Source organism: Arvicola amphibius, chromosome 1 (genome assembly GCF_903992535.2).
Source record: "Arvicola amphibius chromosome 1, mArvAmp1.2, whole genome shotgun sequence".
NCBI lineage: Eukaryota > Metazoa > Chordata > Mammalia > Rodentia > Cricetidae > Arvicola > Arvicola amphibius.
The window spans coordinates 162,961,637-163,105,815 of record NC_052047.1 but is presented as its reverse complement, the minus strand read 5'-3'; the positions used below and the strand labels follow the sequence as shown (position 1 = coordinate 163,105,815).

Genomic DNA, 144,179 nt, shown 5'->3' with positions numbered 1-144,179 from the left:
GTGACCTTTTGTTCATTCAGTGTGGCAGTCCCTTTGGCCTGAGAATTTTAAATGACCATGGGTATACAATATATGAAATATTTATGCAAATCAAATGCTTACTGATGACAAATCATAAAGTTATTTATATTATATATTAATTTTTTCTGTATTGTTGAGAATTTCATAGACTGAAACACAGTCATAGTCACAGCTCCCTTTAGTCTCAAGACCTATTCTTTCCTTTTTCTTTTTTTATTTTTTGGATAATTCACTAAGTCCAGCTGGTGTTTCCAATGTGTATATTGATGAGGGTCACGAGAAATTTATATTAAAGAAATTCTTTGGTATGCACATAGTTTTACCTTGTATTAAAGATGGAATCAAATTTGCATGGTAATGAGCCGGATGTGTTCGGTTATTTCCATATAAAAAATAAATCACTGCAGCATTTGGCACTGCAGGATGTAGGGTAATATCAGCACTTTTCATCGCTGGCCCGTATTCTTCACTTTATGATCGTCAAGGCTGAAAAACCACACTTCACGCAAACACAAAACACAAAATGGCAGAAGGATGTTTGCTGCGTTGTAACAACTGTTGAAAATTTTGCCCTAATCCCAAGCAAAATGTATTTGGTGTCTTTTTTTGTGACACTCTGGTCAGCAGCTCCAGCAGCATCCCAACATAATACAAAGGCAAACTAATCTCACACACGCTGCCTGTTGACCATAGGAAAGGATTAAGTACTTTGCTTTTCTGTAATTGAGCCATCATGTTTCTATAAGCGTGGGAAACTGTATACACTGTGAAAATACTGCTCTTCCTAACATACCCTCTTCTCACGCCAAGCTGAGGGGCTTCAGGAAGAGCCCAGTGCAGCTTCGTTGCATGAGGGCATGCGCAATGCAATGCGCATGTGTTGTTATATGCTCAGGAAAAAGGCTCCAGTGAAGTCACATGATATACCTTGGGCAAACATGGCCAGAAGCACCTCAGATTCGTTACATATTTGGTTTTGAAGTCATTTCTGACATTGCAAAAGTCTTTCACCATTGCCAAATTTATTGCAGTCCCTACATTCAATTACACAACGCCATATGGGGTCATGGCCCACAGTTTAAGAAGCTGGGGTCCAAGGTGCAGGTGGTTTTACCTTTTCTAGTTCTGAGATCTAACTCAGTCTCATCAACACTAGCTGCCACTGAGTCGAACCTCAGGTCTAGCCCATGCATTTCATGGTCCAGTTGCGGAAGCACGTGCTCATCTTTGCCATAAGGGAGGGTTTTTTTCTCTGTTAGGCCTGTTGAGAGGGGATGGTTTCACCAGAGAAGCACGTGCTTTCCTGTCACATAATAGATCTGAGAACAGGATCAGGTAACCCATAGGCTGACCTTGTGATTGTAGGTAAATTACTTAATTTGAGTCCTGTTTTCTTCATCTAGAAATTAGAAATCATTGGGTCTGAAGATCTAAGGCTGCTGAAAAACACTGCAAAAACTATTTGACACCATGGCTCGAGATTCTAAACATCTAATTAATGGAACATCTCATTTAGCGTCTTTCTTTATTCTTCTTTATTTTCAGATATGGAAACAGCCCAAGTGTCTTTCACAGCCAAGCCCTTGTGATATACAGCAAAGTGCCTACTGGAACTCGACCCTTTACACAGGTGCCGGTAAGGGAATACTGGGAATGCCAAACAGGCACTGTACTACTGTGGGCCATCTCTGCCACAACCACCTGTTTTTCTTTTCTGTTGTATGGAATTGAACACGGGGCTCACAGGCAAGTGATCCACCACTAAGAAGCACCCCTAACTTTCCTGTTTAATTGTTTTTCTGACTTTTGTTTTTTCCTCAAATGAGACTTGTTTTGCTTTATTTTAATCCCTTACATTGGGAAACTAATTAGCTAATTAATTAATGATGTTTCAAAGTTAAACATTTTAGTACTGAAAACTGATTTCTATAGCACTAAAGAAATGGAGACTATTGACAAGCCTGTTGAAGAGCCATTTTAGTCAAATTGATTTAATCCACCTTTCAAAGTGACCATTCTTGAGCCGGGCCGTGGAATCCCAGGACCCAGGAGGCTGAGGCAGGAAAATAAAAAGTTTCAAGCCAGTTTGGGTTGCGAAATGAAGTATCTCAAAAAAAAAAAAAAAAAAAAAAAGTAATTAAGCAATCAATCATCCATTTTGGCACAGAGGGGCTTGTCTGTCATCCCAGCACTTGGGAGGCTGAGGCAAGAGAAACCAGAGTTTCAGGCCAGCCTGGGCAACACAGCCAGTATCCAAAACCAAAACCAAAACCAACAAAATGGGGCTAGCAAGACTGCTCGGTGGTTAAGAATGGTTACTGCTTTGCAGGGGACCTAGGTTGAGCATGTGACGGCTCCCGTCTGTGACTCCAGTTTCAGAGGATCTGGCTGCTGGTTTCCGCCGCGGCTGCAGCCTGCCTCTGCCAAAGCAGTTAGGTTCCATCATCACCTACTCCCAGGTAGCCTTTCCACTGTCGGCTACGTGACGAGTATATCCCTCAAAGGTGTCTGCTGCTGAGTGATGGCGGCGCACACCTTTAATCCCAGCACTTGAAAGGCAGAGGCAGGCGGATCTCTGTGAGTTCAAGGCCAGCCTGATCTAGCCAGGGAGTTCCAGGACAGCCAGGACTGTTACACAGAGAAACCCTGTTTCAAAAAAACAAAAATTAAAAAAAGCAACAACAACAAAAACCTGTCTCCCAGGCACAGCTTGCTCTCTTTGCCTCTCTTCCTCCTCTTTGTCTGTCTGTCTGCCCCTCTCATGTCCCCACCCCCAACACAGCCTTTTGCTCTCCCCTTTCCCCAATAAACCTCTTGCACTAACTCTGTTGCATGTGGCGTGTTTGCTTGGTGGCCTGCCTGGGCAGGGCCCACCAAAAGATACCCACCGCGCCTTTCCTTTGCATTTATCATCACACGGATGCCGGCTTCTGATCTTCCTAGGTTTCTGCAGGCCCCTGATGCACATAGACTCTCACAAAGCACACATGAGTACACATAGAAATAAATAAATACATCTAGAAAAAAAAAAACACCTCAAAACACAAATCATCTAGGTGTGGTGGCACACACCTTTAATCCCAGTACTCAGAAGGCAAAGGCAAGTGGATCGCTATGAGTTTGAGGCCAGTATGGTCTACATAGAGTTCTAGAACTTTCAGAGCTATGCAGTAAGACTCTATCTCAAAACAGACAAACAAAGCCACTCCTTATTCAGTGTTGGGAAGCATCGTCAGTAAAATCAAAGTATGAAATTACAACCACTTATCTTTAAGGCTTCAGTTCTCCATTGGGGCTACTTTTATTCTAGAATTGTTTGATACTGCTTTCAATAAAGGGGGAAGAGCAAAGGAGGTTGAAGAAAGCTGAGACAGAGTGAAAAGTGGCTATATCCAGGGGAAGGGCTGCGGTCCTGGCTACTTGCAGTCCTGGCCCTGGGGGGACTGAAGCAGGAGGGATTCTGTGTCTACGTTTGAATCCAGTCTGGGATGAATGCCACGACCCTGGCTCAAAACAAACTGCAGGGGACACTTTAAAGTTACTTTCCTTGTAACAAAAGAAAAAAATAACTGATTGGCTAACACGGACTTTGGTTGCCCTTTCTAGATAAAAGCAGAGGGATCTTCATAACCATTCTGTTTGAGTCTGTGCTGTATGGGAAACTTGGCTGCCTCGCAGTTCTCGCATTTTTTTGATCGAATGACAACACTGTTATGTGTTTAGATTGATGTCTTCTCACAACTATTTCGCTTAAGTACCCAGATTTCATCAGTGATGTTGAAAGTCATCCCACACAGCAGAGACTTTCGCTTGCCTTGTAAGGACTTACCGAAATGTACCGAGTCTGTGTGATGAAGAGGATGTGTTTACAGTCACTGCGGAGAGAGCTGAATGAATCAGAAAGCCCATTGGTGTCTACCCAGCTGTTGTTAGATGGGAAGGTGCCATCCCAGGAGGACAATGGGAAATCCCCTTAAAAAGCCATTTTGATGGTGGCTACAGTTTGCAGTGTGCTCTAGTTCTTATGGTTTGGAACCCACTTTAGTAGGCCTGAACACTCCAAAAACAAATGATTTTGACACGATGACATAAATTATGTATGAGTATCAATTGAATATTCAAGCATAATGAGTTTATGGAATGCAAGAGAATGTTTCCTTTGAGATGCTGCAATACTGCTATTGTTAGGTTCAGGGCCCAGCTGATCCCTTATAGGGCGCCTTTGTGCAGATCTGAAAGAGGCACCCCCTCTGGGTGATGCAGTTCTGTGGGTACATGACTTGGCAAGCAGAACACGGGCCGAATCTTAGCTCCCTTTTGTCCTACTGGCTGGATGCTTTTGTGCAATGCACAAACTGTGCCCCTGTAAGTGGCAGTCCCGACTGCTGTTGGAACCCTGTGCCAGCAGAAGAGATGTACAGGCTAAAGAGTGCCTGTGTTGCTTGTCCCAGAGTGCATTTGAATAATGCAGAGGTAGCAGGCCTTTTCCCTTACCCCAGCCCTCAATTCATTTGCAAGGGCTCAAGTGTCAGGTTTAAACCTTAGCAAAGGCTTCATGGAGAACCAGGTTAGAATCCTTTACCCCGTCTTGGTGGACGGATCCTAAGGGCTGTGCGTGGTAGATATAAAAGGAATATGGCTTCAATATCTGCTGCTGCCCTAGGAATTGCCACCTCGTGGTGAAGCAACGGTGAGAATGGAAAACAAACAAACAAATCAAGCTAGCATGGAGTTGGGGGTGGGGCAAAGAAAAGAAAGGAACGTGATGGCAAAAATCATCGGAATTGGACAGCACTTCTGGTTCCAAGCCACAAAGGAGTAGACATACATCTTGCCGCGTCTCCTGGTCATTTTATGTAAAACGGTGCTAGAGAAAAGATGAATTTGACTAAAGGAGCATCATGGTCTGGAGCACCCCTCCCCTCCTATAAAATTTAGACGGGTGTTAGGAAGCATGCAGTGTAAGCATGTTAGCAGGTTCAAACACCCCTAATAAAAGCCAGTTCTCTTTAGCTGCCGGACAAGGAACGGGGTGGCCTTGCAGACCAGCTCAGTGTGAATTGCTCTCTACTCTAGTTAACCACCTCACCGTTAAATGTGCCCTATGGCTAACCACAACAGCAAAGCAGAGTGAAGAGCCTAAGTTCTAGGTGGTTCCACCTCTGGGCAGGTGATCCTAAGCAAGTCATGGAGAGCAAGCCAGTAAGCAACATTCCTTCATGGTCCCCGTTTCTTTCAGTTTCCGTCTCAAGTTTCTACTCTGACTCCCTTCAGTGATGGAAGATGACCCAAGCCTTGTAAGATGAAATCAAACCTTTCCTCTCCAAGTTGCTTTTGGTCATGGTGTTTTATCACAATGAGAGAAATTATACTGCATATAGTAACATAGTGTACTGTACTATACTATGCTATAGTCCGGTGGCAGAGGCCTCAGGGTGGGGACTTGAATTTACCCCACCCAGGAAGAAGGTGATATTCTTCTGCTTTTGTGTTTCAATGGAAGCCAAACAAGCAAACCGTACTTGCACATCACCTGATAATAACAACATGTCACCATCCTCCTGCACTGGTGCTAGCACGGATGGCCCACTGACACAGAAGAACTCAATCTCATCCAGGATCTCAGCATAACAGCAGGGTGCCCAAGACACAGCTGACGTCACTAACATCATGAGTCAGGAAAAGTCAGGCGTGGTGGCACTTCCTTGTAATCCTAGTACTGGCAAAGCTGAGGAAGAATAACCAGGAGTTTCAGGCGAGTCTGAGCTACCTAACAAAATACTGTCTCAAAACACAAAACAAAACAAAACACCGAAACCAACTGACAACAATAGCAAAGCAAAGAATCAGGAAAACAAGAAAAGACAACTAACAAAGACCAGTTCCAAGATTATACACAGGCTAGAATCATGTGACAAGGATTTAAGAGTTGTCATCATAAAAATACTTTCAATAAGTAACCAAAGCCCACTTAAAGCAAATGAAAAAGTAACAACTTTCGACAGAGATGGTTGGTATAAAAAGAAGCCAAACAGGGTTTAGAGAGAAGGTTCAGCAATTAGGAGTATTGCTGCTCTTGCAAAGGACCCAGGCTGGGTTTCGAGCACACACACATGGTGGCTCACAGCCATCTGTAACAACAGTTCCAGGGGGTCCAATGTCCCTCTGTCTTTGGAGGGCACCGGTCATGCACATACATGGTCACATGGTGCACATACATACATACATGAAGGTAAAGCATTCAGACATATAAAATAAAAAAATCAAAAAGTTTAAAAAGCCAAATAGAGCCAGATGATACTGGTGCATGCCTTTAATTCCAGCACTCAGGAGGCAGAGGCAGGGAGATCTCAGAATTGAAGGCCAGCCTGGTCTACAAAGAGAGTTCCAGGATAGTCAGGGTTGTTACACGAGAAACTCTATCTCAAAACACTACAACGAACAAACAAAAAAACAAACAAACAAAAAATCCTCCTCCATCAATGAGCTCCTGAGCAAGACATAGAGGTCATAGAAAATAAAATCAATGAACCTGAAGATAGAACATTAGAAATTAAATTACCCAATCTGAACAATAAGAAATAAGCTGGAAAAACAATGAACAGAACCTCAGGATGTATGAGATCATAAACTAGGTACAACGTTCATGCGGGTTGGGCTTAGTTTAGAAGGTGTTTAAGGAAACCCTTGTCAGCGGGGCGTGGTGGTGCAGTTTGAACTCTTAGGAGATGGAAACAACAGGGTTGTGAGTTTCAGGACAGCCTAGCCTACACAGTGAAATCTTGTCTGAAAAATAAAAATGGAAAAATTTTGTAAACTTACCAAAATACATAAATATTTAAGAATCAGAGGCCAAAACTCCAAACAGAAGAACGATCTTTCTCTTTCTCTTCTCTTTGAAACGAGCCGAACACCAAAATCAACCATGAAGTTAGCTGAGTCACATTAAAAAACAAACAAAACGCTGCATTACAGGTCAGTATCAGTATCATAGTGTCATAGCATGTTAGGTCCCACTCACACCCCATTCAGGCACTCCCAGCTGAGTGTCAGGAACGTTTATACACTACTGTAGTTTGGGTCATGGATGTTCCCCAAAGGCTTGTTTATAGAAGGTTTGATTTCACCCTGTGCCACTGTGGAGGTGGTGGGACCTTCAAGAAGTGGACTTATGGCCAGGTGGTGGTGGCACACATCTCCCAACATGGGGAGATGATCTTTGTTTGGTTATTTTGTCTGTATGTATGTTTGTGCACCACACGTGTGCCTGGTGTCTTACAGAGCCCAGAAGACGGCACCAGATTCCCCAGTGGTTGGGGTACAGACACTTGTTAGCTCTCATGTGGGTGCTGGGACCAGAAACCGTGTCCTCTGGAAGAGCAGCCAGTGCTTTTAACCTCTGCATCATCTCCCCAGCCCAGGAGATGAACATCAAGAAGAACCTTTGGCCCGCCTGTGATGGCGCACGCCTTTAATCCAGACAGGCGGATCTCTGTGAGTTCAGTGTCCACCTGACCTGCGGAGTGAGTTCCAGGACAGGCTCGAAAGCTACAGAGAAACCCTGTCTTGGGGAGAAAAAGAAAGGAAGGAAGACAAACAAAAAAGAAAAGAAAAAAACCCTTTGGTTTCTACAATCTACCAGCTTGACTGACTATTCATAGTTCCCACGTGCCGCATACATTTTCCCCCTGAGAAGCTTGGCAGCAAAATTAGGATGTGGGCGTTTAAAAATAAGTTCATTGTTTTAATGTATGTATTATTTAAAGTTATTTAAATTAGCATTCTAGTGAGAGTAACATCCACAAGTATTTTCAACAAAATACAATAACCACACAGATCACCATTCCCACCTGGAAGTGGGCCAGCTCCTCCATCAGCTGGTGGAACCAAATAACCCGAATGGATGAGATTCCTCGGACAAGCTGTTTGAAGATTTCTCTGCCTAGCAACGAATACAGATAACTTTCTCATACAAATGACGTGTGAAAAGTGCTTTGCTTATTGAAGCATTTATTCAGTCGTTCCCTGTAGTCCTTGGAACAAATAGGAAGACATTAGCCTTCTTACAGAGAAGAACCAAGGAGACATGAGGAGGGGGATTTATGCTGGAGACCCCCAACCTTGGGCAAGAGCTGATTGTACAAATCTGATTACATTTCTGTCCTGGCATTTTAAAAAGTGTAAGGACCCCATTCTATTCTGGTCATAGCTACAGATTTATGATGGAGAATGTCAATTATTTTAGCTAAAATAAAATACTTTTTTTCAGTGACAGATCTATATCTTTAACAAGGCTAAATAGTTTTAAATTTTTCACTTCTTGGTTGTTTTCACCCATTTTAAACAAATATTTGTACCCTTATGTGCCAAGCACAAGACTGATTCCTCCTTTCTAGGGGAATGGGAGTGTTGGGAAACACCATTTGCTGTGGTTTTGTACATAAGTCTATTATCATTTTAATCTTACTGATCAGAGCTTTACTCCATGTTTCTAGGCCTTTGGATAATGTTCTTTAATTGCTTTCCCTTTTAAACCACAGAAATCAACTATTCATTATTTGATTCTCATCTTAGTATTCAGAATACTCCTAAATACTTTGAACTCAAAGTTAAGAATGCCCAGTACCTTTTGCTTTCATGTTGAATAACCTTCTGGAAAAGGACTTATATTCCTTGCCCTTCCATCCCAGTGAGATAAAATGATACAGCTGGAAACTGTCAGAGCATGAATATATCAATTTGTCAAAAAGGAGAGAAGACTCAGCAATGAAAAGTACCAGCTGCTCTTGCGGATGACCTGGTTCAGTTCCCAGAATAACCAACTATGACTCCGGTTCAAGAGCATCTTCTGGCCTCTGTGGGCACCAGCACGCATGTATACATACATACATGTGGACAAAATACTCATACACATAAAACAAAAATAAATATTTTTCTTTAAAAAAAGAATATATCAATCATTTTCTCTTCCCCTACCCAGAAATCACATATACAGAAACCAACCCCTTCTCTAATGAGTTTTTTCCATCTTTTTCTCTTTACATTTTTCGAGTCTGAACGTATTTTACATTTAGTATCTTCCTGCCCCACACCCACACTCCATTTGGTTATAGGAATTTTAAGAACAAGCTACAATCCCAGGGGTGTTTTCAGTTGTTTTCTGTTTTGTTCCCAGGAGACAATCTATGACAGCCTTTAGTCCCTTCTGACACACTTTAGCCTGAACCTAATAAGGCCATAGCAAACAGTTTGACTGGAGTTTCATTTGATGTTCTGGCATCTTCTTCAGAGACTACTGGTTGTCCGAAGTGTTGCTACGAAACGCGAAAGCTTGTGCACGGCTAGTTGTGTGTGCGTGAGAAATATGATGTCATGGATAATGGCGCCAGCAGCGGAAAGCTACTGTCCTTGCACGCCCTCTTACTTACTTGAGTTGAAGTTTGGCACTGAAAGAGAATTGATTCTCTGGGGACTGTGCCTAGCACTTGCTTCCAGTGAGTGTTCTGGGTGGGGAGCAAATGCAGGCAGTTAATTCAAATCAATAAAACCCGAAGAGCCCATCTCACCAGCTGTGTCTGAGCAGGTCCGATACTGTTTATTCCCACGATGAATCAACACATCAATTCTTCCCTGACACCAGAGATGTCACATCTCATAGTAAGACGGTGACACTGGTGTTTACTGGCGTGCTGGTTTCTTTTTTGCTTGTTTTTGCCTACTCGACACAAACCTAGATATACCTGGGTAAGAGGAACATCAATTAAGAATTATCTCTAACAGACTTCCCTGCAGGGGACATTTTCATGATTAATGCTTGATACGAGAGGACAGTGGTGCCCCTGAGCTGCATAAGGGCTCAGATGACCAAAGAGCAGGGATTGCAGGCGTGTGCCCACAGAGCCTGCTGCGGTTAGCCTTTGAACGTTACTGCTAATAACTCTTTCATGACTGCTTCAGTTAGAGCTGCTACTCCCGCGATGAAACACTATGACCAATAGCAACTTGTGGAGGAATGGGTATATTTGGTTTAAATCTTCACAGCACTGTTCATCGTTGAAGGAAGTCAGGACAGGAACTCAAGCAGGATCTAGAGACAGGAACTGACACAGAAGCCATAAGGAGAGCTCCTTCCTGGCTCCACTCCTCATGGCATGCTGAGTCTGCTTTCTTCTACAGCCCAGGACCACTAACCCAGGGGTGGCACCACCCACAATAGCTGGCTCTCTTACACATCAAACACTAGTAACAAAGCCATGGTTCTGGTTCTCCACCTTCCTGATTCTGCAACCCTTTATGCAGTCCCTCATGTCGTGCTGACCTCCAACCATAAAATTATTTTCATTGCTACTTCATAACTGCAAATTTGCTACTGTTATGAATTGTAATGTAAATATCTGTGTTTTCCAATGGTCCTGGGTGACCCCTCTGAAAGGGCTCTTTCACCTCCCAAGGGTCGCCATCCTGATCCACAGGTTGAGAAACACTGCCCTACAAGTGTGTCTACGGCCCCTTTATAGAGGTATTTTCTCATTTGAGACTTCCTCCTCTCAGCGGACTCTATCTTGTGTCAAGCTGACTTAAAAACTAGCGATGACAACCCCTCGGGTTAGGGATTCCATTATGTCTGCCGCTTTTGGCCCTGTATCATCATTTCTCCCAGATGTGGGTCAGAAGCCATTTCTTTCTTTCTTTTCTTTCTTTCTTTCTTTCTTTCTTTCTTTCTTTCTTTCTTTCTTTCTTTTTTTTTTTTTTTTTTGCAAGCTGAGTTTCATTGGATGCTGTACTTTATGGATGACATATTGTCAAGTGTTGCAATTTTGGTTTTCTCCTCAAAATTCCCTTCATTCCTGCCATTCAGCAGGGTTTCTCTGTGTGGCCAGGCTGGCCTCACGTGCTCTTCCTCCTCAGTGTCTCAGTGCTGGGGGAACAACTGCAGGCCACCTACAGGCAGTTAAGCTACTTGTAAAGAGGACCTTGACTTATGGGGACTTTAAAACATTGTTAAATGTTGTTTTGTTTTGCTGGGGACTCAGTCCAGGGACTTCCACATAACGAGCAAGAGCTCTACCACCGAGTCACACTGCCAGTCCTGGGTATCACTTTAGATTGTTTAAAACTACTGAACTCAGTGTTTCTAGTATAGTACCTATATCCCCCATACAAGCAAAGCCATTCCTGAGATCTGGATGGGTGGGATTGAAATGACTCCAAGCCAGGTGCGAATTTGGCAATCTTTCCTCTTTGCTCTGGGGGATTTCAGGCTATACAGACAGGGGAGTATTGAGCCAAGAAATCAAGAAGGTCCCTGTGAACATTTCTTGGGTTCCTTTCTATGCAGCTTGTTCAGCTCCATTAGTCTCTTCTGAAAATGTTAGCTACTTCAGCATCAGGAAACTAGTATTTAGTTCTTCCTAGCAGAGTGAAACGAGCATATTCCACTTGGAGTTTCTTTCCCTGTGTCAGAATCCAAATATTGCCTCTTAGGAAGGTTGCCAGAATTAGAAAATAAAAATACAACCTTGTAGCTTTACAAATACAACCAGAAAATGTCTTTTGGTTGTAATCTCAAGACATAACAAAAGACAGGGAAAATTATGGAGACACAGGAAAGAAAAGGGGCCCCTGACTCTGGAGTCTGATGGAGGCTTCCCACCGGCTGGTTGCCAAGAATTCCAACCCAGTTAACAACACTTGCTGTGAACATTCTATGCATAGAGATAATATTTTCTTATATAGACTGTTAAAATAAAAAAAAAGAATGTTAAAATAGTAACGATCCATGCTTGAGTTCTGAGCAAATATGCTCTTTCTTCTTTCCTGGCTGTGGACTTGTGATTTCTGGGACTCCCATGAGAAAAAGCTCCATTTACAGTATGTTCCATTAAAGTATGTCCTGATCCCTTGTGCAGCCCTTGTGGCTCCTGGCTTTATGTTATCAGTTTGTAATCCTATCCAAAGCATCCTGATGCAACTCTATGATGTCATTTACTGAACAAGAGGGGAAAATATTTCCAACAACACAATCTCAGGTATGTCTTCATCTTTCCCTGAGCATCGTTTTTTCTAACCTTTATGCTTGAATCTGTTGAACTAACATTCTAATAAATTGTGAATTTTTTTTTTCTGCAGAGCTATCAAGGATCCCACTCTGAGTGCAAGTCCCTAGAGGCTATGGGTCTCCTCAGACTGTGGGCAGCTGTTCTGGGCAGTGTCTCCTGTTCACTTCCACTGACAAGCTGAAATTTGTTGTGTACTCGAGGTTTAACGAGATTTGCCTAGCAACCCTACTTTAGATGGAACTCTGGGACAGTTGTGGGGCTGACTTCAATTTTCTGTCCAGAATAAAAATCTTGAATATGTTGTAGCCATACTGTTGCAACAGAGCAATATCTTGCATGCTGTTAAGTTTTCTAGCATTTTTACAATGGGAGGGTAATAGCACATGATCACTCCTTGGTTAAAAATAGAAGTCCATAGTGCATCCGAAAGCAGCTGGGTGTGGCAGCACATACCTACAATCTTAACACTTAGAAGGGGGAAGTAGGATTGGTTGTTCTTGGCCGGCTTTGGCTACATAGCAAGACCTCTTCCCAAAACCAAACAAGTAGTACTGACCCATCTAGAATTCTCTAAAGGAATTTAACTCAAGTATATGAGGCTGGGTGTAGTGGCTCTAATTCCTGCACTTTAGGGGCAAGGGCAGGAGGATTGCTTCAAGTTTAAGGCTCATTTGGTTTGCATATCTAGATTCTATCTGTGTATATCCCATCAAATGAGTAAATTAGTGTGTGACTCCTCATGCTAACTTTGAGGTATCTGTGAGAATAAGCTAAGTTATTTTTCAGAGACTCTGACTGACAGTCAGTGTTAATATAAAAATAAATAATAAGAATGTCTTCAAGACAGCTTCTATATGTAGTCCAGGGTATCTTCAAATTTGTACTTCTGTCTGTTTTAGTGTTTGCCAGTATAAGAATAATTTCCCCATGCTTTCTGGTTGCCATAGGATTTCACTTGTCATCAGTTTCAGCTGGTCTGAAGAATGCCTTCCTTCTGTCCCCACATCTCCTTCCTTCCTATCTTTCCTTTCCCTCCTTATTTTCTTCCTCTTCTTTTCTTTCTCTCTCTCTCTCTCTCTCTCTCTCTCTCTCTCTTTCTTTCTTTCTTTCTTTCCTTCTCTTTCTTTCTTTCTTTCTTTCTTTCTTTCTTTCCTTCTCCTTCCTTCCTTCCTTCCTTCCTTCCTTCCTTCCTTCCTTCCTTTCTTTCTTTCTCTATTTCTTTCTTCCTTTTTTTGTCAAGACAGGGTTTCTCTGTGTAACATCCCTAACTGTCCTGGAATTAGCTCTGTAGATCAGGATGGTCTTGAACTCACAGAGATGAACCTGTCTCTGCCTCCCTACTTTGCTGTGGGATAATGGTCTTTTATCCTGTCACTTGCGGGTTTTTTTTTTTTTTGTTATAAACTTATTGGCCTAGTAGCTCAGACTTCTTATTAACTCTTATAACTTATATTAGCCCATTATTCTTGTCTATGTTAGCCACATGGCTCAGTACCTTTTTTGGTGAGGCAGTCCCATCTTGCTTCCTCTGAAGCTGGGTCATGACTGCAGATTGCTTTCATCTTCCCAGAATTCTCCTGTTCTCATTGCCTCGCCTCTACTTTCTGCATGGTTGTCCCACCTATATTTCCTGTCTGGATACTGGCCAATCAGTATGTTATTAAACAAGTACAAGAAACAAATGTTTACAGGGTAAAACCATTGTCCCACAGCAATATTCCCCCCTTTTTTTAAAAAAAAAAAGAAAAAGAACTCTGAATCTGATATCCTTTGTTTAGCTATTTTCCTGACCATTATCCATAATAACTTGCAACCAACCTTCTAAACAAAGGAAAATATCCATAGTCCATTTTTTGGGAATGTAGTTGTAGTTTTTCAGGCTACTTCCTGATGAATTGGGGTGCTGATAATCTTATGGGGACCTAAAGAAAATTTAGAATTATGACCAAGTTGTGACTGGAGAGTATCCTGTGAGGCTTGATCATCTCAGCCAGCAGCACTTTTCTTATTTTTAATAAAATGCTGATTGGCCAGTAGCCAGGCAGGAAGTATAGGAGGGGCGTGGCAATGAGAACTCTGGGAAGAGGAAAGATGCAGTCTGTAGTTGTGACCCAGCCGCAGAGGAAGCAAGATAGCAAGATGTGATTGCCTCACTGAAAAAGGTGCCAAGTAACATGGCTAACAGAGAAGTATTATGGGCTAATATAAGTAATAAGAGTTAATAAGAAGCCTGAGATAATAGGTCAATCAGTTTATGATTAATGTCGACCACTTTGTATTTCTTTGGAACTGAATGACTGCAGAACTGAGTGGAACAGAAACCTCAGTCAATACTTTTTCTTTATTCTTTGGGAAGATTCCATTAAAAAAAAAAAATCAAGCTCTGTTCACAATGGAAAGGAAATGGAGCCAGCCTATATGCTCATCAGCAGATGAATGGGTAAGGAAAGTGTGGCACCTAGACACAAAGGACATTTCCCAGAGGTAAAGAAAAATGCAATTATGAAATTTTCAGGAAAATAAACGTAGCTTGAAAGTCTCACACGGAGCTAGGTAAAAGACACCAAACAGAAAGACAGTCACCATCTGTTTGTGTTTTTCTTTCTTTCTTCTTTCATATGCAGGTCCTCAATTGTATGTGAATAGGTATAAACAAGAAACAACAAGTAAAAAGGGAGCCCAGAAAAGATAAAAAGGAGGTGCCAAGGAAGTGGGAGAGGCAAAAGGACACGTGGGAACTGAAAGCATAGACAAGACTGCAGGGCGTGGGCTATAGGAAGATGAGAGGGGAGAACCAACTATGTCTTAGGGTTTCTGTTGCTGTGGTAAAACACCATGATCAAACAGCAATTTGGGGAGGTGTCAAGACACAGACAGCTGTAAGCCTGTTTCACCTTGTCTGAAGGTCAGAGAGTTTGATCTTATTTTTGTTCTTTCATAGTTGTTGACAAGTGTGCTTACAAAACAAGATATCCTGACCTAGGATGTGGTTGGTTACCTGGTGTTTTGGACATTAAGATAGTGGATCGAGGTGGATCCACTCCACCCTTACCAAAGGTCAGGGAATTCAAGCATACTCCTGTGCTGCTTTATTTAAAATAGGTTTGTCATTGGGAGTGGCTGCCTACAGGATATTTGGTCGAGGGTGTGTTTTGCTGCATATTCTGCCCCAAACATCAAATAGTTTACTCAGGAAATAATGGTTTGATGTCTCAAGTATTGAAGCAAGTAACTGTTCTGGTTGTCCTTTGTGTTATGTTAAAACAGTCTTTTGCCTTCTTCTCCCCATTTGTATTGGGGTATAAAAGCATATGAAAATCAAACATCAGCATCCAATATTTGCTGAGTTGCCTGCCTGGTGCTATCCCATATTTCTGTGTTTCTTTCTTATCTCTGTTCTTCCTACCTAATGTTTCTAATCCTCATGCCCCTACCCTGGAATGAATGAACTTGCCGCAGCTAGGATCACAGCAGAAGTGACCCAAAGATGTGGCTCGCGACAGGGAGGAAAGGGTTTGTTGGGCTTACACTTCAGCATTGCTGTTCATCACTGAAGGAAGACAGATCAGGAACTCAAACAGGTCAGTATCCTTGAGGCAGGAGCTGATGCAGAGACCATAAAGGGATGCTGCTTACTGACTTGCTTCCCATGGCTTGCTCAGCATGATTTCTATTTTTAAAATATTATTTATTGTTTTAATTGAGTTACACATTTTTCCCCCATCATGCTCCCAATTATCTCAAGAGATCTTGTCTTTTTCTCCTTCCGTGGTGGGTCCATGTATGTCTCTCTTAGGATCTTCTTTGTTGTCTAGATTCCTAGGATTGTTGACTGTAGGCTGGTTACTCTTTGCTTTATGTCTAAAAGCCACTTATGAGTAAGTACATATTTTATTTGTCTTTCTGGGTCTGGTAACTCACTCATGATGTTTTTTTCTAGTTCTATTCATTTGTGTGCAAATTTCAAAATGTCACTATTTTTTACTGTTGAGTAGTACTCCATTCTGCAAATATACCACATTTTCTTTATCCATTTTTCAGCTGATGGGCATCTAGGTTGTTTCCAGGTTCTGGCTATTACAAATAATGCTGCTATGAACATAGTTGAACAAATGTCCTTGTGGTATGTTTGAGCATCCTTTGGGTATATGTTCAAGAGTGGTATTGCTGGGTCTTTCTTGAGGTAGATTGATTCCTAATTTTTTGAGAAATAGCCATACTGATTTCCAAAGTGACAGTATAAGTTTGCACTCCAACCAACAATGCAGGAGTGTTCCCCATACTCCACACCCTTTCCAGCATAAACTGTCAAATCAGTGTTTTTTATCCTGGCCATTCTGACAGGTGTGAGATGGTATCTCAGAGTTGTTTTGATTTGTGTTTTTCTGATGGCTAAAAATGTTGAGCATTTCCTTAAGCGTCTTTTGGTTATTTGAGATTTTTCTGTTGAGAGTTCATGCTATTTAGTTCTGTACCCCATTTTTTATTGGATTATTTGTTCTTTTGTATATGTTGAGATTTACTTTGTTACAAAGTATGTGGTCCATTTTAGAGAAGGATCCATAAGGTGCTGAGAAGAAGGTATATTCTTTTGTGTTTGGGTAAAACATTCTATAGATGTTTGTTCTATAGATAGCCCATTTGAGTCATAAATGTGTTAGATCTTTTATTTCTCTGTTAAGTTTCTGTTTGACAGACCAGTCCAGTAATGAGAATGGGGTGTTGAAGTCTCCCATTAATATGTGTATGGAGCTTAATATGTGATTTAAGTTTTAGTAATGTTTCTTTTACAAATGAGGATGCCCTTGTATTTGGGCATAGATGTTCAGAATTGAGACTTCATCTTGACGGATTTTTCCTGTGATTAATATGAAATGACCTTCTTCATCTGCTTTGACTAATTTTAGTTTGAAGTCTATTTTGTTAGATATTAGGATAGCTTGTTTCTTAGCTTCATTTGATTGGAAAATGTTTTTCCAACCCTTTGCTCTGAGGTAATGCCTGTTCTTGTAGGTGAGGTGTGTTTCTTGTATGCAGAAGGATGGATTCTATTTTTTGCAACCAGTCTGTTAGTCTGTGTCTTTTTATAGGTAAATTGAATCCTTTGATATTAAGTGATATTAATGACCAGTGACTGTTAGTTTCTGTTATTTTTGGTTTTGTTGGTGTTGTTGTTTGTGTTTCTCTTCTTTGGGATTTGCTGGTGTGGGATTAGCGATTGCCTGTGTTTTTATGGGTGTAACTAACTTCTTTGGGTTGGAGTTTTCCTTCTAGTACTTTCTGTAGGGCTGGATTTGTGGATAGGTATTGATTAAATCTGGCTCTGTCATGGAATATCTTATTTCCCTGTCTATGTTGATTAAATGCTTTGCTGGATATAGTATTCTGGTCTGTCATTCATGGTCTTTTAGTTTCTGCATAATGCCTGACTAGGACCTTCTGGCCCTAATTATTTCTATTGAAAAGTTTGGTGTAAGTTTGATAAGTCTGCCTTTATGTTTCTTGGCCTTTTTCCTTTGCAGCTCTTAATGTTCTTTCCTTATTCTGTATGTTTGGTGTTTTGATTGTTATGAGGCGAGGGGACACATAACAATCCTGTCTATTCTGTGTTCTGTAAGCTTCCTGTATTTTCATAGGCATATCCTACTTTAGGTTGGAAAAGTTTTTATGACTTTGTTGAGTATATTTTCTGTATCTTTGAGCTGGATTTCTTCAATTCCTATTATTCTTAGGTTCAGTCTTTTCATGGTGCCCCAGATTTCCTGGATATTTTGTGATAAAGTTGTTGAATTTAACATTTTCTTTGACCAATAAATTTATTTCCTTTATCATATGTTTGATGCCTCAGATTCTGCCTTCCATCTCTTGTATTCTGTTGTTTATGCTTGCATCTGTAGTTCCTGATCATTTACCCAGATTTTCTGCTTCTAGATTTCTGTTGGTTTATGTTTTTTTTTCTATTGCCTCTATTTCAGTTTTCAAGTCTTGAACCGTTTCTTTCACCTGTTTGATTGTTTTTTTTTAAAATGGATTTGTTTATTTCTTTCAATTTTTTAAGTTTTTTTTCCCTTCCACTTCTTTAAGGAAATTTTTCATTTCTTCTTTGAGGGCCTCAATTATCTTCAGAAAGTTATTTTTAACATCATTTTCTTCTGCTTCATCTGCGTTAGGATGTTCAAGTGTTTTCTGTTGTAGAACCACTAGTTTCTGGTGGCACTGTGTTGCTCTTTATGTTGTTAAGTGTATTCTTACCCTGTTATCTGCCCACCTCTTCCTCCAATTGGAACAGGTCAAGCCTATGTTTTGGGGGCGGGTCCCTTTTCCTTCAGAGGAAAGTCTTTGGTGAGTGTTCTTCAAGGTGCCTACAAGCCCAAGGCTTGGAAGGTTGTTCTTCCTGGTGTTGCTGAGGCTGAGGCTCTGATTGTTAGATAATTTCTGGAGGCTACTGCTGGCGTTGCAGTCCACCGTGGCTGCTGTTCATGCTTCTCTTCCTGGTGGTCTGAGCTTAGCTTGCTTTCTTATTGAACCCAGGACCAGTAGCCTAGGGATCGATGACACCACCCACCATGAGCCGGGCCCTCCCCCATTGATCACTAAATGAGAAAATGTTTTACAGATGGATCTCATGGAGGCATTTTCTCAGCTGAGGCTCCATCCTCTGATGACTCTATCTTGTGTCAAGTTGACACACAAAGCCAGCCAGAACAAAGTATAACACTCTTTGTTTGAAAATACCATTAGGATACCTAACTAACTTCGTATGGTAATTTAAAAAGAGAGAGGTGGCAGGTATGGTGGGTCCTGTGACCTTTGCACTCAGGAGGGTGAGGAAGGAGGATCTTGAGTTTCTTGGTCAGCAATGGCTAGTGCATTTGAGACACGCCTCTCAAAGAAGCGTGGTGGTGGTGGTGGTGGTGGTGGTGGAGACCGAAGGCAAAGTGAGATACACTATTGTACACACTTAAAAGATGAGACTGGGAGGTTCAGAAACATTGTGTAAAGCCCACAGTATCAGGACCAGAGTTACAAACCAGTCATTTCCTGCAGGAAGCCTCTCTCTTTCCATCCTAGTGCTTTCTCGGGTCCTCCCACACAGATCAGAGTGTTCTGATATGATACTTCCTTTAACGCAGTTCCTTTCAAGATGTCCCACAGATACAGCATGAGACAAATATTTGGGAGCCAACAGCTTCTTTGAGAAAGTAAAGAGAAAGTTCCCTCTTTGCTCACCCCTGGGAAGGGCAGCAAGGTCTGGCCTGGACCGGGCAAAGGGAAGTCATCAGAGAAAGCAAAGCAAAGCACTGGTAGTTGGCAGGTGGATTTGACTGGGCACTGAAGTGGTAGAGGAGTGCTCCAGCAAGATGGCACTGTACTGGCGTGCGCAATAAACAGGGCTTGCACAGTTGCCATCAATAGAACTTGAGATCATTAGAGTGGATTCACTTTAAATCATAAAGAGTCCTTCACTCGTAGCATCTTGTAGGGCCATTTATAAAGGCAGTGTCAGAAAAAATGGAACACCTCTTAGGACATTTGCATCTGATCTCGTCCATGGAGTTCATGATCACCTGTTGGGACACATGCATCTGATCTCGTCCATGGAGTCTGTGAACTTCAAAGTCTTCCTTTGTTTAGTCAAAGTTCCAGTCATCCTTATTCTAGAAACTCACAGATCTTATTTTGGTGGGACAAGCATGGGAATGGGGACATTTAGATGTGGTTCTAGGGTATTTTGGGATCTCGCTCTAAAAACCTCTTCTCCAGAAACATACAAGCTTGGGTAGCATCTTAGAACCCCTATCAAAGGATACACTAGTGGAATCAGCAAGTACAAACCTCTGAAACTATATATGGGTGGTTTAAGACAAACAATTAAATGCATCCATTGCCAGACATTTAAAAATTTATTACTGAATGAAAAAAAAACCAAATAGACAGGAAAGGGCAAGACTGCTCTTAGGTGTGGTAGAGGAGAAAACTTACTGTAGATAAAAGGGAGAGAGTAGCTAGAGACAGGGACACCAGGGAAAGTCCTGAGTCATGTGAGGAGAAGGGGGAGAGGAAGGGAGCGAGAAAGGAACAAGGTGCTACAGCCAAGGGGGCAAAAGGTAAAAGAGGGGTGGGTAGCCAAAATGGCTAGATTATATATAGACAAGAGCAGCCCAGCTGCCTGGGCTGGAGAGTTCAGAATAGGGGTGGTGTGTGCAATCCAGGAGGACCCTGTAACAGATAGGGACTGAGGGATGCTGGGAGAACCTGACAACCAGGTCCTCTTCATCCCAGAATTTGAGATTCAACAAATAGTCAGGAGTACACATACATGTCAGGAAGTTTCCTGTGTACCTGTGGTAGTTTGAATGCAATTGGCCTCCAATATTCCATAATCCCATAATCTCACAGGGAGTGGCCCTATTAGGAGGTGTGGCTTTGTTGGAGTAGGTATAGTCTTGTTGGAGGAAGTGTGTCACTGTAGGGGCAGGCTTTGAGGTCTCTTTTCCTCAAGCTTCGCTCAGTGTGGCAGTGAGCTGACTTCCTGTTGCCTGCAAGAGGTAGGACTCTCAGCTCCAGCACCACGTCTGCCTGCATGCTGCCATGCTCCCCTTCATGATCATAATGGACAGAACCACTGAACTGTAAGTGAGCCACCCTCAGTTAAATGTTTTCCAAGAGTTGCCGTGGTCACGGTGTCTCCTCACACCTAACTAAGCACCTGTGAGTGCAGGTTCCTGAGTTATCTAGAAGAGCTTGTGAACCACCTGATGAGGGAGCTGAGAACTGAACCCGGGTCTCTGTAAGAGCAGTAAGTGTTCTTAACCACTAAGCCATCTCTCTGGCTCACATACATTTTTACCTCACATTATATAGCGGGGGAATGTTTTCTGGGCAATGTGATTTAATCAGTGTAGCGGGGGAATGTTTTCTGGGCGATGTGATTTAATCAGTGTTCCTTCCTCCTTCTCTATGGTCAGGTGAAGTGTGCCCATTCCTGTGCAGCTACCTGAGCCAAGTCCCAAGCAAGATCCTGGGGTCAGAGTAGAGGATTTTGTGCTTCTCAGCCTGTGTTTCAGGGCAGCTGAGTGAACAGTATCTCTCTGAGAACAGCTTTTAGAGCTCCTCCCTCAGAAGCAGAACTGCTCATTTTAAAAACTCCTTTATGGCAGCCTGGTGGTGGTGGCATGTTTTTTTAATCTCAGGTGGTGGATCTCTGGCTCTGTGGAGTGTGAGGCCAGCCTGGTCTACAGAGTGAGTTCCAGGACTGTTGAAAATACACAGAGAAGCTGGGCGGTGGTGGCGCACGCCTTTAATCTCAGCACTTGGGAGGCAGAGGCAGGTGGATCTCTGTGAGTTCGAGACCAGGACAGCCTCTAAAGCTGCAGAGAAACCCTGTCTCAAAAAACCAAAAAAAAAAAAAAAAGAAAGAAAGAAAGAAAAGAAAATACACAGAGAAACCCTGTCTCAAAAAATCAAGAAAAGAAAAAAGAAAAACTAAAACCAAACCAACCAACCAAACAACCAACCAACCAAAGAAACAAACAACCAAACAAACAAAACCCCAAAATAAAACCTCCCTCACATTAAACCCTCATTCTGGGTTAAGGCAAAGCAGGCACCTCACTGTCAGCACAGCAGAATGAGAAGCTGGGACTGACAGAAGCCAAGAATCTGAGCTGGGGAGGAGCACATGTGAAGGGGGAGACGATGTAATCATATTTCAATTAAAACAAAATAAAAGCATGTCATCAAGTCCAGCTAGAGATGCTTGTTCATTGTATTTCTGTGCCATTTTAATGAAAATCTAATATTATAGTAAATTATTTACATTTACATTTTCCTTACAACATATTAAACCTTTATTGGCATGCTAAGAGTTAAGTCTTTGAACACCCAAACCCCCTCAAATAAAATTTGAATCGCTATGCAGGTAGAGAAGCACGGAGGTAGACTAGACAGGAATTTTTCTTAAGGAAGAATGAGCATGATGATTTGCCACTGCAGAGAAACTCTCCTGAAAGCAGGGATTTTCATTTCATGTTCCAAGTTTGTCTTGCCTCAAGCCTCTCTAATTTAGCAAGCAAAGCTAGGAAGACACAGGCAGCATGTTTGGGGACAATCGATACAGATGGAGACAAAGAGTCACCAGAGAAGGGAAGAATTGGACAAGACAAAAGGTACATTTCTTTGCTCTCATCTGCTTGATCCTCCAGCCTTGGCAGTGTCTTGGTGAAACACCATTGTATGGTTGTTTTAGGCTGTGTCACATCAGGTATGTGATGGTAATGTGTGTGTGTGTGTGTGTGTGTGTGTGTGTGTGTGTGTGTGTGTGTGTGTGTGTGATTTCCCTCTGTATGCTGTGATTACCATTGATAAATAAAGGAATAAAGGAACTGCTTTGGGCCTATAGCAGAGCTATAGGGAAACAGAGCTAGGCGGGAAAAACTAAGCTGAATGCTGGGAGAAAAAAGGGTGGAGTCAGAGAAGCCATGTAGCCCCACTGGAGCTGGATGGAATTTTACCCAGTAAGCCACATCCATGTGGCATAGAAATGGGTTAAATTCAGATGTAAGAGTTAGCCAATAAGAAGCTAGAGCTAATGGGCCAAGCAGTGATTTAATTAATACAGTTTCTGAGTGATTATTTCAGGGCTAAGCAGCCAGGAACCAACAAGCGGCCTCCTCCCTACTACACACACACACACACACACACACACACACACACACAGAGCCAAAAGTATCACCAGGACAGCTTCTTGATGGTTAGTACTGACTGTGGACTTGAGGGAGTGTGGAAGAGGGCCTCTGGGTGATTTTCTTGATGCCATCAATGGAAGTGAGAATGGAATGTTTAGGAAGAGAGTGGGCTGGCACTAACAAGCAAGCATTCCTGACTGATCACTGCTCCAACCTCGACTTGCCTACCATGGGGATTGTCCTCTTAATTGTAAACTGAAAGAAACCCTTTCTCCTTTAAGTTGCTCTTGCTGGGGTATTTTATCACGACAGGAAAAGACTCTAAGACAGATTTCAGTTAGAGTTCCAGGAACTCAGTGCCTTTTCTGCAATTCCAACGGTAAACCAGCATGTTCTGAAGAAATTACTACAATTATTTGTGGCCTTACACTCTTTACTCCACATTTATATACACATCGCCGGGCACTTTGCAGAGAATTTCCTAGAATGAGCAGGCTTGAGAGGGATGCCTCTGACTCTCATTCACCTCTTGGAATGAGGACTTGAGCAACTCACTTCTGGGACACACTGGTAAGGCAGACAAGCACAGGGAACAGCTTAACAACCTGGGACTGTACTTGACTTGGGCTATGCACTGACCCCTTATTTTAATTAAAACACAATTACATCATTTCCCCTCTTCTCTTGCACTTGGCAGCCTGATCCCTTTACCTGCACATACTGTGCACACCCCTTTCTGAATAATGCACCTAGCAACGTTGGACTCCCACCGAACACAAGCACACACACCCCTCTCCAGCTTCTTTTACCTTGACAACCACCAAATTTAGATTCTATTCTAGTCTATGTTCCTTCTGTCTGGGTAGAATGGAAAGGCTGACAGCCCTAAACTGATTTTGGAGGCATGCTTAATAAGGCAAAATTGTGGCAAATTAAATTTTAGGGACAATATTCGCTTTGGCCTAATTGGGTATGCATCATGGGAAGGGACATGCACTCTAAATGATTGTTACCGAATCTATCAAAATAGATAATCACACAAATTAAACCATAGTAATCAACCAAATTCCTTCTTCTCTTTAACCACATGTAAGGGAGCCCTGAGCTGCAATTGGATCCCTCCTCGACGTTCTCATGTGGCCTGCTGCTTGCTATCTTGAAGTGTTATTTTCTGACCTGTCCTTGAGATTTGCTATAGTTTGTTTGTGATTTGTGCAATTTGTGTGGGCTTTTACTTTAGTTCTTTGAATAAGAGACCAGGGATCCAGAAGCCCCGGATCCCAAGCCAAGCTCTGGCCAGAGTGGGAAGGATGGGAAAGACTGGTGCAGCCACCAGAACTTTGCTTTCAAGTACATTTAGGTTCTTTTTGCCATTACGTCTGCTAATTCTCTTTGGTTTCTGGTTTCTCCGGATGTACATCAGCAATACAGATGTGGCTACAACATGGATACAAACAGTACCAAGTGACTGATTTCAACCACTTAAGTTTCATTACAGTGTGAATCTGAAATGTCCCCCATCTGATGTTGCTGTTTGAGGGGAGGCAAGCCTGGCCCGGAGAGGGATGGTCACTCTGGGTGGGCCATGGAAAGTCTAGCCAGCTCCTCAATTTCAGAGTGGCTCTGTCCCTGCCATGCTGACATGTTCATAGCTGCCACCCCAACCTCTCTCTACTACGTGTCACCACCCAGGATGGACTGAGACATTCTCAAAGTGTAAGAAAATAGAGACCCTCTCTTAAGTTGTTTTCCTCAGGCATTTTGTCATAGCTGCACCAAAGTAACTAATACAAGTTCCAATTTTATTTTACCACCACCACCCCCGCCTTTATTTGTGGGAGACAACTTCTCACTTTATAGCCCCACCTGACCTGGAACTGTGTAGAACAGGCTGGCCTCAAACTCACAGAGATCTGCTTGTCTCTGTCTCCAGGGCGTCAGGATCAAAGGCATATGGATACATATTCATGCTTAAATTATTAATTCAGATTTTTGTTGTTTCTTGAGATACGGTTTCTCTGTGTGGTCCTGGAACTCACTCTGTAGACCATGCTGGCCTCTCACAGAGATCCACCTGTCTCTGCTTCTCAGGTGCTGGGATTAAAGGTGTGCACCATCACTGCCCCGCCTGATTGATTGATTTATTGATTTATTTATCTGTCTGTGTGTATGCCTGCAGGCCAAAAGAGAGCACCAGACCCCATTACAGATGGTTGTGAGCCACCATGTGGTTGCTGGGAATTGAACTCAGGACCTTTGGAAGAGCAGGCAATGCTCTTAACCTCTGAGCCATCTCTCCAGCCCCCTGATTTTTTTTTTTTTTTGAGGTAGGGTCACTCTCTGTAGCCCAGACTGCTGTTGGTCTCAGTATCCTGCTGCCATAATATCCCAAGAACTAGGATTGCAGATGTGCACACCTACATCTAATTTTCAAGGGGACAACATCTGGAATCAACTAAAACCCAGATAGTTGCATATACCTGTGAGGGACTTTTTCTTGACTGGATTGTTCAAGATGGGAAGACACACCAAGCCTGGGCCACACTTTCTGGTAGCAGCCTATATAAAGGACATGGAAAAGGACGCTTTTGCTTTTTGCCTGTTTTCTCTCACCTCTTACCCACCCTCCCCTCAGACAGGATTTCTGAGTAGTCCTGACTGTCCTGTAACTTGCTTTGTAGACCATGATGGCTTCGAATTCACAGAGATTCTCCTGCCTCTGCCTCCCAAGTGCTGGGACTAATGGCGTGCGCCACCACTGAATGGCCTTACATCTTACTCTTGCTGGTGAGCTCATCAGTACTAGACTTTTGGACTGTCGGAAACTGAAGGGGAAGCCTAGCCAAAAACCTTGTTTTGTAAGGTGTGTCCCCCTTAGGCTAATATTGACTTATAAAATCTTGTGGGCCTGTGGCCCGCCTGCTCTGTTTTCCTGCGCTCCTCGCTGGATCCTTGGATTTGTAAGTTTCCTTTCCTTTCCTTTATTAAAACTGAATTATATATATTAAAGCTAGTCTGGTGAATCATAACTGCCGATCAACCACGCACCTTCAGGAAACAGTCATTGTTGGATTACCCAGACCACAGCCTGTAAGCCACTCTAATAAATCCCCTTTATTTATATACATATCAGTCTATCAGGAGTGTCCCTCTACAGGACTCCAATTCACACTGCAGTAGTGGGGTAGGTCTTCTGACTTCAAACATCCAATCAAGGAAAACAGGTGTGCCCAGCTACTTGGGTTTTGGTTGATTAGAGATGTAGTCGAGGTGACACCAAGAACTGCTACTACACAAGGTGTCACTGTACAGCTTACGACTTACGAATGATCCTTCTGCCTCAGAGCTATGGGAACCCAGGTGTGAGCCACACGTCCAGCTTCCTTTCTGTCAATGTCATATCCAGAGTTTCCTATCAGCAGCAAAATGTTTCTTAGCTGGACTTTGCATACTTACATGGATTTTCTCTGGGTTCTATTTCTGGTCACATCTATTAGACTTAAGATGTATTATTACACTGTTTTCCCAGCCTGCTTCTTTTTGGTATTAATGAACTCATTCTTTTATGCTCAAAGTTAAATTCTTTTCCATATATATATAGTTTTTATTTTTGCAACTGCTCAACTTTTTTTTTTTTTTTTTTTTGGTTTTTCGAGACAGGGTTTCTCTGCAGCTTTCTTAGAGCCTGTCCTGGAACTAGCTCTTGTAGACCAGGCTGGCCTCGAACTCACAGAGATCCGCCTGCCTCTGCCTCCCGAGTGCTGACTGCTCAACTTTTTGTCTTTGAGCTACACGCAGTTTAAAACCATCAGTCACTGGTTATTAAATTGTGCCAAACTGGATGGTGACACAGTACCACCATACATTCCCCCAGAGTTTCTCAAATCTGTGTGCTAAGTCACTTAGTTATTGCTGGCAAACTTGGACAAAACATGTTGCTGTTTTCTCAAAATTTCATGGTTTTTATTTTTATTTTCTGAGTCAAGGTCTTGTAGCCTAGCCTTGTCTTACACTTGTAACAGGGCACATGAGACTGAACTCAGGACCTTGAGTTTGCTAAGTGCACATCCTATGATCGGCACACTGCTAGTACTAGACATAACCTTGTTTTCTGAACTACGAGAGCTGCTGGTCTACGACTGTGGAAGGTCTTCCATGCAAACACAAGCCTGCGAAGCCAAGCAGCCTGGCTTCCACTACCAGAAGGGCACATGGAATTCACACAGGGTGGAGAGATGGGCCACTGGTCAAGAGCTGCCCGTCCAGAGTTCAGTTCCTGGCACCCAGACTGGGCGGCTCACAACTCCTTTAACTCCAGCCCCAGGGAATCTGATGTCCTGTCTGGCCTCCAGGGCACTAGCACACACATGCACATACACATAAAATATACAATAACCTACGATATTTTGCTAAGGAAATAAAGGAAAATGCTCACTCATATAAAGCTCTCACCCCAACACAGCCATTTTCCCCCCATTAGGTTTATCCCCTTCTAGGAAAATCCCACTGCATTTGATGCTACTTCACACTTAGGCTTCTCTTCCTTCACTCCCTGTGATACTGGGTATTCAGGAATTTTAATTATCACACTTTTCTTGTGGAGCTGGACACCCAAACCAGGGCCACGGTTAACCAGCACAAACTTTACCACTTCGTGTCGACTCGAGTTTCTTGTTTGTTGCGGCGGGGTTGCTTAGGGCATGCGGTGCTTAGGATGCTCTACTGCAGACTGTCTCGTCCACTCAGACTTAGTGATGGCTCTTGGGAGTGCATATAGACTCAGCTATTGTTTCTATGTTCTCACTGTGGACCCAGAAGGTTTAGAGGCCTGACTCTGACACTCAGAAGGGCTGGAAATACAGTCTGTAATGGCTTCTGATTTTACAAAAGAAACAATGTACTTAAACACAAATGTTTTCCCTGACTAAATTTTGTAATATAGAATGCTAACTACAAATTTTGATTTCTAGTTTATGTATCCACTTAGTATGAAAGGAATAATTCATCAAGTATTTTTTTTTTTTTTTTTTTTTTTTTTTTTGGTTTTTCGAGACAGGGTTTCTCTGTAGCTTTGGAGCCTGTCCTGGAACTAGCTCTTGTAGACCAGGCTGGTCTCGAACTCACAGAGATCCGCCTGCCTCTGCCTCCCGAGTGCTGGGATTAAAGGCGTGCGCCACCGCCGCCCGGCTTTGTTTTGTTCTTTTTGCAACAAGGTATTGCTCTGTAGCCCAGCTGGCTTGGAACTCCTGCAATTCTCTCGTTTAAGCCTCCTCAGAGGCTGGGATTACAGTGAGCTACCATGCCAAGCTGATACAGATTGCCACAAATCTGCCTGCTAGCTTCCCCACACTGTGTGGTGGTAGGGATCAAATGAAGGGGCGTGCGTGTACGGCAAGTAGTCTTCCATGGCGCTTTCACCTCATCAGTTATTTTAGAAAAAAAAGTTGAACTCTGAAGTAAGGTTACAAAATAGCATTTCCCCCACTTTTTTCCAGTGTAAAAATTTGCTGTTTTCTGCAGCAGGGTCTACTCAGCTCCATCTGGCCTTGAACTTCGGTTTCTACTGCCTTTACCTCCCATGGGCTCAAATTACAGGTGGGTGCCTCACTTCCCGGCTGGGTTTTATTAAGTCATACTTTATTAGAGCTTTTTTCCTGTCAGTGTTCTCATTGTATTATGCATGTTTAGTCATAGTGGCCAAGAGAAAACACAAAGAGTCCAAGTCCATCTGGATTCACACAAGCCAATCAAACAGCTGAACAACATTTGTAGACTCCATTCTTCCTGTTTTTAAAGCTCGAATGTCAAGCAGGTCACTTCCAGGCTAGTGGTGCTTCCTTCCTCAGCATTACTCACCCCTTATGTAGTCAGAGGCATCATCTGTTTAGAAACAGGATAAATGCTGCCTCTCAACTCTGCAAACTATACCTCAGTCTAATTTCTAGTGTAAAAATAAACTGTTTTCAATGTCATAATTTGTCATAGTAAATGTGATAAAGTCTTATTTATTCACGTGGCCATACTTATTAGACATCTAAAAAGCTGTTGTTTCACCCAGTAAACAAGTAAGTTAGCAGCAATTAGATACACAAATCACTGAAAAATATGAAAGGAACAACTGACTGCTACTAAATGAATAACCAGCTGATAATGAAGAATCAGTTATCTAAAATGCAGAATTAAACATTGAAGAGCAAAGAAACTTATGCTAATATACCCAAAAGGGTCACTGGAACAATCTCAGCACTGAGGAGACAGGGGCAAGAGACTTCAGGGTCAAGCCAGCCTCGGTTGTATAGCTAGAACCCAAAAGATCAAGTTGTATTACTTAGAAGATACTGGGATCTAGGAGCTTTACCACAATAGTGCTAACGAACTTAGCCCCAGTAAAAAACTCCCCCATCTGGGTTTGTTTCTGCATTTCTAAAATGCAGAGTCAGTCTGCATGATCACTAAGCTCCTTAAGATTTGAAGGTTTATCTGGCTTTCTATAATGTTAATACTTGTTCAGGGAAAGTTGCTTTTCAGCTAAGTTTTGGTCATGCAGAATGCATAAATGTGCCGAATTGACAATTGCTATCAGTTGCAATTTCAAAATTTTATTTTCATTTACTTATTTAGAAACTTATTTCTTTTTTAAATTTTATGTGCATTGGTGTTTTCCTGCATGTCTGTGTGAGGGTCTTGGATCCACTGGAACTGGACTTACGGACAGTTGTGTGTAGAACGAGTAATAAAAACCCAGAGACAGATATTGGGGTTCAAGCTGAAGATCAGAAAAGCCAAGCAGCCAGGCCACTAGAGAATTCTTACCTCCACCAAGGCTCAGACAAACAAAGGGGAGATCTTCAGCATGACTGCAGACTGCAATACTCCCCACCATATCTGTCTCTGGGTTTTTATTATTCATGCTACAGTTGTGAGCTATCATGTGGGTGTTGGCAGTTGAATACAAGTTCTCTGGAAGAGCAGCCAGTGCTCTTATCCACTGAGTCATCTTTCCAGCCTTCATTTTCATTTATTAAGCTCTTAAACTGAACACCTATGCATATAAGTCATTAAGAAAAAAAACTGACTACAATATATATGTACACACACACACACACACACACACACACACACACACATACACTTACACAGGACTGAGAACTGGTAAAATCGCTAAAGGTTCAGATTCAGAAAAGCGTAACACTGATAAATCACTTTTTGCCATAAATTTCGGATCTACCAAGAGACAAGTTTATAGTTAATAGTGAGTGTACATAAAAACAACCAACCAAACCAGATTTCAAATATACAACGTTATCTCTTAAACCACAAACCAAATAAAAATTAGCAGGAAACAAATAACAATTGAGATAAATGAAATAAGAGACCAAAGGAAAAACTAGAAACTATCAATGAAACAGTTGGCTATTTAAATTTGTTTGAGACAAGGTCTCATTATGTAGCCCAAGATGACCTTAAACTCAGGACGCATCTACTTTAAGCCTCATGAGTTCTAGGATTACAGGTATCGGTCTCCATACCTGGCCAGAGTTAGCTTTTTGAAAAGACCAACAAATCTTTACCTGGACCAACCAGGAAAAGAGGTGTGTATGTGACACAAAAGAATTGAAGAGGGAGACATAATAATCAACATTATACAAGGGCTCATTAGGAACAATTCTGAAGAATTATATGATAACTGGAAAATCTTCTAGAACAAATTTCTCAACACCTGCAACCCACTGAAATAGATTCATAAGAACACAAAATCACCTGAACAGACCAATTAATAGGCATTGAATACATAGCTAAATCTCCCAACCAAAGCCCTATCAGATGGCTCCTGGATGAATTGTAAAATTACGAGAATTAACATCAATTTCTTTCAAACCATCCTAAAGGAATAAAGGGGAGGGAATATCTGTTACCATTTAAATGGGACCTCTCTCCCCATATATGTGAACACTTGGCATCTGGCCAACATGCTGTTTTTGGAGATTGTGGGACCTTCAGAGAGAGTGTGACTGAGCTGGAGAGTGGGTCAAAAGCAATGAGCTTTCTGGGTTACCACCCAATCTGAGTCTGGGCTGGACTCACTGTGCTTGAGTGATGTGAGCAAGCAGCCACATTCTCCTGGTGCCACCAACTCTACCATTCTGGCTAAGATGGACTATACCCTCAAATGGCAAGATAAAACAAATCTCCCTCCTTTAGGCTGCTTCTTGTCAGGTATTTTGGTCCAGTGACACACTTTCTAAACCCATGCTAAGCAGCTGGCACCATAAAAAGACAAAACACACACACAAAAAAAATCAATATTTCTCAGGAACACAAATGAAAAGTTTTGCACAAAAAGCCAGTAAGACGATCAGTGATGTACATAACAGACGCAGGACGGCGAGGGCCTATGAAGGGATACAGGGTGCATCTGCAAGTCAATCAGAGGCCTCATAACACAAATTCATCAATACCCTGCCTTGGACATCTGGTTTCCAAAAGTAAGAGATTATACAAGTTTGTTGTCAAAAACCAACATGCTAGCAAGTTGAATTCAACATTACCCTTCTTATTTTTAACACCATTTCCAAGCTGGTTTAATCTTAGGAATACAAGCATGCTTCAATTTATGCAAATCACTTGATTGGAATGAAAGATAACGATCATATGATCATCTCAACAAGCAAAAAAAAAAAAAAAAGACGATAAAGCTCAACAATGCATTGTGATAAAAACCCTAAACCAATTAAGTTCAGAAAAACCACCTTAACCTAGCAAAGTACATATGGCAAACGCTTAGTCAATGTCACAGTGAACAGTGAAAAGCTGAAAGCAGTATCAACAGCAACAAAAGACATCCATGGACACTGTTCTTACTCAATACAGCACTAAAAGATTCCGTTAGAAAAATTACACAAGAGAACAATAAAAAAGCATACAAATAGGAAGGGACTTAAATTATTCCTGTGTGTAGCTGATGATTCTATATTTGGAAAAGCCTAACATTCCACAAAAAGGCTGGAACTGATAAACAAATTCAATAAAGTAGAATACAAAATTAAAAGCTTTTTCTATATACCAGTAAGAAATCTGCTAAAACAGCAGGCAGTGGTGGAGCACATCTTTAATCTCAGTACTTGGGAGGCAAAGGCAGGTAGGTTATCCTGGTCTACAGAATGAGTTCCAGGACATCTAGGGCTATACAGAAAAAGTCTTGAAAGACAAAAAACAAAAGCAACAATGAGAGAAATGAGCTAAAACTATGAACGCAATCTCATTCACAACAGCTACAACAAAACGAAATGATATACAACTTAAATAAACTCAACCAAAGTGAAAGTGTTCTATAATAATTATAAAACACTGACAGAAAAATCAAAGACACAAGTAAAATGCAAATGGATTGAAGAATCAATAAATACTAAAAAATGTTCAAACTACTTAAAGTGATCTATATTTCAATGTAATCCTCATCATAATACCATCATTATTATCTGCGAACTAAGATCTAGAAATAACAATTCTGAAATTCCTATGAAAGTACAAAGTCTCTGAATGGCAATCTTGGGCAAACGCACAAAGCAAGGGACATCACGATACTCTGTAAGAGATACAAATGAGTCACAACAACGAAACCAACATGCTATTACCCTAAAAAAAGACCCCCATCAATGGAGACAGAGATTCTAGAATAAACATACACCTCACAGCTAGCATATTTGTAACAAAGGTACCAAACATGCACTGGAAAGGGGGCAGCCTCTACAGTAAACACTACCAGGAAGCTGGATGGCAAAAGACTCCTTTCTTCTACCCTATGCAAAAGCAATCAAGGTGGATTAACATCTAAAACAAAGAGCCAGCACTCCCAAATTACTAGAGAAAACAGAAACGAACTATTTCAGAAATTGGTACAAGCAATGGTTATCTGGATAGGACCCCAAAACATAGGAAACAATAGTAAGAATCCCATGTGTGACCACACTGAATAAATTTTCTATTTACCTTTAATCTGGCTCTTTTAATGGGTTTATTGAGGATGTAAGCAAGCCTGACTTGCTAGGGCTACCCGGGAACAGGCTCTGAGCTTAATTCCAGTAACGGTTTTAGAGAGCCAGGAAGGAGGCTGGAGCCGAGACAGTGATGGGCTGGACAACTTAGCTGGGACTACTTACCTATGAATACTGTTAGCCCTCTACAAATTTAAACCAGGACTTGAATAGTGGGCTTACTGGATCTCTTTGCCTCTCCTCAATGTGGCCACCCACATTGGTTACACCCCAGACTTACCTTTTTCCTACTGTTTAATTGGCTTATTTAAGACCTGGCTTACTTATTAGAGTGTCAGGGCTCAGGCTCTGACTCATTAAATAATACCTACAGTAACGAGCAGATTAGTGAACAAGTAAAATGTGTCACACACCCACAACAGTGTATTACTTAACCATAAGGAATGAAATCCCGCCTTATGCAGTAAAAAGGATGGAATTAAAGAACATTGTTATATAAATAGCCAGATATAGAATGATAAGTACAGGATTTTCCTTTTCTATATGGGTGCTAAAAAACAAAAACAAAAACAAAAACAAAAACAAAAAAAAAACTAACTCAAGCCAGGCAGTGGTGGCGCACGCCTTTAATCCCAGCAATCGGGAGGCAGAGGCAGGCGGATTTCGAGAGCAGCCTGGTCTACAAGAGCTACTTCCGGGACTGGCTCCAAAGCTGCAGAGAAACACTGTCTTGAAAAACAAAACAAAACAAAACAACAAAAAACTGACCCAAAAGTAGAATGCTGGAGCTAAGTGTGATAGTGAACACTTTTAGTCCCAGCACTTGGGAGAGGTGCAGAGGCAGGGGCATCTCTGTGAATTTGAGGCCAACCTGGTCTACATAATGAATTCCAGGACAGCCAGAGTTACATACTGAATTCTCAAAAAACCAAAAATAAATAGATAATTAAATAAAAATAAAAAAAAAAAAAGTATTGTGAGAGACCAGAAAGGTGGTGGAAAACAGAAGCCTGCACTTGATCAGTCCAGCCAATTTGTGGGAATATCAAACTAACTGTCTTAAAGATACTGTGCAATCAGTATGTTACTACAATTTTTAAAAAATATTTATTTATTTATTTATTCATTTATTTAGTATAAAATATTCTGTCTGTGTGTATGTCTGCAGGCCAGAAGAGGGCACTAAGCCCCATTACAGATGGTTGTGAGCCACCATGTGGTGGCTGGGAATTGAACTCAGGACCTTTGGAAGAACAGGCAATGCTCTTAACCTCCGAGCCATCTCTCCAGCTCCTGTTATTACAATTTTTAAAAATACAGAAAACTTTAGAAATATCCCATAAAGATGTTTGATTGTTACTCTCTTAGTGTGGGGATAAGAAGTTCAGAAGAAGGCAAACAAGCACAGCCGAGTGATACATTTGCTGTTTTACTGTTAATTTGACATATCGGAACCAAAGCATTCACAATACTTAATATACTTTTAAGAATCATATACTATAGTCATAGACATACTATAGACATAACCACAGAACAAGCAGAACAATTAAAACTACATAAGGCCTTAAAAACATATCCACAGTGTGTATTATTTCAATTCTCATTCATTACAAATTAGACTACATACCATTAGTTTAATTTTTATTTTACTTTCATTTATTCAGGCAAGATTCATTCAAGGAAAGGCAACTTAGTTTTTGTGTGTGAGCTTTATTTATTTTTTTACTATACTTGTTAATATAAAATGTAAGACATGTTTTCTTATCCACTGTATTCAGGAGTGAACCTATGACATTCTCAAAAGTAACCCAAAAGAACAGGCCCTGCTCTTAAAAACAGCGAAGGTGGAAAGGGACCAAACAGCCAGTCTGTCTGTAGTCTTGAAGAACAACTAATGGAGTTTCAAGTATTCATATAAGGAAGACTACTACAATTCTAATTAGTCAAAATTTAAAACAACATTGCATACAAAATCATTCTTGAAGCCCTAAATGTCTTTTAAATAACTGAACGAAAATCTTAAGTAGTTGTCTCACAGTACCAAACATAAATCAAAACTAGCTAAAATTCAGCGCCATCAGGACTTCTCATTTACACGATGAACAGCTGGTAAGTTAACAGATGGCATAAAAATTAAGACTTCATTTTTTTTAAAAGGATCATGTACTTTAATAGGAGACTACAGAAAAGTCAATGTATTTTTACAATAAAATAACCATTTAAGCCTCTATCTCTGTACAACAGAGTATAGGTCAGGTTAACTCTAGTTAACTTGGGTGTTTTCATACAGTTTTAATTTTTACAGTTTATTCTGAGTACTTGAATTACTTTAGATATACAGCTTCTTGAAAGAATATTACATTTGTATACCAGGATATTTAGTACATTGAGATGTTTAAAAATATTTATAAATTTGCTTTTGATATGCAAAAGCATTTGGCAATACTTTTACAGCATTTGATTTTAAAGAATTAAAATTTCATACAGTACTCATCTTGATGTTTAAAAAAAATTCACAGAAAAAAATATAAATTACACAGCCTGACTGCATGATACTGCTATTTCCAGTTTCTAGTTCTGGTAATTAAAACCTTCATTAAGTCTGTTAACAAATCATTACCTGTACAGTTATGAAGGCAACATACATGATTTGTAAACAAAACCTTCAGGTTTTAAGTTATTTCCCGAGGAGTGCAGTTCATCAAGAAAAGAAAACCCAGTATGCAAATTTACAGAGTAGTTTACAAATTTACCAGTTCCTGTGACACAAACTGTTTCAACCTCTCAAGGTATTGTCCGTACAGCTCCACGTCATTGTGTCCTGCCCCTTCAACCCAGAGAGGCTCCACAGGTCTTTGGCAACGCTCAAATAATGCGAGGCCATGTGAAAAGTCAATGACTTCATCTTCAGTCCCATGAATTATTAATACTGGAGAGGTTATCTTAGAGATTTTGTCAATACTGGAGAGAAAAAGAGAAAGGAAGTAAAAAAATCAATGAACTATATAAAAAGGAAATCAAGTATCTTGTGTTAGAACATTACAAGCATACAGATCAGCTTTAGGGATGGAAGCCACTTAGGTCTGAGCAGGACCCAGCCACCCACCCTTTCTATGCACTCTCAGGGGTGGAGGAGTCATCTTTGCACACTTCTTCTGCTTGAGTCACTCAGGGCCATTCTTACCCGGAAACACCTTCCTACAGTGCTGACTTTTCCCTAGGCTTCAAGAAACAAACCAAGGATGACACCTGACTGCTCTAATTTCATTCCCTGCTATCAGTTACTAAAATTCAAGCACAATGTTTTTGTTTTTGTTCTGGTTTAAGGTTATAAACTAACAAAAAACAGGGAGACTATTAATGTAAAAAGGCTTGAAGCTAGAAAGCAGATGAATGTGTGAAACAACTGATTAAAAGGACAGGTAAAACCACAATATAAAGTAAACAGGAGGCAAAGTGAAAAAGCAAGTTACAATGGAAACACCCCAGAGGGCCCAGGCATTGCCATGGAGATGGGGGAGGGACTGAAACATGAAGGAACCCTTCAAAGTCCCTTTAAAATACAGTAAGGCCTCTTTCCCAGACTTCTTAGAAAAGCTGAGTAACTTTCTTCCTTCAACTTTGAAAGGTCTGTAGATGCAGGACTCCAGCTTAGGGGAGAGGTACCACAGGCACACAACACATAAAAGGCTGGCTCTGTGGGGCTTGTTTGGCTTCTGAGAATGCTGGCTGGCAGGCTTCCTCATCCAAGGCAGAGTTCCACAGTTTTCTTTGCACAAGTGTACCAGAGTAGCTCTTTGGTTCTCCTCTCTTACATAAGAGTGCATAGCCAAGAATGATCAGATACTGAAGAGAACACTTCAAATGTATGATAGAGACCAAAGCAAACAGAACTTTAGAAAGGCAACTTGAGAGGAGAAACTATGCAGTGGAAATCTTACAAACATGTTTTCTGCAACCCTTCCCCCTCCAATCTGGACAACAGAGAAAAACAATTTAACTATTAAGTAAGATGTAATCTTATTACTCAGTGAAACTGCTAAGCAATCTCTGTACTCTCAAGGCTCTGTTTCCCAATAAAACAATGCAGAAATGTCCACCATAAAGGAATTAACAGTGTATTTTCTTTTTCAACTAGCTTATTTCTGGGAAGTATCTAGGTATGCCAATCATGAAAAAGACAGAAAAAGTGGGTTATGTGTCACCAGACCAACTTTGTAACTCCCATCATTCAGCTAAACAGACTATGTTCAGTGGGCCAGGAGTCCCAGGGATCTACCAGTTTCTATTTCCGACCCCTCACCAGCTCTGATACTAACTGATTTACCTTCGAGCAGCAATATCTTTTTGTTTGTTTTTTTTTAATTAAAAATGGGATTTAGGGGAAGAACTCAGGTCCTCATATTTGTAACATCTCTCTAGTCCAACACTGAATAAATAATGTTTTTGAAATAACTTTTGCTCTTCTGCTAAAGAACCTAGTGATGACTTGGCTTCTGGCTTCCCATTCACAAGAATATCCTTTGTATTCCTGCCAACAGAGGAAAGAAGACTGAATGAAAAGGGCCAGCTTTCCAACTTCTTGCCTTCTCCCTGTCCTTGAAAAAATAGGCCATTAACTTTTTTTCCATAGATGAAGGCAGGTGGCAACCACTCTTTGCCTTGGAAAGCAAGAAGCAGTCCTTTTTTCAAATCTATTCGATACTACATAGGACATCAGTACTTACTCCAGCCACTTAAGAGTTAATTTTCTTTGCAAGTTACACACAACTAACTAGGCATCATTACTCATCTTTCCATTCTTTTCTCATGCTGTACATCTTACTAAATTTCGTACTTTAGTAGCTCAAGGCAAAAGCCTGGGGCTTAGTCAAGTTGTTCTTTGTAGAATCCTACCTGCTGCTGACTGTTAATTTACATTCAGAAATTCGTTCTCTTTCCAGTACTCATGCCGCTGCTTAAGATCTAAGGCCACCACTTCATTCTAGAACATTTAACCTTTTTTTTATAAGTCATGTGCTAATACTCTCTTCAAGCTAGCTTCCCATAATTTCTATGCAATCAATACATGAAGCAGAAGCTCAGTGATGTACCTTATTATAAGGTTCTTGGAATGGAATGATTTTGAATATTGAACTTACTTTGGGAATGCATCAAAACAGTAGGTCTTCTTGGTATCAGGGAAAGCAACTCGCATTCCTGAGGTCAAAGGAGAATGAAGAATAACAGCAGCACTCTCATACCGAGCAGCAAGATCCACAGATGGTACCGTTCCTATGCTCTGGCCATAAATAATCACATTTTCAGGGCGGATGCCGTATCTAAGAAATTCGGAAGTTTGAAAGATATAGTTAGAAATATTCTATTATTCTAAAGATTTGCTACAGAATGTCTTATAATGAGACAATGCCAATTTATATTTAAAATTTAAATTTCTTAGCCATCATTTTCAATGTTATAATAAGCTCTATACTCTGGATTAGTTCATGCTCAATTCTAATCTTTTAGGAAAGTAACTTCTAAGGTCTTTTAAAACTTCAATTTAATGAAAGAAAATTAAGTCATTTGTCTTATTTTAGTAATTTTAAGTTTGGAATATATTGTACCACTCATATTTCAATGGTCTAATGGTTAATATTTAGTGTTATTTAGTGTGAGATATTATTTTCTATCTAATAAACAGATGTTTTTGGTTTCTCTGTACATCAAGAGCAGGCTGTGTGATTTTCTAAACTGGCCATACTAATGAGATGCTGCATAAAGTTATAGTATGGAAAGAATACAGAACGTAAGACTTTTTGTCAAGATCAAATATCAACCATAATCTACTTCAAGTGTAGATGAGGTGCCACGGGAACTGAAGAATGTAGGGCTAAAGGCTACAGACTTTTTCTATGCTGTTCCACTTAGAAGGCAGAGTGGTCATTTCTGTCAGCTAAGAGTGGTTTGGACAGCAGTGTCTAATCTTTTGGAGAGGTCAGGGGGATTTTTGAGAATCTGACCATACACCAGGAGCTCTTCCTATGTCCTTTACTATTCAGGCAATGAGATACCTCTCCACAGCTTCTTCAATCTGTCCTCCACAAGTACACAAGGTACCACCTATTCCTGACTCGACATGCTACTTAAACCCAGAAAAGCTGCCAGTAGCCAAGAAGCTGGGAGGATGAGCATCTGCAACATCAGCACATCTCGAGACCATTCTATTGTTGTCAGCTGCCTAACAACACTGCACATAGCAATTGTAGGTCTGGGGTTAAAGTCAGCAATATCAAAACTCAAGACGAGCAAGAATCAAGAGCTTCTAGGTAGGCAGTAACAATTTGAGAATATCGAGTTAAAAAGAACTTTAGAGATCACTCAATCTACTCAAGCTGCTTAATGATCAGATATTCAAAACCACAGTAAATTGATAGTAAACCTGTACTTAGCGCAGATATACTGACTTCCATTAGTCTTTCCATGAAAGCACACAGAGACTGAGGCTTGTGGGAGAGGATTCTATAGACGACCACACCCAGTTTTGACCCTGCTGACCTACCCACCAGAAAGTCAGAATCTACTATTATTAGAGATTCTAAATTTTCTTAAAAAGATCATATTGTATTAAAAAATTCATACTGTATTTCCGTTTTCTTGGTTACTTAAACTATACTATATAAGAACAGAATAAAAAAGTATTTTAACACACATGCATTCAACTACTTCAAGGATATACTAAAGATGTGTTAAACTTGCAAAATGACAGAAGAAACTCAAGGCAGGCCTATTCTAATTTGAGGGTCAATTTCTAGAACTGGACAGGATCTTGGGTGCCATTCACCACAACCTCTTCATTAAATAGGCAAAGAAACAGGCTTAGAAGCCTGTCAATTTCCCAAGACCACTTACACTACTAGCAATTCCACTGTATTTTCAGTTTGTGGTGCTTTGAAAAGGTATGGTCCCCAAAGACTCATGTATTTGAATGCTTGGCCCATAGGGAGTGCCACTATTAGGAGGTGTGGCCTTGTTAGAGAAAGTGTGTCACTATGGAGGCAGGTTTTGGGGTCTCATATATGCTCAAGCCATGTCCACTGGTACAGTTCACTTGCTGTTGCCTATCGATCAATATGTGGAACTCTCAGCTCCTTCTCCAGCACCATGCTTCTCTGCACGCCGCCTTCCATGATGTTAATGGACTAAACCTCTGAAACTGTAAGCCGGCCCCAATTAAATGTTTTCCTTTATAAGAGTTGCTATGGTCATGGTGTTTACTCACAGCAATAGAAACCCAACTAAGATGCAGTTCAACATGACAGATAATACAAAAACTCTTTTAATACTTTTTAGTATGTGGAATTATTTAAGGGTTTAATTCAGTTCCTGTTCTTAATTAATACTGGAAATTGGATTTATTAAAAAGATTAATCCAGACATAGTAGTGCACTCCTTTAATCCCAGCACTAAGGAGGCAGAGGCAGGCGATCTCTGTGAGTTTGAGGCCAATCTGATCTACACAGTGAGTTCCAGGACAGCTAGGGCTACACAGAGAAATCCTGTCTTAAAAAATAAAAACAAAACAAAACAAAACAAACACAAACAAAAACAACATACATTCACATAGGCACTGACATCCACGTATAAATCAGCTATTTTAAAGACTGCTTTGGCCATTATACAAAATTTCAAATTGTTAGTTTAATACTTTATATGTATAGTTAGTTTATATATTTAGTGTATATATATATATATTAGTTTATATAGTTATGTATAGTTACTCTATATATACTGCAAATAGCCTCATATTGTAGTTCAAAGTTCAAAATAACGTATGTTAAAAATGCTTTCCATTCTGCTTAACTTAACCACTGTCAGGGTACAGTGATCCCTGTAACGATTACCTTGTCCGAAGAGCCAGCCAGGCAGCTTCAACATCTGCATATAGGTTCTTCTCTGTTGGTTTTCCAGAACTAGCACCATATCCAGAGTAATCATATGAGAATATATTACAGTTAATCCGGGACCCCAGACCTATGTAAAAGCTGCTCATCTGACCAAGATCAACAGCATTTCCATGTGAGAAGAGTAAGGTATATTTAGCACTGGGTGAACAACGCACAAACATACAAGCGATTCTATTGCCTTTACTGGTTCTCGTCATGAAACACTCAATAGCATCTTTTTCTCTGGAAGAGTACTGCCAGTCCGCTCTTTCTGACAGGTGTAAAGTCCAGCGGCTTCCACTTTCATCACACATCAGAGTGTATGTTGGGTCAGGTGGCAAAAATGCTAACTTTGAAGCAATTTTTCCTGGGCAAGGTGGACAACAGAAGAGGCAACATAGCTCGCTAAATGAAAGATTATTCATCTTCTGAAAAAGAAAAAGACAAGAAATGTTTTTATAACTCAATGTGGACTCTGCACTCTCATACAACAGGCTAAAACAAAGACATGAATAAGTATTATTGGTAGTCAATGTCTATTAGCTGTAATCAAGAACCCTCCCAAATATATTTGCTGACATTGTTCTAGAAATATTTTAAATTCTGGAGTGAGGCAAAATATTCCTGGAAATAGACAGACTTAAATACTGCACATTTCTAAACGAAGTAATTATCCTACTTAACAAAAACATTTAAGTATATCTACAAACAAGATAGAAGGTGTGGTTAGGTTAGTTGGTAATTTCTAGTAACTTGACAAAAACTCTCAGAATCCCACAGGAAGGTAAATAAACAAGAGCATTTGGAGACACTATTGGTTAACAGTATGTGTGACATGTGTATGTATTTATGTTTATATCTTCATACTCAAAAAAGAACCTTGTTGGTGTAGGAAGTCTTTCTGTCAATGTTTTGCTTTTATTGGTTAATGAATAAAGAATTTGCACTGGCCTGCGCAGGGCAGAATAGAGGTGAAACTAAACTGAATGCTGGGAGAATGAAGGCGGAGTCAGAAGAAGCCATGGAGCTGCCAGAGGAGAAAGACACAAGCTGTCACCTGGAACCTTGCCAGTAAGCCACACCTTGCATATCAGTTTGAGAAAAGAGTGAGCCAGGGTAAGACACTAAGCCTTGTTATATTCACTCAGAAACAGGGTTTTGAGTCCTTGAAGTAGCTCAACTAAGTGGTACAATCCTTTCACATTACAAACCTATAATTTCAGTTTATAATTTATGGCTCACATAAAATTCAAGGGAATTCAAATTACAATGACAAATAAGCACAGAGAAAAAACTTTAATGCAGATATTACTAAAATGGAGAAAGAGAAACAGCTATACATTAAAAAATTTCAACATCATTAGCTATCAGGGAAGTAAAAATTAAAATTACTCTGAGATTACACTTCACCCTAGTCAGAATGGATATCATCAAGAAAACAAATGATAGCAGATGCTGGTTAGAAGGTAGGGAAAGGGAAATGCTTATACACAAAATGTAAATTGGTCTAGCCCCTATGGACATACTTGCGGAGGTTTTCCAGAAAGTTAAATACAACTGCAATCAATTTATACCTCTCCTGGACATCTACCCAAAGGATAGGTATGTTAATGAATGGCACTGAACCCCAGAAACCAATTGGGGAGTAATTATTAAAATCTTAGAGACCTCGTATTTCAGAACAAATCTTTACCTTCTGAAACTGACTGTATTTAGCAACTCTACTATAGTTCTCAAATCTATATTAGTTGAACTTATCTACATATTATGTTTTCTTACTTTACTAAAGGTTCTGATCTCGAGCACTGCCAACAACTTCCTACTTTTAAGGGTAAAAATATGACATTGCTTTTTCTTTCCCTTTGAGATAGTCCTGCTTTGTAGTCCCAGTTGGTTTGCCACTGGGCAAATGTGGTTTTAAGCAAGCACCACAGTATCTAATGGACATTCACCTTTTCAAGGATAATTTTTCCTACAGATTTTAAAAACTGATATTCTTTATAAATTAAGAAAGTTTGGGTGCTGGGATGGCTCAGAGGCTGAGAGCACTGGATATTTTCCCAGGGGAGCTGGGTTAAATTCCCAGTTCCAAGAGATCTGATACTCTCTTCTGGCGTCCACAGACACCACATAAACATGTGGTACATAGACATATATGCAGACAAAACACACATACACACAAATGAAATAAATTTAAAAAAAGAAATAAGTTAAGAAAGTTTCTTCCCTTTCTTAGTTTCCAAAGAGTTTTAATGGGGTAAATGACAGAATTCCAATTTTCTATTCTTGAAATAGTTGTTCTGGTAATAATATGTATGATATTTACACATTGTAGACTTGCTTTGCTAATATTTGCATAATATTTTTGTACTTATATACATGATTGAGAATGACTTGAAGTGTGTTCTTATCTCATTACATTTTTGTATTATGATTATATTAAGCTAATACTTTAGTTGGGAAGTTCCTGTACTAAAGAAAAATCGGTGTCTTATGACCAATAATTAGATTACTTCCATATTCCCCTACAGCTTAAGGGCCATGTCTTTCTGTTTTTCCCTCTATTTGTAGTTACCATGTAATGACTTATACCCATAATCCCAGTAGTGGGGAGGCTGAGGCAAGAGAATTCCAAGTTTGAGACTAAGTTGAACTGTCTAAGTACATCCTATCTTAAAAACAACAAAAATCCTGCTGTCACTGCTGTAATGTTAGAGAATGAAGTCAGAGAAATGAATAATCACAAAATGAAGCTGCTTAAGAAACAGAATGTACTGAATATTAACTGCACAATGTTAGATATGTACTGAATTTTTAAAATTTAACATTCACTTTGAACTTCCAGAGGACAAATGTAGATACATAAGCCTTCTTGAATCATGCATATAGTGGAAATCTAATGACCTTGCAAAGCTGGGCTGAGAAGTAAGCACGGTCTAACAATATCTGAAATTTAAACTAAGCTGCCGCAGTAAGGAGTGTTAAATGAAGTTCTATCACCCAAATGATCTGTTTCTATAAAAGCTTGGAAAACTGCTTGTACATGTTTAGCAGAGTTTGGGGAGAAGTGACAGTGGCACAGAAACCAACTTGAAGCTGATCTAGCTTCCAGCCCTTGAGCCCATCTCACGGCCTTATCTCAGGACTTTACATTTTACTTTCTTTTGAACCTTCTTGCTCTAGTTTAACATTCCTGGACTCTGCTCAGCTGCTTTCTATCTTTCTTGCTTGCTGTGTTCCTCCAAGACATTACCTTTAGTTTTGGGGCCTGATATTTTAAATCAATCTCAGATCCATGCTCAAGTATACAAAAACTACTCTGCCCTGATTTTACACGTAGACAAGAGAGTAAGTAACAGAAGGTGCTAGACCCAGAGCCAGACACACTGGCTGTCTGGTTACGTACACTAACTAGTTAGATGAAAGGCTGGTCATCAGGGTAAAATCTCTGGATCCATTAGTACCGGTGTGCTTTGTAACTGAAAAAGGTACTTTCTTTTTTAATGATTAACGTTACACTTTCTACCTGGAAAAGAACGTCTTCTGGAACACTGTAAGCCAGGGCAGGCTTATTCCTGAGCACTGGGAAGTTTTTCAGAATTAGTGCTGATGCAGGAGTGAGAGTGAGACATCACTGTCCAAAAGCTGCCACCAGTGAGAGTGAGTAGACAACCACATCCATGTCACACAGGAAATCTAGCCTGGAGGCGTGGGAGAGGCCTGAGCAGCATGTATTTATGTTCCTCCCTTTACTATCTTTTGGTGAGTGCAGGGCTCTCTGTGTAGACACCAGTCCCATGATTATATCCTACTGCTTACAAGTTTGACCTTTATCTACCCACAACTTCAACAGTATACTTAGGGGTTTCACAGGCTGCCATCAGGGAGGTATTCTTAGAGCTGGACTTCAAGAAGTTATAACTTCAGTATAACTCACATGCCTCAGGCTCATGTCCCACCCAAATGAGTAAATGTATTGTACATCTCTCAGAAGTGAGCTATCATTCATTGAATCTTACTCTCAAGAGTCTGCTTTTTATAAAAACAAGTGTGGAGAACCTCCATCCACTGATCTTTCTTTTCTTTCCCTTTTTTGGTCAATAGTCATGTCATACCCAGGAGATAAGTGTTTCATAATACTCCCTAGCTGTGGAAGAAGATTGTATCGATGTTCCACTTAAGGCTGAGCATTCAACAGTTACTTATTTTCATCACTCCGACCAGTATGAGTATGTACAGCTACTGATGATCACTGCAAAAAGAAAAATCTCATGCCAGGCTTAGTGGGATACACCTTTAAACCCAGGACTTAGGAGGCAGATATTTGCGAGTTTGAGGTCAGGACAGCCAGTCCTACATAGTGAGACCCTGTTTTGAAAACAAAAAAAGCATCTCTGACAAAAGCTGGCAGCTCCACTAACTAATCTATGGGCACAAATATAAATGTTTGGAAGACATTTAAATAGGTACAAAAATGTTCAATTAGAAGAAAGAGAAGTAGTAGCTTGCCCCATAGGGCCACCTATGACCTCTCCAGCCATGAGCTTTACAGTACTAGATAGAATTTTAAGGTGGGATATACCTCAAATCAAAACAGAAAGGATTTGGCTACCCCACCACAGACTTGTCAGCACTGCACTAGTAGGCACATTTTGCATAGCCAGAATTGGTTCTATATTTAAATATGGCATTACTTAAAGATTTAAGTAGAGCAACAACATGTAGACTCATGTAATGTTAATGTAATGTTAAATGTTACTGTAAATAACTTCACAACAAAATTTTAAGACTTAAATTTAAGATTTTGTTTTATAGTCCCCCTTTAAAACAAGGCAAATAAGAACAAGCAGTGAGAACACAGCAAATATACTGTTTTTATTTTTTTAAGAAATGACTACTAGTAAAGTTCTAAGCTAGAGCTGAAAGAGGCCAACAAAGTGTTACTGTTGGCCAAGTATGGCAACAAGGGTGGGGTGATTTGAATGAGATATCCACCTTATCTTGAGGATTTAAATGCTTGGTTCTCATTGATGGCACGATTTGAGGAGGTTTGGGGAGGTGTGATGTGGTCAGAAGAAGTGTGCCACTGCAGGTAGGTGTTGAGAGCTTAAAGACTTGACCCATTCTGAGTTTGCTCTTTCTGCTTTGTGCTTGTGATTCAAGATGTGAGCCCTCAGCATCCTGCTGCTATGCTCCCACTCCACCATCATGGGCTCTAACCCACTGGTACCTGTCAGCTCAAATAAATCTTGTTAAGTTACATTAGTTATGTGTTTTATCACAGCAATAAACAAGTAACTAATACAGAAGTCGGTACCAGGGAGTGGGTTACTGCTGTGAAACTTTGAAACTTTGGACAAGAAAAGTGGCTAAATGCTGAAAGAAGAGCCTAATGAGTCACCATAGCAGAAGCTCAGAAGACAGTAGTGTTAAGAGTTACCCAGAGTGTGGAGGCCCAGCTCAAAAGCTGGGCAATGCTGGCAAATGGACTAAAGACATTCTGTGATAGTTTAGTAAAATACGTTGTTACTTTCTGCCCATGTCTTAAGAACTGGACAGGGTTATAGACTAATAATATTTCAGGGAAATTTCTAGACAGCTTAATATTGACTAGTTGCATGGTTATTTTGAAGAAGAAACAAATACTGGCAATCTTAACATTATAGCCAAGGCATGTGCTGGAAGAGAGGCTGTAATTGTTAAGGAGAATACAGCCATTAAGGAAAGATCTGATTTGCACTGGTATTATCTTTTCTACTCTTCTGTATTTTCTGGTTTTGACAAAAAGATTAAAAGATAAAAGAAGTAACAACTAATAACATACGAAACAAATGAAATTTCTTCTCATAAGTTCTCTAAATCTGAACCTATACTTTCTTTTTTAGACAGCTTAAAAGTAATGAATTCTGTGCTTTAAAAACACTTTAAGTGGGGCCTTTAGAATCTTTGAGTTCATGGCCAGCCTGGTCTACAGAACAGCTAGTGCTACACAGAGAAACCTTGTCTCGAAAAACAAAACCAAACCCAACTTGATAGCTTCCCTCTATACTTCTAATAAAACCGAACTCTGTACAGGTTCTCAAAGGTCTTCTATAAATTGGGTTTAGATCACCTCTTAACCCAACCTGACACTTTCAATTACTGTTGTAGTTTACAGGGTTCACATATGTTCTTATAGCTAAACATTGCAATTCCTGACATACATTTATCCATGGGCTTCATTAATATTTGTATATCTATAATTTGTTTGTTATTTTTAATTATGTGTTTATGTATGAGCATGTGTATACAGAGGCCAGAGGCATCAAAATCCCCTGGATCTGAACTTAAAGAGAGGTGTGAGACACCTGACACTGGTGCTCAGAACTAAACTCTGGTCTTCTGCAAGGGCATCAAGTACTCTTAATGGCTGAGCCATCTCTCCAGTCCAGTGTCTATGCCTTTACTAAATTGTGTTTATTCCATGAAGTCAGTTACCATATTACAAAGACTACACATAGTATAAGTTGGGATAATGCCATTAGGTTTTCAGGAAGGAGGTTATTTTGTTGTTTTGAATCAGAGTTCTAAGCACTATTATATACATATTTGTGGCTTAAATTTTTTATGAAAACTGGTACCACTGGATTTTGTTTTTATCTACATTGTACTCTATGTATTTCTGAATGTTTAGAATCAGGGAGACAATCAAGTGAACAGACCACTGAGGTGAGAATTACTATTAGGATAATGTGTTTATTGCTAAACAGACATATATTACCTGATTAAATCCATTAACTACAGCATATAAATACCAATTCTATATCAATTCATCAATTATAGTCCTAACACTACTAACTATATATTTTATTCCTCAAACTGTGCCATGTGTTCCTGCATAAAAGTTTCATTTGAGACGCTGGAGAGATGGCTTAATAGTTAAGAGCTTGTACTGCTCTTGCAGAAGACCTGAGTTGAGTTCCCAGCACTTAGGTCAGGTGGCTTCCAGCTGCTTTTAACTCTAGTTTCATGGCATTCAATGTCTCTGACTTCCACGGGCACCTGCATTCACATGTACACACTCACAGATACTAGCACATAAAAACACAATTTAAAATACAATAAAACTTGTCAAGAGAGTGTCATGTGGATGAGGGACTGGAGAGATGACTCAATGGTTTAAGAGCACATAAGGCACTTAAAAGAGGACCTGAGTTCTAGTCCCAGAATTCTCATTGGATGGTTCACAATTGCCTGTAACTCCAGCTCCAGGGAGAACTGACATGTCTGGCTGGCCTTCATGGGCACCTGACACTCACATGTTCATATTCCCTTCACATTTACACAGAACTTATAAAGATAATAAAAAATAAATCTTTAAATAAACAATGTGCTATTTAGGGGGAGAAGACAATAAGATGGCTAAGTGGGTAAAGGGTTTGTTGTACTAGCTTGATGACCAGAGTTCAATGCCTGCAACTCATATAAAGGTGGAAGGAAGAGAATCATCTCCACAAAGATGTCACCTGATCTCAATAAGCATGCTATGGACCCCTTCTCCTCAACATCATACATATACACCTAAAAATAATAAAAATGTCAATGTCATTTGGATGGTGGGGAAAAGTCAAGATCAAGGGTTCTAAGTGTGCCTGTAACTCAGCACTTGGGAAACAGAAATAAGTGGATCTTGAGTTTCAGGTCATATAATAGTCTTTTTTTAAAAAAACATTATGGCTGAAGATTTTATTATTGTGTTCATAAAAACTGTTCTATTGCTGTGATTCTATTATATATATATATATATATATATATATATATATATATATATATATATATATATATATCCCAGACAAATCCTTTTCCTTCCAAGACAGGACATGCTTTCAGCTGGTAAGGTGTGTGTGTGTGTGTGTGTGTGTGTTGCCATTTTGGTCAGCTTGGTCCTTGAAGAGATAATTTAAAGCTCTGAGTTGGCAAAAATTACACATTCCTGTATGTTTAAGAGTTTTTGAGATGATGTAATAACTTTGAAATGTGTGCTAACAGGCAAGATTGATCTCGCTGAAGTATTCATTTTTAAATGGCTGGGGGCACTTGAAAAAAACCGAACAATTTGTTCATGCAACCCTAGGGATAGCACACGTCCCTTAGTTGATGCATTATTAACTAACTGGTGCCCCAAATATCATGATAGCTGTAAATTTAACTTTAGAAGTGTCTTTCCTTGTCATTTACTCAAGGTGGTCAGCTTTAGCTACTAGAAATCTCAACCAGAGTAGCCTAACTAAAAAAATGACTGCTGCCAAGAATCCAAGTTCTCCTCAAAGATGGAATGAGAAGGAACAGTTAAGAGTTGTTTTTTTTCTCCATAGTTTAAGAAAGAACACAATTAACAGAAGAGTCAGGTATGGTGACATGCACCTTTAGTCCCATTTAATCCCAGCACTCAGGAGACAGAGGTAGGCATAACTCTGAGTCCAGGCTACCCTATACACAGTGAGTTCCAGAACAGCCTCCTCCCCTCAAACAAAAAATAGAATCACAGCAATAGAACAGTTTTTATGAACACAATAAAATCTTCAGCCATAATATTTTTTTAAAAAAGACTATTATATAGTGTTCTGTTTGCATGCCAGAAGAGGGGATTAGATCTCTTTATGGTTGTGAGCCACCATATGGTTACTGGGAATTGAACCCGGGTCCTCTGGAAGAGCATTCAGTGCTCTTAATCTCTAAGCCATCTCTTTAGCCCCATGTTTTATTTAGAAACAGTAATGTACTATGCTTTTGCACACAGAATTGCTATTTCATAATAGTATTTCCTATTTCTGGGCAGTGGTGGTTTGAAGATAGTGCTAGTTTGTGGTAAAGCTTTCACCATTCTTTGGCAAAACAGAAACAGTTACAGATAAATTAGATATGCCACATAAATTTAATACGAATATAAATTATTTACTTATGTCATCAGAGGCAGAGTCTTGCTAATGTAGCCCAGGCTGACCTCAAGCTCAGGATCTAAGCCTTTTCAGTGCTGGGATTATGGGTATAGTTACCAATATTAGCTATTTTTTTAAAGGCAGTCAGGTTTAGAAATGGGAAGTGTATATCAACCTTAAAGCAAACACATTTTTATTTAATGAGATGCCTTCTATTCTGAAGTTGTTTCTCCTACTTTTATAATGTTGAATATTTGAGAAAATTAAAACATTTTATAAAAAATTAAACAATGCTAATAGGTGTTGTTTTTTATTTCTTTGAAGTGATTTTACCAGACAAAACATAAACAGCCTCATCTTTTTTCAATTAAAATTATTTTAAATGACACTCACTTATGTGTTCACACAGCTGTGTATTTATGTGAACATGCATGTGCCCCAGTATCCATATCGAGATTGGGACATGTGAGTTTTCAGAATGCAGCTTCCGTGACCAGGTTTGACACTTTTAACAAAGAAACTGGTCTTAAAAGATAGTGATGGTGCGCACCTTTAATACCAGCACTCAGGAGGGAGAAGCAGGTGGATTTTTGAGTTCGAGGCCAGCCTGGTCTATAAGTCAGGTTCTAGGACAGCCAAAGCAACAAAACAAAATGAACAAAACAAAACAAAAAGGAAAAAGATGGTCCTAATACATCAGGTTTTAACTTGGGGCCTGGCCTCTGGAACTAGACACATACACATTCAAGTCATACCTTAGTGACCCTGTGTGTGTGTGTGTGTGTGTGAGAGAGAGAGAGAGAGAGAGAGAGAGAGAGAGAGAGAGAGAGAGAGAGAGACCTCAGGCAATCAACTTCTTAGTGCCTCAAGTTTTCTCAACTGTGAACTGCAACTTTGGTGGGAAGATTAAAGTCTAAATAAATATCAGAAATTAATCAAATCATGACTGTCTTTTTTTCTCCTCAGGAAGTTTCCCTCATAATGATCAGAGATCCCCACTAACCAGTAATAGAATCTGTACATCAATTTCTGCTGTCTTTCTTCTCCTGGTGTTTATTTCTTCTGTTTATAAACAAAGACTTTTTACACACAAAAACACAGGTGTGCCTAAAAAAATTCTGATTTAATATTTCTCTTATTAACCTCTTACAATACCAAAATACAATGAGTTTTTATTTAATTTTAACGTATCATTTTGGAGTATGTAACTATTGTTCTTTCCTTCCTTCTTAAAGCTAATCTTCAACCTCAATTTTCGAAGTCATTGCAAGTTTTTATTTTTCAGACAGACTGGTCTTTTGTGCTCTATCTTTACATTTCACTCAGACTCTTGATTCCCTTCCCCACAAAAGCTATACCCCAACCTTACTACTAGTCAAACAAGGCTAGCCTCAAACAATTCTCCTAGGTTTACAGGAGTCCCATGCTTGGCTAAACTCAGGGCTCTGAACACTAAAAACCTATCTAATCTTAAGATTTTTCTAATATTTCTATTCAATGCTGCACTCTAAATTTCAGTCTGTATTTGGCTCCTTGTACTTTCTGTCACATTAGGCCAACCCTTCTTTCCCTTGTATCCTCCATCAATCCTCAGCCATGTCTTAACTATTTTCCAGCAGGCATTATAAAAATACTGTGCAATTTCTACCACATATCTATCTAATCAATATTCTGCATTCTCACCAGGTGATGTCACTTTCCTATTTACATTTTCAATAGGCCCGTAGGCTCTCATGAATAAGCCTAAATTCTTTAGGATGCCATATAGGTCCCCCCTACATCCTGGCCTCTACTTTTATTTTTCTGCTCATTTATTCTCCCAAGCAAAGATTTTATCAATAAGAACTTTACCTCTCCCACATCAAGCTTATGTAAGGTTTATTTCTTTCTCAAGGGAAAATAAAAATCTTCCCTGAACTGTGTTATGCCCATGCTATGTGGTTTAGATTTTCTCTTCAGTTATAGCTTCACTTTGATTTTTGTATTCCCATTTTATGAAACAAATATTTTTATGGTGCTTAATAGATAAAATGATGATGTTAATATCCTTGTGGTTTATATTGAAATGCCCTTTAAGAACAAGAAGTTCTCACTAATACTACCTTCTTGCTCTAAACATTTAAGTAATAATAGACATACTGAAGTCTCTTAAAAGCTCTAAACAAAATGTAACCAGCTATTTGGGTATCTGAGAGAGGAAGAGTTAAGGCAAGCTTGAGATAAACAGCCAGAGGTCCTCCCTCCCCAAAGGTACACTGTATTATTTCAGATACAAGCTATCAACTTTTTTTAATACCTATGTGCACACACACGTTTATCTGTACACTGTATAAGTTATAAATCAGAAACAAAATCTAGGTCACAATCTGGGGACAGAATACTTTGGAGGTTATTACACAAACTGTGTCAAATTATCTCAGTTTTCAAAGCATACTGAAGGACACTCTAAACTCAGATGCCAAGTTTATTACAACTGACTGATAAACAGCCTTCCGTTTTGTTTTTGTTTTTTTGGTTGTTTCTGGAGGCATATACTTTGTTTTGTCTTACAGCGATTGACTAGAACAAAGCAATGAGGCTGTCTTAATCCTTTAATTCTTTATCCTGATCTACAGTAAATGTGTGTCATATTCATTTCCCCCCAGTGCTGAGAATTGTATCTAGGGCCCTGTCATAACCTCTTTCAATGAGATACATCCCCATCTCTGTATTTTCTAATTCCTATCATTTCATGTGACTGTATATCCTCAAAATAAATCTGAAACTCCCCAACAAAGTCATACTAAAAAGAATTCTTTAGCCCTACAGACAATATATTGCTACTCTATGATTATTTCTAATACTTCTCAAATATTTTGAGGAGCTCTATGAAGGAAAAATTGAAAACGAAATCATAACTAGAATATTAACTTCATGTTTTGCAATTATTTTCCAAAGGCTAACTCTAATGATTGATAGCTTATATAATTTTTTCTGTGAATTTTAGCAATATTGTAGAAGGGGGGGGCTAGAAAAATGACCCAATGTGATCCATATTTGCTTTGCTTTTATGTCACTATGTGATTCAGCAGTATCAGTAGTTTTAAAGTGCAGCATGAAACATACCTACTGCTTTCATCACAGATTGTGATGATTAATGAGCTAATGTCTGCAACACTGTCTGAAGCTCTTATTCAAAAGACTGTATAAACACAAAACACTTTCAACAAATCTGTTAAGAGGTAACTTCCAAATTCGCAAAAAGGTTTAAAGGTTGTCTGTGATTGTAAATAGATGAAATAGTCAGTACTGCACAGACTGGTTCTTCCCATCAATATTTCAGAGGGGTGAGATAAACTTTATCAAACCATGATGCAGATAATTACAAGCTGTGACATATACTATGAAAACAAAGTACAGTTCCACTTGAGACTAAAGTGAGGGGTGGGTCCTTTTACTTATCTCTTAATCTTAATAATACTTTTCTTATATTGCCATACTTTTATACACGAGGAAACCGAGACTGTTTTTAAGTTAATTGACTTTTCTAAGTGCACACAATTTCAAAGTGGGAGAGCCAGGCACACAGGCCTATTATCAAGACTATTCTGCCCACTCTTACTAGATCTGCTAATAACCTGCATCCTTCACTGATGGCATGACTTGGCTCATTCTCCCCTGTTCAATGAAACCTAGCATGACCACTCTATTTAGAAGGCCAAATTGCTTCCTATACTCTCCTCGACTGTCTTCTACTTGTTCTGCAATGTCTATCACCTTCAACATTATGAGACATTTTATTTGTTATACATATTAACAATGATCCTCTCCAAGATGCTAAGTTCTAGGAAAAAGTTAGGTAGTTTTATTCATTTTGCTCACGAGCCTCCCTCCACCACCAAATCAACCCTAAAACAGTGAACAGGGCATGGACACATTCTCACTTTTCCTTTTAAGCTGCCCAGAAGAATTTGTTCAAACTTTTTTTAATAGTTCCCAAGGAAACAAAATAGGCCCTATATCTGAGCCAACTTCCATGTAAATATTTTAATTTACTGTGACATTTTATTCTACTAGAGACTAGAATTATGTTTTATTAAAAAAACAAAAAACAAAAAACCACCCAAACCAAAATCAAAAAAAAGACAAAAAAAATGTAAAGCCGATTGTGAAATGAGAGGACCCGGATACCGGGCAGTGACTAAAGTGCCTGCCGTGTTCTGGCATCTAGAAGCTGAATGTCAGCCCAGATGGAACATATGATTCCGAGTACAGCTTGAGCATACCATGTGAAATGAGGAAGACAGAAACATATTTTGAAATATTTTTCTTAGATTTTTACTAGCTGAGCATTCCTAACTTGAAAGTCAGACATCCTAAAACACTCCAAAAATCTGAAATTTTTGACCATTATGCCAATACTCAAGAAAGTTGGGCATTTCAGAGTTTAAATTTTCACATTAGGGATGTTCAACCTGTACTCTAAAGGAATGGTTGCAGATTCCAAGAATTTTTCCCTCTTAAAAAAATTCTGTAATGACAAGAGTCATCAAATTTTATTACTCTTTAAAGTTTTATTATCCTTGTGTTGATGTGTACATGTTTGTGTCCACGCACATATGGTGCCTGTGGAAACCAGAAAAAGATGTCAGATTCCCTGGAGCTGGAGTTACAGGCAGTTGTTAGCCACACAATGTAGGTGCTTGGACCCAAACTCATGTCGTATCTCCTGTCCAAGAGTTGCCAAATTTTAATTTTCAATATAGAGATACTAACTAAATACAATGATCATCACTATAATGTCAACAAAGAACATTAACACTAAAATAGTCAATTCATTAAAGGGGCAGATTCTTTCAATGAATACATTTAATTCATAAGGAGAATTCAGAAATTTACAGAAAAAAAATCACGTGACTTCCAGATCTTAGATACTTTCTTGTGATAAAAGTAATGTTGACAAAAGCAACTAAAGGGAGAATGTGAATTCTGGCTCACAATTCAGTGTACAGTTCGTCCATCCATTTATCACGGTGGGGAGTCAAAATGTCAAGAGCTTAAAGCAGCTGGTTATACTGCATTCATTCACGAGCAGAAAGCAGAGGTAAACACACAGGTGCTTAGTTCCCTTGCTGTGACCCAAGGCCCTGCCCAGAGAATGGTCTCACTTGTGAGTAGGATGGGTGCTCCAGTATCAATTAACACAACCAAAATGCTCCCCACAGGCATGGCCAGAGTCTATATTCTGTTAAGCTGACAACACCAACCATCACAAGATCTAAGTGTGAAAACACGATAGTATGATAAATTTGACATTAAAATAAAAAATTCTCAGTCAGGCATGGAGCCAATCCCAGCACTTGGTAGGCTAAATCAAAAGACTGCTACTGATACTGATCTGAGGCAGCCCAGGATTCAGAGTAAGACGCTGCTTCAAAACATTAAATAAATGAAATTATTAAATCAAAAATTATTAGTAAAATGATATTCAAAGTGAAAACCACTATAAAGATGGAAGAAGGTATCTTTAAAACCCTTTAAAACCCCAATCTGTTATGCAGAAAATAAAGTAAAATTGAGCAAACAGAAAAAGAATACATAAGGCCAACAAATAAATCAAACTATTGCCAATAATACAAATAACTGGAGATGTGAATGAAACTGGAATCAAAGTACCATTTTATCCTCCAAAAATTAGTAAATCTAAAGTATTAATTAAGATGGAAAAACCTATCGCATCCATTACTGGCACAAGCAACCACTATCCTGTGGTTTAGCAATCTATTACTAAGATTTATGCACGAGGGTAATCTTTTTTACTGATGGCCTTCAAGTATAATGAATGAGGCACCATTTACCCAAAAGCCAGGGAGAACCCAGGTTCTTTCCCTGTATGAAGACAATTCTGTAGAGCTAGACTTTGTGAGAGGATCAGTAGTTCAAGGCCAGCAGAGGATACAGAATGAGTCCCTGACTCTACACCTCTCCAATGAAACCAAATCAAAACAAACCAGAAAAAGATAAGGCTGCTCCAAGTCCTGTGAGTTTTGATGGCTCTATTGGTCATTCACTGGAAGAGGGAGCAAAACCAGAATTACTTCCATGGTACTACCTGTATTTTTAAAAATGTACTTACTGTCTAGTTATATTGTTTTAACACAGATGATGAAATTAAATAATTTATCTTGTGTGGAAAGGGAAGACTTTATTTGGTTTTCTTCAAACTTTAAGGGGAGTATGGTGGTTTGAACGTAAATGGCCCTCACAAGCTCAGAGGTAGAGGCACTACTGAGTGGTGGACTTTGTTGGAGTAGATATGGCTTTGTTGGAGGAAGTGTGTTATTGTGGAGGCAGGCTTTGAGGTCTCATATATGCTTCAGCCATGCCCAGCATCTCGGTTCACTTTCCGTTGCCTGCGTATTAAGATATAAATCTCTCAGCTCTTTCTTCAGCACCATGTCTGCCTGCATGCCACCATGTCCTACCATGATGATAATGGTCTGAACTTCCCCTTTGAAATGTAAGCACCCAATTAAATGTTTTCTTTTATAAGAGTTGCCATAGTCATGGTGTCTCTTCACAGCAACTGAAACCCTTGGGGCAGAGAGTTAAGTTTGTTATTTTATAAAAGTCACTTGACTGCAACAGTGCTGCTTTTGGTATCTGAAGGCAACTCAGCAGAACAATCAGAATGGGCAGTGGCAGCAACTGTGCTGCCAATGATGCTACCAACTGCTGGGGCAGAGTCCCTCAATCTAACAGTACTTCCTAGGCATTAATATGGACACTGCAATCCCATTAATTTTCTGCATCCAAGCCAGTGGAATAGGGCCTGAGGCACTGCAGACATAACAAACTCCTGGGGGTTCTGATGCTGTCCATATGAGCAAAACCTGAGTGTAGCTGTTCTAGTATTGACCCATGAAATACATTTCTTAAATTATTTTGGTATTTTACTAAGATCAGTTCTAAAAAACTTCAAGGAATTTTTTAATAAAAGAGGGTACAGGGTCAAGAACTAACAGCTGGAGACGTCTTGGACACACACTTAAATACATGTATGGAAGATAAGCTGGTAGTGGTGGTACTAGCCTCTAATCCCAGCACTGGGGAGACTGAGGCTGAGGATCTCAACTTGAAGGCCAACTTAAGGACTCCCTGTCTTGGCTTTTTTTTTAAGAACAGGGAGACTGTTTCAGAAAACCGTGCTGAGCTATTTCCTTGTGCAAATGCCAGAGTATACATAAAGAAGGACATCACTAAGCAAAATAATTTTGAAACTGCTGCTGTACACATAGTTGGCCATAGAACATTTATATGATAAAGCAGTGAAAACAAAGCAGAAATACTTGGAAAAATATGGATAAATTTTGGTCAAATAGAGAAAACAAGCTACAGAAAGATATAAACATCATGCTTGAAACTTAAGATCATCAAAATTATGTGTACACACACACGTTCAGAGATCTAGATGCTGTTTCTATGAACACTGACAGCAAGGAGACATGATAATTTAAGGTTAATGGTTAGAGTGGGAGAAAGATAATAGGACTTGGAAAATTTATAAGATATTGGGAAAGGATCCTTTTGATTTGCTGTTATGTTTCTTCAACTAGATGAACGGCACGAGGATTTTCAGATTTTATGCCACCACACTGCTACTGCTACATCGTCACTGTACAGTCTAAAGAAAAACTGCTGAGTACAGACATAGTATGGAAGACTGCTTCAACACCAAGGACTGAGAAAAAGTCAAAAGGTTGGGGTTCAAGTCTCAGTTCCTACTGTCTAACTTTAGGAAATTTAAGTAATTAATTTCTCTAGTCTTTATTAAATCTGTAAAAGCGAGAAAGCCATTTTCCCAACTCACAAGTCTGAGACAGACAAGGTAATGTAAATGAGAGATCCCTAACAGGGTAGGAAAAGGATATGTTATTTTCAGAATTACAAGAAAAATCAAAGTTAGTGTAGAAGTGAAATCTACTGGAAAATATACCAACGAAGTTAATAAACCCTAAATTTCCTTGTTAACACTTGTTAGAATACCAATACAAACACAAAAGTCTATCAATTAGTAACTGTTCTTTTATAAACTGAGCAGGTGGAACATTTTTAAAAAGAAATTTAGATTTTTTTATGTGTATGGATGTTTTGTCTGCATATATATGCACCAGGCCTGGTGTTCATGGAGATCAGAAGAGGGTGACACATGTCCTGAAACTGGAGTTAGCAATAGTTATGAGCCACCATGTGGGTCCTGGGAAGGGAACACAGGTCCTCTGCAAGAGCAACAAGTGCTCCACCTAAGCAGGTGGCACATTTAATTAGTTTTATATTACTAATGTAGACACTGATTCAGACTAGAACAGCATGCTTGAAGTTATAGACCAATCTGGTGCCAGAACACGAAACCAATGGCTTCATTCTACTACATTTATTAAGCTGCTAAAATCATCACTTTGTCCTAGAACTGTGTGATGATTGTTATGTGCTGGGGATGGGGGAGGCCTTGCTTTTTCAGTGGCCGTTTCACTCACATACAAAACGGGTGATGGTGCTTAGGGAGTCAAGCTACATATCAACCAGGGTACAATTTGTACACCAAGGGACAAATTTAAAGCTGCCTAGCTTGCTGAAAATCTGTCTAATCCTATCTTTGCCAATTAACCTTATTAATACTTGAGTAGAAGAAAAGAGGTGTCAAAGTATGAGTGAGGGTTCTACCTACTTCTTCCTAGGTCTGAAACAGTAATGAAGGGGCACAGAGATTTCATCCATTTTCAACTTAAACACGATGGCCTTCACCGTGTTCCTTTCGTAATGCCCCTTCTCCCAAAACAAAATTCGGTAACACGCTTGGACACCAACAATAATGATGTTCAAATACTGCATGGGCTCCGTGTAAGTATATCACCCAATTGAATTCATGCGCCAAACGTATGGACATAAATTCTCTACAAAATAAATGTTCGTTTATTGAAAAATCCGCGCTAATATAAGCAAATGAATATCATCACAAAGCGCACCTGCTTCTACTCAAGACTTAGTAGGTAGTTTCAAATGCTGGCCCAAGATGTCCAAAATTCTTTTTATATACTTAAGCTTGAAAAATGTCAATGAATTACCTTGGGGATCAAACACTACATACCGCATAAAGAAAACCTTTCATAAGCTCCTAGGTAAAATTTAAAGGTCACCTTTTTTGTGCCCCGCTATTCTAATCTTTTCTTACCAAATCTGCTTCATTTTGCTTTAAAGCAGAACATCAATGACAGAACTAAATGTTCTGCTTTTGACAGAAATCTCACCTCGATTCAAGCTCTGAACGTTTTCGGGTTGTTTTAAACAAGCCGGGGTTAAATCCTCCGAACGTCCTCCACACACCACAATAATTGAACACAACTTTTTTTTTTCCGGCTCAATATTAAACAGAATTTCAAACAGGACTCCCCAACTTTCAATTCAAATCCAACCCCCGAGAGCTCTCAATCATGGATGATCGAAGTTCAAGCCATCGAAAGCAGCGGCCGCGACAGCCGGAGCGGGCTTCCCGGCTCAAGCTCCCGGAGGACTCCATCTAAAATCGAGACCGGCCGGACCCGGACACCGAGCCGAGAGCGAGGGCCCACGAGCGGCCCAAATCCAGAGAAGGGGAGCGGCGCCCGACCCCATCCTGCGGTCCTCCCGGAGAGAGAGGAGGCCCGGGACGCGCCGGTCTCCGCTCCTCAGCCCCGCTCTCCGGAGCCTCTCGGCCTCCTCCCCCCCGCGCAGAACGGCGACCCCTCTCCCCGTGGCCCAGCAGCCCGGCCCCACGCACCTGCAGCTGGGCGGCCGCGGCCGCCGACGCGCTGTCCTCCGCGGGGCGACGCCCGCCGTCGACTCTGCGCGCGGCCCGGCCCGTCCCGGCCCGGCCCGGCTCGGCGAGGACGCGAACGCGCGCTACGGTGGCCGGGCGCGCTTCGTGTGACACCCCCCCCTCCACGCGCGTTCGCGTTCTGCTGACTAACGGCCCCGGCGCGAGGGGCGGCCGCCGCCGGGGCTCTCCGGCCTGAGGTGTCGCGCGGCCGTGGTCGCCGTCCGCACCGCAGGGCCGGCCTGGGCTTGTCCGCAGCCCGCCTTCCTCGGCGCTTCCGAAGCCCGCCAGGCGGCGGAGCGCGCGGCCGCGGCGGGAGCGGGAGGGACGCGGGGGGCGAGCGGCGCGCGGCCCGGCTGGAGCTGGTCACTGACTGGAGGAGGAGGAGGACGGCGCCGAAGCTGACCCGGGCTCCGGACTGCAGGCGGGCAGGCTCCCCGGCCTCGCCCACCCTCCACCAATCACAAACCGCGCAGCGGAGTCGCTACGCTCCCGAGCCGCGGACAGGCTGGGAGCGCTCGGCAGGAGGCGGGGACTGCGGAAAAGGACAGCCAATAGGGACTGAGGGTCCCCGCCCCTCCGCCGTGATGGACAGCCGCGTGCGGGCCACTGGGAGAAGTCTAGATTCGAAGAAAAGCCGGACTTGCTCCTCGGGTCTCGGGAAGGTTTTCCGCGAAAGGGGTGGGGGTGGTCGAGGATGCGTAGCGCCGAGCGTGACCTCTGTGATGAGTCACGTGAGCCGAGCCGAGGGATGGGACGGAAAGAGTAGAAGAACTTCTTCCGGGTCACTGTCGGTAGTCTCAACCTGGGGCGGGAACTTCTTTCCTCTTCGGTGTAACTCAAGGCTGCACCGGCTGAAGGTGCTTGCGATTTGGTGATGAGTTCCCAGAAAGGCAACGTGGCTCGGTCCAGGCCTCAGAAGCACCAGAATACGTTCACCTTCAAAAATGACAAGTTCGATAAGAGTGTTCAGACCAAGGTAGGCTCCTGCCTGGCGTACTGATTCCAGGAAAAAGTCCTTGGAAGGGGAGAGAGGAAATGACAAGAGTTGGCGAGGGCGAGCGTGGATTGCAGCCCAGTTAGTCTTGGCTGCGGTGCAGTCCTGTCTAAAAGCCTCTTCCCACGCCCTTTCTTTGACTTGGCTGCGGTCCGTGAATACGTCCTGTGGTCAGCACATTTCACTAGTGGCACCAAGATTGGACCTAGGTACCAATGGGGCGGTTGAGCCCTTGGATGCTCCCATGTGGTTCACGCCCCTGCCGCAGGAAACTGAAGATTCCCACGCGAGTGTCTCTTTGCACTCCTCTATGCCTGTGCAGCGACTGGTTTTTCGAAAACTCCAAGCCCGTAGGTTTGTAGGGAGTACGGTCTTGGCATCAGTGACCTCACCAACAATGTGTTCTTTCAGTTTTTGTTGAGATTGTAAGAGCAAACTGTTTGGCTTGTGTGAAAATGGTTGCTTGCTGTTTAGATAGTACCCTAATTTAGCAGGACTCGTGTAAACGGGGAGAAAATTCAGACTTGAGGTATGGAAGCTAGTGATTTTCTATGGATGGGTACCGCCGTGCCCATAACTGATGGATAATCGCCTTTAGTAATCCTGGAGGCCAGCTTTATATGAGATAACTTAACATTTACATGAGCAAGAGTTCAGATTTCCTAAGTTTGTTTCTGGAGTAATTGAGTAATTTATCTTTAGCCTCAAATGAGAAATCTGGTGGGATTATTTCGAAGCTAACAAAATAAAGGCGTAAGTAGTCTGGGACATAGCAGGTGGTCAGCAGGTGATTAATTTTAAAACATGAAGAAAGCAATCTTTTTATAGCAGCCTGTGCTCTCTTTTTCTCTTTCTTTGAGTCTCAAATGTTTAATAAGCATCTCTCATGTTCAGGGCTCTATACCCATGGCAAAGGGGGCAGTGCTCAGAAACATTGATGCTGTCTTTGTGGAGCTTGTAGTTCTCTGAGTGATCTGGACAGTAATTAGGCAGATTGATCTGTAATTACAAATTTTGATGTAAGTGGCTAAAGGGAAAGGCAGTCCAGTGAAGAAGAGTAAAGAAGAATATTTTCAGTTAGGCCCTCAGAGCACGTTAGGCCAGCAGGCACTGGATCCCTCCATAAACCTACCACCTACTTTCCCCGTATTTTAGAAGAAATTATGGAGTAGACATTGGCAAAGAAAAATAAATTCACAGTTTGGCCCACACAGCTGTGGGGGTAGTGGAGCGTAATTTCCTCCCACTGACCCTGTAGCCAGCGTACAATCCTTAGAGAGCCTTGAAAGGAAGACGAGACTAGACTAGAATAGAATCATGAGATAGGCTAATCTGTCCTTTCCCGAGAGGAAGGAAGCTGGGAGCCCAGGTTGTCTCAGCCCTCTATTAGAGTCAGTTTTTAAATTCAAGACTGGCCAGACGAAAATGGAGTGTTAGGAACCTTCCCTCTACTCCCACACCGCCTCTACTTGTTTTTAATCTTTTGAGACAGAGTCTCGCTCTGTAGACCAGGCAAGCAGGACTCGAACTTGCAGTGACTCTCCTGCCTCGGTCTCCTGAGGTTTGTGCCACCATGCCTAGCCATGCTAGACTCTTATTGGGATGTTGATCTAGGCAAATAATCCGCTTTCCTATTTGAATATGTTCTAGAAGAGAATAGAAGCTTGCTCTAGTCTTCCAATGGCAAAGAGGTCAACATCCCAAGGACCTTTCAGTTCTATGTGAGGATTTTCTAACAGTAAAGCGGTGCATACCAGGCTTGGTAACCTCCCATTTTCTGAGCTGATTTAAGAGGCCCGTTTTTATGGTCACTGATCAGCAATGCCATTAGGCTACTCACAGGCTTGAAAAAGGCAGAGATCAAAAGAGGCTTAAGTCTCACTAAATTGACTGCATCATTGATTGTGTCTAGATATCTTTGTTTCCTTTTCTGGAAGGAGATAGTGTGCAATGAAAATAACACTAGTGTTGTGGAACATTGTCTTCCAGGAGTGACGTGGCCAGTGACCTCTTGAACCTTTGGCACCTGTGATTACCCGTGAGACACCTGCACGGGATTGGGCCCATTAATGGTCTGTCGTGGAGTGGGGAGGGACTTAGGAGGCATCGCCTCTCCCTGAGTGTATGGAAGCTGTCCATGGGTGGTTGATGGATGCTGAGGGACAGCTTCTTTGTGGGGTAGCCACACACCAGTTGTCCTTGTTCTTGTAAATAGCCCGTTTTTGTGAGACTGTAATTAAAATTAAACTCATTGGTTCAATGAGCTCGGCCCAGGGAGAATTGTTTCTTTGGCATGCTGTTGGTGCCCTGTTTCTTTATCTCTGCAGATAAAGGCAGGTTTAGCAGAAGAGAGACCTCACACTGGTTCTGCCATTTTTACTCTATTATACTAGGTTAGTACTATGTCTGCTCTTAACTGTCCAGGTATTTGTGCGGATCGCTAAAGAAAAATGGTTTTAAGGAATAGCGATACAAAAGCCAGGCATGGTGGCTTTTCTAGAGGGCACTGAGATATATGAGAAGGTGCGAGGAAATGGATGAATGGAGAGTTCCAGAGATTTTGGGACTGTTTAGATTGTTTTCTTTTAACTAAAAGAATGGAAAGAATAAGGATCAGTGAATGAATGGAACTCTTGAGCAGAACTGTACAAATCAGACACCACATCTTTCTGTCTTTCTAAGATGATGGTAGGAAGAGGGTGTGAAGAATTGCTAATGCCACTAGGCGTGGTGGCACATGCCTTTAATCCCAGTACTCACGTGTGGCAGAGGCAGGCAGATCTCTGAGTTTGAGGCCAACTTGATCTATATACTGAGTTCCAGGACAGCCAGGGATATGTAGAGAGACCCTGCCTCAAAAAAAAGAAAAAAGAAAAGAAAAAAAAGAAAGACAAGGGAGAAGATGAGAGAGAGAGAGAGAGAGAGAGAGAGAGAGAGAGAGAGAGAGAGAGAGAATGGGCTAAGCATAATTATATGATAATCTTTGAGGATTTGAAATTGCTCAAAGCCTAAGAAAAGTGTGTGCTTTTGAAAAGCATGGTAACAAGTTTATAGAGCATAAAGATTACTTTTCTCGGGTCAAGTGTGGCCACTGTTAACAGTTATATGTATGTTGTAGATATCTATGTGTGATATAGCATGTATGTAATAAAGTACAACTTATTTTTTTAAAAATATGTTCTCTCAGGGCAATCTGTATACTAGCCTAGAACCACTGGGTAATCTAGACTATCTTGCTTCCACTTCTCAATTACTGGACCTGGGTCACTACACTCAGCTAAGTTTATGGTTCTTAATCATTAGAAAACATTGTATAATACAAATGTAGAGTAACTTAATTAACCAGTTTCCTGTGATTACACACTGAGTTCTTCACAGTTATTTAATGTGTATAAAAATAAAAAACAAACAACTAAAACTAGGAGTGGTGGTCTATGCCTCTTCCCCAGCACTCTGGAGACTAGGGCAGGAAGATTGTGACTCTAACGCCAGCCTGAACCACATAACGAGACCACACTTAGTGTCACCAAACATTGTGCTGGATGCTGAGGGTTTGGGATAAGAAGGGGCAATATATTACATTACTTTAGCTGAAGCTTAGATGCTAGGAGAAGTGACTGAAATTAATCGAAAGCCTTTTAAATTTGTCAGTGCCTGTGGCTCTAAGATTATTAAAGAGAAGTCGACCAAGGTCCAGAGTCTTTGCTGAAAGGAAGGCTCCATAAAGATCTGATGGGTGGGTGGGTAGCTAACTGAATAAAACGGGAAGAGCCTATGCCATTCTCTAAACACTGCTGTTTTTGTTTTTATATGTACAATCAGCGTTGTTCTTGTTAGCATTTCCCAAATTGTATATTTTTAGGTCTCCAGTGCCATTTTATGCTTTGGAAATGCTATGCACTGGATCTGACTTTGTGGTGCGGGCAAAGTGTAAATTTATCTCGCACTGAGACGCGCACTTCTGACCTCAGTGAGGCAGGGGGATCGCCATGACTTCTAGGCTGTGCTGGGCTATGTTGTGAGTCCCAGATCAGCCAGAGGTGTGCGATAATATGCTGTGAAACAAAGAAACAAAATCCAGAGCACTGGGCTATTTTGCAACTTGAACAGGTAATTGCTTGATCAAAACTTCCTTGGAAATGTGTGGTTTATAAAATGTCCAGTGAGCTGATTGGTTATGGAAAACACTGTTAGAACCTGATTGTCGTCTTGATGTGGAGATGAAAAATGGAAATCTGTAGCTCTGCTGTCTGGGTACTTTTGGATATGTATTTGTACTAATAATGGCTGGTAGTTATATACTTTAATGTGTTATATGTTATGCCTTCTTGCTACACATTATCTAATCTTCAGAATAACTCTGGGATAAATGCTATAATTATTACATTTTACATACTGGGAAATTAGGGCTTAGGAGAGTGGACGGTGTCCCCAAAGTTACATAATTAGCATGTGGCTGTCCATTAATTAGAGCTGTATGATGAGACTCAGGACAAGTCATCGCTAAGCTCCTTTTCGAATGTGGAGCTTCCCCTTCAGTACTGGGGATTCTTATCTCCTCAGCTTGTTTTCTTAAATTTTGAGACAGAATTTCCCAGATATATCCAGTGATATAGAAGTGTGAACTTTGGCTCCTTCTGCCTCAGCCTGCTATGTAACCTGGATTACAGACCTGTGCCACCAAGGACCAGCTTTTCTTTGGTGTTTTTGTTTGTACTAGAAGCAACGTGACCCCAAGATTGCCCAGAGCAGAGGTGCGGGAGCCCTTTTGTCATGGCCTGTGGCAGGCTAAGGTTTGCTTTGTCTCCCAGAGGTTCACAGGCAGCGGAGGTGAGAGATGGGAGGGATTTGAAAAGATGGGGCTACCAGGCCGATGCTGTGCCTAGGAGAAAGAAGTCAGTGTTGGTTTCTCATTGAGTTCTCTGTCTGCTTCTTACCTTTGACCTCTGCTGTAATCAGAAGGCCCTGAGCTTGTGTGTGACTTGTTTCCACTGGCTCTGCCTTCATCACTGGGAAATCGTCACGTTTGGGTTGATTTGGTACACATCCAAAGGTCATGTGGTCCTCCAACCTTACAGTGCCCTCCTGTAGGTCTTCCCCCTTTCCTTCCGGTATCAGTTAGTAGAGACGGTGCTGAAATAAGCATTTCTTAAATTTCTTTCCTTACCGACCTTCAGGGAGCTGGACCTCTCAAGTGAAGACATTTTTGCCCCACATCTTCACCTCTCTCCCATTTGCCTCTTTAGTCAGTTCCTCTTCAGTCAAAAGTCCAGCTTTAGAAAAATACATAGGGTTGGACTAGTGTCCCTTCAGGGGCACCAGCCTTCTACTTCCAGGTCTTCACCGGTGTCTGGCTTACTCTCATCATACTTAGTAATCACTTGATCACTGGGTCTCCTGGGTAATCTTCCAGCATCTGAGCCCACCCTCAGCAGTCTGCTCTCAGGGTCAGACTCTAGCCTTTACCACGGCTGCTAACTGCTCTACTCAGAAACGTGGTTTTTTTTTTTTTTTTTTTTTTGAGGCAGGGACTTTGTCCTGGCATTCATTACGTAGCCAAAGATTTCAGAAATCCACCTGCCTTTGTCTCCCAAGTGCTGGGATTCAAGGCGTGCCCTAGCACGCCTGGCTTACTTAGAAACTTTAAGGAAAAAAAAAGTGACTGCCACTTATTTACATGCTTCCTTTTCCCTCAAATACAGATAGTTGTTGTCGTCTGTCTCAGTGGCTATGTTCTTACCTCTTAATCCTTCACTTGTGACTGTACTTCACGCCCTCACATCTCTCCTCGCCAGTCTGTGAGTCAGGCTGTAGCTCTGCCCCCTCGTCCTTTTTCTTCCTGTGGCTCCTCCTCGTCAGCCTCCTAACCCTCTCCAGTCCAGCATCCTTTTTCTTTTTCACCGCTGTGTCCACCAGACTCCCTGAGTCCGTCCCTGTGTATTGTACTTCCTTATTGTAAATGTCTGTCTCTCCTGGTTCTACTTTGATTTCTGTTGCTGTGATAAAGCAATTTGGGGGCAGGGCAGTGACGGTGCACACCTTTAATCCCAGCACTCAGGAGGTAGAGGCAGGTGGATCTCTGTGAGTTTGAGGTCAGACTGGTTAATAAAGTGAACTGCAGGACAGCCAGGCTATACGGATAAACCCTGTCTCAAAAACAACAACAACAAAAAGCAGTTTAGGGACAGAAGGATTTATTTGGTTTCCAGGTCAGAGTTCATCATTGGAAGAAGTCAGGGCATGCACTGAACTAGGAACTTGAATCCGAAACCATGGAGGAATGCTGCTTTCTAGCTTGCTCACACGCGCAATGCTTAGCTAATAGCTTTCTTCCACAATACAGAACTGCTTGCCCAAGGACTGGTACCAGTCACAGTGGATGAGGCTCGCCTACATCTATTAACAAGCAAGTAACCCCTAACAGAGATGTTCACAGACCAGTCTGCGCTTGGTAATCATAATTCCTCATATGAGACTACCTCCTCAGGTGACCTAAGCTATGCCAAGTAACAGTTAAATTAAGCAGGACATTCCCTAAGGCCAGTCCCTCCTTTTGTACCTCTCTGGCCTGTCTAGCAGCTTGAAGGCACAAGACTCCTTAATTACCCATTCATCCTTAATAGTTTCACCCAATAATAGTTTCTCTGTTACTGATGGATTATTATAGATTCTTTAAAGATCTCCGTGAGAGAGGCTGGAGATACGGCAGTTTGTAGAGTGCTTGCCTAGCACAAAATCCTAGGTTTGGTCTTCAGCACCACATAAATAGTGTCGTGGCATATATCAGTCATTCCAGCACTTGGGAGGCACAGGCAGATCTGAAGTTTAGGCTCATCCTTGACTGTATAGACTAGCTGGCAAAAACTATATTTGACTGGGTCATTGGTCTTTGTGAAATTGTTGGTAAAAAATAGTCATTTGGGTGCCAGTGAAATGGTTCAATGGGTGTTTGCTGTACAAATCCCATGACCTGAATTCAGTTCCTGGAATGCGTGGTGGAAGGAAAGAAGCAGCTCTCTAGAGTTGTTCTCTGACCTCTACATGTACTTCTTGGAATGAGTGTGCCCACATTGGCACACACACTGTCATACACACACAACAGTAATAAATGCCAAGCCAGTCTGTGTAGTCCGCATATGTCAGTATAGGTTCATCAGTAGTAAAGAGACGCCAGTCTGAGGGTGTTGGTAATGGAATGGGCCTGCATTGTGGGGTAGTGGATAAGTGAGAGGGCTCTGTGCCTCTCAGTTGTGCTGTGAACCCAAGACTGTCCAACATAAGAAGCCTCTTTACAGAAAGTAGCAGTATTCAGTCCTCAGGTTTATCACCCAGCAGTAACTACCTCCTAAACAGTCTCCAAACCATTCGTAAAGTGCGTCTTCGTGTGTGTGACTCCTGGGCCTCAGCCTCCTGCTCAGTCTTTCTCCTGAGCTGCAGGATTAAGGGTTTCGTGACCTGCTTGACCTCTGTTCTTGAATGAAGCCGTGGTAGCAAAGAAAGGACTGCTTTTGTCCCCTCTAGTGTTTCTACCCAACAGTGTTCTCTAGGCTCATTAATGCCTCCACCATTATGCAGTTTCTAAAACCAGAACTAGAAGAATTATCTTTAACGCAGGCTTGTTCTAATGTCCTAAGTTTCAGTTGACAACAACACTGAATTCTTTAATTTTCATAATTTCCAACTTAATACTTTTTTATTTATAGCTTACCTTAGGATACAATAGACACAAAACAAAGGTGGGTGTGTTTTCTTGTGCATTGGTATGTTGGTCGTGAGTGCATATGTATAGAGTATTTTCATCTGTCATTCTTTACAAACTTTAAAATTTATTTACTTATTTTTACTTTATGAGCATTAGTGTTTTGCCTGCATGTATGTCTGTTCTGTGTAAGGGTGTCAGATCTGGGAGTTATAGACAGCTGTGAGCTGCCATGTGGATGCTGGGAATTAAACCCGAGTCCTTTGGAAGAGTAGCCAGTGCTCTTAACTGCTGAGCCATCTCTTCAGTTCCCATATATTTTTAAACAGTGTTTCTTATGGAGCCTAATGCTCACATTTTGTTTAGACTTGTTGCCTGGCCTCAAGAATCCTCAGTGCTAGTTAACAGGCACATTCTGCCTCACCTGGATTTCACATGGGTGCGGGGATCAGAACTCAGTTTCTAAATGTTTTGTGACTGAGCCATCTTCCAGATCAGGATTTTTTTTTGTCCTCAATACTGAGGCAATGAACATGTCCACAGATGGTATTCAGTAAATATCATATGTTTGACTCTGTTAAGTGCCTTGACAAAAAAGGCACCATTATAATTTAAACATAAAAGGGGAACAAAGGAATAACTGATAAATTATAATCCTGAGAGATCTTAGGGATTCAAGGGTTCAGAGATTGAGTAGAGCCAGGTGGAAGAATCTGTGCTGTGTTAGTTACTTTTTCATTGTTGTGACAAAATTACCTGACAGAAACCCTTGACGGGATGAAGGATTCACTTGGACTCTGCTTCGCTGGGATTTCATTACACTGTAGCAGGGAAGTAATGACCGGAGCAGCTTGGTTCATGACAGCTGGAGTGTGGGGTGAGGCTCCTTGCATAAAGGTAGACCAGGAGCAGAGAGAGTAGCCAGAACCAGGTGTGGTGGTTTGAATAGGAATGGCCTCCGAAGACTCATTCATGTGTTTGTTTGGATGTTTGGTCATAGGGAGTGGCACCATTAGGAGGTGTGGCCTTTTTGGAGTAGGTGTAGCCTTGTTGAAGGAAGTGTGTCACTGGGAGTGAGCTTTGAGGTCTCAAATGCTCAAACTAGGTCTAGTATGACTATCTCTTCCCATGACTTGTAGATCAAGATGTAGAACTCTCAGCTACCTCTCCAGAATGTTGTCTGCCTGCATGCTACCATCGATTATAAGGGATTAAACCTCTCAAACCGTAAGCCATCCCCAATTAAATGTTTTCCTTATAAGAGTTGTGGTAGTCATGGTTTCTTTTCACAGCAATAGAAACCTTAACTAAGACACCAGAGAAGACTTTAACTTTGAAGCTCTCACTGCTAATGACTGCTTCACCATTGATCTTATGCCTATCTCTACAGCCTTCAAAACAGTGCCACAGGCTTGAGACCAAACATATAACATTAGTCTGTGGGGCATTTCAGATTCAAACCGTAAATGGCGAGGATGAGTTCTAGGTCAAGGAATGGAATGAGTTTCAGGTATGTCCAGACCACAAGGTCACATGTGGACAAGGAGATCCGTGAATGTGGCCCAACACAAAATTGCAAACTTACTTGAAACATAATTCATTTTTTGTCTGATTTTTGTGTGTGTGACTCAATTGTATGGTTCCAGAGCATTAAGTTTGTAGATGACATCATGTTAAGGTTTCGACACTCCTTTTAGATTAATCTGAAAATGAAGCCAAATTAAAAGGATCAGCTAAGATTATTACTCCACGCAGTCTTTTGAATACAGGACTTATTATCTTTGAGGAAGAATTCCTGACTCAGAAATACTCAAGTAAATGACTAAAGGTCAAAGGGTATGCAAAAAGAGTTTATTCCTAGTCCAAAGCAAGAATACCAGCAGATATTTATGCTTATTGCCAGAGTGAAGACAGTCCATAGACTCTCATGGTCTTGGTGGACTCATCTGTACTGTAAGTGCTTGGTAGGGTTATGAAAATGCCCATCTCAAACCTGATCTGGTCTTAAGCTTTTGTAAATGGTATTCTAGTCCTTCATTTTACTAAGATGTCTGCCATGGCCACTTGCTACTCACTCAGCTATGCTTTTCCTGGCTCATCCTGCTTGGAATGGTTCTCCTTCCCTGTCACATGTATTGCCCTCACCATGCATATGATGCATGTCTTATTAGTTACTGGTGTGCATATCTTTCTTTTTCTCACACATATACACAGATGCTATCTATTGCGCACTGATGGAGGGTCCAGCGTTTAGAAAAAGCAGCTCATTGTATATAATATATACTGGTCTATGTGAATCCACTTTTGTGTTGAGCCTCTATTGTGTACTAAACACTGATAATGAGTAAGATATGTATTCTCCATTCTAATCTTAGTCTAGTAACTAACATTGAAAGTAGAAAAATTACATGTCCAGTGTTTTTTACTTAATAAACTTCTATTGAAGTATAACTTATATATATAGAAAAGTATATACATCATAAAGCAGTTTAGTGAATTTTTACCGATGATGTTATGTAACTCTCTAGAATCCATTTCTCCTGTTCAACATCAATCTCCTTTCTTGAATGTATCTCTTAACGAAGTAGTAACTATTTTTTCAATGAACTTTGAGTCAGCTTGGAACATACCATACAGAAACAGTGTTTAGGGATGTGGAACAACATCCTGAAGGATCTTCACTGTTCATGGGTACATTAAAACTTCAAGTAATTCTCCATTGGCCAAAAGGAATGCACGTGACTTGATTTTTCCAGCAGAGGCCAATTTATCCCTTTTAAAACCTGGACTTTCCCATAGCTTTGGAGATGAATACATAACAAAATCCTAACTCATGATTTACCTGTATCTTCTGGATGTAAAAGGATAATTCAAAACCCTATAGTAGATAGTTCTTTAATATCTTATCAAGTTTCTCTAGTTGGAACAGTTAGGTTCACACTGTAAATTTAATGTAAGTATTCAGCTTTTGGGGGCAACAAAGTTGTATGGTATATTTTTTGTTTGTCTTATTTGGATAGAGTCATATGCTACTAACAGGAAAAACTTGTAGATGATGGAGCTGTTTGTGTATTTTAAATTCTGGTTCATCATTGGAATTCTAGTGTACCTTTTTATAATTCACACCCAATTTTGAAGGTCATTTGATATTGTAGGTCATTTATAACATCTTGGGTCTGAAATTCCAAGCTAAGCTAGGGATTACTTTAAATGTTTTGTTGTTCTGTGAAGATTTATATGTTATTAGATACTCAGCCCTTTTCTACCAGGTGGCCGATTTGTTTGTCTTGAGATTACTCATGTCACTGAAGTCATCAATTTGAGTAATCTAATTGACATCAGGGTATATACTTGAGTAGTGAATGCTCAGTGTGCCATCCTGCTCCTCTGTCACGGGCTCTGTAGTAATATGATCTCAAGTTTCTTATAAACTGGATGACGTGACAGCACTGATTTTTTTTATAAAGTTTTAAGAGCCATATGGGGTAAGTTATCATCAGTTATCTGTATAAACGAACATTGTGGTTGTTTTTATGTATGGAATGTATGGGCAGTTATTTGATCCTCATATGGTCAGCTGTTCCCTGGGATGTTTAAACAAAGTCGTGGCTTACTGTGGTTTCTAACTCTAATTTAAGGTTTCCCTAGGGATGTGTTTATTAAGGCTTGCTTTTTGCCGTCCAGAAAAAAAATTATTGATGTTTCTAATTCAAAATGGTTGACTGAAAACACCCCTCCCCACCAACTCAAATTTCAGTGGAAACTGTGACCTTTGACAATTGAAAAAGATGCTTCTAGCAAAGAACATTATGGAGAGTGCCACAAGGACAGGAAGTGTCATGAAGCCAGAGGCAGTTGTCCTCTGACTGGGGAGAACTAAGGAGGAAGCAGGATGTTGGAAAGCTGAACATATGCTTGACTGAGACTCCTCACAGAGGTGGTGGTTTTTGACAAGGGTTACATCATTTATAAAAAGTGAACAAGTGCTTTTTTGTTGTTGTTGTTGTTGTTGTTTTTGTTTTTTTTTTTTGTTTTTTCGAGACAGGGTTTCTCTGCAGCTTTAGAGCTTGTCCTGGAGCTAGCTCTTGTAGACCAGGCTGGTCTCGAACTCACAGAGATCCGCCTGCCTCTGCCTCCTGAGTGCTGGGATTAAAGGCGTGCGCCACCAACAAGTGCTTTTTTATAGTTTAAATATGGAGCCCTTTATAATACATATCCTAAGCAGATAAGCAAAAATAAAATCTTGTCTTTATAGTAAAAAATCGAGAAAACTTATAAGGCATAAAGCAGATAGACAACTCCTAAATTTACAACTTTGTGATGTAATATGGTTGGAAGTCAAGATTTTTCTGAAATGAATAATGCAAAGACAAAGTCAGAAGAACAGCTTTCTAATGTGGGAGAATGCCACGGAAGAGAGATGTAGGTACGTGGTAGTCTGTACCTGGAAGCAGCATGAATCCTGTACAAAGTAAAACTAAGCTCTGACCTCTCGATCAAAGGCAGGGATTATAAAATGTGAATTCTCTTCCAGGGCAGTCGTGACTCTCAGGTCTGTGTCATCTGTGCGGCACTGCCCAGCAGATGTGTCTGTGGTGCAGCGGGGCGTCCTTGCTAGCGCCATCCAGTGTGCTCACCATGTGTACCTTCTGAGGACTTGAACTTTAACTTCAGTTCATTTAACGTAGCTGCCTGCAGTTGGTGGCTACTGTATAGCATAGTGCAGATCTAGGCTTGCATACATAGGTTGGGCAGATTACTCGTCAGCTCTGAGCATTTTAGGAAAACTCCAGCTGCGAGTTGCACAACTGAGGACTTTATCTCTTGTGCCCAGGTAAAGGAGCTATGCAGGACTCTACAAGAGAGGGTGTGTCATATTGTCAGTGACTAAAAACTTCTTAAAGTTCCCAAAACAGAGACAGACATCTAGAAGTCAAACAGCCGCATGCTGGTTGCAGAGGTTTAACCTCCTAGTAGGATAGCTGTATGACAGCCATGGACAGGCCTGAAAAATGACTGCATTGTGATTTGGGGATTACATTGATAGATTGTTTACAACATAGAAGTCCAGAGTAATGAAAGTGAGATTGAACCCAAGATGGTAAGAACCTCGCTGAGCAGCCGGTGTGTGCAAAGAACTAACCCAGAAGGCAGAGACAGTGAGAACAAGGTTGTCCTCCAGGACCAACAAAGGCCTCAAAAGACTTCAGATGGAAGAATCTGTCAAGAGCTTTATAAGAATATTGTGGTAAAGAAGATGTCATTGGAGTAAGGTGTTGAGCTTTTTTTTTTTTTTTTTTTTTTTTTTTTTTTTTTTTTTTTTGGTTTTTGGAGACAGGGTTTCCCTGTAGTTTCTAGAGCCTGTCCTGGAACTAGCTCTTGTAGACCAGGCTGGCCTCGAACTCAGAGATCCGCCTGCCTCTGCCTCCCGAGTGCTGGGATTAAAGGCATGCGCCACCTCCGCCCGGCTTGAGCTCTTGGTAAAAATTCCTACCAGCTTACAGGAGTAGTGGTGAAGACTCCTAAAAAACACATAGAATCTGCTAGATTTCAAGGCTTTAGGTTTCTTAACATGGCCAGTGGATCAGTGTCTACAGAACTTTATATAAAGGGAGTCTTTTTAATTTTGAATTCTTTGTAGTGCTGAGCTGTGACTTAGATGTCAGAGTTAAAGAATCACCCAGAAGCAAGGCATAATGATGTGTGTCTGAAATGCCAGAGGTTGAGGCAAGGGGACTGTGAGTTTGAGGCCAGTTTGGTAAAAATATACAAGACCTTGTATCAGAATGTGAAGTATAAGCCAGGTGGTGGTGGCGCACGCCTTTAATCCCAGCACTTGGGAGGCAGGGACAGACAGATCTCTGTGAGTTTGAGGCCAACCTGGTCTACAAAAGCTAGTTCCAGGACAGGCTCCAAAGCTACAGAGAAACCCTACCTTGAAAAACCAAAAAAAAAAAAAAAAAAAAAAAAAAAAAAAAAAAAACCACAAACAAACAAACAAAACAACAACAACAACAAAAAACCCCATGAAGTATAGTATTGTGTCATACAAGAGAGCCAGAACTGGAAGTAAAATATCCAGTTCCAGACTTCAGCTCACCCTAAAAGCTAAATAAATGGCGGCTGAAGATTGGATCTGTTTTAGGGAAGTAGAAATGCCACAAAGAGGAAGCATCAATATTGCTAAGGCACTGTTTAGGTCTTACTGTCAGCTGTAGCTTTAGTCTGTGCCAACAGGTCAGGAGGAAGATAAGAACTAATTGGCTGGCTGGACGATAAGGACGCCGTACAAGAAAAAAGAGTGAACAATTTCACTGGAACTATCTTTTATATATTATTTATTATTTATCTATGTGTATGTATTTTATTTGTGTTCACATGTATGAATATCAGAGGATGTTACATGGGAGCCAGTTATCTCCTTCCACGGTGCATGTTTTTGAGCTCATACTCAGATTGTCAGACTTGGTAGCAGGTACCTTTATCAGGCCTGAGAGTAGTAGTTTTTTCTTTTTTAAAATATTTTAGTTTTAACTTATGCATTTGTGTGTGTGTGTGTTTGTGTGTGCGCGCGCGCGCCTGCATGTGTGTACATGTATATATGAGTACAAGTGCCTTTCGAGGCCAGAAGAAAGTTTTCGGTTCCCCAGAACTCGAGTTATTTATGGTTGTGAGCTGTGTGACATTGGTGCTAGGAACCAAACTTGGGTCCTCAAGAGCAGTATGCACTCTTAACATCTCTCCAGCTCCCCAAAGACTTCTCATAGTAAAAGTTTCTGGGGTATTTTGTTGTTGTTATTGTTGTTTTTAAATTTAGTTGTTGAACTGAGGATTAGAAATAAATTTCAGCTGAGTTAGGACAGAGTTAAAATGCTGGGCTGGGGTTTTATCTCAGTGCTTAGAGGGTGCTTACCTAGTATGCTTAAGATCCTGGGTAGGAACTATAGCACTACAAGAAAGAAAAGATTGAAGTGTAATATTGTTCCTATATCCTAGCATTTATTTTGATTACTTCTTAGTTACATGCATGTGCTTGTTTCTCTCTGCGGGTGTGTGCACGTGTGTGATGGTGCCTGCTGAGGCCAGAGGGGTCAGATGCCTCGGAGCTGGAGTTACAGGTGCTCATGAGCGATTGCTGGAAACCAAGTTCAGGCTCTCTGTACAAACAGTATGCTCTTAATCACTGATCATCTCTCCAGCCCCAGTGCTAGTATTTAAATCAGGAATTTATCCTCTCCTGTAGAACCAGCTTTCCGAATCAGCCCAATTGTCTTTATCAAGTCACACGCCTTTCGGGAAAGGCTGAAACATCATGCCTTCCAGGTTATCTTCCCTGGTTATGTTTGTGTTTGGGTCTTATTTCTCGTTTTACTCTCTGTAGCACTGTAAGGACTACCAGAAAGGAGCTGGTGTTGTAAATGACGTCTGTGCATCTCTGTAGACGTCCATCTGAAACCTTTTGAAGACTTCAGCTGAACAGTAGTCACAGAAAGCATAAGATGCCTTTTCCATTCTATAATGCATTACAGATTTGTCGTAGCAGCAGAGATGCTTTATTCCTGGAGAGCTGAGTGCCTTATGAGATTGTAGATTTTTCAGTCCTGAAGGTTGTGAATTAGCCTGGATTTGTTGTCTAAACCCTCCCGAAAACGCCAGCCAGTCAACCTCTTGTTTTAAATGCCATATTAACTCTTCAGACACTGCTTGCTCTCCAAATTGACTTCATATGCTTTGCTTTAGTTTCTCCAGTGGGATTTTTTAAGCACCGTTAGAGAAGAACTGGACATGATAAATCTTTGGAATCTTTGAGGTACCATGTGCAGTGCCAGATACTATTAGTTTTTACTTTTTTGAACTGTCTCCATGAACAGAGATGGGCATGGTACATGCTCTCTCTAATTCTAATCCATGACACATTTATAGGTTGTTATGTTGGAGAGAGCCCTAAATTTAGAGCCACAAAATAAATAAATAAACCTAGAAATCTGCTGGCGTGACTACTGAGTCACTCTGTATACAGCCCTACATGAGTTACATCAACTCTGGAAGTTAGAATAACAGTAAATAACAACACTGCTTTCTTTACTCCATTCACGGATGATTTGAAAAGACAAGGAAAAGGATTATAGTACAAACTGGAAATACAGAAAAACTCCAGGAATAAAATGTTGCATTGCTGTAGTTATTTTAAATAATCTGCATTCTTTATTAAATCTACTTTTACTTCTTGGCTTTATTCATTTTTTTCAAAAATATCTTTGTACTGTTTTTCTTTCAACAAGAAAATGTTCTCAACTGAATATTAATTAGGGAAGTCATGTGAAAACTGAGCTTCAAACCAAATGAATCACAGAATAAACCTAGTTTTTCCCACTCAGGTGACTTAACTCTTCAACCCATTACCAGTGATATAAATGTGACCAGAATAAGCCAATTATCTTTGAAGATGTTGCTGGCTTCCAATAAATAATTGCTTATTTATTATTGCCCCCAATTGTGTGACTTAATGCATAGATTTATATTTAAAGATAAGTCACTGGGTTTGTGGCTTGCTTGTTTGTTACTTACGTGAAGGAGTTAAATTCACACATTCTTAATATATGCCATTAGAATGGAAGGGCTATTCTAGTCTGTTTAAAAGCTGTCCAACAGTAGTCACGAGTTTGTCTCTTTAAAGATCACTAACTTGGGGCATACCTTACTGGTTGGACAAGATCTCAGATTGTGACTAAGTTCTAATGAGTGGTTATAAAAGCGTGTGTGTTGCCTTGTGACACTTCCATGTTGCTGTTTGAGTTGGGCTCATTGCATTTTAGTTGAATTGTACACAAGCTAGTCCATTTTGCTCACTGATACTGACCTTCCATTGTTTAACTGTCCTGAGGGATTGATCTGTGAGCAACATGGTAAATGGGTGTAAATATCCTCCTCTTTTAGAATATTGCTTACTGAAGGTAATATTTTATTCTCTGAATTAATTTTAGAATTTTGTTTTGGTTCTTTAAACAAATAATTTACTGTATACTGTGAAGGTTACCGTAGGTTTGACTTTATTAGCAAAGCAGCTAGCATAGCAGTATACCAGTTTTAGGATCAAGTTATAATATCTTACAAGTGGCAGTGTGTATGTGTCGCATGAATTCTAGTTGGTCTTAAATAATAATAAAAACCCAGAGTCAGATATAGGAGTTAATGCTAAAGATCAGAGAAGCAGTGTGACCCGCCACTAGAGAGACCTTTTACCTCCACCAATGCTCAGAACGAAGGGGCAGTCTTGTCCTCAGACTTCATCCCCACACTCAGACTCAGGGATGATTCTCAAACTGCGACTGTCTCCACCAAACCTCAGACTGCCTGAGTACCTGGTCCCTTCCACCTTATATTATTCTTTTCCAGCCTTATCGCTGCTCCTGTCTCCACCTACCTAGTGCTGGGATTAAAGGCATGTGATCCCAAGTGCTGGGATCACCTTTGTGTGAGCTCTTTCTCTTTTAGACAGATTCAATCTTGTGTAGACCAGGATGGCTTTAAACTAACAGAGATCCCTCTGCCTCTGTCTCCTGAGTTCTGGGATTAAAGGTGTGTGCCACCACTCCATGGCCTCTAGTGGCTTAGCTCTGTAAGGGACCTTCAGGCAAGCTTTATTTGTCAAAACATAAACAAAATATGACTACATGTATGCTCTGCAAAATTGGGTGCAGTGTTTCTTATTATTTCATTCGTAATACATGGAGAACCTTGAAAGCTATGGGGGACACTTTTCCGTGTTTAACTTAATTCCATGTTCTAAGACTAAACTTATCTTTTTATGAGTTTATTCTCTGATGTTCCTGATTAATTTTGTGACCTCGAGTAAATCTCTTAATCTTCTGAGCATCAGGTTTCTCATCTGCAAACTGAAGATAATTAATGCCTACTCCAACCACAGGAATGTCGTAAAAGTAGCAAGGAGAATTTTTATAAAGGATTAGGCATGTGGTTTATGAATTTATGGTAGCAGTCTTTTGTATTCAACTTATTATTCTAGTGTTCTTTTGATAAAAATTAACAATACTGGTTTCCTAGTTGCTGTGGTTTAAATGTGAAGTGTCCACGATAGGCTCGTGTGTTTGAACGCTTGGCCCCAGGTTTTGCTATTGGAACCTTGTGGAACCTTTAGGAAATAGAGCCTCATTGAGCCATCACTAGGGACGAGCCTTGAGGATTTCTGTATAACTCTACTAGCACGTGTCCATCCTCTGCTTCTTGTCTGCCAGGTTGTGAGCTGAGACCTAGTGCACACTCCTGCAGTCCTGGAGCTGCCTGCCTCCATGCTTTCCCCTCGGGGATGCCCGTCTGTAGTCCCTTGAGCCATGAGCAAAGTAAAATCTTCCTCACTTAAGTTGCTTCCTGTAGGATCACAACAAGAAAAGTGACCAGTGCAGTAGTTACCTGTCTAAATAACTACACTGAGATACCTGAGCAGTGTGCAGCAGTGTTTGCTGGACGGCGAAGATGCTGATACTGTAGGCCTGTGATCTGAGCTGCCTGACAGAATGAGTAAGGAAGATTGTAAAATCCATGGCCTGCCTAGGTTACAGAGTGAACTCAAGGCTGCTTAGTGAAGTCCTGTTTGAAATGAAATGCAAAGGAGCCGATTGGCAATCTCAGAGTCGGAGCACTACTTAGCAGACTCTAGGTTCAGTTTCCAGTAGTGAAAAACTGTAGGCTTAGCTGTCCAGTCAAGTGGCAGAGACTGGTGGAAAGGATTTAGCAATATGATGTAATTGTATAGGTCTACAAGAGAGTAACTTGAGATTCAAACTCATAAGGAGATTCAAAGTTAAAGGATGGAAATAATAGTCCATGCAAATATTAACCAAAAGAGAGTGTAAGGGTGGTTTTTCCAAAAGTCAGAGTAGACTTTAAATTAAAAAAATAAAAAAGACATTTCATTAAAAACTAATATGACAAGATATAATAATTAAAAAACTTTCATGTACCTAATAACGGACCCCTAAAACTATATGAAGCTAAAATCTAGAGGCTTGATGGGAAAAGTAGCTTAGCAACAGGTGATGTCTTTGCTGAAGACCTTGAATGGAAGATCAAACTAGACAGCATGTAAGCGAAACAGAGGCCTTCAAAGCCCAGTCAGCCTGTGAACTCCAACAGCAGCAAAACACACCTTCTCAAGTCTTAATACAGTGGACTGAATGATAGAAATCATACCGCTCAGTGTAACTTCTCTGACTCTAATGGGTGGAGTCAGGAATTAGAAGAAAAACTAGGAAATTAAACATATTCTTGTATCAGATATATCAGCCAAATCACAAGGAAAAAGAGGACATGTTTAGATGAAAATGAAAGCAACATGACATGACAAGGATGCACTGAAGTAGCACTCTGCCAGAAACAAAGTTTGAAAATCAGAAGCATCCCATGTCCGCAGTGCAACTGGCTGGAACTAGACAGCAGAAACCATACCAAAGTCACCTGAAGGAAGGAAATAGATTAGAGCGGAGATAAAATGAAAAGGGGGAAAAGATAGAAAAATCAATGAAACCAAAAATATTTTCAGGTTATATTTATGTGTTAGCAACACATACACACATGTATGTAACCATGAAATAATTTTTAAAAAGGCTATGATTTTGAAAAACAACAAGGAGGCATATATGAGAGGATTTGGAGAAAGGAAAGGGGGAAATAATAACCTCAAAAAATTACTAAAATATACATATAAACAAAGTTGGCAAACTTATGTAGATGGACAAACAACAAGAAAAGAAAAAAAGAAGACTCAAATGACAATAACCAAAAATGAAAATTGGCAAATTCATACCAATTCTGCCAAATTAAAAAGGATTATAAAATGATGCTTTCCACAGCTTGCGAGACATTGGCAGGATCCTAGAGTGCAGAACCGCAGAGCAGGCTCACTTCAGAGCCTCTTACTGCCCCTGGTGGTTTAGATGAGAATGGCCCTCACAGGCTCATCTGTTTAACTGTTCCCTAGTTGGTGGGCCTGTTTAGGAAGGATTAAGAGGTATGGCCTTCTTGAAAGAGGTGTGCCACTGGGAGTGGGCCGTGAGGGTTCAAAAGCCCTCATCATGCTTGTGGACCATATTTGAGCTCTCTGTTGCAACTTGTCTCACTCTCTGTTGCAACTAGTGGACCAGATGTGAGCTCCTAGTTATTTCTCCATTACCATACCTGCCTGCCGCCACACCCCTTGCCATGGTGATTGTGGACTAACCCTCTGAAATTGTCAGCAAGCTTCCAGTGAAATGCTTCTTTTTATGGTGTCTCATCACAATAACAGAATAGTAACTAAGCATTGCTGGAGTCTGAAGTTATAGTCAGAGCCTGTAACTGGTGGTGTTTTCTAATGAGGTGGTATGTGGCTGAAGGAAGTAGGTCACTAGGGGTTATAACATGTCTTGTTTTTGCTCTCTGCTTCCTGTTCTCCATAAAGTGAGTATCCTCTATTACATGCTACTGCTTCATCATGGAGACAGACTCAACATAGCTGAGGACTGTGGACTAAGCTGAGTCCTTCCCACTTTCAGTTGTTATTACCAGCACTTCATCAAGGCAATATGGTAGCCATTATAAGTGTAAAAATCTGCAGGCAAAAGAAAATGATAGCAAATTTAATTAAACAAGATAAGAAAAGGATTAATTGGCTAGAGTGGTGGCCCGGTGGTTAAGGACTGCTCTCCAGAAGACCCATGTTCAGTTCCCCGCACCCATGTCAGGTGGCTCAAAACTGCCTGAAACTCCATCTCCAGGGATCTGAGCCGCCTTCTGGCCTCTGTGGATAATCCCCACTCTCATAGCATACATTTACACAGACACATGCATGGACATATAAATAAAAATAGAACCTAAGTAAATAAATAATAAAGGATTGAACATTAAAGTGGCATTCATTTCTACAGTATAAAAATAATTCAGCACTTGTACTACATGAACAGAGTTTATGAAAGAAAAATCTATATGACCATTGGAACTGAAGTTATAAAACCAGTTGGTAAAATTCAGTACTCCAAACACTCAACAACTAGGTATAGAAGAGCTCCTTGAAAATAAAAAAGCCACTTGTTGAAATCCCACAATGAGCAGCATACTTAGCTGTGAAAGTATAGCAAGGTTTTTTGTTTTTGTTCTTTTGTTATTTTATTGTTGTTTTGTCTTGTTGTTTGCTTGCTTGTTTGCTGTCTCTGTGCTGTTGAGACAAAGTCTGACTATGTGTGAGGTTGGCCTTAACTGTCCATTTGCTGGCACTGCAGATCTGCACCAACACATCCAGCTTAAACCTGGGTCTTGAAAGTGTTGCTGCATGTCTGCTTTTGTCAGTTAGTGCTGGAAGTTGGAGCTAGGACAGTTATATAATAAGAAAAGGGACATAAAATGCACACAAATTAAAAAGTGGTTAAAAGTAACTCTATTAATAACTTTATGACCTTGTGTATCAAAAATTTCCAAGACTCCGTGATTTAAACAAGTAAATGCATTCAGCACAGTAGCAGGAAACCAGTCCATACACAAACATGGCTTACATGTCTGGCCACTGAAAATGAGTACTCTGAAAATGGAATTAAGTAATTTGGTGAAGAATGGAAACTGAGAATTAACTAAAGATATAAAAGATTCACAGTGAAAATTGTGAACCATTTCTGAATTTAAATGTAATAGAAGGCATTGGATAAATGAAAAATATCTCATGTTCTTAGATTGAAAGATTTAATAATAAGATATCAGTGCTACTGAGGTTATCTGCAAATTCAGTTCAGTCCAATTTGGAGATCCAGGGGCTTCTGTACAGACATTGGAAAAGTCTAAAACTCACACAGAATCTCAAGGGATCCCAAATAACCAAAGGAGTATTAAAAAATAACTAAGGAGAACTGACATTTCTTAATTTCATAAATAATGGCAAAGCTAATAAAAATAGTGTAGCATTAGCATAAAGACGTGTATAGACTGGTGCTACAAAATAGCCTATAAGAAGTTAGGTACAGGATCATGTATGATCCTAAAACTCTGCTTTTGATTCTATGTCCTAAAAGAATTGAAAACTCAGTCTGCTTATAGCAGTATTTGTTAACAGAGGTTTCTGTCCCACCTAGTCTTGCAGCCATTCAGTCCCAAAGAAACACACAAAGGCTTACATTATAAACTAGTTAGCCTATTAGCTCGGGCTTCTTATTAACTAATTCTTACATCTTAAATTAGCCCATAATTCTTGTCTGTGTTAGCCACATTGCTTGGTACCTTTTATCAGTGAGGCATTCTCATCTTGTATCCTCTGTTTTTGAGTGATGACTGCTGATCTGGGCAAGAAACTGTTCTTGCCTAAACTGCTTGACTGAACTCCAGAACCACAGAAAAATGACTGCTAAAGTTGCATAAAGACAGTGAGAGAGTCCTTTGGGGTTCCTGCTTCATGGAAGAGTCTGCAGGACATAGAAGAAAGTGACTCACAAACTGCCAAGGTCTTTGACCTTTCTTGCCTCATGGAAAAGTCTCCTGGATACTATGGGCCAGTAGGCTGAAGATGGCTGTTCCAACTGTACAGAAGAACTTCGGGTGACTGTCCAGGCAGTGAGATGTCTCTGCCAATTCTAGAGTTTTGCAGGTTGCTTACAGTGCACTTCCTTGTAAGATAAACCTTACTTTCAGGAAAGACCGAGCATCCCAGGTGGAACTATGGACCCTGTTGACGTTTGCAGTGAAATCTGATAGAGAAAAGATTTGTGACTCTGAAACCAGAACTACAGATGTTTGTTTCTATTCAGAGCAGTTTTCTTGGATTATTTTCTTGCTGAAAATGTCCTGGAGTCAGTTGTGAAGTTAGGTTGGAAACCATTGAAAACACATTATCTTCAAACACGAAGTAAACCTTTTCTAGCCATTTTAAGGCAGATTTCCCTATTTTGGGTAGTAACAGTTCGTGTCCTTGTGATTAGTGTCTCATTGTTCCTTCTTTATTAAAAAAGTATTTTCTGGCTGGGGATGTAGAGTGCTTGCCTAACATTCTCAACGTCTTAGGTTTGATCTTTGCCAGTGAGAGAGGGGGTATTTTCTTCTATTTGTTGCATGCTCTCCTAAATTGGATCCGAATGGAAAGAATCAAAATCCCCAGAGTTTCCTTATTCAGGCTCTGACTAGTCCTTTTCAAACCCCACTATTTTAATTCTTGAGAATGGAAAGGTGTTGGAGAGGCCACTAGTTTGTTTCCCGACCAGCCTGACTCAAAATAATCACTCAGAAACTATTATTTGCAATACTGTTTGACCAATAGCTAAGCATATTTTTAGCTAGCTCTTCTATCCTTCACCAACCCTTCTCCTTCTCCATTAATCTGTGTATTGACACGTGGCTGTGGCTTACCCAGTAAAGTTCCATCTGGTGTCTGGCATCTGTCTCCAGTAGAGGCTACATGGCTTCTCCCTGATTCCACCTACTTTCTCTATAAATCTCTTTCAGCCTGGCTTTACTCTGTTAAGTCATTGGCTGAAAGCAGCTGCTTTATTAATAAAACATTCACAGCATACATCACCTCCCACATCACAGAGAGGTGTCTGTGTGGTTAAGCATTCTTGCTGTTCTTTCTGGGCCTCAAGTTTGGTTCTAAGCACCCATGTTGCATGACTCACAACTGCCTGTAACTTCAGCTCCAGGGAATCTCCCAGGGCATACATGTGGCATATACTCGCAGACAGACAGACAGACCAAAAGACACACACACACACACACACACACACACACACACACACACACAAATAGAAGTAGAAAACATTTTTTTTTAAAAAAGGTGAAATGGCTAATTGTCTGAATCCTTTGGAAGTATTTGTTACATCACGTATCCCATCTTTCTTTTCTATACCAATGAATGAGCAGAGCTGGGGATCATCAGCTCAGTGGTAGAGAGAAGGTTGCTGAGTGTGCAAGGTGCTCCCTTAGATCCCAGCACCAGAGGAATAAAATATGAGTTAAGTAAAATGGCTGCAGAGAGTTTTCTCTACTACAGCAGGAACATACCAGCACATTTTGTCACCTACAGGCCAGTGGTTTGCTTTTTAAGTGAGTGTCTATATGAAGTTCCTGAGTGAAAACCCAAGTTGTATGCCTGAGTGCCAAAATAAGCCAGTTTCTGCACAGGCCCTCCCTGTTTAATTGGAACTGATGATAGATTGCCAACTCAGTGAGACAACTGTCCATTGTTTGGAATGACCCAAACTCATTTTATATTCAGTTTCCTGGTGAAAATGGGAGTATTATTGCAGATGATGTTGAGTAAACAAGGAAAGTAGGAGAAGAATCAACATTCTTTCTTGGCTTCGAAGAAAGGGACTTAGGTCATAGGCTCACTGAGCAAGAGGAGCTTTCTGAGAACTAGTGTACATTTTCTTTCTTTCCTATTTGTGTCTGAGACTTGTGATAAATTTGGAGTAAATGAAAGAAAGATGGACTTTGGGGAAAAATGCTATTCTGTCCCACAATAGAGATGTGCCTCATTTTATGCTTTAGGTACCATTTACTAAGATGAAAGATGTTAAAACCAAACATTTATGTATTTGCTACATACATGCAAATTATGTTTTAGAATACTAGAGTGTATTATACAGAGACTAGGCTGTTTTTTAAAAAATAATACTTAAAAACGTTTATAGCTGATCTCTGATAATGTTGCAAAAACATCTTTTTTTAAAAAAAATGGAAACTGATAGTTATCTGTATTGCATTTCTCTGAAGATATTTCATTACTAGAACTTACATGACAAATATTTTTGTGTTAATTATATTACTAACTCATTTTCTGGAATAGAGAAACTTACCATGAACTTAGTACTACTCAGTAACTGTAATGGAGACTGCACTTGTGTTTCCTGGCTGCCCAGACCGTAACAATCGCAGAGAATCTATATTAATTACAACACTGTTTGGCCAATAGCTTATGCGTATTCCTAGCTAGCTCTTGTCTTCAATTAACCCATTTCTATTAATCTGTGTATTACCACTAGGCTGTGGCCTACTAGTAAGGTTTTAGCATCTGTCTCCTTTGGCAGCTACATGGCGTCTCCTTGACTCCACCTTTTTTTGACTCTATCTTTTCTAGCCTGGCTATATTCTGCCCTGCCATTTTCCAAAGCAACTTTATTTATTTATTTATTTATTTATTTAGGTTTTTCGAGACAGGGTTTCCCTGTAGTTTCTAGAGCCTGTCCTGGAACTAGCTCTTGTAGACCAGGCTGGCCTCGAACTCAGAGATCCGCCTGCCTCTGCCTCCCGAGTGCTGGGATTAAAGGTATGCGCCACCACCGCCCGGCCCAAAGCAACTTTATTTATTAACCAATAAAAGCAACACATATACAGAATGACATCCCATGTCAAGTAATTTATCCAGTTAATCCTGAGAGGAGCAGATAGTCACGTTTCTCATTTTCACATTAATATGTGATATGGTGGCACACTTCCTGTAACACCAATATCTGGGAGAATGAGGCAGGACAGTCATTAAGTACTAGGCTCTGTAAGGAATGCCAGGCTAGCCTGAACTGCATATACATCCCTGTCTTAAGCAAGTAAACAAAAGCTAGCTTGAAAATTTGTACCTGTGCATATATGCATGTTATATATATGTGAGTGTGTGCATGTGCATGTGAGTACATTGTTTTTAATTTATTAGATTTTTGAAAAAAACACCAATCCAAGTTCCCACTCCCATTCCCTCCATACACCCTCTCACCCCACCCCCATCTAATCTTCAGAGAGGGCAAGACACATTGCTTTGTGGAAGGTTCAGGGCCCTCCCTACTATATTTAGACTGAGCAAGGCATACAGCCAAAGAGATTAGGATCCCAAAAAGCCAGTACATGCAGTAGAGATAAATTCTGGCCACTGCATGTGACCCCTCAGTCTGCTCCAGCCATGCAGCTGTCAACTACATTTAGAGGGACTAGTTTGTTCCTATGCTTATTCCTCCCCAGTCCAGCAGGAGTTGGTGAGCTCCCATTAGCTCAGGTAAACTGTTTCATTGGGTGAACCCATCATGGTCTTGACCTCTTTGCTCATATTCTCATTCCTTCCGTTCTTCAACTGGACTTTGGGAACTCAGTCCAGTGCTACGATGGGGCCTCTGCCTCTGTTTTCATCAGTTGCTGGATGAAGGTTCTATGATGATATTTAAGATCATCATAGTCTGATTACAGGGCAAGTCAAGATCAGGCCCCCTCTCCTCTATTGCTTAGGGTCTTAGGCGGGGGTCATCCTTGTGGATTCCTGGAGATTTCTCTAGAGCCTAGTTTCTGCTAACCCTGTCATGGCCCCCTCAATCAAGATATCTCTTTCCTTGCTCTTATCTTTGCCCTTCCTCCATCTTGACTATCCCATTCCCTCAAGTTCTCCTCACCCCTCCACTTCTCTCCTCTTCCCCTTTTTTTGTTATTGTCCAACAAAAGTCTCTTAGACTTTAGATAGAAAATATAATTCATAAGAGACAAACTTGATGTCTTGCTCTTCATTAAAATTTAAAAACCTAAGAAAATAGGAGTAATAAAATATAAAAGCTCAGGTTGTGGAGAATATGTTTCAAAGCATCTTATCTGACAAAGGGCTGATATTCGGAATAAGTACAGAAAATGAAGAATCTGATAAAAGAAGACTGGCAAAAGGCTAAACAGATGCTCAACAAAGGATGCATTGCGGAAAAGATGTGCAGCTCCGCGATGTTAGAGAAATGCTGATTCAAGCCGCAGTGAGCACTGCACTTTGCAGATGAAACATTTGACAGTTGCAAGACATTTAGGAAAACTGGGTCTTCAGACTATTGGGACTACAAAATTTATGGCTACTTTGAAAAAATGTTAGTAACCAAGTTATCATACAAAGGGAAAATAGAGGTCCAAGGCCAAGAGAAATAAAAACATATTCAAATAAAACCTTATATGAAGGTTAACACTCCAAATAACACAAAACTGAAGGTGTCCTTCCGTGATAAGTAAACTACAGTACAGCGGGACACTGCCAGCTGCCACCAAAGCGAGGTAAGCCCCTCAAGTGGCTGTGTCGTTTTATTTGTGCTATATTCTGGAAAACCCACAGGTTCAAAAGTGAAGTTACTGTTCCTGGAGAGGGTGGGATGCAAAATTACAATGTGAAGAAGCCATTAGACAAATCCTAAATGTGGGATACTGTAAGGGGGCCGCTTGTTCATTTCCCAGACTCCCAAAATAATCACACAGAAACTATTATTTAAATCACTGCTTGGCCAGTCACTTAAGTGTATTGCTAACTAGCTCTTATAGCTAGTATTAACCCATTTCCAGTATTTTATATTTTACCACGAGGCTCGGGGCCTACTAGTGGCCATGCCTTCTCTCTGATTCCGCCTCCTTTCTCCCAGCATTCAGTTTAGTTCTCCCTTCCCCCCATCCTCCCCACCCCCGTCTACCTCTACTCTACCCCATCACAGGCCTAAGACAGTTTCTTTATTAACCAGTGGTATTCACAGCATACAGAGGGGGAATCCCATGGCAGGATATTCTGCAATTTTTCAGAATGTACTTGATCTGTGTATGGGGAGGCAGGTCTGAAAGGCTGGGAGCAGTTGAGAGAATTTTAGTACAAGTTGTCCACATTCATAGTGTTAGAGGACTGTTTTTTATGATTTTTTTTAGTGTCATAATAAATAGCATGTGATATTAGAGCCTTTGTTTCTAGAATATGATTAATAGTAAGAGGGGAAATGATTTTGTGTCTGTAACTTCCTGCATGTATATACACACATGAGAAGGGCAAGGACAAGCTCTGTGATTGTCTTCAGGCATTGTGCTATAGCTAGATGTATAAATATACCTATGTACATACATATACATGTACATATACACATATTTTTGAAACAGTCTCAATTTGTAATCTAGCTGGCTTTAAACTCATGGCCATTTTGTGCCTCAGTGTCCGAGTGTTGGATATTAGGCATGAGCCACCACACCAAATTGTTTCAACTTTTGTGCAGATTTGACCCATTTCATGATAGAAGGGCTCAGTTGATAATATTTCTTCAAGATGGTCTTGTGATGTTCAGGGCCTTCTTTACAGACCTGTGTCAGAGGAAGGCTTTCTCATGCTTCATCCGCATCCCAGGGAGAAGACTCTGCCATTCCTTCATGGGCCTGAGGCCACGCCTATAACACAGTCAGGATGTCACTCCCATATACTGGAGGGAGCACACAAACTTACCCTTTTCCCCTCTCTCCTGCTCTCCCTCCTTCTCTCTATGTCACTGTCTTTCTCTCACACAGGGCACTTTAAATATAATTAACATAATAGGTTCCTGTTTCCAGAGTAGCAGTAATGTAGCTATCTAAGAGTAAGACTCCTTACTTACCAGGCCCATCTCTGGTGATCCCTGTTGGTAGCAGTTGGAATAGAATAGACATTTTCCTTTAATAATTTTATTTTTCAATTAAGAGAAATGAAATATGCTATCTGCAGTTGTTTTGGTTTCAGCAGTGTTGAAAAAATTACCTCATACCAAAAAATCCTTAAAAAAATTACTAGTTGTTTTAAATTCCTTTATTCCTCCAAATGCTATCTTCTTTCTGTTAAGTGATACTTTGTAGCTCAGGGAATGCTCATCTATGTGACACGTTGTAGTTTGTTTGCTCTTGCTACCTTCCAAGATTAAATTCTCATCCAGTTCCTGTTTGTGATTGTGGCATCCCATTATGGAAGATTTGTTGTATGGCAATAGAATCTTCATAAGTGGGATATATTACACTGTAACACACTGGTGTGGATTGATAAACAAAGGCATTTTTAAGACATTCTCTCCATGTTCCATTAGGAGCATCTTTTGATGTGTAAATTTTATTTGGACTTTTAAGAAGTATTCATTTCATCTTTCTGTAACTGATTCCTAGGTATGTGCAGTTTTCATTAAAAAATCTGGAAGTTACGTACACTGGGGTATACCTGCAACTCCTACACTTAGGACATTGAGACAGGAGGATTATCATGCGTTTAAAGCCAACCTGAGGTGTACACCAGCTTCCAGACTAGCCAAGACTACTACATAGCAAGACTTTGTCTCAAAACAGCAAAACAAACAAAAGATCTGGAAATCAGCCTGATGAATGGATTGATCTTTTTTATTAACCAAGCTTTTTTGTTTGTTTGTTTATTTATTTACTTACTTAGGTTTCTCAAGACAGGGTTTCTCTGTGTAGCCCTGGGTGTGCTGGAACTCACTCTGTAGATTGGCCTGCCTTTACCCCCTGCATGCTGGGGTTAAAGGCGTGCATTACCACCACCCAGCATAAACCAAGTTTTAATTTATATTTGCACACTAGCCTGTGACTTTCTATCTTGAGGGGCGTACTAAAACAAATTGCCGAAGGAGGATTAGACATAAATAGGATTGTGTAAGTTAAAATTGCCGTCTCCTTTGCCCAACATGCAACAATTCATGGAAGTAGGATCTGGCTGTCTTTGCTCACCTTTGGAATTGCCCCCTTTTTGCATGTATGCATTTTTAAGTGAACATAGTCTTTATTGTCATCTTATTTATTTCTTAATACATAAAATCCAAGTTAATTTTGTAGTAGTTCCAGCTGGTCATGTGAACCCTGTGCAAGATTTCCATTTATGCTGCCTCACCGATCACTCAGAACAAGTTCCCACAAAGACCTGTTCTGTTCTGCAGTTGGTCCACCCTAAGGAAACCAGTTTCCAAATTACTCAGGGCTTTATAAATCAAGATGAACTGTTCAGAAATTGTATAGAGAAACAAACAAGAAGCCAGGTAATGCTTCCTGGTTGGCAAGCAGTGTATATTAATGTACTACAATTGCAGGTAATAAAATTTCCTGTCATCTACGAATACGTACCCTAGTTACAAAGCTTGTTTCACTTTGTAACTTTGATTCGACGCCATTAACATATTCTTAATAATTGTTAAATGACACAAATACAAGTTGTAAGATATTTCAGGAAACAGGATAAGACAGTTGCCAGATCATGAATTTGAAGTCTGTATGTGGCAACTTAAGTGCCAGGGTACGGAGGAAGAGGGGTTTGGTGTGCTGGCATGGACCTCCTCTATGGAATAGCATAGTTACAGGGAACATAGATAGAGCCATGTTGAGCTTGCTTTGCCTGGGATTGTCCATTGCTATGTTATAAATAAAGGAGTAAACCCACACATAGTCATAAGTGACAGTGTACTCTTCGAGAGTTCAGCTTAGATATTTAAAGTATACTTTATGGACATTGAAAATGCCCTTGAAATATATTCTCTTAGAATAAAAGTTTTGTCAGATTATTTTACCCTTGTCAGCTTTTACGGCTAGCAAGGCCTTTCCAGTTGTTTGCTTTAGCTGACCTAGTCCAAATACTGTGTTTTAACTCATTGTCGAATAGCCATCCAAAGAATCTGCATCTTGTGTGATGTGCTTTTTTTCCCCTTGGAGAAATTTTGCAAAGGAAACAAAATGGGAAAAAGAAAAAAGAAATAAATAAAAATGTCCTTTACCATGGCAAACATCCTTTTCAGCAGTGGGCCAAGACCAGCCTTCCTCGTTCGTCAGATAAATGGGAGGACTCTCAGAACCTAAATCCTGTAGTGTGTGAACGTGCCATACATAAGATAGGAAACTATTACAGGGGACCAAGGGTACATTTAAACTCTTGCCTGTTTATACAAACACATTTTGAGAAAGAAATCATAAATGTTTTCTTTCCTCATAAAGTCCTTTTTTCGCTAGCTGTCCACGTTTACATTCGTGTTGTATACTCATAAAACCAAGAGAGCTGGAGGAGTTTTGTTTGTTTAAGGCTGGGCCTCCAAGGAACCTTTGTAAAGCATTTTCCTTACATAGGAGAAAAAAAAAAAAAAAAAAATGCCATTTGACTTCCTGCCTGCTGCTTGCTGGCACAGCTTACTCTTCAGTTACTGCTATCCCAAACAAACTAATAATTCTGATTTTTAAGTTTAATTCAGAGTTGGTAGAATTTGAATTGTTGAAATAGTAATCTTGTGTTTCTCTTACTAGATTTTAATATAGGTTTCTTTGCAAACAGTAAAATCCATGTGTCTTATTTATCCAATGCTCGTGTTGATCTAATACATCAGGATTGAACTCAGGTCCCCAGACTTGTTGGCAAGCGCCTTGCCATCCAAGGCTATTTTTAAAACATGAATCTTTTTATGGGGCTTGCCTTATTGGCTTAGAGATGAGATTCTTAATTTATGTATTTTTATTTGACTTAGAAAATTAATGCAAAACTTCATGATGGAGTATGTCAGCGCTGCAAAGAAGTTCTTGAGTGGCGTGTGAAATACAGCAAATACAAACCTCTGTCAAAGCCGAAGAAGTGGTGAGTGAGTTTCTTAAAGTCCTTCCCGGTGATATATGTGACATAGTGTCTTAGTCCATTTTCTAACTCTCAAGATTGTGTTTAGATAAACTTGAAAGCAAATTTAAAAATCCTTGCCTCTAGTGTAGAATTTCATCTTGAATGCTGAGTCTTAGTTTGTGAAAGCAGACAGATGAAAAAGATTAATCAATTCTCTAACTCATGATTTTGTACAATTTTTATAGAAACTTTTTCTAATAGGTGAGTTGAGGAAGAGTGGAAAAAAACCTGGTGATTGTAAAATCTTATTTTCTACTGATTAAGTAGTAGTATTTACTATAGATTATGTTTATATAGATTATTTTTATGATTTTTTGAGAGGGTGTGTCCCCTGTGTGCCCTAGACCATCCTCCAACTAATAGCCCTCCCACCTCAGCCTCCAGAATGCTGGGATTTATTGGCAAGTGTGCCCTTGTTGAAGAGGTATGGCCTTTTAGGAGGAAGAGTGTCACTATGGGGATGGGCTTTGAGGTCTCTTTTGTTCAAGCTTTCTTCATTGTGACATTGAGTCTACTTCCTGTTGCCGGCAATGTGTAGGACTCTCAGTTACTTCTCCAGCACCGTGTCTGCCTGCACGCTGCCGTGTCCCACCTTGATGCTAATGGACTGAACCTGAGTTGTAGTCATGGTGTCTCTTCACAGCAGTAGAAACCTTAAGACAGTAGCGTACTACTTTCTTTCTGTATCAGGAGCTCATGTTAACACATTGGACCCTGCAGTCTGTGAGCCAGATCGGTTCCCTTGCTCTCCTGAGACTTCATCAGTCATGCCCATGGTGGCTTATGATTTATCTACTGAGTTTCTCACAAGGGCATAAGGAGTGGGGAAGCAAGTACAGCCCAGAACTCTGTACACGAAGTCTTCTTTTAAAACATTGTCACTCTGCAGGTGTGTGTCACGTATTCTACCCAGGCTCCTGGCTCTCCAGCTATAAAAAAGGAATGACAGATGAGTTGCTCCAGAGTTTGAGTCTGACGGGGACTGTTGGTTTCCAAGAATACTTTCAGTTGATATAATCTGGTCCGGGACTTGAGAGAAGGGACGCTTTTCTCTGTGTGCTTTCGTTCCTGGGCCAGGCTTCCTTGCCCTCCACAACCAACCCATAGGACTGTTTCTGACCATAGAACTATGGTGGGTTAATTTAGCCTCTCCTTTCTCAGACACCCACAGTGGCCCAGTTTTACACAAATACTGCCTCTTACGGTGGAGCTTGGCCACTGCTCTCTAAGTGCTGTAGAGTAACAAGAGTGGGGTTCCTCTGCACCCCTGACCCGTCTGTTGGAGACCGGGTTTGAGACTTGTGAGGGCTGTTGGCTGTTCCTGGAGGGCCAGGTAATGCAGGCAGTTTCTGGCCCACCATTTTGTTTGGACATGCCTTCTTTTTTAGTGGGAGGAAATCTTAGGAGTTTGTGATAGCCATCTAACTACAATAGAGGTTATCGCATGGTGTTAATTTCCAGTGAAAGCTATTTTAGCCTTCTTACAAACCTAAAACTCCAGGTTTGGAGCATTTATTTACTTAATAATATTTAATAGTGGTGGGCCTGGTAGTACATGCCTTTAATTCCAGCACTCACTGGGAAGGCTAAGGCAAGTGGATCTCTGTGACTTGCAAGTTCCCAGACAGCCAGGCTACAGTCTCAAAAAAAAAAGGATTTTTAATAACTAGGTGTTGTTTTCATTATCAGTATTGCTGAGTCTTCTTTCAGATAGTGTTATAGGTGTCTTGATTATTTTTTCAGTGCTTTCTTCCTATTCTCTAGCATTTTTCCAAAAGAAAAATCCTTTCAGTGGCTAAGGGTGTAGCACCAAGTGGCAGAATGTGTACTTAATATGCTGACATCCTGAATTCAATCCTCAGAACTATAAAACCAGCAAACCATTGCTTATAAACAAGCCTGCTGAATCTCATGTTAAGTCACCCAGATTGGCAGCAGAGAAGTTAAGCTGTAAGAAAGGTAGAGCATCCAACCTTAGCTTTCCATGAATGAATAATTGTTTTCTAGGTAGCAATTAAGACTAACTATGCAGTAAGTCATGTAACTTGTTAATAAGCCAAACACAAGCTCTGTGGTTTCAGAGCGTTTTCTGTAAGACATTCTTCCTCTAAAGTGTGTCCAGTTTCACCACTGCTCCATTTTCCCCAGCAGCTTTTTTTCCCAAAGCAATTTGACATTACACAATAGACATCACAGAGTGTTACATTTAGCAGACCTTGTTAGAAGTGAAGTAACTTAACTATATTTCTTCCATGTCCAGTACTTGTATTCTTATCTCGGTAGTCTGTGCTTGTCCTATATGCTTATCTTTGTTATGAGTATGCCACTCTGTGAAAGATCACTCGCAGACTTTTCTAGAAGTGGTTATTCCCCATGTGTCTCATGTGAGCCACTATTCTATTAAAGGAAATGAGGGATAAAGGGGACTCAAGGCCTACTGTCTATCACACTGATGAAGGAAATGAGGTGTTATATAAATACAAAATACAGCTAAGTCATTGTGGTAGTTTGAATGTAATTGGCCCCCATAAACTCATAGGGAGAGGCACTGTTAGAGTTGTGGCTTTGTTGGAGTAGGTGTGGCATTATTGGAGGAAGTGTGTCACTGTGGAAGTGGGTTTTAAGGTCTTATATATGCTCAAGCCATGCCCAGTGGGACAGTTCACTTCCTGTTGCCTGCAGATCAAGATGTAGACCTCACGGCTGCTTCTCCAGAGGCACGTCTGCTCACATGCCTCCATATTCCATGATGATAATGAACTAATGTGGGAACTCCTTCAGCCAATAACCTTTAAGATACCCTTCCACTTTGGCCTTGGTCTCATGTACTATAAGTGCAGATGAAAAGTATGCATGATCCTCTTTTCTGCTACATTTGGTTCCATTTCCCAGTGGACTGTGGATCGCTACCCTTACTGTGAGTTTATTCCCATATAATTAAACCTTTGTTATACTCCATTCCAGGCTATTGTGGAACTCTTTGGTACTACTAGAAATTGGTGCCCAACGTAGGGCTCAAACCCAATTAAATGTTTTCCTTTATAAGAGTTGCTGTGGTCATGGTGTCTCTTCACAGCAATAGAAACCCTAAGACAGTATTAAGGGAAATCACCAAGAATAAGGAAGTCAAGTATAAAACAAAGCAAAGAATATCTCACAGGAGCCTGAGAAATACTAGTCAAAGCAGAGCTCCAGGCAGTGAAGGGAGGAAAAGCCCTTTTCATCTGCCCTTCTGGTTCATAGCTGGGATTCAGTATCTAAAAGTGGAACACCCAAACCTGCAAATGTAATTGATACACATTTTATATAGCATGAGGACTCTCATAAGGAAAGGAAGACCTGAAGAAGTGGTTAAGTCCAAACTAGGCCTGCACTTAGGAAGCTAAGGCAGGAGGACCACAAGTTCAAGAACCTAAAATGATAGGGAATTCTAGGCCAGCTTGTGAAGTATGTGATACATAGTTCAGTCCCTCTCAAGAAACCAAGAAGGAAGGAGAGGATGAGGTTTTTATTCCAAATATACAGACGTTTCTCACCTTAGAGCACTTTACATCCTATAAATGAAAGTACCTCGGCTTGAGACACTGAGTATATCATCATATCATATTTTCACTTTGTGAACCTTAAAATGCTCTGTATCCCCAGCCTATAGTAGGGCAAAATCACCTAGCACAAATTGAACCCTAATCCGGTATTGAATATTTTAAGTGAGCAGTTGAATGTGTGCAGCTCTCCCAGTCAGGCCCCAGCTGTAGTTGGCTTATTCTTTGTCAGCGTCTTCTGTGGTACTAGGCAGAGTTAGACATGGGCTGATGCACTATTACTGGCCATTTTGTTAATGGATGAAAAGAGAAACAGAAGTTGCCTAGAGATTCTAATATTAATGCGAATATTTGCTTTATAATGTGTCCAAACTGATGGCAGGAAAAGCTTGCTTGGTGGGTGATGAGACATCTCAGGCCTCCATCTGGGTGCTACGACGTGCTTGTGAGCGTGGATGCAGATGTTCTCGCTCAATAAATAAATTAGCAAATATTTTTAAGTTTTTTTTTATTTTGAAAGACTATTGCTTGGTTACACGAAACAACAGGCATTTCAGAACCTAAAAGTAAAATCTATTTGTCTTTCTATATTTAAGAAGAAATGCACGGGGTGGTTCTAAGCGGAATGTGTTAAACTGGAAGTACCTGCGGTTCACAGTTCCAATAAACAAGATTGGTGACATTTGTAAGATTTACTGAAGCACCAAGCTTTTGTCGAGTGGAAGGAAAGGGCCTCTGGGATGATCAGTACTGGACTGTGAGAGCACAGGAGAGCAGGGCTTTGGGATTAGTTGCATTTGTGGTTGAGTCTAAACTTTGTCTTGAGTTAAACATATAATCCCCCGACCCAGGCATTCAAACAAACAGTTCGTTTCATTCCATTTCTAGCCTCTTGCACCTTTTGAGAAAAGGGCAAAATCTTTTAAACCATTAATTTAAATTTAAAGTGTCAAAATTTCTTGACACCTTTTAGACTAATTATTTTATAAGATCCCTTGCCCTTTGTACTGAATTGCATTGAATAAATTTTACTATTCCTTTAAAGTCATTGTTGCACCTCGCCTCACCTGTTCTCAGACATCTCTCTTCACCCAGAGATAAATAAACCTGTGGTTTAACAAATAAAGAGGGGCTGGAGAGATGGCTCCATGGTTAAGAGCCCTTACTGCTCTTGCTGAAGACTGGGTTCCATTCCCAGCACCCATGCCGACTCACACACTTTACACATAAATGCAAAGTGAAAACGAAAAGAATAAAGGTTAATCCTCTTAATTGTTCTGAGGAGTTCAGTAGGGAAAGCTGGGTTGTTTGAACCATCTGCTACAGTGTGGGAGTAGGGGATGGAGGGGACGGAGGAGACAGCTATAAGTCAGGAGAAGCCAAAACAAGTCGTATTTGGAAGACATTGAGAAGGTGAGAGTTGCTGCCAAGAGCCTCATGCCACCATATGTTGTGTCTCTATTCATGGTGTTTTTTGAGCCCGGCTCGTCTGGAGCCCTGATCCTCCCACCCCCTCAGGTGTTGGCTCACAGAGGTGAGGTGCTGCTAGTCCAGGAGCTCTTCCTTCCTAATCAGACTCTGAGGAGGACCTAGCTGCACTCTTGATAGACAAAGCCCTTTGTTTCTTCACACTATGTAGCTCAGGCTAGCGTGGAATTCATTATCTATCCCAGACTGGTCTTAAATACATGATCCTTCTCCCACAGCCTCAGCCATCAGCATGCTTATAAAAGGATATCAGAACAACAGGAATAAGAGATAGTCTTTTTCTGAGCTAAATATGAGTACCCATGGCCAAGGACATAGACTCGAGTTACCCTGAGTGGCATGCTCGCACATGGAAGTGTTTACATTAACTTCTATAGTCACAGAGCAAAAGAAAGACATCAAGACCCTTCCATATACACTGCTGAGGACAGTGGGTAGCCAGCTGCCTTGAAACAGGTTCATTCTGCAGGACTCAAGCTAGCTGAGCACACTGCTAGCCTTTAGCCTTTGGGGTGGTGTGAAAACTGGCCGTCTATCTAGTTAATACTTCTCAACAGTTTTTCTTGACAGTCAAAGGATATCCAGTCCGATACATAGGTGAGTGGCGGTGGCTGTTGACTCGGTATCTTCGGGTAATTTTGACTCTGTGTGTTAATCCTCCAGCTCCACAGTCACAGAAGTTTTAATTAGTTATCAGTCTGGTCTGTAGCATTTTCAATGTAGGTGTGGCTTTTTCAGGAAAATAGAGTCATACAGAAGTTCTGTATCCCTGAGTTTCTTAATAACCCAATTCTGAATGTGGGGGCTGAGCCTGTCCTCCCAGGGAAGACTGATGCAGGAAGATAGCTTGAGCTCGGGAGTTCAGGAACAGCCTGGTCGAAAACCACAAAAGAAAGCAAACAGGAAGGAGTACCGTTGCCCTCATTTTTCAGAGGAAACAAGTCAGTCGTTCACAGAAAATGTGGTAATTAGTGCCAGTACCTTGCTTGTCTGGCTCCGACACTGCATTCAATACCAGTCCATTGGCATTCACATGCGTTGGCTGAGCAGACACTACTGCAATACCAGTCTTTCTGACGTTGTAACTCTGTATACACAGATAGGTAACTTCCATGACACCCAAGGTGTTGTCCCTTCTATTCTTAGAGGCGGATGACTGCTGTGTGCCATTGACCAGTGCGAGCTGTCCCTCATCCTCCATATAATTGTAAAGTTCATAATTCAAGTGGTAAAAATTGGGTGTGTATGTGTTTATGGCCTGATGACTGGCTTTCTATGGATTGTTTTATTTTTACCAAGTAAATGTAGCACTTGGGTTATTTGTCCAGTTTGTAATTTCTCTTTTTATATTAAGGTGTTAGACCAAGTGGGAAAGACAATCTATTCATTACCTTTCACAAAATTTATTGACTTGGAAAAATATTGGCATGTTTAAGTATTGAATTATAGTTCACTAAATTTAGCAGTGTGAACCTTAAGTGATGTTCTGAATTTCACTGAAATAAATACATTAACAAAAAACAAATCTTTTTTAGCATATTCCTACTAGACAGTGAAATTTTCATTACTTACCACATGTATAATTAGGAAGAGGAATCATTCTGAAATACAGTAGGAGAAAGGGCATTTAATAATTAAGCCTTCATTGATGGGGTATTTAATAATTGAACTTTCTTAGAGGAATTTTAATTATGTGTAGGTGTGTGTGTCAACAGGTCTCCATAGAGGCCAGGGGTGTTGGATTCCCTGGAACTGGAATTACAGGCAGTTGTGAGCCTCCTAATGTGGATGTTGGAAACCAGGCTCAAGTCCTCTTAAACACTGAGCCATCTTTCTAGCTCCCTAAGTGTCAGGGTCCGGTGCTAGCCCGGACCATAAATTAATTCTCTACCAGACCCCAACATAAACTATCTCTCTCTGGACTGGCGTGGAGATGTGGAAATGAAGACACGACTCACATGATTTTATCGGGAGGGAGAGTCTCAGAGATCTCTCATGATATCCTGAGTTCACATCCTGAAAAATTCCTCCTTTTTTTTTCTCCAGTCTTTATACCAAAACTTAACTTAAGGGAGATACATTAGCACCTAAGGGATATTTAATAATTAACCCTTCATTTGTGGCGTGTTCTCTCTGTATAAGAAGTTCTCAGTCTGTGGGTCATGATATCCTGCATGTCATATATTTACATTACTATCTATAACAGTAGTAAAATTACAGTTATAACGTAACAATGAAATAATTTTATGGTTGGGAATAACCGCAGCATGAGGAACTGTATTAGCTGTTGGGGGTCTCGGCATTTTGAAGGTTGAGAACTGCTACTCTTAGTTTATCTGAAAATCCAGGTCAGTTTGTGATGACAGAGGTTAACGAATGAAGGTTGTTGAGCAGGGTATGGCATCTGGCAGAATCCAGAGATAAAGAAAGTAATGGCCTGAGCTGTAGCTGCTGTTTTCCACCTTCATCCCTGCAGCTGGACTCCAGCTTCCCATGATGCAGTGTGACTTAATGAACCAGGATTAGGGTTGACATTGCAGATCAATAAAGAACTTTTAGGAAGGATTCATCTCCTGGAATCATAAGCTGCCTTGTTATTATAGAACACTTTCCATTTCTCATATTTTAAAAATGCTTTTACTCTTTAGGCTTGGAAAATGATGTGTCCTCTGAAATTAGAAGTTGTTTTCTGTTGATGGGTAACCATAAGAATTATTTCCGTAGTTCTTTACAGAGAGAATTGTCGGGAAACTGACACAGTTTTGGGAAGGAGAGAAAAGAAATGAAAAGATCTCGATTATTTAGGGCTGACCTACAAAAGAGGTTGTCTTAGTCAGTGCATAGGTATTGCTGTGATCAAAGCAACTTTGAGGAAGGGTTTATTCAGCTTATGCTTCCACATCACAGTTCATCATCAAAGGACGTCAGCACAGGAACTCAAAACAGGGCAAGAACCTGGAGGCAGGAGCTGATGCAGAGGCATGGAGGGGTGCTGCTTAGTGGCTTGCTCATCATAGCTTGCTCAGCCTGGTTTCTTAGAGACCCCAGGGCTACCAGCCCAGGGATAGCACCACCCACAATAGACTAGGCCCCTCTTATTTACCACTGATTAAGAAAATGCACAGGCTTGCCTACAGCCTGATCTTATGGAAGCATGTTTTTAATGGAAGTTCCCTCCTCACAGATGATATTAGCTTGTATCAAGTTGACATAAAACTATCCAGTACAGAGGTCACTAATATCCTTATATTAAACTTAATATCCTTTCAAAACTGTGCGGAGCCTGGTGGCACATACTTGTAGTCCCAACACTTTGGAGATAAAGACAGGAGAATCAGGAGTTCAAGGTCATTCTTGGCTGCATTGTGAATTTGAGGCCAGCCTAGGCTACATGAGACCTTGTCTGAGAGAAAAACAAAAAAATCAAAACTATCACATCATTGCATTTTAGTACCCACCCCTTAAAGACACCTGCTAGAAAACTGTCTTACATGAACAAATTTTCTTTAGCTATAAGAACCAAGAAACTGAGCTGAATTTAAAGACAGTTTACTATAATTTTTTACTAGGAACAATAGATATTTGTTGGACAAGTCCAAGCTAATAGAGATACTATCCTAGGCATAGCTCTTTAATTTCTAATTTAAAAAAAAATGCAGAGATGCCCAGTAAGAAATATGGTTCAATTCACAATTATTTTAAATAGCATCTTCAATCCACAAGACACTGTACTTTATATGATAGAAAATATGAAGTATCACTGTCAGCAAGGAACTTATAATCTCTCTGGAGATTGAGGTCCATAGGCAATTCTTTTTTTAAAAAAATATTTATTTATTATCTATACAATATTCTTTCTGTATGTATGCCTGAAGGCCAGAAGAGGGCACCAGACCCCATTACAGATGGTTGTGAGCACCATGTGGTTGCTGGGAATTGAACTCAGGACCTTTGGAAGAGCAGGCAATGCTCTTAACCACTGAGCCATCTCTCCAGCCCCCCTACAGGCAATTCTTGAGCAGATGGCTAGAAGTGGTAATTAGTAGAAAGGGAGACCCCAGGCATACAAGATATGATTGCAGAGAAGTAATACAATAAGAACAAGAGAAAGGTTCAGAAACGTCATGAAACGCGATTAGGGGAGTGGTGTGATGATACTTACAGAGAACCTTGTAAAGAGTAGCCTGGGAAAGACGGGAAGATGAGCAGAGCCGTTCCCACCCCTCCATCGCGCACAAATGATGCGGTGACTGATGTGGGATTCCCCTCTGTATGCTATGAATGTGTCTTATTATCAGTAGGGAAACTGTTTCTGCCAATGGCTTAGCAGAGCCAAACAATGTTGTCATTAATATAGTTTCTGCTTCATTATTCGGGTCTGGGCAGCCGGTAAGGGTTCAGCGGCAGCCATCTTTCTCCTCCAGCAGCTACTTGATATCTCTTTGACTCTGCCTATTCTCTTTCTATCTCTGTTTTGATTTCCTGCCTGGCTTTACTCTGCTAAGCCATTGGCTGAAAAAGCTTCTTTATTAACCAATGATAATAAAATATATTCACAACATACAAAGGGGTATCCCACGTCAGGTAACTACTGTTCACAGCTCCTAGTACATTAATTTATTCTTTCTCTCTCTCTCTCTCTCTCTCTCTCTCTCTCTCTCTCTCTCTCTCTCTCTCTCTCTCTCCCTTTTTTTCTCCTGTTTGCTTGTTTAATAAGTCAGAGTCTCATGACTACCTTTAGACTACCCTTGGGCTCACTCCTGCCACCTCACCCTACCCAATGTGTAATGACAGATGTACCACCATGCCTCTATTGCTTGCCAGTCTGTAACTTTGGTAGTCCATGGAAGTGAATGATATTATATGCAACAATAGGTTTTGGTTGACCTCAAATATATATGTAACGAAGAGAAAACTAGACATAGAATTCATCATTCAATTTCTGACATCAAAAAAACTGGATCATCTTTTATTTTTATTCTTTCATCAAAATAAACACTTATCACCATTTATGTAAGAATTCCATGGCCCCGCTCCACCAGTCCCTCGCCTGGAAAGCATGTAAAACTAAGCTGTACAGCATGGCTATTGTGGAATATTAGTTAAAGATGGGTTACATTCTTTTATGCTATGGAATATATGTTTAATAATGCAAAGATGGCTTGTATTCTTCTCTGTTGCATTTGTTTAATTGTATAAAGCTGTGTTACTTTGCCTGTCTAAAACACCTGATTGGTCTAATAAAGAGCTGAACGGTCAGTGGCTAGGCAGGGGAGAGAAATAGGCAGAGCTGCCAGGCAGAGAAATAAACAGGAGAAGGGAGGAGCTAAAAAAAAGAGGAGAAAGAGAAGAGGACATTAGGAGCCAGCTACCCAGCCACAGAGGAAGAAGGGAAGAGAGACATATAGAATAAAGCAAGATAAAAGTCCAGAGGCAAAAAGTCTTCTATATTTATTTGGGAGCTGGGTAGTGGTCCCGCAAAGAGTTAAAAGAAACAAAAAACAGCCCTTTCACACCCTCCTCGCCCTCCCTACCGACATCATGCTCCAGTTCCTGCTTGGATTTACTTTGGGCAACGTGGTTGGAATGTATCTGGCTCAGAATTATGACATGCCAAACCTGGCCAAAAAACTTGAAGAGATTAAAAAGGACCTGGAAGCCAAGAAGAAATCCCCTAGTTCCTGATGCCTGCTCAGCACTGCGCTCTGGACCCAAGTTCCCTCCCGAGGGGCCTGCCTCCTTTATAGCCGCATCCCAAAGCTGTGTTCCTCCTCACCCTCAGACCTTGCCTGTTGCCTTAGAACCAACATGGGGCCAGAAGTCAAGGTTACCAGCAGCTTCCCTTCTTCCTGTAACTTCCGTCCAGCTGCTTCTGAGTCCTAAGACTGGAATATGGTGCTAGGTTAGCAATCACAATCTTTATTAGTGCTCACCTGCCTGTCCTCTGGAGCTACCACCTGTTGTCAAGAGAAGGATGAATGGATTTGGATAGCTGATGTCACCATCTAGCAGTTACAATAGGAGTGTGTTACATGTTTGTTACTAAATTCTGTTGTCAAAGTAATTAAAATCAATACGTTCAAGCCAAAAAAAAAAAAAACCCAAAAAACAAAACAACTACACATGATCTCTGCCTGTGCCTCTCACTTCCAGCCTTTCATCAGTGAGTCACAGAGAACTGTGTCCCTACATTGAAAATCACCTGCCCTAAACATTTCCATTTTCCTGTCAACAAACTGCTTTTGGCCAAAGGTGAATGTTTTGTATTCTTTTAAGAATTATCAAGCCTTTAATCTCAGCACTCTGAGGCAGAGGCAGGCAGATCTCTCTGAGTTCAAGCCTAGCCTGATCTGCAGAGTTCCAGGGCAGTCAGGGTTTTGTGGAGACCATGTCTCAAAATGGTGGTGGTGATAAATTATCCTACTTCAGGCAATTTCTGCAGTAAGGGGAGGTAGTATCACCTGTCTGTTTAGTCTGGAGTGTATAATCTGGAGATCCCAGGAAATGAATTCTAACTACTACATAGTTTTTTGGAATGGGGGTGGGGGTAAGTGTTTTCCTTAAAAAAACACTTAAAAATCTAGTGGGAGCTAATCTTATAGTTTAGTTTTAGACTCTCCTTCTTGTAAACAACATAGGTTGCCTATTCCAATTGGAGGAAGTACCTCGTGGATCTGCCAATATTGAGTTTCTCTCATTTGCATATCAGAGGGTGAGGTGCTGACAGTCACTGTTTACCACCGTGTCCAGTCATCCTGTGTGCACATACCACAGGGGACTAATGATGGCCACGGTCAGAACATAGTAACCAGGAAGCTAAGGCAGATTTGCAAAAGCAACAGAGGGAAATTTGTTTCTGTCAACTGCTAATGTGTTTGCTGTTTATCCCAGTGGATCCCCTTGGAGATCTTTTTGCTATCAAACAACATAAGTCCTGCGGTTTATGTTTAACTGAGTTTGCTAGGGCAGTGGATACAATGTAATTCAGGTAATTTGTAGAACCCAGTACCAGTGATTCGTTTTGCTCAAGTGTCAAGAGTGTGGGAACCCATTATGAAGAGTGAGACTCAAAGGAGTTAGAGTGACTTCCAACAATGGTGTGACAGGGACTAGTCTCCCATTCCAAGTCATGTTCTTTTCTACCGTTTTATTTTCAAAATATTTTCTAGAACTTGCTATGAGACATTGAAAACTCCCAGTCTGTCCTGATTTTGAGTAGTCAGCACTTTTTTCCTTTTGTGTTTTACATTGTACAGACTATGCCATTTTTAGAGATGTTAGTTATTGAGTCCTTTATCAGTAAATGTGATCTATAAGAGCAAATTGTGTTTTAATTTAGCCACATTAAACTGATTAGTTGTAATATATACATAGCCAAAACAGTTTGAGTGATTGTTTCTGACAGTTCTCTCTCTCTCTCTCTCTCTCTCTCTCACACACACACACACACACACACACACACGCATGCGCACACATGCAGAGATAAATAGAGAAAGATAGAAAATATGAAAAGGAGGAAAACTAAGATTAACACCGTGATGTTTCTTTAATAAATGTAATAAATGCAGCATTTTTTCAAGGAAAATTAAGAAAAATAAATATTTAGGCAATTTAAAGTTATTCCATATCACAAATTTTATAAGGAAGAGTACTCGGGAGTGATTAGAGATTTATAGCAAGTTTTAAAGATGCTTTAAAATACTTTATGGGTTTTCTGCAGTTTGGAATGGATGACTGTTAAAGTGTTACATAAACTGTGCTCACACAGTTTAATAATGAAGGTCCTTTGTGTTGAGTTTTTAAAACCTGCAGACCTCTGTAGCTGGGGAACTCTGCTGTACTCACTGAGTGTGCACAGAGCCTCGACTATGCCTTTTGAAAGGAAGGGCACACTAGCATTGCTCTTGGGAGACAGAAGATGGAGACTGTAAAGAATGTTGTCATTCATGTTCCCACAGACGTACCTCACCTCTATAGAAAGTGAAATGCTGTTTAAGTGAGTCTCTTTCCTATTTTTATGCAGGGATACTATCCTAACAAAACTTGGTTTCAGAAGTAATTTAACTTTGAAAAGATTGTAATCAGATTTCATTCTGTTCTCAGAATTGGTCATTGTAAACTCCACCAAGGGCTTAGAAACTCTTACTTAGGAATGAAGGTTTTTTTATTATGATAGATGTCAAGAGCTCTCAAATGTTTGTGGGCATAAGAATTTTCTAACGAGTGTAGCAGATTCGTGGGACTCATTCCCAAGATTTTGGTTATGTAAACAGTGCATTTAACAACTGGTGTTTAGCATGCTGATGTGGGGTTGATTCCTAAGAGTCACCTTGTAAGACAGGCTGGCCAGCTAAAGGATCAGGACCCTTTTGACTGCAGACTGCCAAACAAATCTTAACTCTGGGAGTTCCCATGAATACTATTTAAACTCTGCTTTAGCAATTTAAATACTTAAAGATTTGTTGTTTCTTGAGGTCTCTAACATAAGACAAATATTTATCAAAAGGAAAACATGCTGTCATTTCCTTGAATTATCAGATGACCCAAACCGAGAGAGACTTAACATTGTTTCAGGACTAAGAAATTAAAGCTAAAAGTGTTGTGGAAAATTTCATAATCCATTGGAATGATTGGGTTGTTTTCCTCGTGATCCTAATGGTGTGATCTTTAAGTCTGTTTTTAATACAGAATAATGTAGTAAAGCTTTTTAAAATGCTAGAATCCAAGTATACTAAGACAATTTACCACAGAAATTTTAATAACTGTTTTTATTTAGCTCCTATGTCTGAGGTCTTTATTATCCTAGTGTGTAATTTGTGCACTCTAAAGTTCACCCTGTGCTGTGTACGGTTGAAGTTTTAACCTATGCAGTTGTGCCATGGGTATCATGTGGGAGATAAGGAACTGTAATTACCCACGACTTTCTTATTGTCACTTTAGAGTCAGTTCCTACCCTTTGCTGGCAAGCACTGATCTGTTTTCCTTCTCTGTTTGCCGTTCCTGAATGCCAGATGTGGGGAACCTTACAGTGCAGATGTGAGTGCTACTTCTGTGTGAAGTTCATCCATAGTGTACGCCCAGGGCCTCTTGCTGAGTAGGAGTCCGTTGAAAGGAGAGCAGTGAGTTTTACATACTGGCCAGCTGAGAAGCATTTAGGGTGTGCTGTATTTTACCTCTTTAAAGTTAAACCATTGTTAATCTAAGACAGGGTTTTGTATGAACAATAGTTTTCATTTTTATCAAATAAGGATACCATAGTGAGGTATTGGGTTGTTAAGTTAGGCACTGTGTGTGTATAATGTATGTGTGTGTGTGAAAATATGTGAGCTGCCAGGGCTAGGGAAATGACTCTGGGGAAGGTCACTGGTGTGTAAGCATAGGCTCTGATGCTAGCTCTCAATTGGGCAAGATGAGTGTAGGCCCCACAGGTGCCTTTAACTCCCGTTGTGTGGGGAGTAGAGACAGGATGATCACTGAGGTTGGCTAGGTGCGAACCCAGCTCCAGGTTTAGGTTCAGTGAGAGACCCTGTCAAAAAGGAGGAAGGGAGAAAGGGAGGAGGGGAGGAAGAGAAGAGAAGAGAGAGATCATTCTTCTCCTGTCTCAGGGAGTGTGCACACAGGCCTGTGCACCTGAATTCACATGGACATATAACACACACACACACGCATGTATGCAGAGAGAGAGAAAGAGAGATTGCAAATTGCTTTCCAAACTTGCCATTCCTCTCTGTGCTTGCCCACAGTATATAGGCGTCCTATGTTATCATTACCACTGGATGTTATTGTTGTTGCTTTTGTTTTATTCTGTTGTAGTCCTCAGTGAGTAGTGGAGCCTCGCTGTGATTTCAGTTAGCATTTCTCTAGTGACCCACCAGTCATGCAGGCGTCTTCGTGTGCTCATTTGCATCTTTATTTCTCATTTATTGAAGACTCTGTTATGATCTTAACAGACGTGAAGCTCATCTTTCCCAAGTGGTTTGATAGTACTAAATTTTTAACTTCTTCTGTATCACTTAGCAGTAGTGGGGAGAGGCCTGAGCCAGCCCCACACTGCCACCCAGCACAGACTGAGGGGTTCTTTTCAGAGATCCTCATTCAGGTGAAGCTGGGACTCCTCTCTGCGGGGGGTGGTGGGGAAATGAAGCAAAGCTGAATTATAATGGGAAGAAGGTTTATAGACTTCAGCCCGGGATTGTTAGAGAGAGATGCTGGGGACGAGTGAGCTGTGCTCAGTGCTGTGTAAGGTTGGGGCAGTGCTGGAGATACAGTGCTTTGGAGGCTTTTTGAATGGCATTGATTAAAGGGCCTCTGAGAAACTCTCCCCAGTTTCCATAAGTGAGATGGTATGGGCTCCGAAGGGGCTTTGATTTCCTTGCAGTCCCATAAAGCAATAGCAGGGTCATAAGGGTTGTGCAAAAAAAGGGACTTCTTTTAAAAATGTAAGTGGAAGGGTTCTTGCGAGAGTTCTGTAAAAGCAGATCTACAACTGGGAAAGGAGAGGGACAATATACTTAGGCTTTAAGCCAACTCTTTGCTATTTTAATATTCTTTTTTACTTAAGAAGTTTCCATACAATATGTTTTGATCGTATTCTTTTATTTTCTTCAACTCCTTTCAAATCCTTCCACTATTTGTGATTGATAACCAGTGGAAAGGGAAAAAAAACATTTTTTCCGGTAGAGAAAGTTTGATATTTCACCCACACTCCAGGGCGGGCCTGTGCCCAGGGGCAGTTGGCCAACACAGAACTGACCGCGTGCTTTTTTGTGTAGTTTTTATTTATTTATTTTTTGCTATTTTTAACATTCTTATTTAAAACACCTATGTATTAAATAGCTGTTACCTGTGTGGGCAACTTTCATAGCAGATGTTAATTGTCCTGTAGTTCTTAACTGTTAGCTTCACCAGGATTCCTGAGTAGGGGTCACCCTTCCTGTGTCACCTTCAATCTCCCTGTCCCTGTATCCACTGTCTCTTTGTGAGTACAGAGAAAATGTGTGGTTTGATAGTATTCACAGCTAGCTTCTGACTCTTCCCACATTCTCACTGCATTTTAATTAATTTCCTTGGTTTTTATTGAGCTTAGCAACATACTAGAATATTGTCCATACAGAGGTAAGTTTAAAAAAATAGTTTATGTCTTCTAGGAATTCCAACCTATTAAACAGATACATCTTTAAATAAGTAGTTGGAGGGGCTGGAGAGATGGCTCAGAGGTTAAGACCATTGCCTGCTCTTCCAAAGGTCCTGAGTTCAATTCCCAGCAACCACATGGTGGCTCACAACCATCTGTAATGGAGTCTGATGCCCTCTTCTGGCCTACAGGCATATACACAGACAGAATATTGTATACATAATAAATAAATAAATATTTAAAAAAATAAGTAGTTGGATTACTATGCCATTTTTTCTTTTACTGAAAATAGATTCCCCCCTCACATCATCTGTTCTGATTATGGTTTCCCTTCCCTCTACTCTTCCCAACCCCTTCCTACTTCCCTTCCCATTGGATTCACCCTGTTGGCTGAGGTTGCTTGTTCTTTTCTGGCTGCTCAGACCTGAAATCACACAGAAACTGTATTAATTACAATATTGTTGGGCAAATAGCTTAAGCATATTTCTAGCTATCTTTTACATCTTAAATAAACCCATTTCTATTTTATATTTTACCACAAGGCTTGTGGTTTACTGGTAAGGTTTCAGCTGGCAGCTCCCGTCTTTCTCCTCCGGCAGCTACATGGTGTCTCTTGACACCATTTGCTGCAGGGGAGCTACATCTCTGATGAGGGCTGAGCAAGGCACTGATCTATGAGTATAGCAGAGTGTCATTAGAAGTCATTTTATCCCTATGCTCTTTAGTAGAACAGTAGTATTTGATTTTATTCCAGGTCCTTGGGCTATCTAGTCTCAGGTTCTTGGTCACCCAATCAGTGTAAAGTATGGGTTCCATCTTGTGGAGTAGATCTTAAGTCAAATTGTTGCTCCCACAAGCTTTGCGCCACCATTGCCTTAGCATACCCTGCAGGCAAGATACCATTGAAGATCGAAGGGCTTGTGGGTGGGTTGGCATTTATGTTTCTCCTTCGGTAGTATGCAGAGGTATCTTCCTGTACCAGAGACACTAGCGTATAGGGGTAAAGGCTCTGTGTAGGTACCAGCTGGCTTCTCCATATTCCATGAGTTGTGTAGGTGTGTCTTCATCAACAGGTCCTTGCTGTCAGCTTGTGGAAAGAAGCTTTTAGTCTTGGCAACAGCTTGGGTTATTTGGGGATTCCCATAGGACCCCTTTGCCCAACAACTCAACTAGATGTAACCCAGTCCTGGTATTAGAAGCTTCATTTGGTGACAAGAAATGGCTAGTTGGGGCTCTGTCTCTCTTATTATTTGGTGATTTCATTTATATTGTCTTAATATATGTATATAACTAGAGAAGTTTTGCCGGGCGGTGGTGGCGCACGCCTTTAATCCCAGCACTCGGGCGGCAGAGGCAGGTGGATCTCTGTGAGTTCGAGGCCAGCCTGGTCTACAAGAGCTAGGTCCAGGACAGGCTCTAAAAAAGCTGCAGAGAAACCCTGTCTTGAAAAACCAAAAAAAAAAATAACTAGAGAAGTTTCTACTGTTTGTTTTCCATATTACCCCTCAAATGGCCCTTAATTTTAGCTGTGTCTCTCATATTCCTTACCTCACCCCCAGCCCTTTTCCTCCCCATTTGATTGTCCCACTCAAGCATCTCCATTATCTGTCACTATCTATTCTATTCTTTCTTAACGAATCTACGTTCCCTCCCCATTTGATTGTCCCACTCAAGCATCTCCATTATCTGTAACTATCTATTCTATTCTTTCTTAACGAATCTACTACGTTCCTCCCTGTTGTTTCTCCATCAGCACAATGGCTGCACCTGAATCTACTGCTGTTTCAGCCAGTAATTGCAGCTCCACAGTTACTGGCCCTCTTCTCAGGCTGGACTTTTATATCCCACGCCTGATCTGCCTCCTGCCCTTGCCGCCAAATATAGTTTTAACTAATTCTCTATTGTTCTTCTTATCAATAAGACTTGGGAGTCAGAGGCTGGGGTGAGAAATCTGCTGACTCAGAGAGGTTGACTTAAGAGGCTGACCTTCCCTCTTTGCTGGCGTATTAGAAAAAGAGAGCATCGTTTTTCTCTTACAAAATGAAAAAGACTGCCACACTCAAAGTCCCTCCTACTACTTCCTGTGTGTCTCTCTATCCATCTTCTAGAGTCTGAGTCTTTATGATTAATTTCTGTCAACTATTTGCTGACTCTGCCTCCTGACCCTGTTTTATTTAATTAACACAAATGCATACTCGGGCTTAACAGTGTGATCAAATATCCCACAACAGCCCGACCCCAGGTCCCTTCCTCTGTACCTCACCTCTGTGCTTTGTAGCTTGGCTGGCATTGACTTGACAGATTAAGTCCATGCACAAGCAAGACTTTCTACTTCTGGGTTACCTCACACAGGATGATTCCAGTTAAACCTGAAGTGGCCATATTTTTTCTTAGAACATAGTTTTATGAACCTTTTTTGGGTTTTAGTGCTGAATCAGCCTTGTGTTCTCAGGACAAACCCCTCTATCCAAGATGTATGTATCTCAAGATTTCATTTGCTAACAGTTTTGCTGGGTTTTTTTTTTTTTGAGAAAAAATAATTTATTGCTCATAGTAGTTAAAATTGTGTTTTATTGCAATTTTGTTGTTTCTTAATATCAAAGAAAATACATCACTTGCTTCTGTTGGTGGATTTTTGATCAGCTCTTTATTTTTACCTCATAAAACATGTGTTACATCCGAGGCAATGAAGCGTTTTTGCACATCCCTTGTTAGGGACTGATGTATAGGTGGTGATGAGCTCAGCCCAGTGCCCACTTACCATTCTGGAAATCCTGGAGCCCCTCTAAGCTTCTGCTCCAGCCTCTGCTCGGCATTATCTAAAAAAATAACTTTTTCCAGAGGGTTTTCGTTTGTTTGTTTGTTTTATTTTGTTTTTGTACTGATCTGTGGCAGGAATCATGGCTGCTGTAGCTTTACAAAATGCATTTCTTAGGTAATAAAGTTGGAAGTTGACACACCTTGATGCATGAGCTGCAAAGTGGATGTTGTGTTAGCAGGCATGAAAATACACACATCTCCTTGTCTCTGTCAGCACTCTGGTGAGCAGGGGCATTCTAGAAAAGCAGTAGATCTCTACAGTGGGCTTAAACAGGTGTGTCCTGATCCTGGTCTTGTTCGCCCGTGGAGCACAGCCGGGCACGTTGAGTCTAACTCCTCCAGAACCCCAGATTTCCAGTGCTACGTGAGCACTGGCTTTTTGTTTAACATCAACAGCTACACTGGCCCCTGACAAAACAGGTGGCAAGCCTTGAAACCCGGAACTGACTTCTCCCTATCTATAAAAGTCCTGGGCCTCGTCCTGTTCACTAGTGTGTTTACATTGGGAACCTGCACTTAACTAGATCACCTCCATTGCTGTGGTCCTAGATCAGACCTTGAACATACACATTAAAGATGGCCTCTTCCCTTTAAACTCCATAGACCAACACCAGCCGTCCTCAGCTCCCTTGTGCGGCTCTCCCCACCTTCTTAGTCGCTGTAAGGACTTGTTCCGGATTTGGCTTTGGTTTGTGAGAATGGGGCAGGCTGGAACTTTTATCTTCGCCAGTGTAATCTCTACCACAACGTTGTTCCTGACTTGTCATCCCTGTGTTTACTAGAGTAGCATTTTTAATTCCCGTCAAGAACTTTTCTTTGCCTTTACAGTCTAACTAACCATTTCGTTCTAGCCCTCTGCACACCTTTATCGCACTGTGTAATTGTTTCTAGGTTTTGATTTAAAAGAGAGATCAGTGGCTCCCATTCACTTGAGCAGTTCAGGGCCTGTTCAGCCATGGGTGACCTAATTTCAGTACACAAGTAGGAAAGGATGGGGAGGGGGAGGAGGCCGCAATGGTGCCTGGTAAGCAGATCATTAAAGCCCATGTGACACCAGTTCCTTTGCTGTGTTATATATCACAGTTATTGGTGTCCTGAGCCAGGTAGAACAGCAACACACAGGTTATCACAATAATCACAGATTATCACAACAGACATAATAATAAAAACATTTGAATTATTAAAGTCAGAGAGACTTTTAGTAGACATTGCATTGATTTGTTGGAATATTGCCTTATTGATTGCCTTATTGACAACACTAGTCCATAAACATGGGGCATATTTCCATATACCTATGTCTTCAGTTTTTTAATTAAAATGTTTCTTCATTGATCATGTTTCCCCTTTCCCAGTGCCTCCGACATCCTACCCACCCAATTTCATGCCCCCCGAAAAATAAACAAGAAGCAAAAATAAAATCATCAACAACAAAATACAAGAAACAAAAAAACTCACAAAATGAAAATCAAAACAAAGAATACCAAAATAAAGTTTACAAATACCATTGAGTTCATTTTATTTTGGCCAATTACCCTGTGCATGGGACCTGCCCTGGATGTGGTTGATACAGCCAGTGTAGGTGTTTGGTTTAGTTCTGTGTATTGGGTTTATATAGCATTTTTGTTAATTACTTTATTCTTTTTCTGGATTGTATATTGTATATTGTTTTTTGCATGTAGATATTATTTTAATAAGTTTTTGATGACACTTAAAAACCTTAAGGAGGTGGTTGTACCACAACCAGCAGATGTGAGTTGTGGTACAGAAATACTGTTACTTGAAGTGGTGTAAGCGTCTGAGCTTGACATTAGGGACTAGGGAGACAGATCCATCAGTGAAGTGCTTGCTGTGTAAGTGTGAGTACCTGAGTTCAGTCACCAGAGCCCACATGAAAAACCAGGTGCCAAGCCGTGCTGTGAGCTTACGATCCCCAGTGTGGGGAAGTGGAGACAGGCAGGTGTACATGGTAAACTCCGAGACAGTGAGAGACTCTGTCTCAAAGAACAAGGTGATGATATCCGAGAGATGATACCTCAGGTTGCCCTCTGGCCTCTACACACATGTGCATGCAAGCGCACACACTCCCACAGAAGATAAACATCTGAGCTTTAAGTCAAGCTTTCAACTTTTTTCAGCCACAGCTTCTTACCAAATCAAGATCTTAGTAGTAAAAATCAGTATTAATTTTCCCTTTCTCTTTCAGTGTTAAATGTTTACAGAAGACAGTAAAGGACTCTTACCACATAATATGTAGACCATGTGCCTGTGAACTTGAAGTTTGCGCAAAATGTGGAAAGAAAGAAGACGTTGTTATTCCGTGAGTATTTCCTTTTACATTGGGGTTTGTTTTTAGTCATCATCCATGAGCTTTCTCTAGGCAGCACTAACTCAGTTTAAAGTTGTGTGTCTGCCATTAATACAAGCACTTTTCTTCATAGCAGGAAAAGGGTCACAGTTTTATCAATTTTTTTCTATTAGAGTATAAGATAACATTTGTATGTTTAAGAACATCGACTCTTCAGCCTTGCGCTTCATACTCATTCTGAAGAATGACTTTTTTCGGAGCAGTCCTCCCTAGTGGTCTCTTTACTCACCTGGAGCCACTCTTCTCACAGCAGCCTTGGAAGTGCTGACTCAAGCTAAGCTCGTCTTTAGGAGAGGCTCTTCTCTGGTTTTCTGTAGGCTCCTGATAGGAAGAAACAAGGAGAGGCTTTTTTAACCACCACCGTTAAATAATGAAAGCCTGGGTAATAATTATAAACTTTTCTTCTTTTTCTTCTATTTAGGTTTAATAAAGAACCAGAAAATTCAGCAAATACTGAAAATCAAGGTTCTAACCGTAGACGAAGCTGCAAAGGGAAGGAAGACAGTGATGAGGATTTAGACGCTGACGCTGACTCGGATGGGGAGGGTGGGGCCTCTTAGGTGGCCTGACCGCACCGAGTCAGCTGCAGAGGGCTCGGCAGACACAGAGACATCCAATGTGGGAGTCCGAAAAGGCTGTCCAAAACAGGCAGAGATGACGCGTGCGCAGTATAGATTATTTATAGCATTTTATAGCATTTGAATAACAGAAACTTTCAGGTTTTCACAATAAAACTTGAGCTGCATATACAGAAGAATATGTACAGAAACTTCCTGTGGCCTGTTGTACAATCTATGAAAATTGTTTAGAAAAGCATATTATCTAATGTCAAACTATCCAGTGTTGAGAAATGCTGATTGTACAGAACTATCTCTTGGAAAATTAAGATGATTAACTCATAGTGAGTACATTTTTGTCGCCTGACCTGACGTGTGTAACTTCTTAGCAAAAGCCCCCTCATATCTTACAAAGTAACACAAACACACATATAAAATCAGGTGTAGTGATTTTCCTTCAAAAATATGTTTATATATGCCATCCCATTGTTTTTACCTTTTCTAATTTGGAAATACATACTCAGGAAAAAAATGTGTGGACTATATAGTTAATAACTGGAAAGGAAACAACCCTTCATACTCGATGGAGATACAGTGTCAGACGCTCCGGTGATGCTCTTCCATGTAAGCTATTGCATTGCTCTGAGTTCTCACTTTGCTGCCAGTGGTTCTACATGTGGGCAGTGTAGGTTAGCTTTGTGTGATTGCTGAATGTGTGTCCTTATGCTTAAATCCTAAAGCTATAGAAAGATAGGGAGGCAATACAATGAACTTTTCTACACTCTGTTCATCAATTCCCAATTTTAAAGTTTTATTATGTTTTCTTTGTGTCTTAATCTCCACATATGTATTTATGACATGTATGTATGTGTATATATGTGTGTATATATTGTCTGAACCATTGAAATAAATGTGAAACCCTGGCTTTAGACTTGTGTGTATGGCTTTTTTATTGTTCTAAATTTGGAAATTGATCCACGTTCTTATAGAAGCTATGATTTGCTCATCTTACATTTTTGTACATTGCTTTGATGTTGAGGTTTTTGGGTTTGACTGGTTTTCCTGATGCACACAATACCCATATAAAATGAAGCAGGATTAGAAATTATTGAAGATATTTTAATTTAGGCTTAAACTCAAAGCTCAAGAGATACTTTAAGAGTATCATACTTAAGACTATGAGTGTGAACTTCTTAAAAAGAAAGAGGCACAGAAAGCAGGGTGTTACCAAGTGTGAATATGGGCTCAAGGGAGAGTGAGCAGTTACCTGTCTTGGAATTAGCCTTATGTACTCATGGGTTGCATCTCATGTTTCCTAAGTGTATTAATTACTTTAAGTTGCTGTGATAAAATACCATGGCCCAAACAACTTATAGAAGAGTTTATTTGGATTTCTAGGTCCAAGGAGATAAAGTTCATTGTAGTGGGGAGGCATGGCAGCACGCAGGCATGGCAGCTGCCACTGGGAATGGAGCCATCTTTCAGTTCTCATAGCTGTTCCAGTGACTCACTCCCTCCAGCAAAAGCATGCCTCCAACTGGGGACCAAGGGTTCAAATATCCAAGTCTCTGTTCTCATTCAAACCACTACAGTGTTTTAAAAAAATCCCCTCTCTCTTGGTGAGATGGCTCTGCCATGAATGGAATCATAACCTGATCATGTAAAAGCAGAAGCCACTGCATAAGATAGGGGACTTGGTGCATGCCCGTCCTATAGAGTTTCTGTGAAACTCCTCGAAAATGACAGATTTGTGCTGGGAAGAACAAAGGCCTCGACAGTTGTTGACTGTGTTGGAGTCCTTGCTCTGCTGCCGGCGAAGGCTTCAGCTAGATTCCAAGGCAAGGGTTTTTTCTCTGTCTCCTCAGTCTCCAAACCCTCCCTGTCTTTTTATCTTTCCTTAGTAGCCGATTTTAATGTGTGCAGCAATATCTCTTATTCCCCTTTTGTTTATCGACTATGGGTTTTGGTAGTAGATGGTATTAGGTTTTTTTTTTTTTTTTTTTTTTTTTGTAGATTGATCGGGTTGTTTTAAAGATACATTGAAATGCATATGTAATATGAATTTACTTCAATTGCTGAGATTAAAGGCATGTGCCACTGCTGTTTCTGATTCTTTACCTAGAGAGAAATGTGTAAGGAAGAGCGTCCCGCAGAGGCACACACCACAGCTGCATTTATCTCTGTAGGACTAAGAATAGTTGTTTTGCTTGCCTTGGGAAGTGGACCTTGAAATATTTAGTTCCTCTGTGCTTCTTTAAAAACTATCCTTTCTAAAGCCAGGTGTGGTGGCTGGCACACACCTTTAATAGTTGCAGTCAGGAAGCAGAGGCAGGTGGATATGGAGTTCGAGGCCAACCTGGTCTACATAGTGAGTGAGTTCCAGGATCGCCGTGGCTATCCTGGGAAACCATGTCAGAATTACCCTTTCTAGCCAGAAACTTTCTTGTTGTAATTCAGCATGTGGAAATTATGAAACAACCACGTTTCATTTTATTGTAATAAATCAGTGCCTAGTGAAAGTTCCCCTGCCTTGATATTCAGATAATCCGAACCACTGTGTTCAACATACCTGGGTTCTTAGTGAAGTTCCAGCTCTAGTCACACACTTCATAGACCTTTTTAAGGAATTCCTTCCCCTATGGTTTATTCCCCCTGGGTTTTTTCTCCCCGGGTCTCCAGCTGATTCTGATGGTCAGCAACAGAAAATAGTTACATGTAGTAAAAAGCCATTGTCATGCTTCCCAGGCGCAGGACGTGCTTGCTGAATTGCCTTCTTCACAGACTCTCTTACTGTTAGAAGTAGATAGCCATATAGGGGGATTCTGGGAAAGAATTACTCACCAAGAAAAAGAAAACAGCCTTGCTCTTCCTGCCTAAATGTGCCGTGAGAATACATGAGAACTTGTAGCCTTTTGCCTCAAAGCTGCTGACCTGGATGGCGGTGGTCACGGCAGAGGAGCTACAATCAGCAATAGAGCTTATGCTCATTGGTTAGCACAGCTTCAAAGTCCTGTGGGGAGGGAGGGCTCCAGGATGCCTCTTGCTTCTGCTGGCTCTTCTGCTTGCTGATACTATGTTCTTACCATATTTGGCATGGTGTGATTGTTGAGTGGACTCCCACTGTATCTAGTATAGTGTGATTGTCTCATGGGGAAGATCCCACTCCTCATGAGGCAATTTACTTGCAGATCATAATGAAGATGATTTTTATAGAGAAATGACGCTTAGAGATGTGAGATTTGCCAAGGATGGAAAGTGAAAATAAGGGAGTTTAATGCATTATAGAACCCTGAACTCCACCTGTGGAAGAACAGGCTGACCATCAAAGAAAGCAATTATGTCCGTGCACCCAAGGTAAGGTCCAAGCTCCTCGATCATGTAGCTTTCAGAAGTAATTGCAGGTTTGGGATGCACCTTACAAAAATAAAGTTGTGGAAGGATTAAATGACCCTATTGTGTGTAAAGAAAAAAGAAAAATAGATGGTTAGCTTGAGCCCCCGAGTAAGGCCTTGCTGAGCAGAAATAGGATAGGATTCTGCTGCACTGAAACTGCAAACAGCTGGCTGAAATATATTTGGCTTGCTTCAAATTTTGCTAATCAACTATGAAAGAATCATTGCTTTGGGGTGAAATTGTTGTGGTAGGTAACTTAATTCAAAGGAAAATGCTTAACTACATGTGGGCTTCTAAGAAAAACGTAACTTGTGATCATGTGATTTCTTATGTAAAGATTTTAATTTGATTTTGGAACGTATGTAATTTGTGGTTTTGACGTGATTTCCTTCTTGCATAGGGATTTTGTCTTAGGTGGTATAAAAGAGTTAAGAGAAAAAAAATAAAGAAAAAGGGAATTAAGTTTTGCTCCCTCAGATAAGTCTGTGTGCTTAGCTGCTGACGTCCACACCTCCTCTCCAGTGGCTCTGACCTGCTGGACTCCAGCCCTTGGGGATCTTGGGCCCACAACCTCCCAGTTCTTGTAAAGTAAATAAATGTTATTATACAAACTACTGCCAATCAGAAATCCAGTTACTTGCAGCCAGAAGCGTTCCAGCAGATACAGCAACCACTTTGCAGTGCCCAGTCTACAGTGCTTACCAGCTATGGCAGCAAAACATAATTGGCCGTGAAGGCTTCTCAGCTTGACCTCTTGCCTCCATTCTACAAAAGGATTATCATAGATTGAATAGCTACTGATCATACGGTAGCAGTTGTGGTACTCATAGATTCCAGGCATTTGTATGCAGTTACACAGCTAATTACAATTGCCCTTGGAGTCATGAGCCGTTGATGAGTGGTGATGATGAGCAATGCTCTGTGAGACAAGATGAAGCCTGGGGGGATCAGGAGTCAGAGCCAGGTGGGCTAGAGGTGGGGTGCTCACGTAAGTGAGGAGTGAGAAATGATTTTTAAAGGGACTCGGTGAAAAAAAGGAATAAGAGACATGAGAAGAGTGTTTGTGGTGGTTTGAAAGAAAATGGCCCCCAAAGGGAGTGGCACTGTTAGGAAGTTTGGCTTTTTTTGGAGTAGGCACGGCTTTGTTGGAAGAAGTGTCAGTGTGGAGGCAGGCTTGGAGGTCTCATATGTGCTCTAGCCACTTGCTGTTGCCTGTGTGTCAAGATGTAGAACTCCCAGCTCCTTCTCCAGCACCATGTCTGCCTGTGTGCCACCATGTTGTACCATGATAATAATGGACTACACCTCTGAAACTGTAAGCCACCCCAATTAAATGTTTTCCTTTGTGAGACTTGTCATGGTCATGGTGTCTCCAGCAATAGAAACCCAAATTAAGACAATGTTCTAGACAGAGAAGTCACATTGGGAAGCGTCGTCGAAAGGAAGACTTGTTGGTCTGTTCCAGGAGCTGCGAGGTAGAGCTGCTTACCTTAGAGCCCTTAAGGGACGATCCCGGAGCGGTGACAGAAGGTCAGAACCCGCCGAGCGTGGTCAGCCTCTGCTGCACGGTGAGTTTGAGGCCAGCCTAGGCTACATGAGACTGTCTCACCAAACAAAGCCCTTCTTTTCCTTCTACTATTTTGTTTCAGCCCTTCGACTGATTTCACTGACGTGAATGTGTTTGTTGTTCTATGTGAAATTTTCTGAGCCCCTGAAATCTGTTGATACCTTTATCATCAGACTTAGAAAACTGTCTTCCGTCATTTCTACAAATAGCGTCTATTCCGTTTCTGAAACTAGTAGAAAAAAACGAGTAGATCCTCTGGGCTGTGTGCTCTGACTCCCCTGCCGGTTTTTATTTACCTCTTCCTCTGTGCCTCAGCAGTTGCTTCCTGTTTACCACTCTGCATTCACGAGTTTTCTAGTAGATTAATGCGCTCAAGGTGCTTTTAAACCTTTGACAAGTCACTAATCTCAAAACAGTGAATTTATAGTTCTAAAATGTCTGATTTTTGCGTTGATTATAACTAACTATTGGAATTTCCATCATGCCTGTTTTGTGCAGGTTTTTTCTGTTTTCTGTGATGTAATAGTAATAGATTACTGTCTGTTGTGTTAAGATATGGCATGAGCATCCTGGATGATATGCTGGAAGCATTGGCCCTTGGGTTGTGGGCTTGAAGTGGCAGACACTCTAAGAAGAGGGGCTCAGTGTAAGCTAATTAGTCATGAAGGAACCACCTTTGCAAGGAATTGAGTGAGTTCTTTTGCCAGAAGGGACTCAGAGGCCAAAAAGCCTTTGTCGTGTTCTTTGACCCTTTCATTGTCAGAAATTCTTACTGGTCAGACTCATGCTAGTGAGTCCCACAATTCTGTCAACCATCACACATAGAGGAAAATGTTTACCTCCCCAAATCTCACACATACAACTTTTAAAGAAACCAAGTACCACAGTTACACGGCCACTTGCATCTTTTACTTCCATGCGCTACAGTTTGGATGGAGTCTGCTCCTACTAAAGCACACATTGAAATGTAGCTGGTGATACAGTTGTGTCGGGGCATAGGATTTTTAAGAGAGGTGATACCGTACAGTGAGGTTGGACTGTTTCTCCTGAAGGCACATCAGTCCTCATGGGAGTATATCGTCCTGTGTCTGGGCCCCTGTTGTCCCTTCTTGCCTTCCTGTATCTGCTCAGAGCTACATGATTGGCAGCAACACATTTCCTGCCATTGGGCCCTTGTCAGAAACCAAGTAATCTCACCCTCTCTGACCACACCCAACTGCTTCAAACTTGATAGGAGTACCCTGCCATGATCGGTATCCTGGAACTATGAGCTGAAAAAACCCTTCCTCCCTTGAGTTGCTTTTGTATTTTATCACAACTACAAGAAAAAACAAGCCAAACCAACAAAACCAACTAAGACAGATGGCTTTTGGCTACAGTCCACAAAAGTGGAAGTGGAATGACTAAGCCCAAAGCCTGCCTGACCAGCATGGAGCATGCCTGTCTGAAAAAATAAAGAAAAATACTTAGCTTTGCAAGACATCAACCAGGTGACATCAGTAGTTCATCAAATCCTAGTTACAAGACCCAGTATCAATTTTAAGTATATAAATTAAAGTTTTAATATTAAATGTGTGCAATAATTTAAATGCTATTTTAAAATCTACTTTTTCCATTTAAAATATTTTTGAATATCCTTGGAATTAGCATTAAGTTAAAATTAACATTTTAAAAATTTTGTTCATTGGTCTCTTCACAGACTCAGTGGGTAAAAGAATCTAGACCGAAGAGCTGAATCTTGACTTAGGTGTTTGCACAGGTACAGAAATTCAATGCTCTACAGAAATTCAATGCTCCACCCTTGTGATTTGACTTTATTGTATGTAAATTTTACTTAAGTTGAAAGTAATAATTACAAAATAAAAGTGCACTTCTGCCAAATCCAGGCCTTGATCAGATGACATAGCCCTTGACTTAAGGAAAAGCAAACAGTAAAGTGAGAGAGAAAGAACACCTGCCTCTGAGCTGTGTGGCCCTGGGACCCTGTCCATTAGGACAATCCCTTCCCATGCCGTTGTCTAACAAGGATGTGATGGCCACTGTGAGCCTATAGTGGATGCAAACACAGAATGCCTGAGATCCTACAGCGTCTCTAGTCACAAAGTTTACCCTGTGGCTGATACTATGTTTCAATATTTCAACTTTACATAAAATTTGTTTCTAAATTAACTAGAAAAACCACAAAAATGTAAATATTTATGAGTGCTATGTGATGCATTGGTAAATGTATGTTTTGCCTAATGTGTGAATCTGATTAAATGTCTCAAACAATTTTGTATGATGCAAGCATTGAAAATCTAGCTTCTTGAAATACACAGTAATTATCATTCTCTGTAGGCACCCTCCATAGTCCACCTTCCTCTGCCTATGTAGCTGTAACTTAGAACCCACTGGTCCACTTCTCCTTGTGCCTCTTATCTTATTCTTCCCAGCATCTGGAGTCCTTGGCTTCTGTAAGATCAGCTTTAAAAATGTATTTCTTTATTTTTAGCTTGTGCATGTCTTACATAAGGCTTCTATTGCTGTGGTCAAACACCATGACCAAAGCAGTTTGGAGAGGAAAGGGTTTATCTGGCTTACACTCCCACAGCACTGTTCATCCACACAGGAAGTGAGGACAGGAACTCACACAGGGCAGGAACCTGGAGACAGACGCTGATGCAGAGGCCTTGGAGTACTGCAGCTTACTGGCTTGCTCCCCATGGTTTCCTGTTTTCTACCACCAGCTCAAGGATGTCGCCATCCACAATAGGCTGGACCCTTCCCCATCACTAATTAAGAACATGCCCCACAGGCTTGTGCACAGCCTGATCTTACGGGTTCACATTTTCTCCATTGAGGGTCCCTTCTCTCAGATGAGTCTAGCCTATGTCAAGTTGATATCACATTAGCCAGTGCAATGCATGTCTCTGTGCGTTCATGCACACCACAGAGCACGATTGGAGGAAGACATCTCAAAGGGATCGGTTCTCGCCCTCTCTCACGTGGGTTCGGGGGCTCAAGCTCAGATCCTCAGGTTTGGTGGCAAGTGCCTTCACCCACTGAGCCAAGCACAGCTTTTTATATTCCGCAAAGAAATGCTCTTTTGTCATTTTTGGCTTAGACATTTTATTTCAATTTCTCGTAAGAGGTATGTGGGTTTGCAAAGCAGGTCAACTAAATTTCTTGGATGAAAGGAAAGCAAGCAAGTTTGGTACGAATCCCTCTCCACTAAAGGAGGAAGCAGATGCAAGCAATGAAAACGCTTAAACCAGAAGAGGTAGCTTGCTTTAGGCTTTCTTTTTTCTACTTGTGAGATGTGGACCCTTCAATAACACGATTTGCAAATTTAGTGCAGCAGCAAGTTCTAGAAAGTATGTTTCTGGTAGTAATAATGTTACAGTTTGTTTTGGTTTCTTTGTCAAACTGGGACCTATTTCTAACACTAATTGTTATCACATGCACATACACAAAAGGCTCAGTAAATCGATTGATCGAGGGGTTTATTTTTAAAATAACAGCTAACTGAGAATGGGAAGTGAATTTTAAAACGGCATACTCCTTTACAATGAACTCTCATTTAAAACATAAATTTACCTATTGAAGTAGCAGATGTTTGCACATCGAGGGTGATCTTATCCAATGCACACTGTTTTTACTTGACTAGTCATAAATATACTTGTAGAATATATTTTAATCGGTTGTTTTTTTCATTTGTTTTATAAATATCAGGGAAAATCATGGTAACATGGGACAGTGATTTCAGTGATTCAGGAAATGAATCAGCCCTTTGGAAACTGCCAGGACCACTTGAGGTTAGACACTCTGAAGGACAGTCCTGACGTCCCTCGGCTTAGGATGTTACACTGTCTGCCAAGTCAGGAAACAAAGTACAGTGATTTATTTTTATTTTTTTTATGTGTATAAGAGTGTTTTCCTGAATGTTTGTCTGTGTACCACGTGCATGCCTGGAGGCCAAGGAAAGCAGAAAAGAGCATTAGATCCCCTAGGACTAGAGTTACGGGGTGCTGAAACTTGAACCCCGGTCCTCTAGAAGAGGAGCTAGTGCTCTTAACTGCTGAACCATCTCTCCAGACCCCATGAAATGAGTTGTAAACTGTGATTTACATTCAGTCTGTTTTCTGGTGATCTGCCCTGAACCAATAGACCTAGTTACTCCTCTGGAAGGAAAAATTGCGTATTCTGTGCTGTGCTCAGAAAGCCTGGAAACAGCGAGAATAGTGAATTTATTTTATTTCACCCACGAACATACTGGGCACAGTGCATGGAAGTGTAAGAGCAGTTACACGGCTAAAAATAAGATTCACCCATTTCTTCCCGTCCTAGTACTGTGGCTGCCAGCTGCCCTGAGACAGGTGCAGTGTGAACAGCTGCCAGTGGACAGAGACAGCAGCTTGCTGAAACTGGCAAGTGTCTCCTGTACACAATTTAGGGAAGGGTTTGGAATGCATTTCTTGGCACTAGACAAGGACATTTCAGGTCCTGTCAAGCAACTGATTTATATGTGGGAAGACCTCAGTTAGGAGTACATTCCTGGTGCCATGTTCCTGACAGGAAGTCAGGGAGGAAACCCTACAAAAATAAAAGCCCTCTAGCAAGGAAGCCTTCTTCTGAGGTAGCCTGTGTTTGGGGGATCATGACCATGTCGTGAAAAGTCCACTTTGTCAAACTGTAGTGGAACATAACCACATACCATAACCACTGCAGTGGGCCCTTGAGGAGTGGACAGAGAGCACAAAGAAACCCATAAACTGGTTCATAATGTGTTCAGACAGGCATCCTCCTGGTCAACCTTGAAGTATTTGTCCAGTCATGAAGTTTCCCTTGTTCTGTGATTGTCTTCTCAAGTACAGTTTGCCCATACACTGGGCACCCTGAAGGCCACAAAGGGAGCAACCTTCTCCCCTTGAGCTGCAGAGAAGACTGAACACATCATGGAATTGAACTGAGTCCTTCGGCCCTCCCTTGTTCAATATTGTATCCTGGAGGCGAATCATCTTGGGGGAGTTCAGCTTAGAGACACAGAGCTGGTGACCCCATGTGTGCAACTCACATGGTCAGTAGTCTGACAAAGTGTGTCTTAGATGTCTAGTGTATGTATATGTGATAGTTGTAACTAATTAGGTACAAATTCAATTAACATTATTTTATTGACTGGCTTAAGTTACATATTTTCTTAAATTATAGGTAAGGTCTAATTCAGCTCTTGAAGGCTATAACTGCTTTCCTTTTTAAAAGGGATTTGGGAGCCTTGGAATAGTTGGGAACCACAGATAAAAATAACATTCTTCATTATTCTGTAAACTGCTGTAAAAAGTTTTTCCATTATGGAGTGATAATTCTGTCTATATTTTAAAGTTTTTTGAGGTATGATTTATACAACTTTTTGTATAAATTTTGTATATATACTTTTTTAAAAAGTATGTAATCTACTGATGTGGTAAATTTACACTGTTACATAATTACCACCACAATGCAGCTTTAGAACAATACCCCATCAAGATCCTTCATGCCACTTATAGTCACTCCTGTTTTCTAACTCCAGCCCCAAGGAGCTAATTATTGTCCTGTGTCTATACATTTTTTTTATGATTTTAGTCTTACAGAAGGCTAAACAAACTAGTGCTTCCCATCGTGCATTGCTCTTTTGAGGAAACAGCTGATACAGGTGATTGGAATATGCTATGCTGGATCTTACTGACATCCTTCTTTAGTGATTGTAGCACAATGCCTGCTCTACCCCACTACTGTACAGTTTGCCAGTTGGACAAGGGACTGGAGCTTAAAACACACAGACACGGGTAATGTCAAGAATGCTCAGAATGCCCCTTATTGTGTTCCAGGGCAGCTTATATAGTGCCTTCCCTTGACTAATCACCACACCCTGACTCTCAGCTGCAAGCCCACCAGAAACCACTCCCCTGCCATCATGAACTCCTGCCGGTCTCATGCTCAGAGCAGCTGCAAAACAAGTTGTTTGCTCAGAGCAGCTGCAAGCTTAGGAAAACAAGTTGTTTACTCTGGCAGGCAGGGGGCCATTGGAAATTCAGGGTTTGGGGGGGTCCACAGTCCCCAAAAAGTGACCCCTTAATTGCTGATTCCTGAGAACATCTGCTAGACTGGGAGGTGGTGGACATCCAGACATCCTGCCCACACTCTGTAGAAAGTTCTCGTTATATAATGCTAATCACTATGTCTTTTTACAGACGTATAATAAAAGCACTGGAAAGACCTGCAAGTGCACCAAGAGGAGCAAGGATGCAAGCAGTTCATGCAGGATGCAAGGACCGGGCACAGCTGTAAATTCCTGGTAGCTTTATGACACCCAACAAGGTGAGAGGAAATCCTCCAACAGCCTGTACCAGTAAGTGTAAAAACAATGGTTAGAAGAGATTGATGAAGGCACCTCTGTGGATGGAAAGAGTCATAGCATTCCAATGCCAGCGGTGGGTCTCTGCCCTGTGAACTGTTGCACCGGGAGGACCCTGAAGCCAACCCCCAAAACAATGCAACTTATTGATACTGCTGTTGACTGCCCACCAGAACTAGGCAGTGAGTCCCTTGTAGTGAGGAGCTGCAGGTTGCGTTCCTTCACACTACAGTCCCTTATACTGAAGGCAACACAGGCTTTTTTTTGTTGTTGTTGTTGTTTGTTTTTTTGTTTTTTTCGAGACAGGGTTTCCCTGTAGTTTCTAGAGTCTGTCCTGGAACTAGCTCTTGTAGACCAGGCTGGCCTCAAACTCAGAGATCCGCCTGTCTCTGCCTCCCGAGTGCTGGGATTAAAGGCGTGCGCCACCACCGCCCGGCGCAACACAGGCTTTATTACAGGACATGGAGAACTAAAGCCGGGGTGAGCTGTAAACTTCTCCCTGCTGGCATGCTTTCATGGCGACAGAAGATCCTGCACAGACTGCTGGAGGAAAAGGCCATCAACAGTTCTCTCTAGTTTTCAGGGAAGGGCTGCTACCTGCTCTGTCACCAAGATGCCGGGCAAGATGTGCTCACTGATCAACAGTGAAATGATTGTTACAAACACAACAGCTACTGTCCTATTGGATTTGGGGCCCACTGTACAAGAGGGAATTCACATTTGGTACTCTGAGTGTCTGGTCAAAAGCCCGTAGCTAGGGAAGTCGTAAGGGGGGCGGGGCGGGGGGCGGGAGGGGGGGGGGAGCTACTGTTGCTGTTCTGCTAAACGGTCGTGATGTGTCCATCAATTGCTGTCTAAGAATGTCCGTTTACACTCATACATGGCTGCTGCTGTCAGCCTTTGTCAGAGGGAAGCCTCCTTTTGCAGTGCGTAGTAGTTCCTGTAGAGATAGGTTTAGTCAGACAAGGGTTGCTGCAGTGTTGTCCAGGGCTCAACCAAAGACGGAGGGGGGGGGGGGGACACGGGGGACGGGGGTAAGGGGACGACGGGGACGACGACGACGACACACAGCCCCAACATCTGTGGCTCCCTCTCTCCCTCTAAGGCTAAGGAAACACATGCAAGAGGTGGCCCAGAGAATGTAAGAGCAGCAGGAGGTAATTATGGAGTCCTGGCCTCCAAGCCTATCTTAATCAGGGCAGCGGTGTAGTTACCCATAAGCAACACTTGCAACCGGACCCGTAGACCTGCCCTCCGAAGAAAGGGGTCAGGAGGTAGGAAGTGCTAGAGCAGTTCTCAGCCTTCCTAATGCTGTAACTTTTTACACAGTTCCTCATGTTGTGGTGACCCCCCCAACCATAAAAATAATTTTTGTTGCCACTTCATAACTGTAATTTTGCTACTGTTACGAATCGCAATGTATTATCTGTGTTTTCTAATCGTTTTAGATGACCTCCGTAGAAGGGTTATTTGAACTTTCACATGGGTCATGACCCGCAGATTGACAACCTCTGTGCTAGAGTATATAGCAGGTGGAAGTTTATTTGGGCGAATGGGGGATATGGGAAGATTCCAACTATGAAGGCATGAGGATGTATTTATTCAGTAAGATGATTCAACTATCTTTGGTGATTCAACTATCTGGGTGTCATCCGTGCTCCTGTAAGGACCTCACTATAAGTAGTCCTGTAAGTAAACCCAATCAGTCCATCGACTCACCAAGCTAGAGTTGGGTGGACTCTGTTCTATTTGCTGTAAATAGGTTTGTTTAGAACTCCTCAGGAAAAGTTCAGCAGGGGCGCTCATAAAGAGGTTCCACTTCTCACCCTCATGTAACCCCCGCTTGGTGGGTCAGCTATTTAGGGTCCTCTGAAGGGGCGCTAACCTGCAAGACATGGGCTGAAGAAGAGGAAGGAAACCAAGCAAGATTCTATTGTCAAGGTCTCCCTTTATTGGGGTGAAAGTTACAGCTTATATACCCCTTGAATGGGGTGGAGGTAGGGGTAGACAGGAACTCTGCCGGGGTAACTGAAGGTCATTAGCCAGCACCTGGAGTAAGCCGAAGCATGTGATCCATTAACATTGGAGTAAGGGGCGGTTCAGTTAACAGATGTGATCCATTAGCATTGGAGTAAGGGGTGGGTTCCGTTAACAGATAGCTCTCAAGATAGTTGGGATGAGGGGTGGGATCTCTGTAAACATCCTTAGGGCAATGACCTCTGCTATCCCTGTAAGGAGGATGGTCCCTGACAAATCTATCCTTTAGGAAAATGGTCCCTGACACCCTCAGTTGTAACTGCCAGCGCATTTTTTATTATTGCCATTCTGGTGGCTTTGTGAAATATCACTGGTTTTAATTTGTGTATTTCTAATGACTCATTGCTGGCTCAACATATTTGCAAGTGATTAAAAGTCAGTCGTGTATCTTCTTTGGTATAATATGTATTCAGATTTTTGTTCACTTACAAAATTTGGTTGTTATTGTTATTATTATTATTATTGATTGTTTATGTAAATGCTAGATACATGTAGATCCTTATCAGATGTAACTTAAAAATTGTTTTAGTTAGTTAGTGACTTGTTATATCCTAGCTAAGAAATTCTTTACCTGGAGAGATAACCATGCGGTCAGCGGTAGAGTTTGAGCCCAGAAGCATGCAGATTACCCACTGCACATCCTTGTAATATACTTATGGCTTGTGAAAATATTAAAGCAACCAGTATATGTTCATATACTGGTTTTTGACTGTTTAAAGCATTTAGAATTGGAAAACAGAAAAAGCATGTAATTGAGCACATGATCTCCAAAAATGTGTTTGTGTGAGCTGTTATGCTTTTGTTTCCTCTGTGGTCAATACACTGTGGCTAGGTCATCATGACTGGCAAAGGAAGAGAATGACTCCCTGTGATAAGGTGGAGAAATGACTTTAACCATCTGTCAGCTAAGGTTGACAGGAAGTTGTTGAAGAGATTTATACACCTCTGTGTGGATGTAGGTAAATAAAATGCCAGGAAGGAGTGGCTCACCTAGAGACAATGAAACAAAACAGCACTTGGACCTACTTCCAAATATGGACACTATAGACCACAATCAAAACAAAATTTGAATTCTGACAGGAGCCTAAGATAATGGCTGTGTGACCAGCATAGTGGCGGGTCTTGTTTGGGTTCACTTCAGACCCCTTCTGTGTTTGTTCCCATACATTGCTGTTGTCATCAGTGAACTTGATTTCATTTTATTCCATAGTCGGGAGTTCATAAGTGTTTGTTTGTGTCAGCCAAAGCTGCAGGTTTCAATTTTGTTTCTATAGAAATATATTTTAAGATCTATGTGAATGCCCACACCTGCTCTGGCTGTATGGTTTCATTTCTCATCTCTTCTCTATTTTTGTATGATAGAATCAGTTCCTGCTTCAAAGTTAAGCTGAAAATATTTTCCATACTGCTCAAAAGCATAGACATTATAAAAATTATGTGATTAAGCAAGACCCTCTAAAAGAAAAAAAGCCAAAACACTTTGCAACTTCATGGATAAAGAGTACTCATTAAATATCCAGTATGGGCAGAGGCTTTTACACCTGGATATATATGAGACTCACCTATGGCTTGACTATAAATCACCAGCCTCCCCAGTCCTCTAAAAACTACACCACCATGGAAAACATGCCAGCGCATTTCCAGGAGCCATAAAGGCAGGCTTCCCCGGCTCTGAAAGTCAAGCCCACTGCTGCGAGTGCACTGTGTTCCATGACACAGCTGGGAAGATGGCTTACACCCAACCCAATAGCGTCACACCACAAACACTTAGTCACAGTGCTGTCTAAATGTCAGAGGTGACCATAGGGCACCTACGTTTCATGAACTCCTACCTTAAGGAACAAATGTAAGTGAGATCGAGAGGCCAAAGGAAACAACAGCGTAAATCTTAAAGTATAAGAGAGCTTGGGAATAGCAACAATTAACCAGCGTATTTCCTCTTCTGGTGGTTGTGTCTCTATGGGTTAGGCAGGTTACAGAAACTCAGTCTTTGAAAGGTGGTTGATGGAGATAAAGAGGTCCAAAAAGACAGATGTGCCCCTCCCTGAGCATGGATTAGAATTTAGGCTGCCCAAATGATATGGGATTCACCTCAGTATGCTATGAATATGTTTTATTATCACTGGTTAATAAAGAAGGTACTTTGGTCTATGGTGGGGCAGTATATAGCCAGCCTGGAAGAGATATATAGAGTAGGCAGAATCAGAGAGACTCCATGTAGCTGCTGAAGGAGACAGACACAGACCCTTACCAGTAAGCCCAGCCTTGTGCCAATACACAGATTAATAAAAATGGGCTTATTTAAGATGTAAGAGTTAGTTAATAAGAAACCTGAGCTTAGAGGCCAAGCAGTGATGTAATTAATATAGTTTCTGTGTGATTATTCGGGTCTGGGCAGCTGGGAAATGAGCTAACAGTCTCCATCCCCACCCTTCTAGCCCTCCCCCAATCTTGGTTCTAAGGCGGTGTCAGCTTCTCCATTCTCTGGATGCTTACTTTTTTTGCAAGTAGGTTTATGGGAAAGAGTTATTCTACACCTCCTTCAAACCTTTTGATTTTGTTTGGGGAACATAGTGTTTTATCATTGCTCCAGATGGCCTAACTTCCGTCATAGCTGTGACACCATCAGGTGAGGCCTCTGGTGGAGTGCTGTTTTGTCAGTAACCTCCTCTGTGGCTCCGGTGAATTCCTTATGCTGTCAGAACTGAAGTTCTTCCCTGTATAACATTTCTAGAGACGGTTGTCTCCACACCTCTTCTGCTGTGATTCCTGTAGCAACATCATCCTGACTGGAAATTTGTTAAGCAAACGGATTCTTGAATTCTACCTCCAGCCTACTGATGCCCATTCCAAGGGTGGAGACCAGAGACCTGCAGTTGAAGGCCATCTTGCTGTTAGGTTTAAAGGTTAAGAATGCTAGCTTCGGTTAGTAATTCTTAGCTTTGGTTGGACATTAAAATCGTTGGACCTCTTTTCTAACTATCAATCTTAGAGCCTTCCTCCAAAGTCTCTGATTGAAACAGCCTTAAGTGGGGTGTAGACTTTGCTATATTGAAGGTTTTCAAAGCTAGAAGTCAGTCTGTGGCAGCTCAGACCTGTATCCACTAGGTGTTGCTCTAATAGAGACGAAAAGGCATTTCAAGGAGATACACAGAGAAGAGGAATACATATCATTGATAAGAGGATATTCTGTGGTTTATATCTAAGTGCAATTTGAAAAGTGTTCACTTTCAGTTTGTTGCATTTTGTTTAAGTAAATTTGAATGATAACATGAATAAGTGTTGACATGAATACATTAAACTACCTTCATAGGAAGAAATAAACTACGGCCATATACAATGATATGGCTGTGACTCACAATAGACTGATTAACTGTAAATATGACTACAGGCTGCTGGTATCAGTGGTAGAATATTTGCTTAGCATACTTTGACTCCTAGACTCACCGGAGAAAAAAAAATAAAAGAAATAAAAAGTGCACATATATGATGTAGTTACTTTCAAAAGAAAAAAAAACAGGTAAAGCTATCCTGTGGTATTGATGGCAATAGACAGCTAATAATTAGAAGATAGCACTGGGGAACCCCTTAAAATGTTCCATTTTTTTCCTGGTGATAGTTATATACAAATATGCATTGGCATATATACAAGGCACACACTAATTTATTCTCTTCCATTTGAATACCTTGGGGCTGAAGAGATGGCTCAGTGGTCAAGAGTACACATACTCTTCCAGAGGACCCAGGTTGAGTCCCAACACCCACATTGTGGCTCACAACCTTCTGGAACTCCTGTTCTAAAGGATCTGATATCCTCTTCTGGCTTCTGAGGACATTAGACATGCATGTGGTACACAGACATACATACAGGCAAATAATCAGACACGTGTAAAAAGTCAATCCTTAAAAAACTGACTAAATTTTTGAATACTTTATTATTTATGTTACTCTCCCTTAATAACTGTCATGGTCCACGTAGGGTGACATCTGTTGTGAGTCACACGTTGAGTGATGTCTGTCATTGTCCAGCCACGATGGGTTCATACGTTCCAGGGTAGGGGTGTGTGGATTAGAAATGTTAGGCAGAGTAGACAGAGATAGAAAAGAAACACAGGATAGTCATAGGATAGTACCAGGAGGGCAGTTCAGTGAATACTGCATACTGAATCTGCCTGCTTTTTTCCCCCTCATATGTTTATATAACTCAATCCAAGGGGGGGGGGGGAGAGGGAGGTGGAAGAATGCTTTAACATGACATAAAAGAAATCCAGAACAGTTACTTGCTTCAATACTTGAGACATCAAGCCACTATTTCCGGAGTTAAGCATTCTGATGTTTTGGGCAGGACACACAGCGAATACACCCTAGACCAAGTATCCGATAGGCAGCAACTCCCTGTGAGAAACCTCCTATTTTAAAATGAAGGAGCAGAATCCTTGAATTCTCTGACCTTTGGTCAGGGTGGAGCGGATCCGCATTTACGGGCCGTCTTAATGTCCAAAACACCAAATATCCACACCCTAGGTCAGAATCTTTGTGGCTACACCTGTTGTCAACAACTTTGAAAGAGTAAAACGAAGATCAAGCTCTCCGACCTTTAGTCAAGGTGGAGTGGACTCACGTCTGTGGGCCCCCCACAAATAACTACAGAAGTTGAAATGTAGTCCTCAGGGAACTAATTGTCACAGCCGCCCTCTCCTAGTTGGTTGGCGATTATCTTAAGTAACAATCTATGGTCACTAAGAAATGAACACAGCACTTTAATTTCATATTAATTTAAAGCATATGTGTTAATGCCCTTGGTCCCTGATTTCTGCAGCAATACATTCAAGAGACTGAATTAATATAGCAACAACCTCCTGTTATCTCTTCCTTACTCCCCAGATCTTATAATAAATCTAAGAAATGAAGCTGTCTGCTCTATATTATCTGCAGGAAAAGACCCCGCCCTTCTGCTGTCAAGGGCAGGAGGTCAAATGTGTCCCAGCTCGTCGAGCGAGATAAGAGGAAATCTGTGTACAGCAGAGAAATGCTGAGAATGTGCCAAGCTACTCACCATCAAAATGAGGCAGATCTGAGGCCATTTAAGAAGGAAAAAATGTGCTGAAAAAAGGGAAACCAGAACCACTTAGCAGAATGCAGAAAAATCTGTTGGGAAGAAGCCTGACCAGAAAAGAGAGGCAAAGGCTCAGCTATGGCCTCCAAGCCACAGGCTGGGGACCGGGTTTTAGGGAATGCACTTTATGAACATCAAAAGCGGGGGAAGCGGGGCTAGATGTCTGAGGCAGGCCTAGAAAAGCATGTTAAGACAGTCAAAATCTTTGATCAACGGCAAGCATATGAAATGCTGTCAGAGTGTCACCCTATCCAGTCCCTTTGTGCCATTGCGCCCCAATCACTTTGATGCCACCCTGTAGGAACTGAATAGGATATATAGGACAGTGGTGGTTTACTTCAGATAGTTTTTAAATTATACTTTGTAGCTGTCTCTATGGACACTTTATGGAGTAACGCTGAGCGGAGAAGTAACTTCAGCCCTCCCAGCAAACTGCCCCTCGTGCTGTAGGAGCCCCTGTAGGAACACACTGCAGGAAGCAAGCTCTCTGAGGCGTAGGATGGGAGCCCTAGTAAAGTTGTTAGTGTCGTGTGTCAAGCCTCAGGTTTAAATCTTCATTATTGAAAACACGAGCTCCGTATGCTGCCATGAAGCTACTCTTCTAGATCTTTTCAAAGATGAAAACTCTTAAGTCCAAAGTCCCGGTCTCTGGCCTCCATCTTTGGAGGCCCCGTTCCTGTGCGCGCCAAGCCTTGACCCCTCCCTAGACGAGCCCGCCAAAATCTTGACCACTCCCCCCCCCAGTCTACTTAAACTGTTTCTCTGTAAGGTCCCCTCGTGGTCTCTTCCACCAACACCTCCCCCCTGCCCCCCCCTATTGGTTGCGTTCTCAGCCTCCCCCCCCCACCCCTGGGGGCCACCCAGGAGCACAGGAATCCCATTAAACCTGGATATTTCTTAGTTTGGCTTGATTGGGATTTTTGTGTCGGCAGAGAGCTTGTGTTAGGAAAAATTCCTAACAAAAACGACAAACTCATCTTCCATTTGTTTCTCTACCTCAGCACTTCCTGCTGTGTACCCAGGAGGCTGTCCTAAGTGGCTAGACCAATGGATGTCACTGCCTCTTTCACTTTTTTTTTTTTTTTTTTTTTTTTTTTTGGTTTTTCGAGACAGGGTTTCTCTGCAGCTTTAGAGCCTGTCCTGGAGCTAGCTCTTGTAGACCAGGCTGGCCTCAAACTCACAGAGATCCGCCTGCCTCTGCCTCCCGAGTGCTGGGATTAAAGGCGTGCACCACCACCGCCCGGCTGCCTTTTTCACTTTTATTTGGATATGGTCAACGGGATTCCTGGAAGCAGGATCCCTCCCTCAGTTCTTTGGTGGCTGGCGTACTAGCTGGTTTTGTGTGTGTGGTAACTTGACACAAGCTAGAGTCAGCAGAGAGGAAGGAGCCTCAGTTGAGGAAATGCCGCCCTGAGAACCAGCTGTAAGGCATTTTCTCAATTAGTGATCAATGGGGGAGGGCCCAGCCCGTGATAGGTGGTGCCATCCTTGGGCTGGTAGCCCTGGGTTCTATAAGAAAGCAGGCTGAGCAAGCCGCGTGAAGCAAGTCAGTAAGCAGCACCCCTCCATGGCCTCTGCATCAGCTCCTGCCTCCAGGATCCTGCCCTCTTTGAGTTCCTGGCCTGACTTCCTTCAATGGTGGACTACACTGTGGAAATGTAAGCCAAGTAAACGCTCTACTCCCCAGCTTGCCTTTTGGCCATGGTGTTTTGTCGCAGCAGTTGGAACCCTAACTAAGACAGTTGTTTTGTGGCCCTCTACATACAGACTTCTCTGTCTTCCGGCTCAAGGAAAGCATTTGCTTGCTCCCTTGGACTTTGAGGTAGGAAGTTGTTGCTACACCCTACTCAGATGGACCGTGATTGCGGATCGCCTGTACTCTACTGAGTGGCTTGTAGATACTCTCTTTATTCTCTTTAAACTGCTCAATTGGAGTGTGCCATCTCTTTCTTTCTGGATCCTCACTGACATAGAAATTGCTTGTATAAATGGCTTTATGAGATATGTTCAGCATTGAACTCTGGGTTTGGATAGCCATGCGTTTGAAGAACAAAGAACATAGAGGTAAGTCACACATAATGCCTGACATGTGGCACCATCACGACTTAAAAAGTTTCCGTGTGCATGCTATGGCGGGTAGATGCCAGCTTGGCATCCAAAGTCAAAACTGTGGGCATTGTCACTGTGGTGATCGTGACAGTTGTATGGTTCATGGCACTACTTGGTTTCTTAGACAGTCTTAGTTAATGGAGAAAAAAAAGGAGGAGTGAGCTCTTGGTTTCTAGTTGGGATTGCAGGTAGACAATCAGAAAACCTGACTGAGGTGAGAGGGCTCTTCCTGCAGTCACAGGGAGATGACAGTAGGAGGGGAAACTGGATCTCATGAGGCTGCAAATGAAATAGCCACTGAGAGAACACTTGGCCAGTGTTTTTTTTTTTTTAAATTTTTATTTAGCCGGGCGGTGGTGGCGCACGCCTTTAATCCTAGCACTCGGGAGGCAGAGGCAGGCGGATCTCTGAGTTCGAGGCCAGCCTGGTCTACAAGAGCTAGTTCCAGGACAGGCTCCAAAGCTACAGAGAAACCCTGTTTCGAAAAAAACCAAAAAAAAAAAAAAAAAATTTTATTTATTTATTATGTATACAACATTCTGCCTCCATGTATGCCTGAATGCCAGAAGAGGGCGCCAGATCTCATTACAGATGGTTGTGAGCCACCATGTGGTTGCTGGGAATTGAACCTCTGGAAGAGCAGCAGGTCTCTTAACCACTGAGTCATCTCTCCAGCCCGTTGGCCAGTGTTTGAAAGAAATAAGCGCACTTGTCAGTTACATGACCTACAGGCTTACTGCTAGACTCTTCTCCAGAAAATCAAATTTTATGTCTACCTGAAAACTTATATATAAATATACATAGAAATTTTGTTTGTTAACTTCAAACTGTAAGCGAGCCCCGTTCCCTTGGCTGAGGTAACAGATAAAATACAACTCACTAATCAATCAGAAGTTCTAAGCTGGAGATGGTTGACACCTGCAGCAATTTAGATAACGTAAGGGTGTGGCACTGAGCGAAGGGGTGGGGAAACAGTCACAGAAGGCTACACATTGTGCCATTCCATTGATTTAACATTTTCCAAGTGATAAAATCAGAGAGGCAGGAAATAAATGGGTACTAGCCGAGGGCGATATGGTCAAAGGATAGGCGTGACTGCACAAGGGGCTGCACAAAGGAGGTGATTTTTAGGTAAGGCTTATTCTCATTGTATTGTGATCTGGGGCTATTGTAGAATGGCCACAGGGACACACAACCACACACACACACACACAAGAGAGAGAGAGAGAGAGAGAGAGTGACAGAGACAGACAAAGGACCTGTGTCGATTTCCTTATCTTGATAATGCACTCCATGCAATTACCTAAGAAGTGTTTGTCATACAAGACTGGTTGAAGGCTATAAGGTCCTAGTCTGTTTTTTTTAATTTTATGTTTTCCAACTTCCTGTGACTCTGATCCTTTCAAAATAATGATGGATACATGTGTTAAATATTTTGGATATGTAATAGAGTCACAAGATTTAGAAACTGAAATGTATAAAACTGTATACTTTGAAAACAATCTCAGGTTGTTTCCAGACAAATCTAGCAGCTTAATGTCTGCATGGTCAGAGGGTACCCCACAGAAAGCAGATGGAAAGCTCCCGTGGAGGGTCTAGGGAAAGTGGTTACAAAGTGGTATGGCGGGGGAGGGGGGGGGGACTCCCAAAGGACAGCTGCGCGTGCTAGAGCCAGCAAGAGCAGGATTGTGGGAAACGCACAGTTCCTAGGGAGGGGCAAAGGAAAGAAGCAGGTGTGGAAGTTAAGAAGTTGTGGGAGCTCTTGGGTGTTAAGGAGAAACATGACCGCTGCCAACCTACTGAGAGAGAAGAAGGGCTGCAAAATAAATACTTGACATTCTTGTGTCTTCCACCTCCCAGTTGTCCCAATCAGAGAAAAAGCAGAAGACACCTCCACACAGTGACCTTCCACGGCAATGGAGCGCAGTGTGTTCTCCAAACAGCTGGCCCTCGGTCTAACAGTCCTGTCCCGGGAATACAAGGAAGCGCAATTCTCATTCTTTTTGTTTGTTTGCCTGTTTTTTGAAACAGGGTTTCCCTAGGTAACTCAGGGTGGTTTCAAGCTGGCTTCTCACACCTCAGGCTTCCAGTACTCAGATTACAGGAGTTTGCCCCACATTACCTCAGGGTTCTCATTCTTTATGTTGTTTTCCATTATGTATATGTTTGTGCTCGCGTGGATTTAAGTGCCTGGTGCTCCTGAGGATTAGAAGAGCTCACTGGGTCCCTGGAACTGGAGGAACCCATGGCAGTGAGTGCTGGGAAAGAATCTTATCTTGTACTCATGTGGGTGTCAGGAATGGAACTAGGGTCCCCTACTTGAGTATTAAACCTATCTCTCTATCCCCTCATTCCTTAGGTTGTTATCGTTAAGCCCTTCTTCCATTTTTCTTTGTTGTTGCTCAGCTTTTCTTGAAGTCTGAGTGCTAATAACACCTCACTGTTTCATCTGTGTGGCAAACAAGGTAGTGAGTTATTTAGTAGATTGCTATGTATTTTGGAGTAAAAAGGCCAAAGCATAACAAGAGGAGAAACAAAACTCTGGGATTTGTCATCTTACTAGGATGGCAATCTCCCTGGGGATTTTGTAGCCAAGATGCTACGAGCTATGAAGCTTGTTAAGGGTCCCAGCATCTCCGCTCTTACAGCTCAGCCTGGCTGGCCCAGCAGGTGGATGGTTGACAGCGACTAGGAGGACTCACCTGCTCACCCCACTTCTTTGAATTTTTATTGTGCTTGGATTAGAATGCAGACCCTTCACCAATGCACTCTGGCCCATGTGACCTGTGGCTCCCTTCCCGACTTGTCTGAGGAGCCCCTTCTTTCACTGGTAGTTGTATAGACGCCAGCCTTCCTCTCAAACCCTAACCTCACCCCTGCTTTAGGATGCTCTGGGCAATGCTGGTCCTCAGATCTTTGCTTACCCTGAAGCAGCCGCTTCTTCTCCATTTCACCCTTCACTGCTGAAGAAAATGCACCATTTATTAGTGCTGATGTTAGATATACTGAACAGAGAGAATGTGCACACTCTTGTTTGTTTAACAAAATAAAGCCATTTATGTATCAACTTGCTATTGTAATAAAAGAAAAATGTGTTTATTCATTAGGACAAATGATAAACTGGCTGGGAAATAAAGATTGCGTGCAAGCCTAGTAATTTGTGCAGAATAAATAAAGTATGAAAAAATTAGAAATGCTAATTATTAGGTAATGGCACAGCTATAGAAATTTAGAGAAATATGTATGTTTCCTCTTATCGGCACAACACCCAGAATTCCTACAGGCTTCCCGTTTGCAGATGAACTTTTACTAGAGTCCTTACTGTAGAGAGGGTGATGGTCAGGACCAGCAGAGCAAGCATTGCTGGGGCATCCCCACCCTAGGAATATCTGTGTTTTCTAAACAAACTGGCAACTGAATTTTGAAACATGTTTCATGAATGCGAGTAAAACTGCCAAAAATGAACAACTGCAGGTAAGCTGTTGGGTAAGCAGCATCTAAAATAATTTCATCTCTATTGACGGAGATGACTTCAGCTCACTGTTACCTGAACAGTAATATTTATGAGATGCTCTACAGAGGCTTGCAGGAATCACACTTCTGTAATAGACCACAATTCCAGGCTAATTCAGACTTAGACAAATAAGGCATGCGGTCTCTCACTTGTGATTCCTAGATTTTAATTAGGTGCATAAGACCGTGCGTATATTTATGACATGAAGGTAAAGATGTCTGTCTGGGGGTGGGGACAGAGGGAATTTGGGAAGGGGTTGAAAAGGGAAAGACAGGAACATGGGTAGGTATGCCCACTTTTGTGAAACCTTATGGAACACAGTACCATGCACAATGCATATATACAAAGGCACAGCAGAGCCCCCTGGTCCTATCAGGAATTCAGTGGTGGGTGCTTAGAGAAAGATGTGACTAGGTTTTAAGATTTTTTTTATTAAAGATTTATTTTCATGTGTGTGGGTGCGTGTTTTGCCTACATATGTAGCTGAAGAGATGGTCTAGTGGGCGATGCTCTAACTATGTGAGCATGAGGACCACAGTTCAGATCGCCAGCGCTCATGTAAATGCCAGCCTGACAGGGTGGGCTTCCTAGAATGCTGGAGTATGAGAGGTTTGGGATTATGAAGGAGCTTTTCTGGCCTTCTATCCTCGAGGGCAGATAACTGGGGATTATCTTTCCTTAAGGGAGACATTTTATGCATATTTTTCCTTTCAAGAATGATCAACAGTCACGCCAAGCCCTGGCACTGTTTTAAACACCAGTCTGGCCATTAAGCACCAGTTTCTAAGCCAAAGACCAGCGTCTTTGGCAAGATGCTGCATCCAAGGAAGACACAGTACAGAGATAAGGAAGAAGACATCTGTATTTATTAGGCTGGATGCTATCAGGAAGCTGCAGTTATGTTAAAAATAACATGTGATTCAAAGTTCACAGGATAAATATAGCTATCTGGGAACAAATGAGAAACGTCGGTGCTATGGGCTGCACTCCCAGTCAGGGGATGCTGAGTGCTGAAATTAATTTTCTGCTTTTGACATTCCTTAGGCATTCGCAAGGCACAAAGCAAAGCCCCACTCTTGGGACTGGAGGCAGTTACAACATAAATAAGAGCCTGTTAAGGAAATAAAAATATCCCTCTGTTTTACCACTACGTTGCATGTTTGGATATTGCCATTTTGTGTTCTGCGTTATGTTTCCACTGGCTCTTTCTGGCTATGGTGTAAAAGCCTTATCATCAGAGCAGGTAGGTAGCTACCCTGAAGAAGGGACCTGGGGAGAGGACAGCCAGCACTCGGGCTCACTGCCCCAACGTGTGAGCTGCATTGTTGCTTGGCTGTAGCTCTGTGCCTTTGCTTGATTTGGTATAGGAGTTGAGCCCCAGGCATCTCCTGTGCCAAACATGCATTGCCCCAGGGAACTGCCTCCTCCCAGGGAACTGCACCTCAGTCCCCAACCATATATACATGTACACACACACACACACACTGTATTGTATATTAAATATATATATACACACACACATAAACATATATTCTTTAGTGTGTTTTTATAAAGGGCACCCTTTAAAATTTCTAACCGTTTTACCTGGTTTCAAGAAGGGTCTTAGATCCTTGCAGGTCAGCAGAGCCAACACACCTTGGGGACGCATCACTAAAGCACATTCTTTGGCCCACTCTCCCGGCCTACTGTACCAGGAACTGTGGGAATGGGACCCAGTGACACTAAGTTAACAAGCCTTCAGGGAAATTCTGATGTTGGTTTGAGAACCACAGTTCCACCAGGTCGGCGAAAGGAAATAGCGCCCCCTGGAGGCCACATGGCCTCAGCCACCAGAAGTAGGTCCACGTACCCAGGGAGGCCAGAGGCAAGGGTCCAGGCTAGCAAGTCCTACTGCCCGTCTCCATATAGAGACTATTGCCGGCAACTTCAGAGGCTCCAGCTTGATTTAACTAAGGGATGCCGCCATTTTGAAGCTGGGTGAGCCTGGTTAGAAAATGGGCATTTACTGATCAGTTTCTCTCATTTCTGGTCCTTGTTTTCCTTCCATATTCAAAACCTTTCAAGGGCTCTCCATTGAGCCGTCTCTCAGTCTTCTCTCAAACCTCCGCGGCAGGCTCCTGGTCGCATTTTCAGCTCTTGTTGGCCTCCCACAGGGAGAAATGCTGCTTGCTTTTTTCTTTGTTTATGCTGCTCAGGCAACGTCAGGAGCCGCTACAAGCCTCCTACAACTGTGCCCTTTGCTCGGAGGAGCTTTTAGAGCTGGGGCCACAGTTGATCCCCTTTGATCCCTGCTAAGGCGCTGTGTCCTCGGTGAGAGGCGATGTGAAATTACTTTCAGATGAATACATGGATTAATACGGCCCGTAGTTAGCATGCATTCGTCGTTCCTGGCCGCCCCAACTGTCTTTCTTCGTGCGGGTCTCAGTGTGAAATGCCCTTACATGTCCCTCTCAGGGTTTTCTAAATCTCACCTGTTCTCATCCAGAGTGAACTGCCGAGTATGGAAAGTGAGAACGCCAGCATTAAAGTCCGGGTTTTATCTACTCTTAAGGTCAATGCCCTGAAGTTAAGCCTAGGTAGATGAAAGAAAAAGTACATATAGTCTGTAAGCCCATATTTCACACGAGATATTTGCAGCCAGGTTCTCTGGCCAGGCTTTGTTTCCAAGGGCAGCTGCTGTCCTGCCAGACCACCTGTGGCTACCTAACAAAAGGCTCAGGACGGACTGCTCCTTCTCTTTGTTATTATGTAGATCGCCTGGAAAGAGGTGTGGATTCCAAGCTGGTGACTGAGTTGCAGGTGTTATGGTACTCCCCTGTGTGTCCCCCCCCCACCCCGAGAAGAGAATATTAATGAGTTTCCACCTTGGTTTACCTGGGGGAATAAAAGGTGTTTGAAGAATAAACGCGGGTGATCTTCAGGAATGGATGAAGCCTGAAACTCACTTCCGATATTTCTGTGTGAACTGTGTCTCATTATTTCCTGTGTCTCCATATCGGTCCAGTTAGGGAAAGGTAGTTTTTATGTTGGGGCTTCGAACCCCAGCGATATTCAGAATCGAGAATTATGAATATATATAGACCACTAGAAGTCTGGACTTAGATTTTGTTTTCTTTCTTTCTTTCTTTCTTTCTTTCTTTCTTTCTTTCTTTCTTTCTTTCTTTCTTTCTTTCTTTCTTTCTGGAGGTGTGGTTTTGTTGGAGTGGGTATGGCCTTGTTGGAGGAAGTGTGTCACTGTGGGGGCAGACTTTGAGGTTTCCTACGCTCAGAATACTGCCCAATGTCTCAGCTGACTTCCCATTGCCTTCTAATTAAGATGTAACCAGCACCATGTCTTCCTGCATGCTGCCATGTTCCCTGCCATGATGATAATGGACTGAACCCCCGAGACTGTAAGTGAGCCACCCCAAATAAATGTCCTAATGAGAGCTACAGTGGTCATGGTGCCTCTTCACAGAAACAGAAACCGTAACTAAGACACCTTCACGGCTACTTCCTCTTGAACATTTTTGCGTAAGACTTCTGGATTTGTGAAGCTTTTCAGCTCTCTTGGCCATGGCAAGTCACTTCTTTCTGTTTTCCAGGGTACTGCTGAAGGGCTCTAGCAGGCCAGAGCATGGCAAACATGGCTCTGGCAGGCCTTGCCTTCCCCTCTTCCTTGTTAAAAACCGTTAGATTACATTCCTAGAGCTAGTCACCATTATTTATTTCATTATTTAGCTACTTCTCCCTGAGGCTGACTGCCAAGGTCCAGCTATCAAAGTATTGAAGTCCAGCAACTAAAAGTCCCCCTTTGGCTACCCTAATGAACACCTCATTCTAAGATGGGTTTCCCTTGTACCTTCATAAACTGCCATTTGCTTACGTGCCACATCTGTCTCCTCTCTGTCCAGAAGCAGTCCTTTGTTCCTCTGGGACAAATATCCCTTCCCCTCTCCCTTGTTCCATTCCCTCTCTCCCTCGTCCTCTGCCTCCTGTTTCTGTTTTTTTTTTTTTTTTTTTTTTTTTTCCTGTCCTTTGTCACTCTGGGGCAGATAAATATCCTTTGTGCTGAGAATTTGGTCTTGGGGTATTTTGTGCCAATACTGGCCCATTCAACTGCCTTTTTATTTAAGTATCTTTGCTGCAAAAATAGCACACTGATACGAATGTTTAGTGACTACTTCTCCTAGTCCGGGAATCATCATTAGCATAGTTGGGCAGGAGAAGAATGAACCAGACAGACAGTATCTCTAAACCCAGAGAAAATTGTTGAGAAATAATTTTAGATAGTAATAAATATAGCGAGAGAAATAAGACAGTATGATGTGATAGAGAGCAACTGGGGATGATGGCACCACTTAAGAAGGCATGTGACCAGTGACAGAAGCCTCTTTGAAGATGAAGTCTTAACCATAGACTTCAGTGCCCAAGACAAATTAACCAGCCAATAAATGATTAGCTAACAAAATAACCAATAATTCAATGAACCTTAACCAACCAGCTGTCAGCCACCAACAAGCCTGCCAGTCACCTACCAATCAACAGGCTAAGCTGTCAGCCAGCTAGTCCAAAGTCACCAATCTGAAAGCATTATACATGCATGGAACCACCAAGACAGAGTTCCTGAGTTAACTCGGTGTCTTGATAAATGAAGAGGCCAGTGGGGACAGCTGACCAGAGTGTACAAACTTCCAGCAACTGCAGCTTCCTCCTCCTAGGTGTTTACAGAGACCATCTGAGATTTAGCCACCTCTGTGTGCTGTACATAATTTAGACTCTGAGATGCCTGGTTGTTGCCAAAGTTGGTGCAGTTCTATCAGAGTCTAAACAGCCCCAGCTTTTCTGTGTAGATATATGTATGTGTCTGTCCTGTTAAAGTCTGTGTGTCTGTCCCCACTTTTTTTTCATTCCTTCTCTGTCCATCTGTGTCTCTGTCCCTAGTCAGGATTCCATGACCAAGCCAAGCAGGACATGGCTGTAGTGGGGTGTGGTCTCCTAGTTTTGTTCTAAGAGACAACCATTGAACAAGTCAGTGAGCCAATATGGCTTAAACGAATGCAGGTTATATTAACTTGCTTAATTCTTTGACAAATAATGAGGGAATTTGTGTTTTAAAAAGATACTGAAAAGTGACTCAGTGGATCCAAAGTTCTCCCAAAAAGGCTCTGAGCAGAGACACAAGCTTGAGTTTTCTAATCGTCAACTCTAGCAAAATAATGATTAAAGGAAAGGTGAGAGCTGAAAGCTACATTCAATTTGTGAATATTTGAAATATTAAACAAGCCCCTGTGCTTCCGTGTGTTTGTATTCTGGATAGATAGGATTTGTGGAGGCCTAGCATAACGATCAGAACTTCACTTATCAGAATCGTTGTCTTCTGCTCTCTGTTGCAATAACACAAGAGTGGGTAAGGTAAGAGAGAGAGAGAGAGAGAGAGAGAGAGAGAGAGAGAGAGAGAGAGAGAGAGAGAGAGAGAGGAGGCATTTATTTGGTACGTATTCTTGGCCCAAGACCAAAGGCCACATCTAGTGTTAGGCTTCTTGCTAGTAGAGTTCCAAGATGGCACAGCCCATCACATGGAGTTTCAGAGACCAGCTTCTACAAATATGCCACTTGCCAGGGTAAGGATATGGGGACTAGAAAAATAAGTAAAGAGAATGAAGACCTGGGTGAAAATAATAAAACAGAGACATGGGGAGGGAGTTCCAGTGAATGCTGAAATCGCTCACGTTTAATTTTCATTTGCTTAAAATACCTGCCCAACCTCAAAAGGGAAGTAAGAGTAAGATTTTAAAACTGCATTAACATAATACAAGGGAAATGAACATACTGGTTGAAGGTTGTGGGCTATGTTCTTAGTTAAACATTCTGTTGTTAGAACAAGACAAGTAATACTTAGATATTAATACTTAGGGGCAGCCTAGATCAAATTCTGTAGGTAAACCACTCCCTGGGTGGATTCCATTGTTATTTCTCTAAGGGAGTAGGAACTTAGTAGGATCCTTAGACTTTTGTTTGAGGTAGAAACAGATCTACTTCTCATTACCTGAAACACAAGGGGCTGGATACTAGCCCCACCTGTTGACTATAACCTTGAGAAAGCAGAACTCTCTGCTCTAAATCTAGGTGGGACCTTTGTTTGAGGTAGAAACAGACAATCATTTGAAAGGATAGAAGTAAGTTCCAACTCTCTGACCTTTGGTCAGGGTGGAATGGCAACAGATTTGAGCAAGCTGAAACTCACTGAACCTCAGACAAGGTGGAAATAGGCTCACATTTTTGGGTCTCCACAATGGAGAGACAAGAAGTGTGTGAGAAACTCATCCCAACTGACTTTAGAGCAGGCCTCCTCAAGACAGCACATCAATTGACTGACTAACTCATAATTTATTAATTGTGTGAGTGGATTACTCACAAGGCAGCGCTCCAGTCACCTCTGAAGGCTTCTACCTGTCTCCATCTTTTACTGGCTTCTCAAGGGGAGCCCTCTGTAAACTATACTTTAAGCAAACCATTCTCAGGCATAGCAAAAGTTAGGGGCTAACCATGATCACGTGACAGCTTGCTCTTCCAGAGCACTTACTGTGGCAAGCGATGATGGAAATGCCCACAAAGCAGCTAGCGAATGACAAAGCTGTCTCTAA

The 144,179-nt window shown here is 41.3% G+C and overlaps 3 protein-coding genes across 4 annotated transcripts; 2 read left to right on the top strand and 1 right to left on the bottom strand.

Annotated features, from left to right (window-relative positions):
- Positions 1-34,179: 34,179 nt before the first annotated feature.
- On the bottom strand, positions 34,180-59,487 carry Abhd17b (abhydrolase domain containing 17B, depalmitoylase). Of its 2 annotated transcripts, none has more exons than XM_038315669.1 (4): positions 59,403-59,487; positions 40,647-41,116; positions 37,905-38,084; positions 34,180-35,724 (listed from the first exon to the last, which is right to left on the bottom strand). In XM_038315669.1, the coding sequence occupies exons 2-4, from the start codon at positions 41,111-41,113 to the stop codon at positions 35,505-35,507; spliced, it is 867 nt and encodes a 288-aa protein (XP_038171597.1). In that variant the 5' UTR covers positions 41,114-41,116; positions 59,403-59,487; the 3' UTR covers positions 34,180-35,504. The 2 variants fall into 2 exon arrangements, with proteins under 2 accessions (XP_038171597.1, XP_038171604.1); XM_038315676.1 differs by lacking the exon at positions 34,180-35,724 and adding an exon at positions 35,747-37,294.
- Positions 59,488-60,076: 589 nt separating this feature from the next.
- C1H9orf85 (chromosome 1 C9orf85 homolog) lies at positions 60,077-114,376 on the top strand. The gene is made up of 4 exons (XM_038317709.1): positions 60,077-60,417; positions 91,396-91,502; positions 112,729-112,842; positions 113,312-114,376. The coding sequence occupies exons 1-4, from the start codon at positions 60,316-60,318 to the stop codon at positions 113,448-113,450; spliced, it is 462 nt and encodes a 153-aa protein (XP_038173637.1). The 5' UTR covers positions 60,077-60,315; the 3' UTR covers positions 113,451-114,376.
- LOC119805937 (short transmembrane mitochondrial protein 1) lies at positions 102,077-102,653 on the top strand. The gene has a single exon (XM_038317710.1). It carries the CDS (start codon positions 102,113-102,115, stop codon positions 102,254-102,256), a length of 144 nt encoding a protein of 47 aa, XP_038173638.1. The 5' UTR covers positions 102,077-102,112; the 3' UTR covers positions 102,257-102,653.
- Positions 114,377-144,179: the final 29,803 nt, after the last annotated feature.

Coding starts and splice junctions, on each gene's coding strand:
- Abhd17b (XM_038315669.1), bottom strand. CDS start 41,113: ATGAATAATCTTTCATTTAGCGAGCTATGTTGCCTCTTCTGTTGTCCA. Junction 38,085..40,646: donor TGGCTGGCTCTTCGGACAAG/GTAATCGTTACA, acceptor CGAATTTCTTAG/ATACGGCATCCGCCCTGAAA. Junction 35,725..37,904: donor TGTTTTGATGCATTCCCAAA/GTAAGTTCAATA, acceptor TTTTCTCTCCAG/TATTGACAAAATCTCTAAGA.
- C1H9orf85 (XM_038317709.1), top strand. CDS start 60,316: ATGAGTTCCCAGAAAGGCAACGTGGCTCGGTCCAGGCCTCAGAAGCAC. Junction 60,418..91,395: donor ATAAGAGTGTTCAGACCAAG/GTAGGCTCCTGC, acceptor TATTTGACTTAG/AAAATTAATGCAAAACTTCA. Junction 112,843..113,311: donor AAAGAAGACGTTGTTATTCC/GTGAGTATTTCC, acceptor TCTTCTATTTAG/GTTTAATAAAGAACCAGAAA.
- LOC119805937 (XM_038317710.1), top strand. CDS start 102,113: ATGCTCCAGTTCCTGCTTGGATTTACTTTGGGCAACGTGGTTGGAATG.